This window comes from Phascolarctos cinereus, unplaced genomic scaffold, assembly GCF_003287225.1.
Source record: "Phascolarctos cinereus isolate Bilbo 61053 unplaced genomic scaffold, phaCin_HiC Scaffold_2;HRSCAF=192, whole genome shotgun sequence".
NCBI classification, from domain to species: domain Eukaryota; kingdom Metazoa; phylum Chordata; class Mammalia; order Diprotodontia; family Phascolarctidae; genus Phascolarctos; species Phascolarctos cinereus.
The window spans coordinates 43,546,674-43,690,030 of record NW_027555625.1 but is presented as its reverse complement, the minus strand read 5'-3'; the positions used below and the strand labels follow the sequence as shown (position 1 = coordinate 43,690,030).

The 143,357-nt window shown below is 42.7% G+C and overlaps 3 protein-coding genes across 4 annotated transcripts in view; 2 read left to right on the top strand and 1 right to left on the bottom strand.

Annotated features, from left to right (window-relative positions):
- Nucleotides 1–21,102, bottom strand: part of AARS1 (alanyl-tRNA synthetase 1) — a 27,850-nt gene extending 6,748 nt beyond the window's left edge. The window contains exons 1-13 of the mRNA XM_020963660.1: nucleotides 20,999–21,102; nucleotides 19,548–19,711; nucleotides 17,943–18,131; nucleotides 17,532–17,677; nucleotides 7,284–7,475; nucleotides 6,334–6,478; nucleotides 5,221–5,366; nucleotides 3,592–3,700; nucleotides 3,332–3,482; nucleotides 2,918–3,042; nucleotides 2,655–2,799; nucleotides 1,864–2,042; nucleotides 1,444–1,557 (exon numbers count right to left, since the gene is read on the bottom strand). Of these exons, the coding sequence (XP_020819319.1) occupies nucleotides 1,444–1,557; nucleotides 1,864–2,042; nucleotides 2,655–2,799; nucleotides 2,918–3,042; nucleotides 3,332–3,482; nucleotides 3,592–3,700; nucleotides 5,221–5,366; nucleotides 6,334–6,478; nucleotides 7,284–7,475; nucleotides 17,532–17,677; nucleotides 17,943–18,131; nucleotides 19,548–19,691 (1,785 nt within the window). The 5' untranslated portion in view covers nucleotides 19,692–19,711; nucleotides 20,999–21,102. The remainder of the gene's footprint in view (nucleotides 1–1,443; nucleotides 1,558–1,863; nucleotides 2,043–2,654; nucleotides 2,800–2,917; nucleotides 3,043–3,331; nucleotides 3,483–3,591; nucleotides 3,701–5,220; nucleotides 5,367–6,333; nucleotides 6,479–7,283; nucleotides 7,476–17,531; nucleotides 17,678–17,942; nucleotides 18,132–19,547; nucleotides 19,712–20,998) is intronic.
- A 6,614-nt stretch (nucleotides 21,103–27,716) lies between these two features.
- Nucleotides 27,717–70,013, top strand: LOC110192456 (ATP-dependent RNA helicase DDX19B). 2 transcript variants are annotated; one of them, XM_020963625.2, is made up of 12 exons: nucleotides 27,717–28,031; nucleotides 48,977–49,025; nucleotides 50,463–50,516; nucleotides 52,555–52,690; nucleotides 53,199–53,291; nucleotides 55,574–55,676; nucleotides 56,295–56,409; nucleotides 58,404–58,581; nucleotides 62,618–62,855; nucleotides 63,256–63,418; nucleotides 64,129–64,320; nucleotides 64,703–70,013. In XM_020963625.2, exons 1-12 carry the CDS (start codon nucleotides 27,732–27,734, stop codon nucleotides 64,762–64,764), a joined length of 1,683 nt encoding a protein of 560 aa, XP_020819284.1. In that variant the 5' UTR covers nucleotides 27,717–27,731; the 3' UTR covers nucleotides 64,765–70,013. The 2 variants fall into 2 exon arrangements, with proteins under 2 accessions (XP_020819284.1, XP_020819285.1); XM_020963626.2 differs by lacking the exon at nucleotides 27,717–28,031 and adding an exon at nucleotides 32,280–32,475.
- A 9,940-nt stretch (nucleotides 70,014–79,953) lies between these two features.
- LOC110192444 (ATP-dependent RNA helicase DDX19B-like) lies at nucleotides 79,954–115,795 on the top strand. The gene is made up of 12 exons (XM_020963594.2): nucleotides 79,954–80,132; nucleotides 91,910–91,958; nucleotides 93,671–93,721; nucleotides 94,605–94,740; nucleotides 100,011–100,103; nucleotides 103,449–103,551; nucleotides 104,094–104,208; nucleotides 106,779–106,956; nucleotides 108,850–109,087; nucleotides 109,817–109,979; nucleotides 110,690–110,881; nucleotides 111,276–115,795. Exons 1-12 carry the CDS (start codon nucleotides 80,076–80,078, stop codon nucleotides 111,335–111,337), a joined length of 1,437 nt encoding a protein of 478 aa, XP_020819253.1. The 5' UTR covers nucleotides 79,954–80,075; the 3' UTR covers nucleotides 111,338–115,795.
- The last annotated feature ends 27,562 nt before the right edge of the window (nucleotides 115,796–143,357 follow it).

Sequence of the window (143,357 nt, the reverse complement as noted above, 5' to 3'; positions counted from 1 at the left end):
CTTCTCCCCCACCCCCCAAATCCAGGAAGAAGTCATCACTAAAAGCTGAAATGAACTCAGTGTAGATATACTTAAGAGCTGAGACTCAGTAAACCTCCATATTATTTCATTAATTACAATGAGCCATATCTACTGTAATGGATTTCAATTAATTAATCAATAAGTACTTCTAAACTACCTAATAATTCACTGGTAGCACTATGTAGAGGAATGGGCCTGGAGTCAGAAGTTCAAGTCCAGCCTCAAACACATCCTAGCTGTGGCATGCTGTTTCCTCACCTGTCAGATTGGGACAACAGCACCTGCTTCTCGGGAATGTTACGAGGATGAAACAAGACAGTATTTGTAAAGCGATGCACAGTGCCTGGCACGATGGAGGAGCCCCCCCCCCTTCCTGGCAGCGTGCCAGGCGCTATGGGTGCAGAGAAGAAAAGGCAAGCGCTGCCTGGAAGGACCTTCCATTTTAATGGCAGACCACCTAACTTAAGCGGGCACACACAAGACAAACACAGAATGGATAGAAGGAAGCCTCTGGGAAAGGAGGCACTAGTAGTGGGGGCCTAGCAAAGCCCCCCTGCCGACAACAGCCTCTGAACTGAGGGAGACAACTAGCTGGAGCTTAGAGGGAAGGGTCTTAGCCTGTGCTACAGCCAGTGCAAAGGTGCAGAGATGGGAGATGGGAGAGGGAGCGTGAGGTGTGAGGGCCGCAGCACTCTCCTCCAGAGCTGGTGGAGGGGAGTGAGGCATTACAAAGTGGAATGATGGGAAAGGATCGGGGGTAAAGAGCTCTGAACGCACTAACACAGTGACAGCGGGGCTGTCCACCCATTTTGGAAAATAATTTCAAATTATACAAGTAAAATGGCTAAAATGCTCTCCCCCCCCCCCCCGTGACTGAACAACTCCCCTGCATGTCCCCAAGGACATGGCTGATAACAAGGCAGGCCTTGTATACACAAAAACACTGCTAGCAACACTTTTTGTGGTATCAAAGAACCGGAGAAAAATTAAATGCTCACTGACTGGGGAAAGGCTAAACAAACTGGCCCACCAATGCAATGGCCTAGTCCGCCGCTTTAAGAGGCAAGAAACATGATAACTACAGAGAAGCCTGGAAAGACTTAAAAAGTATGATGCAAAGTGGAGAAAGAACAGAAAACGACATTCACAGGGACAAAGAACCACAATCAATAAGGACAAAAATACAGAACTGAACGCTGCAAAACTGTAATGACCAATGTGCCTCCAAAGCAAAGACAGAAAGCACCTTCCCTCAGTTTTTGGTGGGGATCGGGGAACACCACACACAGGACCCACTGTTTTAATGCCTTGGCTGGTCATCTGGAACCCTTTTTCCTCTTTTCATTGTGAGGGATGGCTCTCAGGGAGAGAGCTGAGAGATGGATACAGGAGGAAACGTAAGTGATGTGAAAAACAACTGACCTCGTCAATGAAGAGCCGGACGCGATCCCCCACTCTCAGGCTCCCATAGACCGTTCCCACGTGCAGCACGTATCCCCCTCGAACCTGAGTGTCTTTGACTGTGAACTCGGTTTTCTACAAGGAGTAAGAGTGGGTTTTAACAAAACAAACCAATAACTGATCAGTTGACATCCATAATCAATCTTCATAAGTGGAAAAGGGAATGCACTAGAGTTGAGGCATGAACCAGTGTCCTCCCAACATGTGTGGAACCTTGGGACAGCAGCACAGGGACAGTTTGCTCTTGCGTCTAGACTTCGGCCTCTGCCCCCAGCCCGTCAGCACCCTCACTACCACTGCCCCAGACATATGCCTCGCTTGCTGGCTGCAGCAGGACAGCACTGGCCTCTCAGAGGCCTAACAGGATGGAGTCACGCTTACGTCCTCACTGCTGTCATCCTCCTTCACCAGGAAGCCCTCGTCATAGATTTGCCCTCCCTGCTCAGCATAGAAACAGGTCTTGTCTAGCACCACGCCGCACTCTTGGCCAGTGGATACTTCGTCCACAAACGTCTTCTCCCTGTGCAGGGCCTTCACCGTGGCCACTGGAGTCTCAAACTCTGCAGAACAAGAAGGGAAGGTCAATAACTTAGCCACCTCTCTCTCAAGCGTAGCTTCGCCGTCTGTGAGCACGAGCTCCTTGGGCTCCATGACAGTGCCTGCCACGCTGAGAACGGCGTTTCTAAGCAGAAGCTGGCCGGGCAGACCAGCTGCTATAGTGACATGGCATAGAAAGGGCACTGGGAGCCAGCAGCTCTGCCATCAACCAGCCAGGTGACCTCGGCCAAGCCACCTCCCCTTTTTAGGTTGGTTTCCCCATTTGTAAAATGATGCAGAGTGGCTACAGGTTTTCAGATTTCTTCCAATTAGAATTCTAGGCTTAGGGGCTTTGGGTGCAAGAATTGTTTTAAAACTCCAAAAAGTGTATATAAATATAGAGGTTCTCAATGCCACTTATATTCTTCAAGTTCTACCCATTATCCTAACTGTTAGGATTAACAGTCAAGTGTATCCTGAAGGATAAAACTAGCGCATTCCTGCTGGTTCTAGCAGATGCATCCCTAATCCTGCCATACAAGAAACAAAGAAATGGGGTCCAGTGAAATCAGAGCACTCCAAAAACCAGCAAATGAAGTCAAAGGGAGAGAAGGGGCATAAACAGAGCAAGTCACCATAAGTGCCGCTGGAGTCTGACTGGTAATTATACTTCAGTGAGTCATCTGTGGCCTCAAGACCCTTCACTCGAAGCTCTTCGATGGCATAAATGTCCAGCATGATGTGATTTTCTCCTTCAGCTCCCTTGCCCTGGGACTTTAGCTGGCAACGACAAGAAGAAGGAGGGGTCAGCTGTACAACTTTAAACCGGCCAAAGCTCCCCTTCAGGAAGCCCAGGGAGAGCGGGCAGGGCCTGTTTGTCACCATCCCAACTCCCTACCTGGGCCAGTTTCCTCTCCTCCTCAAAGCCATCCATATCCACAACCAGGCCCTTCTCCTCAGCGATCAGTCCAGTGAGATCCACCGGAAAACCATACGTATCATACAGTAGCCACGCCGTGTCGCCTGTGAGGAACGTGGCCACAAAACAGAAAGTGGACATCACACCAGGAAGAACTGATGAGATGGGGGAAGTAATAAAGGGGAAGGAAGGGAACGGCACGTAAGGAGCTGGCTGTCTGAATGGGATCCCCATCAACTGAATTCTCTGGAATTTTTCCTTCTGGGAACATCCCCCCTTACCCAGTGAGGACTTTAGCCAAGCTAAGACTGGGCTCCTAGTGGCCATGGCAGCCCATGGTCGCTGGTCTGAAAGTGAGGCTTGGATAAGGAAGGGAAGAAAATGGGTCCTCACCTGGGATGGTCTTACAATCTCCCAGACTCTGTATCTTCCTGTCCAGGATGCGCCGCCCCCTACTCAGGGTCTTCAGAAACTGTCCCTCTTCTTCATTAATGATGTCCTTCACCATGTCTGGATCTTTCTTTAGCTCAGGAAAGGCATCGCCCTATTGTAGGGGAAAAAAGGAGGTGGCACCTAGGGAAGCCACGAGCCTGTGATGGCTGTTGGCCACCACGGCCCTACTAAGAGTACTTGCTTTAGGAGAACAGACATACCAGTGACTGGACAACCACGTCCACCAGCGTAGCAAAGAAACCCCTTCTGGCGTTAAGTTTCTCGTGGGAGTATCGAACTGCCCGCCGGAGAATCCGCCTCAGCACATACCTGGGAGAAGACAGAGCTCAGTCAAGTACCAAGAGACGCTCCAAGCCAGATTCTTTCTAGGAGCTCTTCTGGAAACTCGCCTCAAAAATTCAAACAAACTTTTTGTTCCCTCCCCTTTAAGCAGGCTTCTTTTCACCCATTTTATGATGTTTATAAATAAACATGACAACAGGTTCAAGGCAGGCCACCCTGCCTCCACACCAAGTACGCTCTAATGAACACTGAGGGAAAACCAGAAAGGGCAGGCAGTATCAGGCATGTATTACACCATATAGTACAAGGAAACCTTCCATGACCTCAGTCACAATCCAGAGCCCACTTCCTCTGGTTTCCAAGTACCAGCACCACATACAGGGCTTTCTTCCATCACTAACATCTTTATCATACATACTTTATGTTGATGATTCTCAGAATTACTTGTCCAGCCTTCACCCCTCTCCTAACTCCCAGAATCGTACCACCGACACCTTAAACTCTACATGGCCAAATGAATTCACCATCTTTCCTCCTCAACCCTCTCAGTTTCTGAGGGAGCCACCATCTTCCCAGGGTTTGCATGCTAGGCTGTGCTGTCCTCAGCTCCTCATTCTCACTCCCTACATTCAAGCTGTTGCCAGGGCCTGTCAACTTGACTTTCACAGCAATCTCTGGTGTGCACCCCCCTCCTCTCCTCACTGATTCATGCTTATACTATTGCAGCAGTCACTGGTGGGCCTGCTTGCCTCAAGTCTTTCCCCACTCTTGTCCATCTTCCACTCAGCTGCCAAAATGATCTTAAAATACAGCGTCACTCTTGTACTCAGAAAACTCCAGTGACTCCCTGTCCCCTCGAGGATCACAGATGAAAGCCTGCTTCAAAGTCCTTCTTTTCTCACCTCTCCAGTCTCTTACCCCTTATTTCTCCTCTCCACATACACTGTGATCCCTGCCGTTCTTCTCACAAGACCTACACCTGGAACACTCTCCTCCCTCATCTCCGCCCCGTGGCTTCCTTCAGGTCCTAGCTAAGATCCCGAGCCCCCTTATACTAAGCCCTTCCCTCTGCCAACTATCTCTGTTTTATCCTGCCTATACGCTGTTTGCATGCTGTCTCCCCCTTTAGACTCTGACCTCCTGGAGAGTAAGGACTGCTTTTGTCTTTCTTTGTATCCCCAGGGTTTCACACAGTGCCTGGCCCCCAGCAGATACTTAACTGCATAGAAGTAACTGACTTTCAGATTTCCTAACTTTAGTTTTTAAGTATATTTCACATAGACGACAAAAACCGGATTAAAGGAAAAAGTTCTGTATGGCTTTTCTTATCAGAAATGCTTTCTCCATATATACTAGGTTGGTAAAAAAAAATAATAATAAATCTCATCACTTTGTACTCACCAGCTACAGAGATTTAAATGGCAAGGAATCTTTGAGACTTGCTGAAATTCTTCTCCCTCAGTCCATAATTAGGCACAGGATCCCCCCTCCCCTGGGAGTTGAAGCATAGCCTGGTAAGAAGCTGCTCAGGCCACCCATGTGCTTACCCTCGACCCGTATTGTCAGGTCTGCCCCCATCGGCCAGGGCCACCGTGAGGGTACGTGCATGGTCAGCCAGCACACGGTATGCCATGTCTATCCCGTCGACATCGTCAGCACCAACACACCCTGTGTACGGCCGAGCACCAGTGCCCTGTAAGAAAAATACAGCCAAATGCCTCAGAACTGACGGAAGGAATGTGGCTGTTTAGCCTTGAGAAGACTTGGAGGGAATCACAGTTTCCTTCATGTATTTGCTGGATCGTCATGTGGAAGAAGGACTGGACTTGTTTTGTTTGGCTCCAGAGAACAAGGGTGGATGTTGCAAAGAGGCCACTTCAGGTATGATGTGAGGACAAACTCCCTGACAATTAGAGCTGTCCCAGCATGGGGTGGTCTGCCCTCATTAGAGGTCTTCAAATAGCATCAGTATGGACATCTGTCAGTTATGTTATGGTGGGGATTCCTTCTGGCTATCTGTTCAGTTGTTTCAGTCCTGTCTGACTCTTAGTGACCCCATTTGGGGTTTTCTTGGCAGAAATACTGGAGTGGTTTGCTATTGCCTTTTCCAGCTCATCTTACTGATAAGGAAACTGAGGCAAACAAGGTTAAGTGACTTGCCCAGGGTCACTAAATGTCTAACTGTCTGAGGCCACATCTGAACTGAGTAAGATGAGTCTTCCTGACTCAAGGCCTGGCGCTCTGTGCACTATGGTACCACCAGGCAGCCCTGCTTTGGGGCACGGCTTAGGTGACATGGCTGCTAAGGTCGCCTCCAACTCAAATGGTACTTCTGCGATGTGAGACAATCCATATGCTAACATGCCTAATGATGCTCCTGACTCAAGCCCAGATCGGGTGTCAAAGGACCACTTAGAAAAGGACCCCGTGGCCCTGGCTAAGAAGCAGCTTGTGGAGCACACAGCAGGCGGCTCCCTGAGGGCACAGATCATGCTGGAGACACGTCCTTCTCTCCCACCTCTCAGCAACAATGGTTTGCACATAGTGGGAGCTTAATAAATTGTTGATGAATGAGTGAATCTTTGGCCACACAGCTGAGGAAAAAAGGAACAACCCCTCTATTCTGGCCGAGCCAATGGCTATGGGATATAGCCTCATACCTTCTGAATGGCTTCAAAGTAGGGGACGAACAGGTCTGTATCGTAGTTGGACATCTTGTTCTGTAACACGGACACCAGGCGCTCCAGACCCATTCCTGTATCAATGCTTTTCTTGGGAAGAGGTTTCAGGCTGCCATCAGTTTCCCTGCATGATTCAGAAAAGGCCAAAGATGAGACAGGGGATCCAGGCGGGTGTCATCCAGGCCCCTGCCTTTGAAACACAAACTGTCATCATTTGTTTTTCCACGACAGGAACAGAGTTGGGGTAAAATGAGGTTCTAGCCAGAATGAGACTTCAGGGGAAACTTAATGAACTTGTCCAGACCTAAAATAGAATTTGGTTAAATGGTAGGGAGCCATCATTTGGGGTCAGAATATTCCAATGAAAAAGAGCTTTTTTTTTGCGGGAGAGGGAAGGAAGAGGGACAGAACACCAACAAATGAAAAGTCTCTCCCCCAATGGGAGGGTTCCATTCCTCTAGTACTTTTCCCATTTTAGTGTCAACATTCACAAAGGATGAGCTTCAGCTCAGGAAAACCCTGAGATGGCAAGATGAGAGAACCATCTCAGCTACCACCCTCTTATTTCTAGCTTTGTTTTTCCCTTTCTTGGTGAAGTCTGAGAGAAAGATCCTACATTCAGTAACATTGTGGGCCAGACAATTTTTGTGCTATAGGGCACTTCTAGAGTGGAACCTCCCTCTCCCAATGCAGATCGCTATCTGCCCAGCAACCTCCAGTCTTAGAGATACTTGGGGCAGTGAGAAATAATGTGCTCGTTGCCCAGGGTCACACAGTCTGTATGTCAGAAGCAGGACTGGAACCCAGGTCTCTCTGACTAAGGCCGGCCTTCTGCCTCTACCCACGCCTCCATGCCAGGCACCGGTTGTCTCACAGCAAACATTTGGTATTTCTGACACTCTCCCATGAATGAAGAGGAAGCACATCACCTGTTGAACTGGATAAACACCAGATTCCAAATCTCCAGCACGTTAGGGTCATCCTGATTGACAAGATGTGCTGCATCCCGGCCACCAATCCGGTCATAGTGGACTTCACTGCAGGGTCCGCAGGGGCCTGTGTCACCCATTTCCCAGAAGTTATCCTTCATGTTGCCAGGAAGAATCTTGCTGTCATCCAGCCTGCCCAAAGAGAATGGGGATCAAAGAAATAGTCACACCAACCTACTTCAGTTCTGGGCAATGACTAGCAGGAAAGGACTCCATCTTTACAAGGACGGAGCCCATAAGGTGAGATAAAAACAACAAACACTCACGATCACATGGCTGGGGGGTGGGGTGGTGAGCTGGCACACTGTTTTTAAAGCCACCCAATGGTTCCCATCCTCGGACAAACATCTGCTAAGGCCCTAATGTAGGCCAAGTACTGTGGGAGACACCTCGCCTTGTATGAGCCAGAGAACCCCACGACACAGACACAGTTATCTGAACTCAAGGCAATGTAGAGAAAGCCCTGACAACTGAGGAGGGTCAGGGAAGACTGGACAGACAGCCATGACAGGCCTGGGAAAAGGCAGAGCGGTGACAGAGGCAGTGTCTATTGCGCAGAGGGGAATGGTGTGAAATAACAGAGAAATATGGGCCGGAGCCAAACTGTGGAGGCCTTCCACAGCATGCTGAAGAGCCTGGAAGTTTTCCTGGATAAAATACACACAACACTCAAGAGTTTAGAGCAGAGGAGTAAGCTTATCAGACCTGTGATTGAGGAAGATGATTTTGGAAGCTGGGTGGAGGGCGTATGCAAGGGGGCTGAGCCTGGAAGCAGAAAGACCAAGGAAAGGTCTTTAAAATGGGCCACAGGGGATGAGGGCCCAAGCCAAGGTTTTAACCCTGTAGTATGGAAACAGAATGAAGTGTGGAGTGGGAAGGACAGAAAATAAATGCTTGTCAACTGAAAAATAAACAAAGATTTAAAAAAAGAGAATCAAGACTTTGACTTTCTCTTTAATGACTTTGCCAGTGATTTCTCTACATTGAGGATTCCCAAATCACCTCCAGCCTTGACGTCTCATTGTGCTTCGATTCTGCATTTCCACTTAAATGTTCCATAGTCATCTCAAATTTAATATCCCTAGGACTAAAATAAGCCTTATGCTCCCCACCCCAAATCAGCTTTCTCTCTCAACTTCTCCATGAGACGCAGCATCATTCTTTAACTCTCTCAGGCTATGAAACTTCAGAAGTAATTACTTTCCCCCACTACAGCATCCTTTATACCCAGCTTTTTAAACATCCCATTATCTCTTCATAATACCTGGTGGATTCACTTTTTACTCTGAATTCCCACTGCCTGCTCTTTAGCTTGGACTTCATCACATCAACCTTCAATTACTGAGGCTTACTTGGTCTCTGACTCTCTTCTTCTACCTAATTTCCTCTATTCCCTCCTGAATAACAATTCCAGAAAATTTGTGTGAACTCCCTTTCTACTTCACTCTTCCGCTGAAGAAAATGGCTTTTCTTAACCAAATCAATTCAAAATTTCTCTAACCAGTTTCCAAGACCTTCCAAAATCTGTCTTATCCTCCTTATCCTAAATTTAATAATATTATTTTATAATTGCATACTACTTTGTATTTTCCAAAGCACATCAAAATTCACCATTTCATTTGGTACTTAAAGCCCTGTATGATAGGGTAGGGATGTCTGATAAATAGACACATGTTAATTACCTCATCCAGATCACACAGCTCAGAAACTAGGGGCTCCTTCTGCTTCCAGGAGCCAAGATGGCAGAGTAAGAAGTAAGTCTCTCTCACCCTCCTTCACTGACCTTTGAAAGCACAGAAAATATCAACCCAGGAAAAACCCTTCAGGAAGCTTGGGGTATTAATGGGAAAGGTCCCTCTCGCTCTAGGTTAGGAGGGGAGCAGTACAGGACTGGAAGCGTCCTAGCAATCTAGCGGCAAGCCCTACCTCAGCCTACCAGGGGGAGATCCTGAGACCCAGGATGGTGCAGCAGGCACCTCAGGACCACCACCACCCCAGAGCCTCAGAACAGGAAGGGGAACTGGTAGACATCAGCTCTCAGAAAACGACAATGGGCGACAGCATTCTCCAGCGGCAAAATCACTCGATGCCTCAATGCAATGCTAGGAAGCACAACTCCAGGCTGACAGATATCCACCAGCACCAAAGATCCCTGTGCAAGGCCTGGGCAACCAGGAGCCAAACACTCAGGTGCAAAGCCTGGTGAGCAGGAAAATAAGGCCAGGTAAGTGCCCCCTTAGCTTCAGCAGGAGAACTCAACATTTTTTTCTTCTATGTCACAAAATAGACAAAATTCCATGAACAAAGAGCAGAAACAGAAAATGACCATAGATTCTTATTTTTGGGAAAGGGAAGATCAAGGCACAAATTCAGAAGAGGACATTGTCAATATACCCTCATCTGAAACCTCAAAGGGGAATATGAACTGGTCTCAAGCCCAAAAACCCTTTTTGGAAGAGCTCAAGAAAGATTTAAAAAATCAAATAAGAGAGGTAGAAGAAAAACTGGGAAAAGAAATGAGAGGAATGTAAGAGAGATTTAATAGCTTGGAAAAGGAAGGACAAAAATTAACTGTAGAAAACAAGTCCTTAAAAAATACAATTGGCCAAATGGAAAAAGAGACACAAAAACTCACCGAGGAGAACTCCTTAAAAAGTAAAATGGGCCAAATGGAAAAGGAGGTACAAAATCTAATGGAAGAAAACAACTCCTTAAAAATCAGAATAGGTTGGGGCAGCTAGATGGCGCAGTGGATAGAGAACAGGCCCTGGAGTCAGGAGGACTTGAATTCAAATCCAACCTCAGACACATAACACTCACTGGCTGCGAGACTCTGAGCAAGTCACTTAACTCCAATTACCCTGACCAAAAAAAAAAAATCAGAATAGGTCAAGTGGAAGCCAATGACTCTATGAGAGAGGAAGAATCAGTCAAATAGAAACAAAAGAATGAAAAAATACAAGAAAACATAAAATACCTCATTGGCAAAACAACTGACCTGGAAAACAGATCCAGGAGAGACAATTTTAAAATTATTGGTCTAACTGAAAACTATGGTGAAAAAAAGAGCCTGGACAACATCTTTCAGGAAATCAAAGAAAAGTGCCCTGAGGTCCTTTGACCAGAGGGTAAATCAGTCATCAAAAGAATCCATCAACCACCTCCTGAAAGAGATCTCAAATTGAAAACACCAAGGAATATAGTACCAAATTCCAAAACTACCAGATCAAAGAGAAAATACTGCAAGCAGCCAGAAAGAAACAATTTAAATATTATGAAACCACAGTCAGGATTACCCAGGACCTTGCAGCTTCTACATTAAAAGACTGTAGGGTATGGAACATGATATTCCTTAAGGCAGAAGAGCTTGGATTACAACCAAGGATCAACTACCCAGCGAACCTGAGCATAATCTTTCAAGGGAAGAGATGGGCATTCAATGAAATAGGGGACTTCCAAACCTTCCTGATAAAAGACCAGAGCTTTTATGAGAGGTATGTAAGAAATAGAAAATTTGATCTTCAAATACAAGACTGAAGAGAGGTATAAAAAGGTAAACAGGACAGAAAAAAGCCAACATGTTATTAACAAGGGCAAACTGTTTACATCCCTACAAGGGAAGATGACACTGGCAACTTTTTTTTTTTAAAGGCAGCTGGGGTTAAGTGACTTGGCCAGGGCCACACAGCCAGTAAGTGTCAAGTGTTTGGTCTGAGGCTGGATTTGAACTCAGGTCCTCCAGACTTCAAGGCTGGTGCTTTATGCACCATGCCATCTAGCTGCCCCTGACACTTGTAACTCTTAGGATCTGTAATGTCATGACATTTAAAAAGGAGTATACTTAGACAGAAGGTATGGGTTTAAGGTGACTTTGATGTAATGGTAAAAAATTTAATTAAGTGGTGAAAAGGGACTGAAGAAGAAGAAAGGAGGCAAACAAGGATAAATTACATCACATGAAAAGGCACAAAACCCTATTACAGTAGAGGGAAAGAAGGGAGATGAGCATTATTTGAACCTTACTCTTATCAGATTTGGTTCAAAGAGGGAATAACATAATCAGTTAAGTATAGAAATCTAACTTACCCTGTAGGAATTAGAAAGGATAAAAGGGGGGAAAAAAAGGGATGGGTCTAATAGAAGGGAGGGCAGACTGAGGGAGGGGAGGTCAACAGCAAAACATTAGTGAGGAGGGAAAGGGAAAAAGAAGAGAAAAAAGCATAAACGGAATTGGGGGGGATAGGATGGAGAGGAAGAAACACATAGTAATCATAACTGTGAGTGTGAATGGGATGAACCCACCCATAAAACAGAAATGGACAGCAGGATGGATCAGAAACCATAATCCTACCATACGTTGTTTACAAGAAACATCTGAAACAGAGGGATGTAAAAGTCTGGAGTAGAATATATTATGCTTCAGCTGAAGTAAAAAAAACAGGGGTAGCAATCCTGATCTCAGACAAAGCAAAAGCAAAAACAGATCTAATTAAAAGAGATAAGGAAGGAAACTACATCCTGCTAAAAGGTACCATAGATAATGAAGTAATATCATTACTAAACATATGTGCACCAAGTGGTATAACAGCCAAATTCTTGTAGAAGTTAAGGGAGGTAAAGGAAGAAATAGACAACAAAACTATACTAGTGGGGGACCTCAACCTTCCTCTCTCAGAACTAGATAAATCTAACCACAAAATAAACAAGAAAGAAGGAAATCAACAGAATCTTAGAAAAGTTAAACATAGCTGAAGAAAACTGGAGAAAACTGAATGGGGACAGAAAGGAATATACCTTTTTCTCCACAGTACATGGCACCTACACAAAAACTGACCATGTATTAGGGCATAAAAACCTCATAATCCAATGCAGAAAGAAATATTAAATGCATCCTTTTCAGAACATGATGCAATAAAAATTATATGTAATGAAGGGCCATGGAAAAATAGACTAAAAACTGGAAACTAAATAATCTAATCCTAAAGAATGAGTGAGTCAAACAACAAATCATAGAAACAATCAATAACTTCATCCAAGAGGACAATAATGAGACAACATACCAAAAGTTATGGGATGCAGTGAAAGCAGTTCTTAGGGTAAGTTTGATATCTCTAAATGCTTATACGAATAAAATAGAGAAAGAAGAGATCAGTGAATTAGGCATGCAACTAAAAAAGTCAGAAAAAGAACAAACTGAAAATCCCCAATTAAATACCAAGTTAGAAATTCTGAAAACCAAAGCAGAGATTAATAAAACTGAAATTAAGAAAACTATTGAACTAATAAATAAAACTAAAAGTTGGTTTTATGAAAAAACAATACAAAACAAAAAACCAAAACCAATAAAGTAGACAAACCTTTGGTTAATTTGATTAAAACAACCAAATTTCCAGCATCAAAAAGGAAAAGGGTGAATTCACCACTAATGAAGAGGAAATCAAAACAATAATTAAGAGCTATTTTGAACAACTGTATGCCAACAGATCTGACAATCTTAGTGAAAGGGATGAATATTTGCAAAAATATAAATTGGCCGGATTAAGGGAAGAGGAAATAAAATACTTAAATAGCCCCATTTCAGAAAAAGAAATTGAACAAACCATCAATGAACTGCTTAAGAAAAAATCTCCAGGGCCTATCAAACGTTTAAAGAACAACTAATTCCAATACTATATAAACTATTTGGGAAAAGAGGTGAACAAGGAGTCCTACCAAATTCTTTTCATGATACAAATATGGTGGTGATATCTAAACTAGGAAGAGCCAAAACAGAAAAAGGAAATTATAGACCAATTTCCCTAATGAATACAGATGCAGAAATTTTAAATAAAACATCAGCAAAGAGATTACAACAACTTATCATGAGAATAATACACTACGACCAGGTAGGATTTATACCAGGAATGAAGGGCTGGTTCAATATTAGGAAAACTATCAGCATAGCTGACCATATCAACAACAAGACTAATACAAATCATATAATTATCTCAATAAATGCAGAAAAAGCATCTGACAAAATACAACACCCATTCCTATTAAAAACACTAGAGAACATAGGAATAAATGGAGTCTTCCTTAAAATGATATGTAGCATCTATCAAAAACCATCAGCAAGCATTATATGCAATAGGGATAAGCTAGAAGCATTTCCAATAAGATTGTGGGTGAAACAAGGATGTCCATTATCACCACTGTTATTCAATACTGTCCTAGAAATGTTAGCCGTAGCAATTAGAGAAGAAAAAGAAATTGAAGGAATTAGAATAGGCAAAGAAGAAACAAAGCTACCACTTTCTGCTGATGATATGATGGCTCACTTAGGAATCCTAGGGAATCAAGTAAAAAATTACTTGAAATAATAAACAAATTTAGCAAAGTTGCAGGATATAAAATAAACCCACATAAATAATTGGCATTTCTATATATTACTAAAAAGCCCAGCAGCAAGAGATAGAAAGAGAAATTCCATCTAAAATTACTGTAGACACTATAAAATATTTGGGAGTGTACCTGCCAAAACAAAACCAGGAACTATATGAACACAACTATAAAACACTTTTCACGTAAAGTCAGATCTAAATAATTGGAAAAATATCAGTTGCTCATGGGTAGGCTGACCTAATATAACAAAAAATGACAATTCTACCTAAATTAATTTACTTATTTAGTGCCATACAAATCAAACTACCAACAAATTATTTTACAGAGCTAGGAAAAAAAACCATTAACAAAACGAAAACAAAAAAAAAAGTCCAGAGTATCAAAGGAACTAATGAAAAGAAATGCAAGGGAAGGTGTCCTAGCTGTACCTGATCTTAAATTGTATTATGAACTAGCAGTCATCAAAACTACCTGGTATTGGCTAAGAAACAGAGTGGTGGATCAGTGGAATAGGTTAGGTATGCAAGACACAACAGTCAATGACTATAGTAATCTACTGACTCCAGCTTCTGGGATAAGAAATCAGTATTTAGCAAAAGCTGTTGGGTAAACTAGAAAAATGTATGGCAGAAACTGGGCATAAACCAACACCTTACACCCTATACCAAGATAAAGTAAAAATGGGTACATGATTTAGACATAAAGACTGATACTATAAGTAAACTAGAAGAACAAGGAATAGTTTACCTTTCAGATCTATGGAGAACAGAAGAATTCACGACCAAACAGGAGATAGAGAACATTACGAAATTCAACATGGACAATTTTGATTACATTAAATTGAAAAGTTTTTGCACAAATAAAGCCAATGCAACCAAGATTAGGAGGGAAGCGGAAAACTGGGAAAGAATTTTTACAACCAGTGTCTCTGATAAAGACCTCATTTCTAAAATACATAGAGAACTGAGCTAAATTTATAGACAGTTTTCAGAGGAAGAAACTAAAGCTATCTATAGTCATATGAAAAAATTCTCGAAATCACTACTGATTAGAGAAATGCAAATCAAAACAACTCTGAGGTACCACATCACACCTATTAGATTGGCTAACATGACAAAACAGGAAAATGATAAATGTTGGAGAGGATGTGGGAAAATCAGAACACTAATATATTGTTGATGGAGATGTGAAATGATCTAACCATTTTGGAGAGCAATTTGGAACTATGCCCGAAGGGCTATAAAATTGTGCATACCCTTTGACTCAGCAATAGCATTTTTAGGGCTGTATCCCAAAGAGGTCATACAAATGGGAAAAGGACCCACATGTACAAAAATATTTATAGCAGCTCTTTTTGTAGTGGCAAAGAATTGGAAATTGAGGAGATGCCCATCAATTGGGGAATAGCTGAACAGGTTGTGGTATATGAATGTAATGAAATACTACTGTGTTATAAGAAATGATGGGCAGTCAGACTACAAAAAAACTTGGAAAGACTTACATGAACTAATGCAGAATGATATGAGCAGAACCAGGAGAACATTGTACACAGTAACAGCAACGTTACGGGACAACTGACTTTAATAGACTTGGCTCTTCAAAGCAAAACAAGAATCTAAAATAATTCCAAAAAACTCACGATGGAAATTTCTATCCACATCCAGAGAAAGAACTCTGGAGTCTGAATGCAGATGGAAGCACACTGTTTGCTCTCCTTTTCCTTTGTTGTTTTGTTTTATTGCTTCATTCTTGTGGTTCCTCCCATTAGTTCTAATTGTTCTTTACATCATGACTAATGGGAAAATATGCTTAACACGAATGTCTACGTAGAGCCTATATCAGATTGTACGCTGTTTTGAGGAAGAAGAGGTGGGAGGGGGAGAAAATTGAATACTCAAAATCATTTAGAAGTGAATGTTGAAAACTAAAAGTAAATTAATTAAAAAAAAAAAGAAAGGAGGGGCTCAGGACTAGAACACCCCCCACACACACACAGGATCTCACCCAGTGAGACCATCCTTTCCTTACTGCTGCTGACCATGTTCTCCTGTACCTGGGATGCCTTCCCTCTTCCTCAAATGTTATCAATGCTTCAAAACCCAACTCAAATCCAACCTACTCCACCATCACAGTTTCTCCTTTTCTGAGCCCTCACAAAATTTATAGTCTGCACAACACAGTTTAGCCCTTAACAATATATTATCTTCTAGCGTTCTCCAGCTGTTTCATGAATGCTAATTCTCTCCCCAATGAGATTGTAACATTTTGAGGTAAAGTCTCATCTCTTTCATTCCAGTCCTAGGCTTGCTCAATAAACCCTTGCTGACTGACTGGAAATCACTCTGACGATCTATCACTTTCTGGTCCTTTCAGCATCAGCTCTTTCATCTCCTTCCTAAAGAGCTTCAAATTCTCTCCCAATGGCCCTAGAGGGCAGCAATCTTACAAGGACCTGGCATCCCTTGGTTCCTAATCACCAAACTATGTCTTCACATCAAAGGAATTCTATCAATTGGAAAGGAATGGGGGGAGGGGGGAGGTGTGGCAGTTAAAGAAACAATCAAGCCAGACAGAATTTCTTAGTAAAGGCTCCCACTAATTCCTCCTTTTGTCATCTCTTCCCCCACTAGGGACCCGAAGTCCTGGGAAGGGCTATTGTGGCCAGTGCTGCAGGCCAAGACAAAGGTGGAACCGAAGAGAGGAGTTAACTCTCCACATCCTCCCAGAACAGTGGATTGCACTGTTGGGAGCAAGGAAGTTGTGCCACAGACTTGGGCCAGTGCTTCTGGCTTCGATCTGCTTTACTCCCCCAAAACACTTCTGATTCCCTTGGGAACTGCTTCTACCTGAAGGTATTGGAATATTTTCAATAAAAGGACTGTTTGTTTGAACCCTTGGGCTCTGAGTGCAAAGTTACAAGTTGGCCACCCTTCCTGCCGGAGCATCAAGGTCCTCCTGCTCTGAAAGCCACTAGAAAGTCTGAGGTTGTAAGGAATGGAGGGAAAGGGGACTGAGGGCAGCCTTTCCAAACCTCTTGGCTTCTTGGAACCTCCTCCTCTGTCCTTACCAGACCACTGTAAGGACAAAGGAGAGAATGTAGTGCTCTTCAGAAGAGAGAAACTGACACTGAGAGAAGCAGAAAGTGAGATATTAGGACTTCCCAGATGTGTGTTTGTATACACAGAACAGCTGCAGCTCTGCCCTGGTCCCTGCCTCCAGGGAAGTTCCCTGCACCAATGAAATCAGAATACACACACACACACACACACACACACACACACCCCCTTCATCAAGTGCTTAGCCCTTAATAAGCAGGCTGTTGATGACGGAAACAGGGGCAGCTAGGTGGCGCAGTGCATAGAGCGCTGGCCCTGGAGTCAAGAAGACCTGAGTTCAAATCCAGCCTCAGACACTTGACACTAGCTGTGTGACCCTAGGTAAGTCACTGCCTCACAAAAAAAAAAGTAGGGAAACAGTGTTCAATTATAAACTGTTTTATGGAAGTTACAGTATGTTTTAGTCATTTTTGGGGTTCTCCTACTCTTTTTCCCCATTCTTCCTTGATATCTTTACATTTCCAAACAGGACAAATTGGTTTTGTATTCAAAAACTAACAAGAAAATGTTGCGCAATAAGCAGGCAAGGTATGTACCAAGGCACAAAGACAAATTCCCCTGACTCAAAGCATGAAACTGACCATGGTGACGCAAGAGAAACGGGACAAACATCAATATAAAATATCAATTCTTTGGGTGAAAAAGCACTTTGCTCTCATTTATATTCTCAGTAGGCTGCATGCATTCTTACCCCAAATTTTGCCAGATCTGCTTGCATTCTAAGTCTGGTTCTAAACCAGCTGCTTCATTTCCTCCAAAGTAGGTGACATACAGTTTGTCTAGGGGGATGCCAAACTCTTGGGTAAGAAGCTCCAAGGCCATCTTACAGGCCAGTTCCTGCATAAAGGACAACGACAGTTAATAAAACTAACCATTCTGTGCTAGTAAAAAACAACCCCCCCCCCCCCCAGTCACAGACGGCAGCCAACAAGGCAGCCTGCATTTCAAAGTCACTGATGTCCAGGGCAAAACATTATAAGAAACCCATGTGGGAAACCAAGAGTTATCAAAGTACATGCTCCTGGAGACACTTTTTCCTATCGTGAAAACTATGTCTCTCAACCTACGGGGCCATTCTGTTCCCAAGTATGATGTGACTTACCTTAAAATAATCCCCAAAAGACCAGGAGCCCAACATCTCGAAGAAGGTGTGGTGATAAACATCCTTCCCCACATCGTCTAGGTCATTGTGCTTGCCTCCAGCTCGGATACACTTCTGGGTGTTGGCAGCTCTGCTCAACTTGGCCATAGGGTGAGACGGATCAATTGTGTTGAGGAAGATAGGTTTGAACTAGAGGAGAAAAGGGGAGACATTTCCACTTCAGAAAGTACTGAAAATTGTGCCTCAAAAGCAGGGTTACACACATCAGGCTCACACACACTTGAAAATGCTGCTCTTTATCCACAGTTCCAAAGGCTATGGGAAAAGAAAAAAGTCATGGAGATACTCAGATGATAACAGGAAACGTTTCTATAAGGTTAGGACACTTTTTACTGCCCTTCTCCTTCTGATGAAGAATGGTCTGGGGAAAAAGAAAATTCCAGCCTATCCTATAGCAAGATGTCAGAGCAACATGAATCTATTACTGATATTTAACAAACTCTCTCCAAACAAAACGAGTTCATCTGTCTAGAAAGTACCTAAGGGTACCAGTATAAGGAATCATGGAATTCTTTGAATATACCTGGTACCATGAGCAGCACTGAAGGAAACTTTACTCCCAAAGACTTATTATAAACAGGCATAAGCAAAGAGTGAGACTTGAGGAACTTTCAAGCTAGAAGGGAGTCTAAGGCTCATCCCCTCATCTAAGGTCTGGAGAGAGAAAGTGCTGGTTCTCCAAGCCAGGCAATCAGTCACAGAGCTGGAACTAGGACCAGTCCTCTTTTCCATGTTACCACAATTCCTCCTCTTAAATGAGACATACAACAATTCAGAAGGACAAGGTTAGAAGCACAAGGTAGAGCAGAAAGAGCAACAGATTGTAGTTAGAGGTGTCAGGGTCAGATCCCACCCTCATCTCTTGGCCAAATCACTCAACCTCTCCAGGTTTCACTTTCCTCAACTGAAAGTTGGAGATCCTGGACTAGGTGGTTTATATGATCCCTCCAAGCTTTAAATCTAGGGTCCTGTTTTCACATGGTTCACAATACTGCAAAAATTCCTCCTTTAGAGAAACAAAACCTTCGAATTTTGCTAACTTTCTTTAATAGTCCAACTTCTCCAAATGGAAATTATAACAATACTCAGAATGGGAAGGAGACTGGGATTAGCAGCTGTTGCTGCAAAAGCATTAAAAGCACTGGTCTATGAGCTGGGATGGTGATAAAAGCAGTTCTGCTCGGGAACACCAACAAACTTTGGAGGGTCCAAATCAAAGGGGCAAAGTGAATAAAGTTTCTGAATCCTGCAGTTCTTTGTGAGTATCAAAAGAGAGAATAATTGTAAAGTGCTTAACAAAGTGCCTCCCACATAGGTAGTGCTATATCAATGTTAGTGGCTTTCATAAAAGATAGATCTGGATGAAAAAGCAGCAGCCTAATTAATGGGGCAAATCTATCCTCCTCCTCTCCCAAGAAACCAAACCATGTCCTATCTTTGAATATCTTTGTAGTAACCATTGCTCTTCTCTCATTATTTCTGTAGACTAAACATCTTAAGAAAAGCAAATAATCACAGAGCCTTCCATTCTGTGGGTAAGCCTACCTGGTTCATGCCAGCATTGGTAAAAAGAAGAGTGGGATCGTCCAATGGAATTGTGGCAGATGAGTGCACATAAGTGTGCTGGTTTTTCCTGAAGAAGTCAACAAACCGACGCCGGACTTCACTGGCAGTTAATGTGGACTCCATTTTGGAAATATCACTCAAAGCTGACCAGAGATAGAGAAGAACCGAATGTTAACAGGTTTGGAAGCTATTAACTAAAGGACCATTTTACACAAGGCTCTGGGATACCAAGCCAAGTCAAATCAGGACACAGGAAATTATACCATTCAGTCCCAGAACTGTTGAAGAGCCCCAAGCTGCTGAGCAAGCACCAAAGAGCTCCATGCCACATCATGTATTCTTTCTTCCTGGACCCCATCCCAATCTTTGCAATCAGTCACGGAGCTTAATTCAATTTTAGAAATATTTTCTGAGTACCAATAACGCTTAAGTTTTATTCCTCTTTCCCCTAAACAGGAATGTAAATGATGTAAACAATGAGCACCAGGGTACCTGGGAATAGGCTTGAAGGTAGCCTGTCACCTCTATCAGGCCTCTAAGCACCAATGCACAATAAATAACAAAATTACCTCTGGAATCTACAAACTAACAGAAAAAAGGCAAACTTTCCTTCAGAGACAAGGTCATGGAAAGGTTCTGAGAGGTTCTCAAAAAAAGACCTTAAGATCTCAAGCAGCCAGAGCTGCTGAGAACCTGGATGGTCATTCTAGTTCAACACCCTCATTCTTTAGCACAAGGCACAGCTCGCTGGGAAGGGGAGGGATTTATTTAGCAATGAAGGTGACACAAAAAAAGCTATCCATAAAATTTAGAAATAAATTTAGCGCTGACACCAGTGCAATCACCCTCCCCCTCCTGGGTGGTGACTACTGCCTTTTTTCTTGGCTCTGACACAGGCAAACATACGTTTGTTCTTTCCTGGAGCTCAAACCCACCTTCTGGCACTGGCCAGACCCAAGACCCTCTGAACACGCTGGGGGAGCCTACGGACTCCCTCCCCGAGTAGATGCAATTGCAAAAGAAATCGATCCGGTTGCAACAGTGGTATACGCCGGCCCAGGCCGGGGGACCTCAAGGCCAGGCGACCTGAAAGCCAAGGGATGCTGCTGCTGGTGTAGACGCTCCTCCAGAGAAGCCCTCCCCCTCCTGTAATCCCTAGCGGAGACGGGAGCCTGGCCTAATGGAAGAAGCCTCGCTTCCTCCGCGGCGGACCTGCCCGGAGCTCGAGAGCCGAGCCCTACCGGAGGAGGCCCGACGAGCCCCGGCCGCCGCGCCCCGCCAGGAAGCGGCCCCTCGGCCCCGGCTCCCTATCCCCGGGGGACGCTGCGGGGCTCGCGCCGCTCCCCGACCCCGGCCCAGCCGCCACGGCCCCGGCCCGCTCCCACCACCCGGCTGACCCCACCACTCTCCGGCCGCCACGAGGCCGTTACCTGTGCGGGACGAGGACTCCCGTATCCTTCAGCTCCAGCGCCAGGCGACCCCACACAAGCCGCGCCAGCCTCCCTGCCCGTCCTCCAATCGGAGCGAGAAGACGCAGAGTGGAGGGAGGCTCCCCGAGCCACGGCGAGCGCCGATTGGTTCACTGCCTCGCCCATCAACCCCGGCGCCGCATCGGCCCGGTACCGCGGCATGCGCGGAGGCGTCGTAAGCCGGCTGATGCAATGGCGCCGAAAGTGGCGGGGCGGAGCCTGTCACGTGACGCTGACGCCCTCTGGCGACGCGGCCCGGGCCGCCACTTTCCTTCGCCGAGAGGTGAGGCTCTGAGAATTTTGGCCGGTTCTGGAGACCCGTACCCTAAGTCCCTTCACCGGACGGAATACGGCCACGCTGACCTCGAATGGTTATGACTGAGGGCCGCCAGGGAGGGGCGGGGGAGGAAGGACCTGAGCTGGGGCCAGGTCCCGTTTGAGGTCTCGGCCGACCTCGAGGCCCAGGCCGGGAAAGGCCCCCGGCTCGGCCAGATCCTTGCGTGAAGGCCCGGGGGGCTAAGTGTCCGCCATTGCGAGCCCCCCAGTGTCTGCAGGCAGCCGTAGAACCGCCGGCCCCTCCCCCTCCCCGGCCCCAGGAGCCTTAGGGCCCCCCCCCCAGGTGCAGGGGTTGTAAGGAAAGGCCAGACCCAGAGGAGATGCTAGGGGCTGAGCATGCCAGGCCCCTGAGACAGCCAGGGAAAAGGCCCGGAGGCTGGAGATGGAGCTAGTATAGCCGGAAGGATACCTGCAGGGGAGTGAAGTGGAGCCAGACTGGGGGCAGGTAGGAAGGAGCAAGCTTTGGAAGGATTTTATCTTTAATTCTGGAAGTAAAAGGGAAGTTCAATGAGTAGGGGAATGAGGCGTGGTCAAAAAGGGGCTTGAGACCCTTTGGCAGCTGGATGGAAGCTGGATTGGAAGGGGATTGGAAGGGGAGAGAGAGAGACCAGCCGAAGTCCGAGTAGGTGGTCAAAGAATTAATGTTTTCAGTCGTGGTATAAATTGTATTTCTTCAATCCGATATAAACTTCTTGAGATCAGCGACTATTCCATGGTTGGCTTTGAATCCCTGGTGCCTAGCATGGCCTTGACACAAAACAAGGCCTAATACATGTTTGTTGGTTGATTGATTATTAAAACAAATATTAAAACGTGCAGCAGTTAACACAAAGGTAAATCCTGTTTTCTTAGCTTCCAATTCTGCTTCAGGAGAGAGCAACATTAATTCTCTCAACGGTCATAGAAGCAAATCTGAAGGCATGTTCTTCAGCTTTCTAAGAACACATGGCACAATGTTCACTCTTGGTTCAGCATGGTACTCCTCTACATAGAAAAGTGTCTTTTAACACCATTATGGCATGTCCTAAAGGTGCACCTGATAACACTTGAGGTAGATACAGAATTGGAAGCTAAGAAAATAAGATTTACATTTGTATAACTGCTGCACGTTTTAATGTTTTGTTTTAACAGTCAGTCAACTAACAAACATTTATTAGGTGCTTGTTTTGTGCCAAGACCATGCACCAGGGATTCAAAAGCAATAATGGAATAGTCCCTGATCTCAAGGAGCTCTTATTGGATTGAGGAAAAACAACTTATAAGCAGATTTGAAAAAAATACAAGATACATACAGAGTAAATCTAAGGCAATGGAGGTGAAAGGGTGAGGTGAGGAGGAATGAGGAAGTATTAGTAGCTGGGAGAATCAGAAGAAGCCTCCTCTGGGAAAGAGTGCCCTTAACATGTTTATCCCTCATTCTCGAAGAGGACCATAACATCAGGAAGGTGATGCCATGACTTGTAAGTTGTGAGAAGTTGCCACTGTGGGTGTCCTATGGAGCAGGACACCGTTGTACCACAGCAGTTCACAATTTAGCTCTGATCCCAGCCTCAAAGTTCTTCTTCTGTTTCCTCATTGGCTGAGTACTCCAGAGTGTACAACTTTCCAATACAACTATTACACATCAACTCCTGGACGTGTCCTCCCTCCTTCTTCATATGTCCCATGTTCAGAAAATGGTGTCTTAGCTCCTCCTGGAGGTGGAGAAGCTAATATTTATAAGCCTAATAAGCATGCACCCTCTAAGCAAAGCTTAACCTTTGTCCTACTTACTACCTTCTATCAGCACAACAAGACCAGCTTTATCGTATTTTACCTAATTACTTTTAGCAATTGTTTCAATTTGATGGAATCTTTTGTTCTGATTAACTATCTTGTATCAACAAAACATGAGACCTGTTGTATCCTGTTTTACTTAGTTACTTCTCTAGCTGTTTGTTCCAAATTTATGGGAACAAACATTTTCTTTTTATCTGTCAGTGAGAGTTGAATTTAAGTGAGGGAGGGCTGTGCAAAGTCAGCAGCCTCACTTTCTCTCATTGAAGTCAAGTGGCAGGGTATAGATCAGGATAACTAGACATGGCCCCAGATGCAGTGGGAGACCTTGGCCTTTTTAAGCTAAGGTCTTTCCCAGGTCTTGGTTTGACTGAGGCAACACCCATTCGGTGATTAAAGCTAGGTAAGAAATGAGGCAAAGAATGACCTCTTTTACTTAATAAAAAAAAAAAAACCCGAAAACTTAATCTTGAAGAGAGTTCAGTATTATGGAGGTTGAAAGATGAAATGATTGAGGAAACAAAGGTTCCACCTTCTGAGCATATCAATTTATTAAGCAGTGTGTGCCAATTGCATAACAAATCAAGATCAAACTTTAGGACTGGACCCCAAATACAGGGGGGAGACATGCAATCAATTCCAAAGTTCTTCAGAGAGACCTCGAGAGTGTCCTTGAATTGCTTCTTCTGACTACCATGTGAGTGTTTGCATTGTATAGTTCTCCTTAAAATAGTCTTTTAAGCAAATGTGCATTTAGCATTCCGAACAATATGGCCAGCCCACTGGAGTTGTGTTCTCTGCAGTAGAGTGAATGCTTGGCAGTTTAGTTTGAGAAAGGACCTCAGTGTCTGGTACCTTATCTTGCCAGATGATCTTCAGAATCTTTCTAAGACAATTGAAATGGAAGTGATTCAGTTTCCTGGCGTGGCACTGGTATACTGTCCAGGTTTCGCAGGCATACAAAAATGAGGTCAGCACAATGAAGCTCTGTAGACTTTCAGTTTGGTAGTCAGTCTAATACCTCTTCCCTCCCACACTTTCCTTCAGAGCCTCTCAAGCACTGAGCTGGCTCTGGCAATGAATGTATCAACCTCATTATCAATGTGTAAATCCCTGGAAACTATAGTGCCAGGGTCAGGGAACTTATCCAAAGTATTTAAAAGTTCTCTATTTGCTGTAACTGATGGTTCCATATATGGTGTGGTGCTGGCTGGTGGAGCACCTGTGTTTTCTTGGTGTTAATTGTTAGGCCAAAATGAGCACAAGCAGCAGAGAATCGATCCATACTTTGTTGCCTCTCAGCTTCAGAGGCGGCGTTGAGTGCACAATCACCTACAGACAAAAAATCATGCACCAACACTCCTTCCACTTTGTTCTTAGCTTGTAGCCTTTTCAAGTTGAAGAATGTACCATCAGTTCAGTAGCTGACCTTGATGCCATGTTTGTCTTCATTGAAAGTGTTTGACAACATCGATAAAAACATGCTAAAAAAACATGGAAGCAAGCACACAGCCTTGTTTTACTCCATTGGTGACTGGGAAAACTAGAGAGCATTGTCCATTATCCAAACACACCATCATGAAATTGATGTACAATGTTAATGAATTTCTCTGGGCAACCAAATTTTGACATAATTTTCCATAAGCTGTCACAGCTAACAGTATCAAAGGCCTTAGTCAGATCAACAAACGTGTACAAGAAAATGTTGTCTGTTCTGCTCCTGGCATTTTTCCTGGTATTTTTGGGCAGCAGACTCTGTATCAACCATTCCTCGGCCCTTTCTGAAGCCACACTGGCTCTCCAGTAGATGACCATCTTCTAGGTGAAGGATCAGCCTGCTAAGGAGGACTGACTAAGAGAGAGACACCCCTTCTCCCACCCCGCCCTCCCCCCCATGATTATCACAGGACAATCTTTTTCTTTACCTTAATAGAGAGAGACAATGGAGGCATCCTTGAACTCCTGGGGAATACCTCCTCTTGCCATATAAGCCAGAAAATTTCAGTCAGCTTTTGTGTGAGCAATGGACCCTCTACCTTGTAAATATTCTGGGTGATTCTAGAGGTTTGTAAGCATCAGGTAGAAGTGGTCCAGGCTTCCCAGTCATGCAGATCTACAAAGTCATCTCTCAGATCCCACATTTGAATAAAGTTTTCCCACAAGATGGAAATTGGACTAGACCCATAACTGAAAAGAAAGGGGAGTGATCTAGGTCCAGAATTGAGTGACAAGATGGAGTTAGTATGATCCACTCAATTCCCACTGCCACTTATTTTAATTCCTTCAATTCTCTCAGCCCATTTGCCCAGGGATCACTTGTCTATGTGCCAAATAAATAAGGTTTTTCATATATTCATATATGTAAGTCAGGTTATATATCAAACTTAGAAGGCTCACGATGGACTAATTTTGAGAGGGGAGATTTACATATTACCAAGAAAACTTAACTATAAACATGAACACAATGAAACAAAAGGTCAAAGTAATACAATGATGATCATCAATATTAAATAACATCGTCTCCTTGTATCCTAGTAACCCATTCCCAAAGTTCATTTAATGAGCACATTTTTGCTTTAACTTCCAGATGTCCCTGGTAGTCGTTTGGTCTTTGGATATCTTCCCTTGGACATCTGGGAATAGGCTTCATTCTCAGGGCAGCTCTGAAGGGAACTCTGCTTCTCTGGTTCCAAAACTTGTAGAGAGTCCTAGGAGCTTACCTTGTTAGGCTAACAGACTATTACAAGAATGAAATAGATAAGTAACAAAACAAGGTAGTATATGACAAATGTTTAAATGAGTATGAATAATAAGTACCATAGGAATTCATAGAATCCTAAAACTCAGGGCTGAAAAGGACTTGATAAGTCATCCAGGCCTCCCCCTCGCTTCAGGAGATGAATGTGAGCTGAGGAGAGAAAGGAAGGCTCTGTGGAGCAATTGAGACTTTAAACATAAACAGAAGGATGGTAGGGTTTGTGGAGGAACTTAGCAGCATGGCTGGAGGAGAGAGTTCCTGTTTAATTAAACCTAAATTTAGAAAAGTGGTACTGAAGCCATACTGTAAAATGCCTCAGCAGCCTTGCTGAGGGGGCTCCCAGGCTTTTTTCTGCCAGTGTTTTGTAGGAGCAGATGATACATCAGGAACTAGACCTTTAAACAGGTGTAGAACCGGTTCTTTGATGCCTCACTTTCACTTGGCAGTCCCTTGGCTCACTTCATAAAAGGTTCATAAGAGCTGGGCGACAGACACCCAGAGGTCATCTATCTGTCTGGTTCAGTAGTGTCAAACTCAAATAGAAACAGCTCTGTGGCTGTATATGGAGTTAGAAAATCACAAATAGACGGTGTCCAGGTTAAATTTTTTACTTTTGTTAAACATTTCCTGGTTCCTGTTTAATTTGTTTCTGCAGCACTCAGGGAGGGGGAGCATTTAGCAGTGAGTTTGGACACCTTAATTTTAAAGATGAGGAGACTAAGGCCTAAAGGAAGGTTAGGTGATGAGGTCATAGAGGTAAAAGTAACAAAGCCTGGATTTGTACCCATCTAAAGGAAAAAAATGTGGTTGTGAAAAGTTAAAAAATGAATAGGAATTAGCTGTAGCCAAATTTAATTGTTAAATATTCAATCTGCTCTTAGTTAATTTAGGCCACAGGAGTGGGGAACCTGTGGCCTTGAGGCCACATGTTGCCCTCTAGGCCCTCAAGTGTGGCCCTTTGACTGAATCCAAACTTCACAGAACAAATCCTCTTAATAAACAGATTTGTTCTGTCAAACTTGGACTCAGTCAGGCGGCCACATCCTAAGACCTAGAAGGCCATATGTGGCCTCGAGGCCAGCAGTTCCCTACCCCTGATAGGGTGATATGACCCACCTTACTCACTGACCTTGCAGATGTATGTATGCTGTCACTAAAAATAGTTTGACAATGAGAGAGACTGGCTGGTTGGTCCATATAGTGGGTTTTTTTTTCCTTAGGGAAGATTATTCTGGTCAGTTAGACTGGCATATAGTCCTCTTTTTCATGCTGATCCTTATTAGCTTCACTTAGAGAAGAGAATGATTCTGAACCCTCACTGTATTCTCCCTGCCCCGGACCTTTTTCTTTTCCAGCCCTTTGAAGTGTGTCCTAGAGCTGACTGGGCCTTGTTTATGACCTTGTGGGCAGTTGAAGTCATGGTATTGACTAAGCTAATGATCCAGGCCTCAGAAGAAAGGTCCCTTCTCTTCTGCTTCAGGAGCAAGTTGGGAGGTACTGCTGTCATTGAGCTATCTGGCTTGGCAGGTGTGTGCTAAGGGATCACTTCTCAGGCTCTCCCCAGCACTTGCTGCTACACTAGGAAACAGTCACAAGCTTTACTAGGCCTAAACTGCTTAGGGAAGGCTTCTGAGGAGCCTCAAAGCAGGGGTTCATGGCTCTTCCCCCCCTCCCCAGGAGGGGTGCTTGGTAGCTTGGCTCTGTGCTGACTCTGGCCTATAGATATTTAGAAGTGTGGTTGCTGCCATTCCAGAGGGTGCCTGGGGAAAAGAACCTGCAGCCCTAGGAGGTAAGCTGAGGGTGGCCTTTGGAGTCTGGCCACCCATGAGCCTCTCTTGCTCCCCCAGGTCCAAGGCTGGCCGAGCCTCATCGAGATGTCTGCACCACCAAAGATCAGCTGCTTTTGAGGGGTCTTCCCTGGCTCTGATTGGCTGTTCTAGCCCATCCATCTTCCTCCTGGCCAATGACAGCCTCCTTCACACATGGGCCCTGCCCAAGGTGGCAGTTGGAGGTGCTCTAACTGCCACTATCCCTGGGGGAGCTGTGGAGGCCATGGCCAACAGGAGTGGCCGAGCCCGAGGCCAGGCTCTGGGCCTCTTCTCCCTGGCCCTGCCCGTGGGGGACGTGAGTGTTGTTTGGGAGTGGGGTACCTGGGGGGTGTGGGGGATATAAGTGTTGTTGGGAAGGAGATGGAGAAAGGAGCAGTAGGAAGGCCCAGGCCCAGGCCTGTGGGCAGTCTGCTCAGGCCTTTTAGGCTGGACCCTTCTGAAGTCACCTGGTCAGCTTCTTAAATGATGAAGGAAAAAAGGGAGTGTGGACTAATCCCTGGCCTAAGATCTTTGGGTCTAGCCCCCACAATTTTATTGTTGAGAAAATTGAGGTAGAGAGAGGGTCAGTAATTGGACAAGGGCCATATAGGCTAGCAAGTGTCTGGGGTGGGATTTGAACGTGAGCCTGGTTTGGCTACCAGTTGTTCAGTCCCGCAGCCCACAACAACAGGGGATAGGAAGAATCCCATGATTACTAAATCTACAAGATCTCCAAGGCAATTGGAGATTGTGAAATTGAGTTAAGATGAAATCCCATTTGAATCTACAGGACCTGAGTTTAAAAGGAATTGAAAAGAGCCACAAAAAAAGATTTGAACCCAGGGGAAAGAAAAAGGAAGGTGTCACCAGGCTCCCTCTCTTCTTCTAAGGCTCTAAGTGGTAGCAGTGCTATTTAATCTCTTTTTCTCTTTTGGTGAGTCTGAACATTTAGTGTTCCGTGTTTAAAGTGGGAAGGAGGGAAGAAGAATCTTCCCTCCTACAGAATGAACAGCACAGTATTTAGAGATTCTGTTAAGAGTAATTCTGACAAGTATTAAGAAAACATTTGTTGTACAGCTTTGCTCACCATAGAGAGACAACAAAAGAAGGTATCACCCAGATTTGTCACAAAGGATTCTAGAACTTGGAGCTGAAGGTACCTAAGAGGGCATGTAGACGTACCTCTTCATTGGACAGAGAAGGAGTAGGAGGCCCAGAGAGATTAAGGGACTTGCATGCTAGCCGTGTAACCACTAAGTAGCAGAGCTGAGACTGAAGTGAGCCAAGCTCCTCTGCCTCCCAATGCAGAGCTAAGAGATTTGCCCTCAGGTTCTCTGAGTTAACATTCAGTGCTCTTACAACTGCCCTGCTCTGTCTCAGTGACATGGGAAGTTCAGAAGGCTGGGCATTGTGATCCTATGGGAGTGTCAGTGTATGTTAAAAGTTATTCATGTGTGCTAAAAATAGTAACCTACTAGTTCAGGCTTTTTGTTGCTCAGTCATGTTCTACTCTTCTTGACCCCATTTGGGGTTGTCTTGGCAGAGATACTAGAGTGATTTGTCATTTCCTCTCTCCAGCTCATTTTTATAGATAAAGGAACTGAGGCAAATGGGGTTAAATGACTTGCCAAGGGTCACAAAGGTAGAAAGTGTCTGAGGCCAGATTTGAACTCAGGAACATAGCTCTTCCTTACTCCAGGTGTCACCTAACTGCCCTTATTTTCAGGCTGTTTATTTACTGCCTATTTTAGCAGTTAAGCAGCTATAACCAAAGCATATGGTTTGTAAATGTCACGTATCAGTCCTCTGTTCAGTATATGTGTAGGAATATAGATTGGTTCAGTGGTTGGACAGTTCCTGAGCTTAGGGATTTTAAAAATTAAAGAATTAGCTTTTGATGTTTTGAATGAAAAATGAAAGAATTACAACGTGGTAGTTAATTTCTATTCACAAAAATAAAGAAATGAAAAAACCTGTTTGGGTTAGGAAGCAGCCTGAACAGTAGTAACCAATCTTTTTAAAAAATTTAAATACTGAATAAAATGAGCATTTCCCTATTCAAAGTAGAACAGAATGTAATGTACATGAAACCACAAATCTCTATTTTGGTACAAATTGTTTTTCTTTTTAAGTATATAGGGTATCCCAAAGGTTTTAGCACAATTTTAAACTTTAACTTCAGAATCACATAAATGCTACAACTTTTTAAAAAATCACTTGAAAGTTAAATAAATTTGTTATGCTTTTTTGAATTTTGAATAATATTTTAATGAGACACGGCAATAATTTTGTATAGCTTGTAACATTTATACTTCTGAAGTTATCAAGCTAAAAACTGCATTTGGGGGGAAATCTGTTTAATTCAACTTGTAACTTTCAAAAGCTGTCCTGCTGTACTTCTGGCTTCTGTGTATTAAAAAAACTTTCAATACTTCCCATTTCCTTCCTTCCACCAATTCTAGCCCTAGCCTCCCTCTCCCTCCCCACCTCCATTAGAGAAAAAAAAAGAAAGAAAAAACTCTTGTAACAAAAAACATGTACAGTCAAGCAGAACATATTCCCATGTCCGAAAATATTTTATTGACTCTTACCACCTTTCTGTTAGGAGGTAGGCAGCATACTTAATCATCAGTCTTCTAGAATCGTGTTTACTAATTGCATAGATCAGAGTTCTTAAGTCTTTAAAAGTTTTTTCTTTAAAGGCATATTCTTATTTTATAAATTGTTTTTTGTTTATTTCTTTTTAAAAAATAAATTTTTATTATCTCTTAGTTTATATTGCAAATATTTTCCCAGTATTCACATCCCTTCCTGTTCCCACAGAACTATCCCATATATAACAAATTTTTTTTTTTAAGATAAAGGGGAAAAAGACAAAAAATTCAGCAAAACTGATCAATAAATCAAAAAAGTTTGTTCTTTATAATGTCACAACTTTCACTTTTGATTGTGGTGATTATTCTTTACATTTACCGTATTGCTGCCCTAGTATGTATTGATTTCTTTGCTTTTCCTCGTTCTTTATCGGTTCATGTATATCTTTATCATATTTGTAGTTTCTTAAGCATAATAACATTCCATTACATTTGCCTGCCACGGTTTGTTCCAACATCCCCAATCCTGCTCTGTTCATTTTACTCCACATCACTTCATCCAAGTATTCCAAGATTTCTCTGAAACTGCCCCTTTCATAATTTCTCTTGGTGCAATAATATTCAGTTGCATTCCTTTATTATAATTTATTTGGCCATTCCGCAATTGAGGGTCAGTCTCTTAGTTTTCAGTTCTTCGCTGTAACCAAAAGAGCTTCTATAAACATTTTTTGTACATGCCAGTTCCTTTTTCTCTTCCTTGGTGTCTTTGAGTATAGGCCTAGAGGTGGCATCTTTGGGCATAGGCACTGTTCATTGACTTCTGAGGCCTAAATCTGAATTGCTTTCTTAGATGTCTGGATCAATGAGCAGCTCCACTGAAGACAGTACATAAATGTGCTTGTTTTCTCTCAACCCTGCTGTGGTTCTCGTTTTCCTTTTTTTGGTCATCTTTGCCAGTCTGAAGGGTGTGAGGTGGAACCTTAGAGTTGTTTTAATTTTTATTTCTTTAATTATTAGTTAGTTGGAGAATCTTTTCATATTCTTGTTGAGAGCTTGGATTATTTCCTTTGAAAACTACCTGTTTGTATCTTTTTTTTTATCTTTAATGTACTGGGGAATGACTCTTATTTTATAAATTTGAATTAGTTCCTTATATATTATGGATGCAAGACCTTTATCAGAGAAACTTTTTGCAAAGATTTTTTCCCCAGTTAACTGTTTCCCTTATAATCTTACCTACATTGGTTTTGTTTGTGCAAAACTTTTTTTAAATTTTATGCAATCAAAATGTCACCCTTATTTGGTCCTGAACTCTTCCCTTATTGATAATTGTGAAGGTATTTTCTTCCTTGCCCCTCTAATTTTTTTTTTTGATAAAAACTTTAAGTCGAGTATCTATTGGAGTTGGTTGGTCTGCACCAAATATCTTCTAGACTGCTCTTTACTTTTCCCATTGTTTTTGGTGGAATCATGAGTTCTTGCCCTGGGATTTGGAAGTCTGGGTTTACCGGAGAGTATGCTACTGTATTCATTTGCTTCTGTATGCATTGATCAGTTGCTCTATTTTTAAACCATACTAAAATAGGTTCAATCAGTTTTTGCAGTAAAATTGAGATCTGGTTCTGCTAAACTTATTTCTTTTTACTTTTTTTTCTATTATTTTTCTTGATGTTCTTGACCCCATCCTCTGATTTACAGATGAGGAAACTGAGGCCAAGAGCAGTTAAGTGACTTCCCCAGGATTACACAGTTTATAAGCGTCATTGCCAGATTTGAGGTGGAAACCAAAGTTGCCTCGATTTATTTGCACTTCTCTAATTATTAGTGATTTGGAGCCTCTTCCTAGGCTTGGTGACAGCTGGATTTTCTTCTTTGGAACTGCCCGTTCCTCTCCCCGCCCCCAGATCAGCTGGAGGGGGCGTGGCCCGGCTTCTGGGGGCTTGGTCAGGCGCCTCAGCACGGAAGTGGCGGCCCTGCGCCCAGCCCGGCTGCTGCTAACCGGCGCTCCCCGCCCCCTTCCAGACTCCGCCATTGCTCATGGGTTCCACAGTGCCAGCCCCGGAGCCCTCCCTGCGGCGGCCATCCAGCCCGGGCCACCGGCCTGGAGCCATGGCCACTGACTCGTGGGCCCTGGCGGTGGACGAGCAGGAGGCGGCGGCCGAGTCGGTGAGCTGGCCTTGGCTGTCACGGAGCCTGGGCCCTGCGGGAGATGGGGGGAGCGGGCTGGGACGGTATCGGAGGGTGGGCGGGCGGGGAGGTAAGGTGGGGGGGCCGGGGCCCGAGCCCCCGAGCGCGCATCCTTTTTTGATTTACGTTTTTTTCTCTGGGCAAAATCTCTCTCCTCTGCACTGAGAAAAAAGCCCCAGAGCTTTGTAAAAGATGGGCGCAGTCAGGCTTGGACGTGCCCTGACTGTGGGTCAGTCTGCGGCGTCAGTCCATCCTCTCCATCGGGAGGTGGAAGCATGTGAGAAACAGTTTTCCTAGGGTGATGTTAGGCCTCGGGCTCTCGGAAATAGTAGGAGCTCTGTGGAAGGTATTACCCAGCCATCTTTGGTCTCTGAGTACCTTCCTTGCAATTTGACAGGTACACAAAGAAAAATGGGAAAAGCCCCTGGCCAACTCCTCTGCTGTATTTGAGGATAGAAATGGTTTCGTTTTTGTTTCTGTGTATATACCCAGTACGGTTTCTGGTTCATGATAGGATCCTTGATAAATACTTGTTGATTGATTGATTGATTGATTGACTTCATCCCCTTACATACTAAAACTCCTCTCCTTTTCCCCTCCCAAATCTTTTTTTTTTTTTTTTGGCAAATGTGTCTCATAAGTAGAGAACTGGTAGATAGCTTTGATTTGGGACCAACTCTCCTGTGATTTGAAAAGTATTTTTCAAAGTCCCTGAAAACTATTTCAGTCATTGGACTGTGCTAATTATTGAAATTCTACTAGTAGAAATTAATTACATTGTGTTTTGTGCTCTGGTAACATACCAGTACCCTTGGGAGTGGTAACAGGTAACCATAATCTGTTATTTAAAACGGTAATATTAAGTGGTTTATAAAATACTTTTGACTTTGCAGGCTTTAATGGAAGGAGAGAGGTATAAAGTAGAAGCAATGCTGATTGGGTGGGCAGGCCTGGCCATCCTAAGGATCCAAGGCACTTAAGAATATGGACCTTAAGGCTAGTGGGGTGGATACATCAGGTTTCCAACCTTTCAGTTTTGGCTGAGGCCAGTGCCAGTTAGTTTAAAATTTCTGCCTTTCCTATAGGGGTAAGTTCCACAGAACTAATGCTATAAAGGCTCCTCTAATAATTGTTTGACAAGAAGGAAAATCTGTCTGTCTGATCTCTGAGTTTTAGGATTTCTTAAGTGCTTGAATAAAGGCCAGTTGAAAGTTTGTAGTTGTGGTAACAGTGCTTTGATAGACTTCATATTGTTCTTTCAATTTGCTGGTTAATTTCCAGAGAGGTAGAAAATGTTTCCAGGGAGATTTGCAACATTTATTTCTTTTTCTTTAGTCAAAGTAAATAGAGCAGTAGGAGGGCAATTTAGGAGCAACTGTGGCTTCTTATACTCATTCTTAAGTGTTCAAATTCAGTATATCACCGCTAGAGTGATGGAAAATAGAGTTGGAAAAGAAAGGATTTAATGACGCAGGCTTTGCTTTAAAGGTCTGTGAGAGCATGTTTTACATGTTCTAAGTTCTGTGGAACTAGGTGGGCATTCTATACTTTTGGGTTGTGCTGAGACCTTTACAGAATGCCACAAAAATTTATTTTATTATTACAATATTTTTTACCTGAAAATTATATTCTAATTGTTATAATTTGGTACAAGTCTATTTGTTTAGTAGAAAGGATGATACATCAAATAACAGCATATCTTCTATTGAAAAGGTCCTAAAATGTTATACCCAACATTGGTAGCGATAAATATTTGCAATGCATTTAGACATCAGTGTTTATTGAAAGAAATACAGTTTATGATAAGCAAGATATATTATTTATTTGGATAGGCTTTCAAACATTGTCGTTAAGTTTGTTATTATAAGTATTAAAATAACCATCCTCAAACTTCTGTAGCAAAGAGTAGTAGATTGACACAAGTAGTTTAGAAAGGCTGCCTTGTAAATTTATTTGTATAATTTACCAAGGTAGTCAACATTCAACCATATCCTTTACCAGCAATATTTCATCAATATATAGTTTAGTATTTTTTCCCTTCCTGTCTTCCCAACATGACTTCCCTTGTAGATTTTATTCTCATAGATATTAGGAGAGATGCCTAGAGGTGCTGTTATTAAATGTCTTTTTCCTTTAGTAGGATTAGAGAGTCTTCTCCACGCCCAACTGATCAACAAATGAAATTTTTTTCTTGCCCTTCCCCTCCTTCAACCCTAATTTTGTATAAGTGTTGAAAAGTATCCACCAGCTCTTAAAAAAACACATTAATTAGCCTTGGCCTGTTCTGGAGAGTGATTTAAATATTACTTGATCATGGTGATTTTTTAAAGTACTTTGAAGTGTAATGATGCTGTTAGAATCTTTTTAATTCTTTAAAATATCTCTCATTTTTGTTTTTGATTGATTACTCATACTTATCCTGAGGGAAAGAAGTATCTTCTTGAACTCATAGAATATTGACTCCCTCCAGAAGACTTTGCATTCCACCCTACGTTCTACAGCACTAGGTGCACTTTCTCAAATTTACCTGGACACACTGGCCAGTAAGATGAGTAGGCATATTCCTTACTTCTCATTGTTTCTTCCAGAATCTCCTTATGTCCTCATCAAAAAGCAGCTTCTTGGGGCAGCTAGGTGGCGCAGTGAATAGAGCTCTGGCCTTGGAGTAAGAAGGACCTGAGTTCAAATGCAGCCTCCGACACTTAACATTTACTAGCTGTGTGACCTTGGGCAAGTCACTTAACCCCATTGCCTCACCAAAAAGCAAAAAAAAAAAAGCAGCTTCTTTTCTTTGAGAGCTGCTTTGTGCATCTGTGTCATCCTATCTAAATTCATGTTGCAGTCTTTGTTGCCTTCCAAGCCATTCTCCCTTCTTTGTCAAGGAATTCAATGCCTGACTCACAGTTCTCTTCACCCACTCAATCTCTGCCCACAAATTGAAGAACTTCAATACATTTTTCAATGTTCCCTTAAACTTTTTGACCTTCTAGTTCCTTAGCCTCAATTTCATAGTACCTACTCATTCACTGTACCTTAGATAAATATAGAGTTGGATGGTCATACCTTTGATCTTGTCTTCCATAACCATACAACCTCACTCACTGTGTTCTTTTGCATTTTTTTCCTTGGCATAGACTGTAATGTGCATACTTGGAATGCACTTATTCTAAGTCTAAGAAGCCTTACTTTTTTTTATCTTTTTTTAAATTAATTTATTTTGATTTATCAACAATAACTTCCATATGCTTTTGAGTTGAAAATTTTTCTCCCCCCACCCTCCCCAAGACAGCACACAGAAGCCTTACTTTTTTCAGGCTCAACTTAGTTGATATTGCTATAGGAGGTTTTCTTCATCCTCAAATTATCTGTAATATTTAACTTTATCTGTTTACATATTATAGGCTCCAATAGAAGGGAAGCTCCTTGAGGGCTGTTTTTATATCCCTAGTACTTATCACAGTCCCTCTTAATCTAGCTCTTACCACTTTTTTTTGTTGTTTTACACCTCTTCAAACCATGACACAGGCCTTCTTGCTGTTCATAGAACAAGAAGGTTCCTCCTATCTTCTCTGTTTCTCCTCCAAGCCTGGAATGCTTTCCCTCCTCCTCTCCAACTATATTGGCTTCCTCCATGTCTTAAATCCCATCTTTGACAAGAAGTCTTTCCCTACCTCTCTTAATTCTCATGCTTTCTCTCTTTTAATTATTTTCTGTTTTCCTGAAGACAGTTTGCATATATTTGTCTGCTTGTTGTCTGATCTATTAGATTATGAGCTTAAGGTCAGGGACTGTCTTTTGCCTCTTTTTGTATACCCAGTGTTTAGCACAGTTACTGGTACATGACGCTTAACAAATGTTTATTAAGTCAAAACAAAGTAATTAGACATAATTGGTGCTTAATGATAGTTTGTTGAGTGAATAAAATGAATATAGTTTGCCTAGCAGGCTAGGTTCTGTCTTTTCAACTTTCATCTTCTTTAGTTTCAGTTCCTTGTTAACTACTTTTGTCCTTTATTTTCCGGTTTAAAGACCATTCTCTTTGGAAGAAAACACATAAACAAAATAGGAATTGGGCAGTTCAATATTTATCTTCATCTCACCCATTCTGAGCAGCTGTCTTATCTCTTTTCTGAGGTTCCTATTGCTCTTATGTACTTAGTTTAAAAGAATAAAAACAAGAAACATTTTGTGCTGTCCTTGCATGAATTGCTAGCCTCAGTTCATTCCGAAGATTAAAGATCCTGATACTCTTATAGGACTATTCTATTCTATTTTGTATTCATCTTCAGTTTACCTAGCTTTGCTTTTGTCTTTTGTGCTTTCAAAAATTTAAAAATTGGAGTTGGTTAATGAATTTACTCTATGCCTGTAATGTTCTCTTTACACTGGTCTCTCTTTCCCTATTCCATTAGTATCTTTTTTGCTTCTATCCTTTGAATTCTCATCCAGTTCTCTTGGGTTGATTTCCCATGTATAATATTAGGCCAGTGGACTCTACCTGTCCTTTGTCTAGCCCTTTCTAATACTTTCTGTTGTTTTTATTGTGCTAGGTTGGAGAGGAAACATGGAAGCATAGGTATTGAATTATATGCCTTAAATTACGTAAAGGAAATGTCATCTCCTTGACAGCAAAGGCTATTAACTTTTTTTTAATATCATCAGTCCCTAGCACAGTACAGTACTTCACACACAGTAGGGACTTAGCAAATGCTTGTTGAATTGTAAGATAGGGTCTTGGGTACTTGATTTGCTTCATAGGAGTGAAAAGATATCATGTCTGGTTTGTGTTGTAGCTGAAGGACTGCTTACTAAAAGTATGCAGTACTTGTACGTATAGCGTGATGACACATAAGTTTGAGGCTTCTGGATGCCTGGAGTAAGTAAGTAGTTCACTTAGTTCCTCAGGATTGCTGTAATGTGGAAGATTACAGTGAATAGTAGTGACTATCTTTTGACAGCAGGAGAAGAATCAGAAAAGGCTTTGATAGACATGGAGGAACCTGGTGAACTACGTGTTCTGGAATGAGCTCTTGTTAGACGTTCTTGATCGTTTTTTGATATAAAAACCTTAAAGTTGCTGAGAGCCTTTCAAATAAGGTCAATATTCGTTTTCTACCTCCTGCATAGTTTGCTGGCCTGGAGTTAGGAAGACCTGAGTTCAATCTGGCTTTAGGCCCTAGTTATGGGACCTCAGGTAAGTCACCTAATCTCTGTTTGCCTCAGTCTCCTCATCTGTAAAAAGGGGATAATAACATTACCCATATCTCCAGAGTTGTTGAGGATCAAATGAAATAATATATAGCTTAGTGCTGCTGTGCCTGGCACCTAGTAAGTGTTATATAAGTGCTAGCTATTATTATAATTATAATTCAGATCAGACACAGTGCTGATGAGTAGTGGTTACGTGCCAGCAGCATTCTTGTTTCTAGTTTGGGTATTTGGATGTCTCAGTATATAGAGTAGTCATGCTGCTCCCTGCAAGTTTGCAATTTAGGGTGCCCAGCATGGTAGTTGGGTGGCAGTTGAATTTGAGGCAGTACTTAGGCATACTGCAGTACCATAGATGGAGCATATTTCTCAACAGAACTGGTTTATAACCATTCATGCTTATGAATGCTATTTCTAGACTTGACATTCTTTGACCACCTTTCCTGTCTATATGCCTTGATAAGGCTTCCTCTTCTCTTACTCTCCTTATAATTTTCTGTTGTCTGGCTTTTGACCTCATTATTCAACTGAAACTACTCTCTCCAAAGACCAGTGATATCTTGATTGCCAAATCCAATGGCCTTTTCTCAGGCCTCATCCATCTTGACTTCTCTGCAGCCTTTGACACTGAGTGTCACCCTCTTCTTAATAACTCTTCTCTTTAGGTTTCTGTGCCACTATCCTGTCATAGTTCTCTTCCTCAGGACTGCTTCTTCTCAGTTTTCTTGGCTGGATCTTCATTCAGGTCATACTTGCTAACAGTAGGTTAGAGCCTGGGCTCTTTTCTCTTCTCCCTCTTTGCTCTTTCACTTGGCCATCTCCTCAGCTGCCATGGATTCTGTTATCTCTACCTTGATGCTTCTCAGATAGATTTGGCCAGCCCTAACCTTTCTTCCTGGGCAGCTAGGTGGTATAGTAGATAGAGCGCCGGCCTGAAGTCAGGAGCACCTGAGTTCGTATTCAGTCTCAGACCCTGGCCAAGTCACTTAACCCTGTTTGCCTCAGTTTCCTCATCTGTAAAATGATCTGGAGAAGGAAATGGCAAACTTCTTCAGTGTCTTTGCCGAGAAAACCCCAAATGGGGTCAGGAAGAGTCGACAGAGCTGAAATGACTTGACAATAACAACAGCCACCTCTCTCCTGCCTTTTATACTCACGTCTCCAACAGCCTGCTGACCATCTCAACTGGATATCTTGTAGGCATCTTAAACTTAACATATCCAAAATGAAACTCAGCAATTGCTGCTTCTGGAGCCAAGATGTTGGAGTAAGAAGTAAGTTGCTCTTATTCTCCCTCATTGACCTCTGAAAGCCTAGAAACTATTGATCCAGGAAAAACCCTGGAACAGCTGAACTAGCAGAAAGATGGGGTACAGCAGTCTTGTAGCCCAGGAAGCTTGGGGGATTAACAGGAAAGGTCTCTCTTGCTCTGAGGGAGGGGGAGCAGTACAGGTGTCCCAGTAAGCTAGCATAAAGCCCCACTTCAGCATACCAGGGGTATATCCTGAGCCCCATGTGGTGAAGCAGGCAAGCACCAACACCAGGACCCCTCTGTGGCGTGCCCCCCACATCCCGAGTGCATCAATACAGATGGGAATGGGTGGATACCAGCTCTGAAAACCACCACGAACCAAGTCTCCCAGTGCCTCAGCAAAACTCTGGGAAGCACAACTCTAAGAGGTAAAGCTTCAGGCTGAGAGACATCCTCCAGCAGTGAAACATCCCTGTTGCAAGACCTGGGTGAGGAGGAGCCAAAGAATGGAGTGCAAGACCTGGGTGAGCAGGAGCCAAAGAAACTAGCACAGGGACTGGATGAGCAGGTGACCCCCAGGGGTCAGACTCCCTACTCCTACCCCTAGTGTTTCAGTGTTGCTGATTCTAGCCCAACACCAGGTAAGCTACCAGAACTCTACAGCCTCCGGCTGCCAGCATCTGAGGCCCCAACACACAAAGCCAGTGACCAGGCCCCCCAGCCCCCAGCACAAGAAGCTTGGGTCAATGTCCCCTGCTCAATTTTTTTTTTAAAGTCAGGAAATAAGCAAACACCATGAGCAAAAAGAAATGTACAATGACCATAGATGCTTGTTGTGGGGACAGGGAAGATCAAGTCAGAAATTCAGAAGAAGACAAGATTGTCAATATACCCACATCCAAAACTTCAAAAGGGACGATGAACTGGTCTCAAGCCCAAAAAACCTTCTTGAAACAGCTCAAGAAGGATTTTAAAAGTCAAATAAGAGAGGCAGAAGAAAAATTGGGAAAAGAAATAAGAGCCATGTAAGAGAGAGTTAATAGCTTGGAAAAGGAAGGACAAAAATTAACTGTAGAAAACAATTCCTTAAAAAATACAGTTGGCCAAATGGAAAAGTACATTGAAGAAAATAACTCCTTAAAAAGTAAAATGGGCCAAATAGAAAAGGAGGTACAAAATCTAATAGAAGAAAACAATTGGTTAAAAATTAGAATTGGGCAAGTGGAAGCTAATAACTCTATGAGAGAGTGAGAATCAGTCAAACAGAAACAAAAGAATGAAAAAATAGATGAAAATGTAAAATACCTCATTGGTAGAAAAACTGACCTGGAAAATAGATCCAGGAGAGACAATTTTAAAATTATTAGTCTACCTGAAAACCATGATGAAAAAGAGAGCCTGGACAGCATCTTTCAGGAAATCATCAAGGAAAACTGCCCAGAGGTCCTAGGACCAGAGGGTAAATAGTCATTGAAAGAATCCACCAATCACCTCCTCAAAGAGATCCCAAATTGAAAATGCCAAGGAAAATAATAGCTAAATTCCAAAATTGCCAGGTCAAAGAGAAAATACTGCAAGCAGCCAGAAAGAAAACAATTTAAATATCATGGAACCACAGTCAAGATTAGCCAGGACCTTGCAGCTTCTACATTAGAAGATCGTAGGGCATGGATTATGATATTCTTTAAGGCAAAGGAGCTTGGATTACAACCAAGGATCAACTACCCATCAAAACTGAGCGTAATCTTTCAGGGGAGAAGATGAACATTCAGTGAAATAGGGGATTTCCAAATCTTTCTGATGAAAAGACCAGAGCTTAACTTCTAGGGCTATATCCCAAAGAGATCAAACAAATGGGAAAAGGACCCACACGTACAAAAATATTCATAGCAGCTCTTTCTGTGGTGGCAAAGAATTGGAAATTGAGAGGATGCCCATCAATTGGGGAATGGCTGAGCAAGTTGTGGTATATGAATGTAATGGAATACTATGGTGCTATAAGAAATGATGAACAGGCTGACTTCAGAAAAACCTAGAAAGACTTGTATGGTCTGATGCTGAGTGAAGTGAGGAGAACCAAGAGGATTTTGTACACAATAACAGCCATGTTATTCGATGACTGATATTGTTAAACTGAACCATTCTCAGCATTACAAGGATCTAAGACATCTCCAGAGGTCTCGGGGCGGAAAATGCTGTCCACATCCAAAGAAAGAGCTATGGAAGTTGAATCACTATCACTTATTTTTACCTTCTGTTGAGTTTTGTTTCCTTTTTCTGAGGGTTCCTCCTATTGGTTTTAATTTTTACTTACAACTTCACTAATGTGAAATATGTTTAATAGGAATGTAAATGTATAGCCTATATCAGATTATGTGCCGTCTTCGGGGGGGGGGGAGGAAGGGGGAGAAAAATTTTCAACTCAAAAGCGTATGAAAAAAAAAAGCATATGGAAGTGATTGTTGATAAATCAAAATAAATTAATAAATTTTTTTTAAAATGAGAGATATGCACAGAGATAAAAAAAAAAAAGACCAGAGCTTGACAGAAAATTTGATCTTCAAATACGAGACTCAAGAGAGGCATAAAAAGGTAAACAGGACAGAAAAAAAAACAATATGTTATTAACAAGGGCAAACTGTTTACATCCCTACAAGGGAAGATGACACTTGTAAATCTTCACAACTGCATTGTTATTACACCATTCAAAAGGGGCATACATAGACAGAGGGGGTGAGTAGAAGTTGACTTTGATGTAATGATAGAAAAGCTAATTAAGTGGACTAAGTAGATCTAATTAAGGGATTGTACTGGGAGAAAAGGAAAGGAGGAGGCAGACAAGGGTAAATTTCATTACATGAAAAGGCACAAAAACCTATTACAGTAGAGAGAAAGAAGGAAGGAAGATGAGCATTGTTTGAACTTTACTCTCATCAGATTTGGTTCAAAGAGAGAATAACATAATCAGGTATAGAAATCTAACTTATGCCATAGGAAGTAGAAAGGGAAAGGCAAAAGTAAAGGGAGGGGGCTGATAGAAGGGAGGGGGGGACTGAGGGAGGCTGTGGTCAAAAGCAAAACACTAGTGAGGAGGAAAAGGGAGAAAGGAGAAAGAAAAGTATAATTGGGGTGGGGAGGGATAGGATGGAGAGAAAGACACAGATAGTAATCATAACTGTGAATGTGAATGGGATGAACTCTCCCATAAAACAGAAATGGATAGCAGAATGGATTAAAAACCATAATCCTACAATATGTTGTTTATAAGTAACACATTTGAAACAGAGGGATACATACAGGGTAAAGGTAAAAAAAAAAGGCTAGAGTAGAATATATTATGCTTCAGCTGAAGTAAAAAAAGCAGGGGTAGCAATCCTTATCTCAGACAAAACAAAAGCAAGAATAGATCTCATTAAAAGAGATAAGGAAGGAAACTACATCCTGCTAAAAGGCACCATAAACAATGAAGTAATATCATTACTAAACATATATGCACCAAGTGGTATAACAGCCAAATTCTTTTTTTTTTTTTTGCTTTTTGGTGAGGCAGTTGGGGTTAAGTGACTTGTCCAGAGTCACACAGCTAGTGCCAGATTCTTAGAGGAGAAGTTCAGGGAGATAAGGGAAGAAATAGACAACAAAACTATACTAGTGGGGGACCTCAGCCTCCTCCTCTCTGAACTAAATACATCTAACCACAAAATAAACAAGAAAGAAGTTAAGGAGGTGAATAGAATTTTAGAAAAGTTAGATATGGTTGACCTTTGGAGAAAACTGAATGGGGATAGAAAGGAATATAATTTTTTCTCAGTGTTATGTGGCACTTACACAAAAATTCACCCTGTATTAGGGCATAAAAACCTCACAATCCAGTGCAGAAATAAATATTAATTGCATCCTTTTCAGATCATGATGCAATAAAAATTATAATGAAGGGCCATGGAAAGATAGACTAAAAATTAATTGGAAGCTAAATAATCTAATCCTAAAGAATGAGTGGGTCAAACAACAAATCATAGAAACAATAACTTCATCCAAGAGAGCGACAGTAGTGAGACAACATACCAAAACTTACGGGATGCAGCCAAAGCAGTTTGATATCTCTAAATGCTTACAAGAATAAAATAGAGAAAGAGGAGCTCAATGAAGTGGGCATGAAATTAAAAAAATTAGAAAAAGAACAAATTAAAAATCCCCAGTTAAATACCAAATTAGAAATACTGAAAACCAAAGGACAGATTAATAAAATTGAAATTAAGAAAACTATTGAGCTAATAAAATTAAGAGCTGGTTTTATGAAAAAAAAACCCAATGAAATAGATAAACTTTTGGTTAATTTAATTGAAAGAAAGAAGAAAACCAAATTTCCGGTATCAAGAATGCAAAGGGTGAATTCACCGGCAAATGAAGAGGAAATTAAAACAACAATTAGGAACTATTTTGCCCAACTGTATGCCAATAAAATTGACAATCTTAGTGAAATGGATGAATATTTACAAAAACAAAAATTGCCCAGATTAACAGAAGAGGGAATAAAGTACTTAAATAACCCCATCTCAGAAAAAAAAAATTGAACAAGCTATCAATGAACTCCCTAGGAAAAATTCTCCAGGTCCAAATGGATTTACAAGCAAATTCAATCAAACATTTAAAGAATAATTAATTCTAATACCATATAGACTATTTGGGAAAATAGGTGAAGAAAGAGTCTTACCAAATTCTTTTTATGATACAAATATGATGCTGATACCTAAATTGGGAAGAGTCAAAATAGAGAGAGAAAATTATAGACCAACTTCCTTAATGAATATAGATGCAAAAATTTTAAATAAAATATTAGCAAATAGATTACAGCACCTTATCACAAGAACACTACACTGTGACCAGGTAGGATTTATACCAGGATTGCAGGGCTGGTTCAATATTAGGAAAACTATCAGCATAATTGATCAGAACTGAACTCATCATCTTTTCCTCAGTCCCCTCCTTTTCCCGACTTTTCCTATTACAGCAAAGGATAACCACCATCTTCCCAGTTGCCCAGGCTCATGATTTAAGTATCATCTTCAACTCTTCATTTTCTTCCTTCTTATTTCCAATCAGTTGCTAAGTCCTGTCAATTTTTCCTTTGTGACATTTCTAGCTGATATATCTTCTCTTCTCTCCTCTGGCATTGCTACCACCTGTTGCAGACCATCGTCACCTCACACATATCTTATTGCAATAGCGTGCTGGTTGGTCTCACTACTTCAGGTCTTTCTCCACTCCAGTCCATCCCCCTCAGCAGTGATCTTCCTAAAGCTCAGGTCTGACCATGTCTTGCCCTCATTCAGTATAGTCGGCTCCCTATTAGTTTTAAGATCAAATATAAAATCCTCTGTTTTGCTTTTAAAGATCCTTATAAACCAGGCCCTTCTACTTTTCCAGTCTTTGTATACCTTGCTTCCTTTTGCATGTTGTGCAATTGAGCATGACTGACTTCCTCACTATTTTTTGCCCAGTATACTCCATGTCCTGATTCAGTGCATTTTCATTTTCTCATGTTTAGAATTCTCTCTCCTCATTTCAGTTTCCTTAAGGTCCCAGTTAAAATCTCACCTTGTGCAGTAAATCCTTTTCTCTGTGATCCTAGCTCCAATTTACCTTCTATATATCTTGTTTGTACATGGTTGTTTGCATAGTTGTTGTCTTCCCCATTAGACTGTGGACTCCTTGAGGTCAGGGACTGGTTTTTGCCTTTCTTTGTTTGCCCAGTGCTTAGCACAGTGCCCATCACATAATAAAGCTTAATGAATCCTTGTGGACTTGATTCCCACCTCATCATGCTGGGCCATCTCCAGTTGTCTTGACCTATATCTGGCCACTGGGCTCAGATGGCTCTGGAGGAGAAAGTGAGGCTGTTGACTTTGCATAGCCCTCCCTCACTTAAATCCAATTCACTTGAAAGTCATGGCGTCACCTTCCTGATGTCATGGTCCTCTTGGAAAACAAAGGACAAACAACAACAACAGCCTCGTCATCACTCTTCAGTTGCCTCTGCCCCTCTGATGGGAGAGCAGGAGGGAGGAGCAACAACTTCTCCCAGAGCCCCCATTTAAAGAGGGCTCCCAGGCAGCTATCTCGTCACTTCATTTTTTATATTTATGTCCCCAGCACTTAGCTCAGTGCTTGGCACATAATGGGCGCTTAGTGATGTTTTATTAACCGACTTGACTGTCAGCCTGCTAGCCAGCATTGCTGGTGGCATTAGCTACTTTTTGTTTGTAATATCAGAGGAATGACAACTTGGATCACATCGGATGAAATCCAGCAAATATTTATTTAAGCATCTGCTTTGTGTGGTTTCTATGTTAGACACTGGGGATACAAAAGTGACAGTCTCTTCCCTCAAGGAGCTTATATTCTGCTGGGAAGGTAAAACATGCTCACAGATGATTAAATAGAGTATATATTCAAAGCAGTTCTAGAGGTGAGAAGAGACTAACAACTGAGAGTCAGGAGAAAGCCCTTGTAGGAGCTTCCCCTTAAGTCACATTGGAAAGGAGATAAAGGATTCTGAGAGATGAGGGAGAGCATTCCAGACTTGCAGATGTAATAGAAAAGGTGTCCAGGGAAGAGCAGGTAGGTGGTTTTGGGAAGGTTGTATGTCTGAGGGGTATCACAGCCTTCAGCCTAGAAAAATAGGCTGGAGCCGGGCTGTGAGAGCTTTGCATGCCTAACAGAGGAGGTTAGGTTTTGTTTGTCCGAGAGCCATCGGGGAGTTGGCAAAACCTCCTTCAGGAGGGTGACATATTTAGACCTGTGCTTTAAGAATACTAATTTGGAATGCAACACCCATTCCTATTAAAAACACTAGAAAGCATAGGTATAAATGGAGTCTTTCTTAAAATAATAAATAGCATTTATCTAAGACCTTCAGCAAGCATTATATGTAATGGGAACAGGCTAGAAGCATTTCCAATAAGATTGGGGGTGAAACAAGGATGTCCATTTTCACCACTGTTATTCAATATTGTACTGGAAACGTTAGCTTTAGCAATAAGAGAAGAAAAAGAAATTGAAGGCATTAGAATAGTCAAAGAAGAAACGAAGCTATCACTCTTTGCAGGTGACATGATGACATACTTAGAGAATCCTAGAGAATCAAGTAAAAAACTACTTGAAATAATAAACAACTTTAGCAAAGTTGCAGGCTATAAAATAAACCCACATAAATCATCCGCATTTCTGTATATTACCAACAGAGCCCAGCAGCCAGAGATAGAAAGAGAAATCCCATTTAAATTTACTGTAGACATTATAAAATATTTAGGAGTCTACCTCCCGAAACAAACCCAGGAACTCTATGAACACAATTACAAAACACTTTTCACACAAATAAAATCAGATCTAAATAATTGGAAAAACATCAGTTGCTCATGGGTAGGCTGAGCTAATATAATAAAAATGACAATCCTACCTAAGCTAATTTACTTATTCAGTGCCATACCAATCAAACTACCAAGAAATTGTTTTATAGAGTTAGAAAAAATAATAACAAGATTCATCTGGAAAAACAAAAGGTCCAGAATATCAAAGGAACTAATGAAAGGAAATGCAGGGGAAGGTGGCCTAGCAATTCCAGATCTTAAATTGTATTATAAAGCAGCAATCATCAAAACTGCTTGGTACTGGCTAAGAAATAGGGAGGTGGATCAGTGGAATAGGTTAAATATGCAAGACACAGTAGTCAATGACTATAGTAATCTATTATTTGATAAACCCAAAGACCCCAGCTTCTGGGATAAGAACCCACTCTTTGAAAAAAACTGCTGGGAAAACTGGAAAAGAGTATGGCAGAAACTAGGCATAGACCCAAATCTCACACCATATAACAAAAAAAAGTCAAAATGGGTTCATGACTTAGATATAAAGGCTGATACATAAGTAAACTGGGAGAACAAGGAATAGTTTACCTATCAGATCTATGGAGAAAAGAAGAACTCATGACCAAACAGGAGATAGAGAACATTACGAAATGCAAAATGGATCATTTTGATTACATGAAATTGAAAAGTTTTTGCACAAACAAAGCCAATGCAGCTAAGATTAGAAGAAAGGTAGAAAATTGGGAAAGAATTTTTACAACCAGTCAGTCTCTCTGATAAAGGCCTCATTTCTAAAATATGTAGAGAATTAAGACAAATTTATAAGAATACAAGCCATTCCCCGATTGATAAATGGTCAAAGGATATGAACAGACAGTTCTCAGATGAAGAAATTAAAGCCATCTATAGTCATATGAAAAAATGCTCTAAATCATTATTGATTAGAGAAATGCAAATCAAAACAACTCTGAGGTACCACATCACACCTATCAGATTGGCCAACATGACAAAACAGGAAAATGATAAATGTTGGAGAGGATGTGGGAAAATTGGAACACAAATGCATTGTTGGTGGAGTTGTGAAATGATCCAACCATTTTGGAGAACAATTTGGAATTATGCCCAAAGGGCTACAAAGATGTGCATACCCTTTGATCCAGCAATAGCACTTCTAGGGCTATATCCCAAAGAGATCAAACAAATGGGAAAAGGACCCACATGTACAAAAATATTCATAGCAGCTCTTTTTGTGGTGGCAAAGAATTGGAAATTGAGAGGATGCCCATCAATTGGGGAATGGCTGAGCAAGTTGTGGTATATGAATGTAATGTAATACTATTGTGCTCTAAGAAATGATGAACAGGTTGACTTCAGAAAAACCTGGAAAGACTTGTATGGTCTGATGCTGAGTGAAGTGAGCAGAACCAAGAGGACTTTGTACACAATAACAGCCACGTTATGCAATGACTAATATTGTTAAACTGAACCCTTCTCAGCATTACAAGGATCTAAGACATCTCCAGAGTCCTCGGGATGGAAAATGCTGTCCACATCCAAAGAAAGAACTATGGAAGTCGAATTGCTATCACTTATTTTTACCCTCTGTTGAGTTTTGTTTCCTCTTTCTGATGGTTCCTCCTATTGGTTTTAATTTTTACTTACAACTTCACTAGTGTGAAAATATGTTTAATGGGTATGTAAATGTAAAGCCTATATCAGATTATGTGCCGTCTTGGGGAGGGTGGGGGAAGGAAGGGGGAGAAAAATTTTCAACTCAAAAACATATGGAAGTGATTATTGACAAATCAAATAAATTAATAAAATAAAAAAAGAATACTAATTTGGCAGCAATTCATGGGGTGCATTAGATAAGGGAGAGACTGGCTGAATGGAGACTTGTTAGTGGGGGAGAAGAAAGATGATGAGTGTCTGAATCTGGATGCTTAGGCCATGTGAGAGATGTTGAGAGAGAGAACTGACAAAACATGATTGGATGTGAGGGGTGAGTGAGAGGGAAGAGTCAAGGATGATTACCATGTTGGGAACCTGGGACACTGGAACACAACAGAAATTGGAAAATTAGGATGAAAGCCAGCTATATCCATTTGGGAGTCAGCTCAGGAGGGTTGATATTTCAGTCCATGGGGAGGCTGATGAGACTGAGAGGGAAACTCTTTAAATGGAAGGAAATAGTGCCTCATACCCTAACTAATTCCTAGCTAATATCCTCTTGTTGTAAGAGAAATGTTTTCAGAATAATTGGCAATTCATGAATTATAGGAGCATTGGTCAAAAAAAAGTTTTGAGTTTGGACTGTTAAAAAAGCATTTTTCATCCTACTGTTAAACTAAGGAAAATTTGCTCTAACATTCTTTCCTCCAATTTTTTTTAATTTTTTCTTTTTTTTTAAGACAATTGGGGTTAAGTGACTTGCCCAGGGTCACACCGCTAGTAAGTGTCAAGTGTTTGATCTGAGGACTTCAGGGCCAGTGCTCTATCCACTGCGCCACCTAGCTGCCCCCTCCTCCAACTTTTAAGCAAAAAAAGTGACCTTGATATATTTGAAGGTTAGATTGTTTCAGCCTCTCTCAGAGCCAAACATATTTGGGTGGATAATGGTCCTGATATATCTTCCTTTTATTTCTCCATGTAGTTGAGCAACTTACATTTGAAGGAAGAGAGAGTCAAACCAGATACTAATGGTGAGTAGCTAGTAATTATAAACAGAGCTAAAAGTGAAATGTGGCTTTATTCAAGGTGTTTTTCTCTGAACTTACAGCAATCATATACAAACATGGTTTGTATTAAACATAGCAGTTAATAAATGTCGATGTCAGGTTTAATCCTACCCCCGTCCCACCCTAAGCTAGATTTTTATAAGGAAACTTTAATATATTTATGTAGATACTCACTTGGCCTTTGATTATTGAATGTAATGCCAATGTTGTGGGGTTTTTTATTTGTAATATTTCTTTTTAATAAGGATGAATAGAACAACCAATGTACGAGCAACCAAAGAAAATGCTCATTCTAACTATTTTGACATCAAGTTTCTCAAGAAGGAGATTGGGGGCAGGGATCTCTGTAGCAACTTTCTCTGATGAAGGTGTGATTTCTAAGATAGGGAACTAAGTCAGATCTATAATGATTAGAGCTATTCCCCAATTCATAAATGGTCAAAGGATATGAATAAGCAGTTTTCAGAGAAAGGAAACCAAATTCTCAATACCCATATGAAAAAAATGCTCCAAATCACTGGTAATTGGAGAAATACAAATCAGAGCTTTTCTGAGACACTGCTTTATGCCCATTAGATCGCAAAGTTGACGAAAGAGGACAGTGATTGATGTTGAAGAGGCTACAACAAAAACAGTTCCACTAATGTACTGTTGGTTGAGCTGTGAACTGGTCCAATCATTTTGAAAACAATTTGGAACTATGATGAAAAAGCTGTTATTAACCAAATATGCCCTTTGACCTAGCAGTACCACTACTAGGTTTGTACCACCAGAAAGATCAAAGAAAAAACCCCACATATGCAAATATATTTATAGCAACTCTTTTGGTAGTGGCAAAGAATTGGAAACTCGAGGGATGCTCATCAGTTGGGGAATGGATATATGAGCTATGCTGTGTGAATGTAATAGAATACTATTGTGTTGATAAATCCTTAGGTCTTTGGTAGGGACATTTTTTTAATTTATTTTATTTATTTATTTTTTTAGTGAGGTAATTTGGAGTTAAGTGACTTGCCCAGAGTCACCCAGCTAGGAAGTATTGTGTGTCTGAGGGTGGATTTGAACTCAGGTCCTCCTGACTCCAGCGTGGGTGCTCTATCTACTGCCCCACTAGCTGCCTTTGTAGGGACATTTTAGAGAGGCTTTAAATATATGCAAATACAACACTTAGAGTAATTTTGTTAGTGTAGGAACCTACAAAGATACGTATAGGGTCGTGTTTGGAATATTATATAGAACAGTAACAGCCAAGAAAAATTTGGGGTGGGGGTGAGGTAAGAATGGAGAGCCATTTTTTCTCCCTAGGCTTTGACATCTTTCGTTGGGTGCAAGATTTGAATTGTCTTAACTCTTGAACATAGGATTTACTTTTGACTAATAATCTTTTGTCTAATTCTTTAGGTACTATTGTCAAATCCAGTGAAAATGTAGAAAAGACAGATGAAGAGGAGAAAGGTAACTGTAGTTTTAAAGTACGGAAGGAATAAAAGGATTCTATGAATTAGGTTCTTAAATTTAAAATAAAGAATTGCACTTATTTGTAAAGCGTCATTCTAAAAAGTAACAATATGAATCACGGGACAGATAAAGGAGCCCTAAACTTATAATATGTTTAAGTGATTGTACTAATGATCTGTATTTAAAGTAAATTGATAGGATCTTTAGCATCAAATATTTACTGAATCTCTGACCTTGTGCTTCCAAGCCTCAGCCTTGGATTATTCTCCCATCTGCTGCCTTTGTGTTACTGAATGAAGCTAGAGCAAATCATGAAACTGTGCTGACTGGGTCTACTACAGATCTATGTTACATAATCTCACCTGGGCCCTCATTGCAGCAAGGAAATCTTTTAATATCTCCCTGACTGATTAATTATTCCACTTACCACAGCAAAATTTCCAAACCTTCTCTTCTCAAACTTCCCATAGCTCCCATTTCCTCTACCCTCCGGGCTGAGAATCTTGTCTCACATTTCATTGAATAAATTGAGGCCATTCATTGAGAGCTGCCTCTACTGCTGTCTTCATCTCACATCACTTATGCCTTCTGTTACTATCTCTTCCTTCACTTCTGTCTCACATGAGGAGGTGGCTCTTCTCCTTGCCAAGGAAAAACCCCTGCACCTGCTCAGGAGATCCCATTCCATCCTGCCTTCTCTAGAAGATTGCTTTTTTCTGTCATCCTCACTTTTTCACTAGTCCTCAGTGGTTCCCCGTCTACTGGCTGCTTCTCTACTACCTATAATCATGCCCTTGCCTCCTCTATTCTCTTAAAACCTCTCTTGATCTGTCCTCTCTGCTAGCTATCATCCTGTATTTCTCCTTTCTTTTGTAGCTGAACATCTTGAGAAGGCCATATTCAGTTGATGCCTTTGCATCCTTTCCTGTCACTCTCTTCCTGTCTATCAAAGACATCCCCATCCTCCTAGTTACTCAGGCTCACAACCTAGATGGCATCCTTAACTGTTTATTTTGTCTTAGCCCCATATCCAGTCAGTTGCCAAGTCCTGTTCATTTTTGCTTCGTGATTACACTTTCTTCTCTGATACTACCACCACCCTGGTTCAGCCTCTCATCACCTCACCCCTGGACTGTTGCAGTGGCCTGATAGCTGGTTTCCTTACCTCAAGTCTCTCCCCACTCCAGTTCATCCTCCACTCATCTGTCAAATTGATCTGATCGTATCTCACACACATACACCCCTCTTCCAATTCAATCCCAGTAGCTTCTTATTATTTCCAGGATGAAATATAAAATTCTTTGTCTTTTAAAGCTTTTCATAACCTGACGGCTACCTACCTCTCCAGTCTTCTTATACCCCTGCACTCCCCACCATGTATTTTGCAATCCAGTGACACTGGCCTCCTTGTCATTCTCCTCATAAGACATTCCATGTCTTAATTCAGTGCATGTTTCCTGATTCCCCTTTAATGTTTAGTGATTATGTTTAATTTATCCTGGGGGGGGGGTATATGTGTGTGTGAGATGTTTGTACCTAATTGTTTACATGATTTTCCACCCATTAGACTGTTGAGTTCTTTGAGAATGGATACTGTTTCTTGCCTTTCTTTGTTTCCCCAGCACTTACCATAGTGTTTGTCACTCAACAAAGAATTAATAAATCCTTTTTGACTGACTGGTTGAGACACTAGACAATTTTTTTTAAATCCCCACACTAAAAAAGTGAAGTTATAATCATTACCAAAAAAATTGACCTTTGTGACAAGACGTGGATAGACAAAAGACATTATTGCATTATATGAATTTTACTTGTTTGTTAGTTTTCCATTCTGGTAGTTTGGGGTTTGTGGGGAAGACAAAGGATTGGCGGAGGTAGTAGGGAGAAAGGGTAGAAGAGGAAAGGTATCGATAAGGAAGAGCGAGAGATAGAAATACGAACAAGTGTTGTGGCTATTATAACATTTAAGCGCATGTGAACTGAATTTTCAGTTTTCATGAATCACTTTTCATCATTATTATATTCTTCACCATAGAGGATAGAGCTGCCCAGTCATTGCTAAATAAGCTGATCAGAAATAATCTTGTCGATAACACCAATCAAGTGGAGGTCCTTCAGCGGGATCCAAATTCCCCCCTCTATTCAGTGAAGTCTTTTGAAGAGCTTCGGCTGTAAGTATGTTGTCTTTCTAATTATTATTAGTCTGTCATGGCCGTAATGCCACACAAATATAGGAACTTCATTCAATATTTGGCCTTGTATATAATCTAGTGAAGATTTTAAGTGCCAGTGTAGCTAAATGTATTTATTCTGTCATCACAGCAAAATGTTTTCCTAATATCTTGGAAATTATGATAGGTTAGTGTGTATACTTGTTTTTGAAATAGTAAAGTTTTTAGGGGGCAGCTAGGTGGCCTAGTGGATAAAGCACAGCCCTGAATTCAGGAGGACCTGAGTTCAAGTCCAGCCTCAGACCAAAAACTTGAAACTTACTAGCTTGTGACCCTGGGCAAGTCACTTAACCCCAATTGCCTAAAAATTAAAAAAAAAGAAATAGTAGAGTTTTTAATTAACTGTAGGTGCTTTAGATGATGTTGCATGTTCTTATCTGCTAAGCATAAGTGTGACTTTTAGTATGGACAATTACAAATAAAATGTATATCATTATCATTCTTACAGGAAACCTCAGCTTCTACAAGGAGTCTATGCGATGGGTTTCAATCGGCCATCTAAAATACAAGAAAATGCATTACCCATGATGCTTGCTGAACCGTATGTATCCAATTGCAGTTTAGCCCTGTCATAATTTCCTTTTTTAACTCCTTTCATTAGTGTTAACTATTCCCAAGAACTGAAAAGATTGTTTTAGAAAGTGTGATTTCTACAGCATGATTTAGAACGAGTATGATTCTGAAGAGTATTTAACATCACTAATGGACATTTTAAATGTCAAAACTTGACACACAGTCATTTAAGTTTTGAGTGCCCCTTTTTGCTTCTTTAGAAATAGGTGTTCTGGTCCTATTTTAACTTGGAATATTCAGCTTCCACTCATACCAAAACAGTGAGACCTTTATCAGAGAAACTTATTGTAAAAAGTTTTTTCCAGTTTCTTATTTCCCTTCTAATCTTGGCTGCATTCGTTTAAAAGCCTTTTAAATTTCATGTAGTCACAATTATCCATTTTACCTCCTGTGAGCCTCTCTATCTCTTGTTTGGTTATGAAGTCTTCCCTTATCCATAGATCTGACAGGTAAATGTTTCCATGCTCCCCTAATTTGCTAATGTTGTCACACTTTATATTTACATCATGTACTCTTTTTTTAACCTTATTTTAGCATGTGGTATGAGATGTTGGCCCATCCCTAGTTTCCGCCAGACTGCTTTCAAGTTTTCCCAGCAGTTTTTGTCATATAGTGAGTTCTTGTTCCAATAGCTGGGATCTTTGGGTTTATCAAACACTTACTTCTATATATTGTGTGCCTGATCTCTTCCACTCACCAACCACTATATTTCTTCACCAGTGCTAGATTATTTGATGATTGCTTCTTTGTTCTATAGTTTGAGATCTGGCACTTTAAGGTCTCCTTCCATCACTTTTTTTTCCCATTGATTCCCTTAATATTCTTGATCTTTTGTTCTTCCAGATGGATTTTGTTATTATTTTTTCTAGCTCTATGAAATAATTATTTGGTAATTGGATTGGCATGGCACTGAGTGAGTAAATTAATTTAGGTAGTATTGTCTCATTTTTAGGCTTGGCCTGCTCATGAGCAATCAGTATTTTTCTGATTGTTTTAGTTTGTCTTTATTTGTGTGAAAAGTATTTTGTGATTGTGTTCCTATAGTCTCTACATTTGTCTTGGCAGGTAGACTCCCAAGTATTTTATACGGTCTACAGTTATTTTAAGTGGAAATTCTCTATCTCCTAGGGAGTTTTGTTGATAATATATAAAAATGATGATGCTTTCTATGGGGTTATTTTATGTCCTGCAGCTTTGCTAAAGTTGTTAATTATTTCAAGTAGTTTTTTAGTTGATTCTTTAGGATTCTCTAAGTATCATATCATTTATAAAGAGTGATAGTTTTGTTTCCTTATTGTCAATTCTTATTCCTTCAATTTCAATTTCTTCTTTTATTTCCATAGCTAGCATTTCTAGTACAATATTGAATAATAATGATGATAATAGACATCCTTATTTTACTCGTGGTGTTATCGGAAAGACTTATTGTTTATCCCTGGTACAGATAATGCTTGTTCTTGGTTTTAGATAGATACTACTTACCATTTTAAGAAAAGCTCCATTTATTCTTGTGCTTTTTAGTGTTTTGTTTGGTTTTGCTTTTTTGCTTTTTGGTGAGGCAGTCGGGGTTAAGTGACTTGTCCAGGGTCACACAGCTAGTTAAGTGTCAAGTACCTGAGGCCGGATTTGAACTCAGGTCCTTCTGACTTCAAGGTCAGAGCTCTATCCACTGCGCCACCTAGCTGCCCTATTTTTTAGTGTTTTTAATAGGAATGGGTGTTGTCTTTTGTCAAAAGCTTTTCCTACATCTCTTGATGTAATCATATGGTTTTGATATGGTTAATTATGCTTGTAGTTTTCATAATATTGAACCAGCCCTGCATTCCTAGTATAAATCCAACCTGCACATAGGATGTGATCTTTGTGATGTATTGCTGTAATCTGCTTGTTAGTATTTTATTTACAAGTTTTGCATCCTATGACTAATATGGAATATTTTTCATGACTTCATGTGTATAATTGATATCATATTGCTTGCTTCTCAATAGGTGGGGGAAGGACTAGAGGGAACAAGAATTTGGAACTCAAAAATAAATAATTTTTAAAAAATAAAATTTTTACATCAATATTCTTTAGGGGAATTGGTCTATATTTTTTCTTTCTCTGTTTTTCCACTCTCTGGTTTACATGTCAAAACTATATTGTGTCATAGAAGGAATTTGATAGGACTCCCTTCTTTGTCTGTTTTTGTCCTAATCATTTTTTTTAAAATTTAAGCTGTTTAATAATTCCTGCCCTTTCTTGACCTAGCCCACAGAACCTGATCGCTCAGTCTCAGTCTGGTACTGGCAAAACAGCTGCGTTTGTGTTGGCTATGCTTAGCCAAGTGGAACCTTTGAACAGATACCCCCAGGTAAGGGTTTGGTGGGTAAGTGTTCCCTGACAGTTTGAATCTGGAGAAATGTTGCCACATGTCTCAGTTCCTTTAACAGTAAGTATAGCAGGGCTCCCTCAGAAGTGGATCATTTTTACCAGTGTATTTTGAAGATCTTCCTGGTCAGTTACTAAGCTGTTACACATTGCCTTCTCTACTACCACTTCTTAGGGAGAACAGCCATTAGTGGTATCTCCCTCACTTCCCCAATAAGCCTTTGGGACAATGCAAAATAATTCTTTTCTAGGGTTAAGGTGGAGAGTTAAGGAAATGAATCTCTAAAATGACACCTCAGACTTGTCTCAGGCAAGAATTTTGTAGTTCTTTGATCCCTACCTTAGATAGAACAGATACTAAAATACCAGGAGGTGAGCAATTCTGTGAGTTGAGGCTCCAATGCAGATGTACTTTAAGGCTTCTATTAGCCAGAAGATATGTAAATGATGTGTAAAGTCAAAAATCACTAAGTAACCTTACTCCTACTAAAACAAAATGTCCAAATGTTTCCTTGAACTGTGTACCTTGGAATTCTGTGTTGCTGAATGACTTTGTTAAATTACAAGGTGCATCTCTTAATTTGTATTATTTTCTTTTCAGTGTCTGTGTCTGTCACCGACATATGAGCTGGCGCTTCAGACAGGAAAGGTGATTGAACAGATGGGCAGATTTTATCCAGAACTTAAGCTTGCTTATGCTGTTCGAGGCAATAAATGTGAGTATACAAAGAATATGATATAATATTTAAGCTTTAAAAAATTCTATTGGAATATGTGTACTGTTAGACTTTTTAAATGCCTTGATTAGTTTTGCCAAACTATTTTGTCTTTTTTTTTTTTAAGGGCTGGCTTATCTGGGAGGGGAAAGGGCAAAGGAAATTTAGGTAATGTAAAAACAAAAGATAATCAGAAATTTATTTAATAAAAAGAACTATAAGAAAACAGTGGAGAGATTTTCCTCCTGTGCTATAAAGCTTGAAAAACCATTAAAAGCCAATTAATGGCAGTGATACCTTAAGTAAGTAAGCTGTTAGTAATGCACATTTTAAGTTAACTTGAACTTGAGGTGAGAAAAATAAAACAAAATAAAACCTGCTACAAGGTACTTGTCAGTATCAAATCTCAAACTCTTCTATGAAGGATAATCATTAAAACTTTTTGGTACTTGTTCTGACAGAGATTTCACTAGTGGAACTGGTGACTTAACATAGCATACAGAAATAAGCAAAAATAAGCCCTCAACTCTTGGGTACTGGGGAAAGGACTTACTAGGTGACAAAAACTGCCAAGAAAACTGAACCTGTAGTCTGGCAGAAATTAAGTTTAGCCCAGCATACCAAGGTAAGTTCCAAGTGTATGCATGACTTAGATAGACAGAGTCCTGTCATAAACAAATTAGAATCAGAAGCAATCATGGTCAGGATGGGGAATGATAAGGAAGCATATCTGAAGGCCATGCAAGTTTTTTTAGGGCAGATGAAACTAAGGTTGAAAAAGATAAGTGATAATAGAGGCCTGTGATGGGCAGAAAATGAAGGGGTTGGACTACAAAGAGATCCATGTCAACTTTTTGCTTTTAAGACAAGGGGAACTTTTTACTTTTTTCCCTTTCATAGTTTTTTCTTTTAGTGTCTTTTTCCTCAAACTACATAGCCCTGGTTTTTAGCATGGTATATCTGTGTGCTGATCATAGAAAACTTGAGAAATACTTTTTTCATACCTTGGCCTGTGTAATTTCCTGGTCTCATATAAGTTGCCTTCACTGTCCAAGGCCATTATGAACTCAGTGCTCAAGGGAATCTGAAGCTGTAACTCAGATAATCTCAGATTCTGTCTCCCTTATTTTTTCACTGAAGTTTTTAATTAATTAATTTTTTGGTAAGGCATTCAGGGTAAAGTGACTTGCCTAGGGTCACATAGCTAGTAAGTGTCAAGTGTCTGAAGCTGGATTTGAACTCAGGTCATCCTGACTCGAGGGCTGGTGCTCTATCCACTGTGCCACTTAGCTGCCCCTACTATTTTTGTCTTTTAATTTTATATTTCTTTTATCATCAGCTTGACAAACATCAACAAACATGAACATTTCTATTTACAAAGAAGCTTGCGTATCAAACTAAATGTCTGTTAAAACCAGCTTTTCCCTGGACTAACTATAGACCGTGATGATGAAAAGGATGGGTAAGACATGAAATATTTTAGAGAGAGAACCTATAGGACTGGGTGACTGGTTATAGAGGCAGTATGGCTGAAGAAAAGCAGAGTGCAAACTTGAATTCAGGATGACCAGGGTTTGAATGTGGCCTCAGACACTGATACAATATACAAGCCACTGAAGTTTGATGAGCCCCGGTTCCTCGGCTGTGATGGGATGTCACCAGAGTACTTAGTGCAGAGGTGGTTATGAGGAGCAAATGAAATGAGATGTATGTAAAGGGAATTTACAACATTGAAGAGCCATGTACATGCTTGCTACTGGTGTTGATGTTGTTAATATCAAACAAAAGGAAGACTTACATGAACTTTTCTCTACCTCCTTGTTTGTTTGGTCTTTAATTTCTTTTTATCCGGTGTTTGTGAACAGTGAAGTGCTATAGTGATAATTTATCCTTCCCGTTAAGATAGCTTTGTTCAAGTATATCAGTGCAGTGTTTTTATTAATAATCATCTGATGATGGAAACTCTCATGGAAAGTTTATTGTTGATTCAACAGTAGAAAGAGGCCAGAAGATCAGTGAGCAGATCGTAATTGGCACCCCTGGCACTGTTCTGGACTGGTGCTCCAAGCTGAAGTTCATCGACCCCAAAAAGATCAAGGTGTTCGTTCTGGATGAAGCTGACGTGATGATAGCCACCCAAGGCCATCAGGATCAGAGTATCCGCATCCAGAGGTATGAGGCACTGATGGGAATGGGGGGAGGAAATCACCTTGGAGTGTAAGACTAGGGATGGTTTTTTGTGATGGCTTCTGTAACTCAAAAGCCTACCTTTACAATCCATGTGCATAGGTGCCGTTGTTGTTCAGTCACTTGAGTTGTGTCCGATTCTTGGTAACCCTATTTGGAGTTTTCTTGGCAGAGATACAGGAGCGTTTGCCATTTCCTTCTCTAGTTAATTTTACAGTTGAGGAAACTGAGGCAAATAGGGTTAACTGATTTGCCCAAGGTCACACAGTTAGTGTCTGAGGTCAGATTTGAACTCATGTCTTCCTGACTCCAGGCCCAGTGCTCTATCCACTGCGCCATTTAGCTGCCCTTAGTTCATTCCCCAAGAGGATGCAGATTGATTAACCAAAGGTAGTTATGTCTTTGTATATCTTTATAAATAAATGTAACTTCATTTATTTGGAATAATGTAATTATGATATAGTCTTAAACCATGAGGAATGATACAGTGACTTTTCCATAACTCTCCCACTTTTAGGTATTCCTCGGGAGAGATGTAAAGGGGAATGCAAAGAATTGGCACATGAATTAATCATCCCAGGGTCTTTTGAATGAATAACTAAAATAGTTATTTGGAATGGTCTAGCTCACTAGATTAAAGGAAGCAAATTTTTGTGTGTGTGTGTGTGTAGTATATAACTAGAGCCTTGTAATATTTGTATTTTGCTCTTGGTGTAATTTGTTGAACCTAGTAAGCTATGTAATGAGTTAATTTGAAGAATGTTAGAAAAATCAAGTAGGATGCCCAATATCACTAATATTATTCAATATTTTATTAGAAATGCTAGTGATAGCATAAGAAAAGGAAAAGAAAATCAAAGGAATCAGAATGAGCAGTGAAGTAATTAAACAGTCTCTTTTTGCAGACAAGGTGATGATATACTTGGAAGATCCTAGAGATTCAACTGAAAATTCAGCTAGTTGAAATAATAATTTTAGCAAAGTAGCAGGATATAAAATAAACCCATATAAATCATCAACATTTCTATATATCACCAACAAAACCCTGCAAGAAGAGATAGTAAGAGGTGCTCCATTTAAAATAACCGTAGGCAACATAAAATGCCTGGAAGTATACCTGCCAAGAACTACATGAGCATAATTATGAAATACTTTTTATACAAATATAGTCAGATTTAAATAATTGAAGAAATATTAATTATTCATGGGTGGGCAGAGCCAATATGATAAAAATGACAGTTGTACCTACACTAATTTACATATTCAATATTCAATGCCATCCTATTTTTAAAAAAGTTTTTTTTTAGGCAATTGAGGTTCAGTGACTTGCCCAGGGTCACATAGCTAGTAAGTGTCAAGTGTTTGATCTGAGGCCAGATTTGAACTCAGGTCCTCCTGACTTCAGGGCTGGTGCTCTATCCACTATGCCACCTAGGTACCCCAATGCCATCCTAATTAAATTACCAATAAATTATTTTATTGAGCTAGAAAAAATAATAACCTAATTCATTTGGAAGGACAAAAGGTCAAGCATATCAAAGGAATTAATGAAAAAAATGTAAAGGAAGGAGGCTTAGCAGTACCAGGCAGTAATTGTCAAAACTATCTGGTATTGGCTAAAAAACAGAAAGGTAGATCAGTGGAACAGAATAGACATACAATATACAGTTGTAAACAATTATAGTAACCTTGTGTTTGACAAATGTGAAGATTTAAGCTTGTGGGATAAAAATTCATTATTTGGTTAAAAAAAATGTTGTGAAAACTGGAAAGCAGTCTGACAGAAACTAGGTATAGACCACTATTTTATACCATTTACCAAAATAAGGTCAGAATGGATGCATGACCTAGATATAAAGGGAGATAGCATAAGAAAAACTAGAAGAATGTGGAACACATTGCCTATCAGATTTATGGTTAGGAGAAAAGTTTATGAATAAACAAGAGAGAGAACATTGTGAGGTGTAAAATGGATAATTTTGATTACATTAAATTAAAAATGTTTTGTTTGTATACAAATAAAATCATTGTAGCCAAGATTAGAAGAAAAGCAGAAAATTGGGGAAAAATTTTGTAGACGGTTTCTTGGATAAAGGTCTCATATCTCAAATATATAGAGAACTTTGTCAAATTTATAAGAATATGAGTTATTTCCCAGTTGATAAATGGTGAAAGGATATGAACAGGCAGTTTTGAGATGAAGAAATTAAAGCTATTTATAGTCATATGAAAAATGCTGTAAATCATAATTGATTAGAGAAATGCAAATCAAAACAACTCTCAGATAGCATCTCATACTTATCAAATTAATAAAATGGTAGGAGAAAATGACAAATGTTGGAGGGGATGTGGAAAAATTAGGACACTAAAACGTTGGTAGAATTGTGAACTGATCTAACCATTTTGGAGAGCAATGTGGAATTATGCGCAGTGTTATAAAACTGTGTATACCCTTTGATCCAGCAATACCACTATTAGGTCTATTTCTCAAGGTGATCAGAGAAAAAGGAAAAAAATCTGTCAACTGAGTGGAGTGGCCTCTAACCTGTGGGGGCCAGAGCTGAACAGAACAGGCTAGAGACAGAAGAGTCAGGAATCAAATAGAAGTTTAATTTCAAAGTGAGGGAAAAGGCTTGTAAGCAAGGAAGGACCTCGTGGCTGTGTGGGGAGACTGATGGCTCTGAAGTGAGCTGTAACCCTGACAATGGGGGGTAACAGCAGCAGTGAGACAAGTTTGTCATAGCAGGTCATAGTTCTTGACCGGGACAAGTTCCTGACAAATCTATATATTCCAGAAATATTTATAGTAACTGTTTTTGTGGCAGCAAAGAACTGGAAATTGAGGGGATGCCCATCAGTCGGGGAATGGCTAAACAAGTTGTGGTATGTGATTGTGATGCAATACTGTTGTGCTATAAAAAATGACCAGCAGGATGGTTTTAGGAAAATATGGAAAGACTTGCATGAAGTAATGAAGAGTGGAACGAGCAGAACCAAGAGAACTTTGTATACAGAACAGCAATACTGAAGAGTAACTGAATGACCAAGCTATTCTGAATATGACAAACATTCAAATCAACTACAGAGAACCCGTGATGAAAAATGCTATCCAATTCCAGAGAAAGAATTGATAAATAGAAGTATGCATAATATGGTTTTATACACACACACACACACACACACACACACACACACACACACTGGGGTGGGGAGTGAGGGAGATAGCTTGGAACTTAAAATGTAACCAAAAAAAACTTTAAGAAAAAAACCAAGACAGATAAGTATCATGTATATGGGGAAAAAATAAAAGGAAAGAAGGAATTTTAATTAGTTATAGATGGTGTGAAAAACCAAAAGTACAGTCTTTGTTAGCTTGTCAGTTGCTGATTCATTTGGTTCTGCCTGTTAAATAAAGGTTATGGATTTGGGGTAAATCCTTGCTTTTTGGTTTGTATGTTGATTCGATTGTTTAGTTGACACTGATTTACTTTAAGTTTAAAAAAAAATTAGAAGATCGAGTAGGTGAATCACCTATCACACCATCCAACTTCTTGACCATAGGATGATAGATTTTAAGCTGGACAGGACCTTAGAGATCAGGTAGTCTGACACCCTCCCACCATTATTTTATAATGCTCTACTATTGAGAGTTTACTTTAGTAAGTTTATTTAAAAGAGGCTTTTTTTTAATTACTGCATATAAATAGGACTTAAACGTTCACATTGTATGATGCCATATGAAACTTAAGTATTAGTCACTTGGTTTTCTTTTGACTTATTCTGGTATAGAGAGGGAGATCTAGATCCTTGAATCCTGCTTGTCCATTTTTGGCTTGTTTGGCTGAGTCCTAGGATGAAGGAGAGACTTGGGGAATCCTTATTCTCTACCATGTTTTGCACCGCCACAGCTGTACAGCATTCTGGGACATAAGGAACGCAGTAACCTGTGAGGGCCGTGCATTCTGTATTCCTCCAGTTCAGGACTGTAGTTAATGCTGAATACTGTGGGCTTGCCTTTTAGGATGCTCCCTAAGGCTTGTCAAATGCTGCTTTTCTCTGCTACCTTTGAAGATTCTGTGTGGAAATTTGCACGGAAAGTTGTCCCAGACCCAAACATCATCAAACTGAAACGAGAGGAAGAGACGTTGGACACCATTAAACAGTATTATGTGATGTGCAATAACCGTGATGAAAAGTTCCAAGCCCTTTGTAATCTTTATGGGGCCATCACTATTGCTCAAGCCATGATCTTCTGTCATGTGAGTAGCAGCCAGCTGTGACCCCAAGTAGGTAAAATTCAACTTGTGTGTTGTCAACTTGGCCTTTGCCTTTTCGGCCAGAAATTTATTTACTAAGGAATTATAATAAGAAGAGAAATTCTCTGCAGCTCCAGAGTTTATCATTAGTGTGAGGAAAAACTAGGGGAAAACTAAACCCATGTGTGGTTTCTCTTTTTTGCAGCTGTGCAAAAAAAAAGCTCCAAAATATAGATTCTTCCAGATTATTTTTGAAACACTCAGAGGCGTTTTAATAATTTTAACTCTCAGTTGCCTTCAGAATTAGAGCCTCCATTTATTTCAGTGACCCAAAGCCATTTTTTGCAGGTGTTTTAATTGTTTTTGCAGGTGTTTCCATTTTAAAAAATTCTTTTCACTCCAGACCCGCAAAACAGCTGGTTGGCTGGCAGCTGAACTATCCAAAGAAGGCCACCAGGTGGCCCTCCTGAGTGGCGAAATGATGGTGGAACAGAGAGCTGCTGTGATTGAGCGTTTCCGAGAGGGCAAGGAGAAAGTGTTGGTGACTACCAATGTGTGTGCTCGAGGTGAGAAGAGACTGCCCCATGTGGAGGCCTCGGGCTTGGGAAAGAACAGGAGGGCGGCTGTGATCCCCTTTCTAGCAAGGGCAGTTTGGGTTTTCCCAGAGCCTCAATCAGCAGCTCCCTCTGCCTTTGCAGACATGGTCTGCTGGGGGTTGGATTGCCCTCCTTGACACTGCTGAGTACATGGTCATTCCCCCCAGGCTACAGACATGATATCTGAGCCTGCAGGTGGTTTGTCTGGGGTCAGCAGCTAGATGATCCTCTTGGAATTTTCTGTTCTTGATGTCATGGAGCTCTCCTGATCTTGAGCTGTAGGAGAAGAGAACTTGATCAGCATCCTGATCCAGGGTTCTGGCTCCTAGGTTTTCCTACTTGCCTCATATTTGCTACTCATTTGCTTAAATAGCTCCAGTGTTGGCTGTGGCAAATTGATAGCATCAGGCAGTTTGAGATGGAACTCCCTCCCCTTCAGACCATCCTCCAGGTGGGTCTGGGAGAAATCCTTGAGTCCTTCAAACCAGAGAATCACTTTGGGTGAATCTGATCCTTTTTGTAATGTCCATTCAGGTCATACTATTTTATACCCATAGGTATAAAATCTTGTTTTGTGGGTACCAGCTGCTGGTGCTAGATTCTCACAGATTAGACCATGGGTGTCATGCGCTTTTTTTTGTCTGCTTTCCCCGTGTCTCCTCCATCTTCCTGCACTGTAGGTATCGATGTTGAACAGGTGTCTGTGGTTATCAACTTTGACCTGCCAGTGGACAAGGATGGGAATCCAGACAATGAGACATACCTGCATCGGATTGGGCGCACGGGACGCTTTGGCAAGCGAGGCCTGGCCGTCAACATGGTGGACAGCAAGCACAGCATGAACATTCTCAACAGGATCCAGGAACATTTCAGTGAGTGTCCCAGGGCATGTGCCCTCTGTGGCTCATTGGCTGTTAAGTGGGCAAGCCCAGGGCTCTTGGGCAAGGGCCTGGGTCTCTCCTCCTCCATCTCCCTCCTGGTTGTTAGAGAAGTAGGGATAGGAGAGAAGAGCAGGATCCGCTCTTTTGTCCCAGGGCCAAAGCCCTTACATGCGCACGTCCGGGTTGTCGTGTGATGCTCAGTTGCTTCAAGGTATCATCAATCAGATGAGGAAGGAACATCTTGGCCCGGTAGCTGGATATTGCTTTTAGGTAAAGCAGAGGTTTGTAGGTTGTCCTCGTGTTGCAACAGTACCTGAAATAGACTCTCCAAGGTGGCCCTGGTTTGATTCTCTGTGGTTTAATTTCTTTGCAGATAAGAAGATAGACAGATTGGACACCGATGATCTGGATGAGATTGAGAAAATAGCCAACTGAAAAGCATTGGCTAGAGTTGACCTACACCCTCTGGATGTGCATCTCCAGCTCCATTTGGACTATTTGTTTTTCAAATTGGCATAATTCTCAGCCAGTCACCAAAAAGGACTAAGGCGGGAATACATAGAAATTACCTACCTCATTTCAAATTACGTTTGGACTTAACAAAAAAAAATTGTGCAAATAATGGGGGGAGGTAGAAAGAGAAAAAATGTTTACACGAGCTCGTAAGATTAGGCATGAATACACAGAAATTACCTTTCTGGCAAATTTCTCTCTTATTTAAAGTTTATGTGTACCAATCTTAAATGTAAACTAAGGACGTGTCAAAGCTTTAGTTAGTCTCTTGGCCCCCTTGTGGTAGTGTATAGATGTCTCTTCTTTCGCCTAGGATAGGCATGTATTAGTGTATGTACCTGTCTGCATCTACCTGGAAAATTGACATTGTAGAAGTTAGGAGGAAACTGAGTGGCAGGAGCTCTGTAGTGCCAGCCACCAGGGCTGAGCCATGCTTCACTATTTGATTGGGTGGAGTAAGGGAATCGGATGTGTTTTATGAGTTAGATTTACTAGGCTAGGATGATGGAGCAGATCTGGGATATCTTTACCCATGGTATTTCCAGCCAGGCAAAGCAGTAAGGAATTGGCTGAAGACTGACAATTTTATTTAAATTTGGAACCTTTCTTACATTTAGGTTTCTTTAAGGGACTGACTGGTGTACTGGCATGAGTCAGTGCCATTATACTCCCTGTGGCCTGCTGGTGCCTGGTAGACAATATCTTTCCAGCATCCCTAAAATGCCCAGGATCCTTCTAGTAGTAACAGATGGAAAGTAGACAAATGGTCTTAGATCTGTTCCTTTCCAGCAGAACCAGACACTAAAGTCTTTGGTTTCTATGACTAGACTGGAAAAGACAGAAGGAAATATTTGAATGAGATTGGAAGACACCGTGGACACCATAGCCAGCGATGGCCACATATTGTCACGCTGGCATTGCTGTCTAGATCCAAAAGGTAAGGCTTAGGAGGAATCACCTGAGATATATGGTATCCTTTCCAAATATTGATTCTAACTTGGTGTCTGAGGTGGCTGGTATGCAGATACCTGCAATCATAATTAGAAGTGGACTAGAAATACCCTTTTGATGACCTGTTTCATCTTCAGGCCTAATTTCAGACTTATTTCTGTCTTATTCATCAGTGGTAACCAAAAAACCACTCTGGGGCCATCTTGCACTGAAACTTTTACACTGGTAATAGTAATTTGCTCTTTCTAGTATCTGAACTAGACTGTGTAGTCTCTTTCAACAATGACAGAAGGGCAGGAACAGTGTGGAGCCCCAACAAGGATAAACCACAGCTATCTGTGTGCTTCAATGTTGCCACCCCCTTGTTCCCCCAGGATTGGATATCTTAATCTAGGTTTCTCCTCTGTTGGGTCATTCAAGAAGAAAAAAATCCCAATTCTATTGAATAAGTAGCCCAGACTGGTGCCTCTCAAAATAGCATGGCCTTCCTAAGCTCACATCCAAGGAAAGGAGTGGGAAGCATAGCTGTTTGGTGGATATAAGGCCTTTTGGTGGTCCTGATCTCCTAAGCAGAAGAGATCCAAAGGAAAGGGTGAATGAACCCACTGCAGCTTTTGCAGAAATGCTGCTGCTTCTCTGACCCAACTTTCTCAACCTCAAAAGACTAATTATTTTTATCATTGAAGAATTGCTCCAGACACCAGATATAATTGCTATAAATGGATTCTGAGCTTCTCTAGATAGGGGGGTAGATATGCAAGATAGTTTATTATATCTATGAGGTACACTCATGGCACAGCTTGCTTTATAGGTGTCCCCATCTCTTGGGTTATAAAGCTTCTTTCTCTCTTGTACACTGTTGGTGAGAGGCAGAACCCATAGGATCCTTTAATGGCATCTCCTTCAGTCTAAGAACGGGCATATCTTAATATCTGCTCTTTTGAGTACTGATCAGTGTGGGCTACACTTACATAAGAAAGCTGATCCATCATCTTCAACCTTTTAATTGATCTTTCTGAACATTTTTCCTTGACTTCCTTGATGCTTTGGGGTCCATTTTTCCTCCTCACCTTTTTCGCAACCCCATTCTTAAACACAAGGGAATTTCAAACTAATCTTTACCTTTCCTCTTCATAAATGAAGCTAAGTGGACAGAAGGATGGTTAGGGTTGAGATAATTGTCTAACCTAATGGAAATATGGTTAAAGGACAGGGAGAGCAGGCTTCCTACTGGGGTGTTGGCTGGTTCTCCCAGCATGTATCTCAGCTGCTATTTTATCTTGCAGATCCAAGAGAGAAACAGTAGAGGACAAGGGCCAGTGACCCTCTAAACGATTCTCTAGCAGGAGGGAAATTAGGAAATCTAGGAGGTGTAACTGGGTCTGGTCTTTTTTCTCCCTTGAATGCTATGTGCTTCTCCTTTATTGTCAGTTTCTTATCTTTGCCTTTTCTGTCAAGCTGTCAAGCTTCTTGAGAGCTGTGGACTATTGCTGCCTCCATGTGGGTTATGGCCTTCTTAATGAAATCTGCTAAGGCATGTAGGACAAGGCCTTGGATGCTATGAAGCATATGTGGCAGGGAAGAGAGAAAAATGAGTACAGTAGTCTAGAACTGCTTTAGTAGGATCGTTTCTGGTTCTGACCTGTGCCTTTGAGCAGAGTTGCTAGTCAGCACTAGTTAGAACTCTGTATACTGCCTGTCGATAGAAACAATGTCTTCATTGGCCACTTGAGCATCATATATGACTGTATGGATAAAAAAAATGCCCAATTGTATATCCATTCCCTACTTTGTTACATTAATAGATTTTAACCAATTATGGAAAAGGTGTTACTAAGGTTTTTTTAAATTTATTTATCAATATAGGAAGATGGGGAACAACATGGTTTTAGTTGCTGGATTTTATTTGATTAGCCCTCTATTGTTGACTCCTGTTGATACATGGTTTTACAGGTTTGTGTATCTGCTGAAATTATTATTCTGTACCTTGAACCCTAGGGTGGCCACTGTATCAAAGACTAAATTCACAGAAACTCAAATCACAAGGACATTTTGGTCAGCCCCTTTTGGGGGCCTCACACTCCTGATCTCTGATTAAAAAAAATACCAAAAGGATATTGGCACTGCAAGCTCTTCAGGAAAAAAAGGCAGTAAGAGTAAAATAAAATGTCATTGTGTTCTACCTCCTCAGCCCAGGGAATGGAGATGGATGAGGCTTCAGGGTTGTTTTATTACCACTTTTTTTTTTAATTAACATCAGGACTGTTGTATAATGGTCCAGGAATTGAGAGAAATTTTTTTTTTTTAATCATGAGATTAGTCAGGGAAGAAGACTTCATGAAAGAGAAGAATTTTGAATTTGGCTTTGAAAGAGCAATATAGAGTTTGGAGTAACAGGAACTGGAAGGGCATGCTCGGCAGACAGATGCTGAGTCTGTACACAGCTGAAGAGGCAAGGGTAAACATGGGATTTATAGAGGGACCAAAGGAAAACAGTGAATCCTGGGGAGAACAGATTAGGTACTTGAGGTATAAAACCTTACAGAGGAAGGGGAATTGGAACTTGGTAGTCAGTAGGAAATCAGAAATCCTTAAGGGAGTGAAATGATGGGATTGGTCTTCTAGGAAGATTAATATGGAGGAAATGAGGGTCATCTCCACAGGTTCTGGTCTTTTGTGAATACTTACATGCCCAACGTCTCACTGATGCCTTGGCCTAATAAGCTCCCTTGATGTTGGGACCTATGGGGGAGAAGACCTAACTATAATAGCTTTAGTTGTAGAAGGTGAGTGGAGGAGAAATTTAGGGAAGCCTTTCAGGTATATTTTAGCTCTCAGATCCTCAGCTTTTAAATACTTTAACCCCCTTCACCTTTACTTTTAACTAAAGGGACCTAAGTAGGAGTGAAGGAAAGGCCAGACTGAAGGCCTTCCATCCTTGTAAACAGCCTTATGCCTCAGCATGGAGTGAGGGCATGAGAGACCATGACAGAGGGGTATTTTGTGCGCTCCAGGAACTTTCTGAACTTTTAAAGACCCCTGTCTAGAGATGAATACTTTGGGGTTAATTGCACTGCTGTGTGACTAGACCTCAGCTCTCTACCCAATTTACTGAACTAGAGGAGATGAGAATATCCAGTCTGTGGGCTCTGTGGCCCCAGGAACTGTGTGTCCATTGTACCTCTGAACTGGCTTATTGTTACTACTCCTAGAAACCAGGAATGAATGAAAACTCAGCCACATATTTTATGCATAGAAAAAAATTTTGATTAAACCAAAAATCTGTTACTGCATTAAATTCCTGGGGAGAATTGCACCCCAGGTCAAGAGAAATTCTGGGAATGGTTTTCTTAGGAAATACTCAGCCCTGCCAGCCCAATGGAAGTAGGCCAATTCTCAATAATGTGTTGGTTGTTAATTTTATTAACCTATAAGCTAAACTGAATCATACTGTAACAGACAAATGTTTTATTTTTTAAACAACAGAGACTTAATGATTTTTCACTTCTCTGGACAACACCCCTTATACCATTCATTGTTGCCTTTTTCTGAACATCTTGATGCTGGAGGGGATGGTTTCAGACAGAACCCGGATACCTGCAAAGTACAGAAAACTGACATGGTTACAAGTGAGTCTCACTATATGCACCATTAGTCAATCTCTCTGGGCAAGTCAGTGCTAATAGTTTTCTTAGGCCATCTGTTAATTATGGCTCACATTTATGTGCTGAATACATAGCCACTCAGTAAATACTTGTCAAATTTAAGTAACCTAGGCCTTCTACTTTGGAGCATGCCAGGTAGTTAAGATGTCACGTAGAATAATAAGTTAGATTGGGAGTATTTTATTCTGGAGTCATCTGTGGGGACTAACCTCCTTAAAATGTGAAGTTCATTTATCCAGTGAATGTCTTGTCTTCAAAGTCATAGTGGCTTCTTGTAGAATGGGTTGTGTATGAGCAGCAGAAATCATGTAGGTCTCACATCTCTTCCATGCTTCCTGCTTGAGAAATCCCTGAAGCATATTTCCCCTTAGCGCCCCATTTAATCCACTATAAAATGATTTGTGAAATGTTTTATTTAGTGCTCTCCAGAAGCTTCACAAGTATGAATGAATTAATAGAATGTACGCTCCTTGAGAGTAGGGATTGTCTCAGTCTTTGTATTCCCAGCACAGTGCCTGATACGTAGTAGGTGCTTAATAAATGTTGATTGATGTATTGGTTGGTGGATTCTTTTCAAGTTGCTGCCGCCAGGGGAAAGTTCCAAGGACTTGACATTATCACCATTATTTTAACTATAGCCAGCGGGGTAATTCTCTGCAGCTATTTGTCTAAAAGGAAAAATAAGAGAATGTTGATAACGTTTCTTTCCCTTTATTAAAGACCAATAAAATGCTCCTTCCTGTCTTTCAGGTCAGATTCTTTCACAGTTACTTCTTCTGCCCCAAGATGTCTACCCAGAAGAGGTCAGGCTGCTTTTGGTGTCCCTTCCCTTTATCTGGTTGGCTGTCAGCTTACCCATCTGATCCTAACCTGTAGTATTTCCCAAGGCCGGGGGTTCAATGGCAGCTGGAGCTATTTTAACTGCCATTGCCAGGGGTGGGGGGGGAAGGTCAGGAAAAGTGGCCAAGCCCCAACTGAGGTCCTGGACTTCTTCTTACCCTTTCTGTGGGGGGTGTAAATATTGCTGTTGAGAATGATGGGGAAGCTAAGTCAAAATGGATCCCATTTGGCCTCAGGCCCTTTTCTCACCCACCCCAAAATTGATGGCAATATGGAAGAGTAAAGAACTGTGCTTTATGGGCTCCATTTTGTAGAAAGCTGTGAGGATCAGAGAATGGATCTTGAGACCCCTTGTTGACTAGGAATTATTGACTTCTTTTGATTGATTGAGGGATTGATCTAGCTGGATCAACTGTTTCTAAGTCAGCAAGGTGTAATGGCAGAAGGATTGGACTTAAGAGTCTGAGGACCTGGATGTGAATGGTAATGCTACTTCAGGCTGTGTGACCTTGCAGTGACATCCTCCTCCTACCCCCAACTTGCCTTCCTCAATTTTCTCTTCTGTAAAATGAAGGAGTTTGGACTGGATGATTTCAGGTCCCCAAACCCTATAAACTAGGAACTCAGAAGTCTTCCTAAGTAGATAGCCTAAGTTGGAGTCTTTAACTTATTTCCATATCAAGAAATCAGTGAAATAGAAAGATCTTGGGACCAGAGGATTTGGTACAGTAAGATAGAGTTTTAGAACACTGGACTATATTCATACCAATTAGCATATATTGTATATCTTTGGATATACAAGGTTGGGGTAGAAAGGAACTTCTAACTATATTATGGGGTTCCCATTGAGCCAGAGACCTAGTGTCATCAATACTGCCCTACAACTTGACTTCCAATGGGAAGGGGGCTTTGTTACCAATTTGCTGTCAGTCCATCAGTTTGGGGGAGAGGAGCTCGGCAGTGGTACCGTGACTGACCTGCATTAACTTAGAGGACTGATTTTTTTCCACTGTGATTGACCAGTTGGGATGCCCCTGTCAGATGCATATGGTACCCCCTTAACTTACCTGGTTTAAATAGCTACCTACAGAGCCTGCTCATCATTTCCTGTGGTGATGTTGGAGTTAAATGAATACAGAGTAGTTTCTGGAATAATCTAGTCACTAGACTAACCCCAAATTGTTGTAGTGGAATTCTGTTAAAATAAGTACAGTTAATCCTATCATGTTAGGGACGAAAGCTCCAAGAAGTTATTGGTGAACCAGAAAAAAACTTTTTATTAACAGCTGGCAGTGTGTCCCATGTATGGGCACACTCTTGAGGCATGAAAGCACAGTCTTTTTATTCCCTATTCAGAAATGGGAAGTCCCTCCCCTGATTCCCCATTGGCTGGGTACTACAGAGGTTACAACCTATCCTAAGCTTCTGATGATTTCTTCAGGTGAGTCTCTGCCCCTAATTACATCTCCCCATTCCCCACATTTCCTTAACAGCCTACAGCTGTCGATACCCCTGCAGCTACTTATCCCCTTAATGAGTGATGTGCAGAAGTAACATTCCCAACCACATTTTCCACAATCCTCCCTTTTCCTTTTATTTACTCTGTTAAGCCTGCATCTTAATTCGTATTCTAACCATCCCGTTCCATCTGGGGCTGTGTTGTTGGGCAACATTTCATCAAGGGGTTTTGAGGACTTTAAAAATATGGGAGAAGGGAGGGAGAAATTGACTGTCACATTGACAAACTCAAAGAGAAAAAGTAACAATAGTCCATTTAAGGCATGCAGCTGTCTGATTGGTGTTCTGGACATCTGGTGAAGTTTTCTGGTCTAAGTGTTATTCAAGCAGTGTCCAGAAGACTGTCTTCTTATAGAAATCCTTTTTCTTGTGTCCACTCTCCCACAAGATTGATTTTAACACAATTTTAAATTACCTGGCCCTTACGTCTCTATTACCATAAGATAAAAAATTGGAACCTCAGCCAATTGTCATGTTTAAGAATTCATTCTTCATTATTTATATTCCCCATCAGGAAGATGGGATTCCACTAAGAAATAACAGACTTCAATACATACATAATAAAACAGTTCCAACTTCTGATCATGTACAAATAAATAACCCTTAATTAAAATGGATGCTTCTTTTAAAGTATTTACAATATAGACTGCAAGCCATTCTTCTTTTCAACATTAACTAATTGTAACAAACCCAGACAGCTAAGATTAAGTAACAGAATAATATCCTTGTTTCCCAAGCCCTGAGCCTAAGTATCCCCATACCATTATGGGGAATTAAAATGTAAGAAAAATTTTAGGGGGTTAGGCTTCCACAGCAGGATAAGAAATTCTAAAATCTTGTGAATAGTCCCTGAACCAATCAGAAAGTGCTCCAAACTTTACTGTAAACAACTAGTTCCTAAGAAAGAAGCCTAAGAGCAGCTAGGTGGTGCAGTGGATAGAGTACCAGCCCTGAACTCAGGAATACCCGAGTTCAAATCCAGCCTCAGATGAAACATTTCACACTAGCTGTGTGACCCTGGGCAAATTACTTATTGCCTAAATATTTTAAAAAGATTTTTTTAAAAAGAAAGAAGCCTAGAGGCCAAATTGGTTGCAACCAGCCAGGTTTAAGGACAGGTCTTCAACAGGGCAAAGGCTTTTCTCTACTGTGCTTGCTTAATAAGCTTATTGAATATGAACTGACACTCCCCAAGGGCAGAGATAGCCCCCATTTTTGAACGAGGGACCTATGAAATAGGTGGAGTTAACAAGACATGCGAGGGGCTGTCCAGGAAGGGTGTAACTCAGATGAACCAGACCAATCAGCCCCGATGGGTGGAGTGTGGATTTTTACTAAGGGTTTAAAAGTTGATTCTACCACTGAACTAGGTGCCCACATACTACTAAAGTGCATTGTGCCCGCATCTCTCACTGTAGTAGATTTTTGTTTCAGGTTTTTCTAACAAAAAGACACTAACTTATCTAAAATTCTAGGCCAACTGCATTGAGTCAGGTGTCACAGTGGGGAAATTGAGTCAGGAGAATCCTACCTCAGCTGATGCTGAATAGTCATTCTCCCAGCCTCCCCACAAGAACACCCTCTGCAGTTCCTGGCTCTAAATAACTTACTTCCTTAAGAGAGCTGAAACTACCCAAAGCATTTCATCTTCCTGGGAGTTGGAGGCTCATATATATATAAGTTTTACAAACAGCTTAAAATCACCGGTCATCACTCAGGTTAACTAAGAGTTTGATTCGGACAACAGAGGAATTTGAATCAATCCTGACAGGGTGTGGTCAGTTTCTCTGGAGGGTATTAATACCTAACAATTTGCAAATCAAGAGAGCAGTATTTCCATACCCCCCCCCCATAGTCTTCACCAATAGCTTTGAGATCTGATTAAACCTGAATTCAAACCCTTAGCTTTTCCCTTTCTGTTCTTCCTATGTTGGGCTGTAAAGGCTGTTTGCCACACCTTCCACTAACTTCTGAGAAAGTCTTTCTCTGCTTTTTCATTCCCAGTGTTCTCTAACTACAGACCTTTGTTTTAAAATCTCACCACAGACGTGAAACATTTTACAAACACACACAGAGATGGAAACTGCTGGACAAGACAAAGTACACACTGATCCAATTTCCTTGTTGGCCTTTTAGGCTAAGTTAACTGATATCATCTATGATCTTTCTTATCTTTCTATCGTCTCTCTTCCCAGTATTTCCACCTCTTCCCTAAGGGACTATTTGGAGGAATGTCCACAGGGGTCTCCTTATTGCCCCTGGTTTCCCTGGTGCCTTTGCTTATTTCCCATCTTACTTATTTGTCTGAGACTGACTAAGTCTCTGGACCCCAGGAAGATGCCCCACACCAAGGTAATACTTAGTAGTCTTCTTTTCTTACCTTGGTCCCAACCACCAAAACAATTTTTTTTTCTTCTTGGCAAAGATTTTATTTTATTTTTCATTTTTTATTAATTTATTTTAATTTATCAACAATCACTTCCATAAGCTTTTGAATTTTAAACTTTTCTCCCCCTACCTCCCCACCACCCTCCCCAAGATGGCGCACAATCTAATAGGCTATACATACATATTCCTATGAAACATATTTTCACATTAGTGATGTTTTAACTAAGAATTAGAACTAATAGGAGGAACCACCAGGAAGAACAAGGACACAACAGAAGAAAAAAAATAGCAAATGGTATGCTTTGGTCTGCATTCAAACTCCAGAGTTCTTTCTTTGGATGTGGATAGCATTTTCCATCATGAGGTTTCTGGAGATGTCTTAGATCCTTGTATTGCTGAGAGGGGTTAAGTCTATCAAAGTCCGTCATCACTCAATGTGGCTGTTACTGTGTACAACATTCTCCTGGTTCTGCTCACTTCACTTAGCATCAAACTATACAAGTCTTTCCAGGTTTATCTGAAGTCTGCCTGTTCATCCTTTCTTATGGCACATAGTATTCCATTACATTCATATATTACGTTCACAATTATGATTACTATCTGTGTCTTTCTCTCCATCCTTTTTCCTCCCGTTTGTTTTTCTCCTTTCCCCTTCTCACTGATGTTTTGCTTTTGACCACTGCCTCCCTCAATCCCACCTCCCTTCTATTAGCCCCCTCCCTTTTCTTTTCCCTTTTCACTCCTACTGCCTATAGGGCATGTTAGATTTCTATGCCTGATTGTTATTCCCTTCTTGAGCCAAATCAGATGAGAGTAAAGTTCAAACAATGCTTATCTCCCTCCCTTCTTTCCCTCTGCTGTAATAGGTTTTTGTGCCTTTGCCTGCGATGTAATTTACCCTTGTCTAACCTCCTTTCCTTTTGCCTCAGTACATTTTCTTAGATCAGATTAATTCACTTCCTTGGATCCATTTAACACACTTAGATTTTTTTCACCATTACATCAAAGTCAATTTATACCCACCCCCTTTATGTATATCCCTTGAACGTTGTGTAATAACAATAGAGTTCTCACGAGTTACAAGTGTCATCTTTCCTTGTAGGGATGTAAACAGTTTGCCCTTATTAATAACATGTTGTTTCTCTCTGTCCAGTTTACCTTTTGTCTCTCTTGAGTCTTATATTTGAAGATCAAATTTTCTGTTGAGCTCTGGTCTTTTTATCAGGAAGGTATGGAAGTCCCCTATTTTGTTGAATATCCATCTCCTCCCCTGAAAGATCATGCTCATTTTCGATGGGTAGTTGATCCTTGGTTATAATCCAAGCTCCTTTGCCTTATGGAATATCATATTCCATACCCTATGGTCTTTTAATGTAGAAGCTGCAAGGTCCTGGGTAATCTTGACTATGGTTCCATGATATTTAAATTGTTTCTTTCTGGCTGCTTGCAGGATTTTCTCTTTGACCTGGTAATATTGGAATTTGGCTACTATTTCCTTGGTGTTTTCAATTTGGGATCTCTTTCAGGAGGTGATTGGTGGATTCTTTCTATGGCTAGTTTACCCTCTGGTTCTAGGACCTCTGGGCAGTTTTCCTTGATGATTTCCTGAAATATACCGTCCAGGCTCTTTTTTTCCACTGTGATTTTCAGGTAGTAATTTTAAAATTATCTCTCCTGGATCTGTTTTCCAAGTCAGTTGTTTTACCAATGAGGCATTTTACATTTTCATCTGTTTTTTCCCATTCTTTTGTTTGACTGATTCTTGCTCTCTTATAGAGTCATTAGCTTCCATTTGCTCAATTTTAATTTTTAACAAATTGTTTTCTTCTATTAGATTTTGTACCTCCTTCCCCATTTGGCCAACTGTATTTTTTAAGGACTTGTTTTCTATAGTTAATTTTTGTCCTTCCTTTTCCAAGCTATTGACTCTCTTACATACCTCTCATTTGTTTTCCCATTTTTTCTTTGACCTCTCTCATTTGACTTTTAAAATCCTTGAGCTCTTCTAAGAAGGCTTTTTGGGCTTCAGACCAGTTCATATTCCCTTTTGAGGTTCCAGATGTGGGTTTGTTGACAATGTTGTCCTTTTCAGAATTTCTGCCTTGATCTTCACTGTTCCCATAATAAGAATCTGTTGTACGTTTCTTTTTGTTCATGGTGTTTGCTTATTTCCTGGCCTTTAAAGAGATTGGGCTCTCCTGCTGGGGAGCAGAGGGCACTGACCTAAGCTTCTTGTGTTGGGAGCCTAGGACCTGGTCAATGGCTTTGTGTGCTGGGGCCTCCAATGTTGGCAGTTGGAGGCTGTAGGATTCTGGCAGCTTACCTGGTGTTGGCTGGAAACAGTACCACCAGAACTCTAGGGGTAGGATTGGGTAGTGCGACTCCTGGAGATTTCCTACTCACCCAGGCCTTTCCCTCCTTTTTCTTTCTTCAGTTCCTTTCTCAGATGAATGTTGTAGTGTGTTTATCCACCTGGGGCCCCTTGGAGGGCTGCTTCCCTTAGTTTTGCTGAAGCATTGGGAAGAGTCAGTTGCTGTAGAATGCTGAGGCACCTTGTGGTTTTCTGAGCTGGTTTCCAACAGTTTTCCCCGCCCTCAATGAAGCACTCGGGGGTCCAGGTGTTGGTGTTTGCCTGCTCCACCACCTGGGCTTCAGGATCTCCTCCTAGTATGCTGAGGTGGGTCTTTCTACTAGCTTGCTGGGATGCCTCCCATTCTATACTGCTCCCCTTCCCCCAAGGTAAAAGGGCCCTTTACAGTTAATTCCTCAAGCTACCTGGGCTACTGGACTGGCTGTACCCCACCTTTCTTCTGATTCAGCTGTTTCAAGGTTTTTCCTGGGGTGATATTTTCTGGGTTTTCAGGGGTTAATAAGAGAAGGTAAGAGAGACTCACTCTTACTCTACCATCTTGGCTCCGGGAAGATGAAGCAAAACAATTTAAAAATTTTATTATTTTGATTTATCAATAATCACTTCCATAAGCTTTTGAGTTTTAAATTTTTCTCTCCCTCCCCAAGATAGCGTACAGTCTGATATAGGCTATACATATACATTCCTATTAAACATATTTTCACATTAATGATGTAATAAGGAAGAATTAGAACTAATAGGAGGAATCACCAGAAAGAAGAAACAGAACAGGAAAAAAAAAAAAGCAAATAGTATGCTTCAATCTGCATTCAAACTCCATAGTTCTTTCTTTGGATGTGGATAGCATTTTCTATCATGAGACCTTTGGAGATGTCTTAGATCCTTGCATTGCTGAGAAGGGCCAAAGCCTATCAAAGTTGGTCATCGCACAAAGTGGCTGTTACTGTGTACAACATTCTCCTGGTTCTGCACTTTCTACTCTGCATCAGTCCATACAAGTCGTCTCAGGTTTTTCCTGGGGTCTGTCTGCTCATCATTTCTTATAGCACAATAGTATTCCATTACATTCATATACCACAACTTGTTCAGCCATTCCCCAATTGATGGGCATTCCCTCAATTTCCAATTCTTTACCACAAAAGAAACTGCTATAAATATCTTTGTACATGTGGGTGCTTTTCCCATTTGTATGATGTCTTTGGGATACAGCCCTACAAGTGCTATTGCTGGGTCAAAGGGCATGTACATTTTTTTAATAGCCCTTTGGGCATAGTTCCAAATTGCTCTCCAAAATAGTTGGATCATTTCACAACTCCACCAACAATGCATTAATGTTCCAATTTTCCCACATCTTCTCAAACATGTCCCGTTTCATCATATTGGCCAATCTGTGATGTGGTACCTCAGGGGTGTTTTGATTTGCATTTCTCTAATCAATAGTGACTTAGAGCACTTTTTCATATGACTATAGATGGCTTTAATTTCTTTATTTAAGAACTGCCTATTCATGTCTTTTGACCATTTATCAATTGGGGAATGACTTATATTCTTATAAATTTGATTTAATTCTCTATATACTTTAGAAATGAGGCCCTTTTCAGAGACATTGGTTATCAAAATTTTCCCAGTTTTCCATTTTCCTTCTAATCTTGGTTGTATTAGCTTTGTTTGTACAAAAATTTATCAATTTAATATAATCAAAATTATCCACTTTGTATTTCATAATGTTCTCTATCCCCTGTTTGATCATGAATTCTTCTGTTCTCCATAAATCTGATAGGTAAACTATTCGAGGCAATACTTAATATCCTCTTTTCTTACCTTGGTCTGTGCACAGAGTTGCCTGGTTGCCCAGTGCTTACTTTCCCCTTTCCCTTTTTGTTCCTGGTTCAAGGATGGCCTCACTCATTCACTAGGTCCTAGGATCTTGAACAGTCCATGAACTGGTTCACCTGCCCAGGACACACAGGACTGTTGAAATCAACAGGATGAGTTTTCTCAACCTTCCTTGAGTTACCCCTCACTCAGGATATCTGAATCCCAGACGAGTCCCAAAAGCTCCAAGAAGCTATTGGTGAACCAGAAAAAACTTCTAACAGCAGGCAAGGCATCCCATATGTGGGCACACCCTGGAGGCGTGAGAGAACGAAGCCTTTTATTCCCTAGCAGAAATGGGGCGTCCCTCCTCCGATTCCCCATTGGCTGAGACTACAGAGCTTACAGCCTATCCCAAGCGCCCAATTTCCCCAGGTGAGTCTCTGCCCCATTCCCCACATTTCCTTGTCAACAACCTTCCCCTATCAATACCCCAACAGTTATTTATCACCCTGATGAGTGACATGCAGAAGCAACATTCCCAACCACGTTTTCCACAATCAGATTTAGAGACCTAAAATTGAAGGAAGTCTATTCTTTTAAATAAAATAGTAGTATAACCCTAGTGCGAAGCTAGGTGGCACATTGGGTTGGGAACCACCTGTCTCAGACACTAGCTGTGTGGCCCCCGGCAACTCATTTAACCCTGTTTGCCTCAGTTTCCTCATCTGTAAAATGAGCTGGAGAAGGAAACGGCAAACCACTTCAGTGTCTTTGCCAAGAAAACCCCAAATGGGGTCATGAGTCAATGACGGCAGAAAAACTACTAATTATTTCTTGATAACTGGGCCAAAAAAATCGGAAAATGAGTTTAAAATTATTTCCTTTAAGATTGTTTTGTGGTGGGTGTGGTTTGGCCCTGTAATTTCATTAGTGTAGTGGGGGGTCTCAGTGGGGGGGTCTCCTACGTGTTTAGGCATGGGTCCCGCTAGTTAGGGTCGTAGAGCATTGCTTGGCCAGGGTCACACAGCTATAATGTGTCCGAGGAGGAACTCGAATCCAGGGCTACCTAACTCGGAGGCCGTGCAGGCACTACACTCGGCTATCTCTACGGGATTAATAGAGTATTATCAGAATGCGTCTCATGTGGACAACGACTGCAGACAAGGGCTTGGTCGTTGTGGGAGGCAATCCGGGTGCTCCTCGGGACGCGGGCCCGTATTCCCACCGAGGAGCAGGAGTGGGGCGTCCCGGGTGCCAAGATTTCCCTCGCCCTTGGAGCGGGGGTGTGGGGGTGGGGAGTAGGGCCTTTAGGCCACTTCACGAGAAAGCTTCCAAAGACCCAGCCGGCTCTGCGCCCTCTGATGGCCGAGCCGGGAAATGCCGGGGCTGGGGCTGCGGGGGCGCGGGGAACCGCGCGGGGGGAGGAGGTGGGGCAGGGGAGGTGCTTCCTGCCGGGGCGGAAGCGGCGATGGCCGCGGCCGCGCGCTCTGCCCGCCTGCCCGAGGGGGCGGGGCCGGGTGGGGGCGGATCCCGCGCCGGCGCAGTGAGGCTCCTCGGCGCGCGCGGCCTCCTCGCCTCCCGCCCTCGCTCGCCGCCTGCCTTTTTCTGCCCGCGGCGCCATTGCCGGTGCGTGCGTGCCTCGCGCTGAGCCTGCCCCGCCGCTTCTCCTCTTCCTCGGGACCATGGCCACCGACTCGTGGGCCCTGGCGGTGGACGAACAGGAGGCGGCCGCCGAGTCGGTGAGTGGCCGCGTCTGGCACGGAGGGGAGCGGCGGGGGGGGTCCTGGAGGGCGGGGGGCGGCTCCCGGGCAGCGTGAGAGCCCCCGAGCCGGCGGCCGGCACCTCTGGGCCCGGCCCAGCCCGCGGCGGTCCGTCCTCCGCGTTAGTGCCCCAAGCCCTTTAGAGGTGCCGAGTTCAGATCCTGCCTCTGCTTGGCCTGTCACACGCCCGGCAGAGCGCTTCACCTCGCAGCCTCAGTTTCCTCTTCTGTAAGATGATCATCATAATGGCACCGGCCGCAGAGGACCCAACTGCAAAGCCTTAGCCAGCCCGCCCCGGGCTTCTACCGATGCCTCGTCGAGCTTTCACTTGCAACGAAAACATTGAGGCAAAATGGCCTTAATTTCTGCCGAATGTGCCACATTCCACCCCCCCACCCCCACCGACAAGAGGGAGGGGGTGTAGTCACCAGCTGCTCTCCTCCATGGCCGTTACTATCAAGCGAACATCTTGTAAAATCTGACTCTTGAGGCGTTTAGAAAATCGCCACAAATGTATGAGGCAAGGCCATTCTCCGTTAGATAAGTGGGCACAAGATATGAGCCGGTGCTTTATATGCCTTTTTTTCCCCAGTACTATCAACCATCATGCAGAAAAAAATATTCAAATCACTAAGAGAAAATACAGATTTTTTTAAACGCTGAGGTTTCATCTCATGCCCATTAGCAAACATGGTAAAAGATAGGAACAGTCTGTTTTAAAGGATTCTTGTGATTTTTGTCTAATCTGGAAACGTTATTAGAATTTGCACAACCTAACCTAGTAATTCTTCTACTGGGATTATTCCCCAAGGAGACAAAAAGAAAGGCCCAGTACATAACGGGGGCTTCTTACCAGCCGTTTTTGTGGTAGCAAAAAAAAAAAAACCGAAACAAAGGACACGATAGGTGGAGATGCGCGCGCGCGCGCGCGCACACACACACACACACACACACACACACACACACACACACACACACACGCACACACACGCCATCCCAGCCACCATGTTTTAAAGAAGAGCAGTGAAGAAAATGGGGAGAAACTGGGAGCAAAGAAAGCATAATGACTACAGTAATGTAAATGAAAATGACATTGAAAGGTGGCTGATGGAGATTAAGTGCAATGGACCAATATTGATTTCAGAAAACAGATGATGAAAGACTCCTCCCTCTTTATGGCATAGGGGGTCTCAGGGGGAGGCACCTTATTGGTTAGTTTAGCTGAACTGTTTCCCTTTATTGATCTGGAGGGTTCTGACAGGGGGTTGGGGAGGGTGGACTGACTGAGGTCACTTTCCGTCTTCAGATCTGTGCTCAGCCTTCTCACTTCCTCATCTGACATCCATCAGTTCCACCCAGGCTGCGCTTTAATGCCACCTCAAGAGGCTTTTCTCGATTTTCACAATACAGTCATCTGTCTCCCATCCTCAGTCCCCCAAACACATACCACAATTACTTGGTGTTTATTTTGTATTTAATCATATATTTGTATGTCTCCTCAGAGGTAGACACAGTACTGGACACTTAGAGGGAGCCTGAGAAATGGTTGAGGAGTAGAAATGATTGGGATATAAAAACCCCCACAAAAATGTAAAAAAATAATTGAGCTCATGTTGAATGCCTAGCTGAGCATCAGCTGTAAGAGAGTAACTTAATGAGGTACCTAGAGCTGGGAATTTGGGAATTTCTTGTCTAATGATGCAGCATGAAATTATTTGCAACATTGAGTCCCTTCCTTTAGGCTTGTTTTTGAATCTCTTGTTGAATCTGTGAAGTGAACCTTTAGTTCTGGCATCATGTGTGGTCCTGAGTTCATGTCCAAGCTTACTTTGTCTGCAGATCTGTTTCTGCAGCTCTATAGATGAGTTTTTGTCAAATTTACCTACTTGAGACTTGCCTTTCCAGTGTAGACAGTTTGTGGTGCTTTAAAGGTAATGAGGTTGTTTCTGACTTTGCTCCTAGGTGTAGAGATACTGAAACGGCCAGTCTAAAACAATATATTTTACTGATAGGGGGCTTGAATTGAATTTGTTGACTTATTTATAAAGTCAGAGAAGACTGGCTAGTGAGTAGTTGTGTGTAAAAAGCAAGTGGTTTTAGTCTGTTTTGGCCAAATTAGAACAAGAACCATACTTTTCTAGTTAACTTCATCCCGATTACATATAGTATTTTCATGAACTCTCCTTGAGTATTAAATTCTATTCATGAAGAAGTTTAGACTCATTAACAGCTTGGTTTGTTAGCTGAATGGTCCTTCCCTCAGAAACAAAGGCAGACTTTAAAGCTACTAACTCAGTAAGTGTTGAAGGAGGTGTTCGTAGCTCACTAAAGCAGAGTATCTGGTGTTGGTTGCTTTGGGGATCTGACTTCTTTGTACGGGTATTTCCGTGGCCCTAAAGGACTATCAGAAATAATTATGACAAGCTAACTGCCTCCATACTAGTACAGTATTATGGTAAAAGTTTCACAAGTTAATTATTTTTGACAGCAAAATTTGATTTAACACTGGAGTTCAGGTGCAGGGCAAACCATCTAAAAGTTGGGCAGACATTGGAAAAACTAGCAGCAACAATGTTGCCGACTTTTGTATCAGAAATTAAGTATTTGTTGTTCAGATCTGCAGTGAGGCAGTTTTGTTGAGTCTGTGGAAGCTAATGTTCTTGAATATAGAAAGATCACTTTATTGACATCTTGTATATCTTTTTCTGTTTCTTTGAAAGATAGAACTTTTATGTTCTGCAGAATTCCTTAGTTTTCGCAAAATGGGTGCTCTGTAAGTGTACTTGACAAACATTTAGGTCAACTAGAAATGGGCGTAGAATTTTGTTCTAGAGCCAGCGCCTGGGAGTTTAAAATACGGAAATTATCGGTCCTTTCTCCCTCCCTCCCTTCTCCTTCCCTTCCCTCTCTTCCTGTTGTCCCTCTCCCCCTTTTTCCTCCCTCTTTTCTTCCTTCTTTCTTACTTTCTTGATTAAGCAGAAAGAAAGAATGTTGGGTATTTGGGGTTTCTAGATTTCTGATAGATTCTAGGTGTGCCAAACTACTAAAGTTTCTGAATTTGAACCATGAAAAGAGGCCTATCATTTCAGTTTGGTGAAAGATTGAATGTTGGGAGGGGGAGAATTAATTGCTGTTTGTTCTTCATTCTCGAAGAGGACCATGACATGAGGAAGGTGACGCCATGACATGCAAATGAATTTGATGTAAGTGAGGGAGGGCTGTGCATAGTCATCAGCCCCACTTTCATCTCTGGAACCATCGTGACAAGTGAAAATGGCCCAGGATGCAATAGGGGACCTTGCCCTTTTCAAGCTTAGGAACTTAACTGGTCTCTGTTTGACTGAGGCAAAGCCTATTCAGTAATTAAAGACTAATAAGAAATGAAGCAAAGAATGGCCTCTTTAAAAAATTTTGATATATAGATATGGGGAGGGAAGACCCTCAGGGTTTCTGGCCAAAACAGAAACAATTGCTTTTTACTTTCTTTCTGAGCCAGTGCGGGCCCAAAGGATGACCAAATGGGGCCTATTATTGGCCAGTCAATGAGAGCCAGAGTGATTTGGGCTTAAGGCTGGCCTTTAAGAGAAAAGGAGGGAAAAAAAAGTTAGAGAGATTAAAAATTCACTTTCCCTTTGGGCAGAGCACTCACAGGTAAGGGTGTGATAGATACCTATGTGGTCAGAGGGAAAGAAAAGAAAGAAGGAAAGCTAGGGGGCCCAACTAGCCAGCTCCAGCTTGGTTCCCAGTGGGCAGCTCCTTTTGTAACTCACAGGGGTTGCTGTTTGTCCTTAGTTCTTGAAGAGAACTGCCTTAATTTTAGACTACGTTCTCAGAATGTTTGCAGGCTGAAAAAGACCCCAGCATCCTGGGACATTTTACTCTCTCAGTTTATTGGTTAGTAAGATGTATTTGAAACCAACTCTGTTTTAGTTCCTAAATGGTTTTATCTGTTAGTGACATTGTAAGGAAAGGAAATTAAAGAAAGCTGTTCAACTTTTACTTTTTGTTATTGTTTTAGTGAGCAGATGTTTTAAATGAATGAGAGAGCCTTTACTTATTTTTCTTATTCTCTGCTTCTTTTATAAGGGCCTTGTGGGCTAAATGCATCTTTTATTCTTCTTTCTCCTCCCCCCTCCCTCTTCTTCTCCCTTTCCCCTGTTACTGATCAGCACAGAAACTTTTAACCTTCGAACTTTTTCCAATCTGGGCCAATTGGCTTCTCTTTTGGCATCCTGGTGGCCCTCTGCCCCTCCTAGGAATTCACCATACTGGTATCACACCTGGCAGTCATTAGCCTTACTTGGGACCTCAAGTGATCCATTAGTCTCACCTGCCCTGGTCAGACATTTGTTATGTGCCTACCAGGTGCCAGGTACTGCAGCAGGGAGTGCAGATGTGTGCCACTGTTGCTGTTTAGGGTTGCTGGGAAACCCTAAATGTCCGGGTACAGAGAGGGCGTCATCCGCCTGGAATGAATTCATGCACTCAAATTTTACAGTCAGTCAAATGACAAGGTTTATTGTAACCCCTGTAGTAGCAGGCAGGGTTCCTAGTGAACCTGCAACTTAATGGGGGTGAGACTGATGCTTGTGTACAAAAAGGGATAGTGAAAGGATGTGGATGGGATTAAGGAATGGTCAGTAAGTGCTAGTATTCTGGGGTGGGCCAGGCGCCTTGGGCAGAGGCAGGAGTGATCTGGGCTGCTGAAATAAACATGTGAGAAAATCCAAGGACTGGGTTGCTTTCAAAGATACGGTCTTTTCTTTTTAGGGGTCCATGTCCTATCACTCCATCACCACCACACATCTAAATGTGTTTTTCACACAGACACTGAATCTCATAAAAATTAAGTGATAATTGACTTAGTTCTGCTTATTTTAGTAATGTGGGATTTAGAACTGGAAGAGACCTTAGAGTTAACCTAGTTAGTTCAACCCTCTCATTATATAGATGAGGAAACTGAGGCTTAGGGAGCTTAAAGGGCCTTACCCAAAACAATAGAAGTGGGATTTAAGAGTTTTCTTGGACCACAAACCCATTGCCCTTTCTACTAGTACACAGCTGCCCTGGCTCAGTGAGTGTGAAGTATGCATACATCAAGCTTAAAAAGAGGACTTCCAAGACCGTAGAATGCCTAACTTTCTCAAATACCACCTGCCATATACAAAGTTTCATCCTGACCCATTGCCTCTGGAAATTACTTTGTAGGTAGTTTGTATTATGTGTTCTGCTGTTTTTTTCTCAATAGAATATAAGCTCTTTGAGGGCAGGAATTTTTTTCTTTTTCCTTTTTTTTTGTATCATAGGGCCTTAGCACAAGGCCTGGGAAATAGTAAGTGCTTAATAATTGTTAAATCAATGAAACATTTATTAAAGGTCTACTATGTGCTCAGCACTGTGCTAAGGATAGGAAAAGAAGCAAGAGACAGCACCTGTCCTCAAGGAGTTCACAATCTAATGGAGGGAAAGAATAAGCAAAACAATATACATAAACTATACAGGAAAAACAGGAGATAATTAAAAGAGGGTAGGCACTAGAATTAAGAAGGGCTGGGAAAGACTTCCTGTAGAAGACAGATTTTAGTTGGAACTTGAGGAAAGCCAGGGACATGAGGAGAGGGGGATCATTCTGTTAGGGGGAAACTCAGCCAGCAAGCCAGTGTCACTGCATGGAAGAGTATGTAATGGGGAATGAAGCATAAGAAGACTGGAAAGGCAGGAGGGGACCAGGTTGTGAAGAGCTTTGACAACCAGAGGATTCTGTGTTTGGTCCTGGGATGAGGGGGAGCCACTGCAGTTTACTGAGTAAAAGGGGGTGGGGTGAGGGGAGGTGACATGGGCACACCTGGGAGTACTTTAGGAAAATATTTTGGTAGCTGAAAGGAGGATGGACTGGAGCAGGGAGAGACTTGGGCCAGGCAGGCTGCTGCAGCTGTGCAGACATGAGGTGACCAGGGCCTGTACTAGTGATGGTGGTATCAGAGCAGGGAAGGGGGGCACATTTGGGAGTGTCGAATGGACCGAACCGGCCTGTAACCTGTGGATGTCCAGAGTGAACAGAGCAGGCTAGAGACAGGAGAATCAGGAGTCAAACAGAAGTTTAAAAATGGTTTGCAAGCAAGGACACATGTGCCAATACTTATACCAGTGGCTACACAGTGAGCTGTAGCCCTAACAATGAGGGGTAAGGGTAACAATGAGACAAGTTTGATTCATAGCAGGTCCTAGTTTATGACCAGAACATGGGTACTTGTCCATTGCTTGTCTGAACTCAGACAACACCTGGTGTTGATCAAAGCAATACAATAATTATATGATTTTGCCAGAAGGTGAGCGCAAAGGATTGTTGTTATGCCAAGCTCAGGGCACAGCTTGCTTGCTGGGCCTTAGCTTTGGAAAACAGGATGTCTCCTAATATCTTGACAGGAAATGCCATAGAAGATGCGACAGGCCTTGGCAACAGCTTGGATATTAGGGATAGTGAGGAGTCCTCAATGACTCCTGGCTTGTGAGCCTTAGGGATGGGAGGATGGTGTTGCCCTCTAGTGATGGGGAAGGTAGGAGTGGGGGAGGGTTTGGGGGAAAGATAAGTTCTCTTTTGCACATGATGATTTTAAGGTGTTTGTTTGTATATCCAGTTTGAGATGTCTGAAAGGTAGTTGGAGATGCAAGATTAGAGGTCAGCAGAGAGATTGAGGCAGGACAGGTAGATTTGAAAATCACCAGGTAGAGTGGTAATTAAATCCATGGGAGCTGATGAGCTCACCAAGTGAAGTAGTACCGAGGGAGAAGAGAAGAGAACCCCAACAAGATAGAGCCCTGTGTGACACCTAGGACAAGTGTGTGTGGTTTGGGTAAGGATCCAGCAATGGAAACTGAGGAGGAGCAGTTTGATAGGGAGGTGGAGAACCAAGAGAGGGCATCCTGAAAACCTGTGGAGAAGAGAGTATCAGGGAGAAGGTGGGGGTGGAGGACAATGTCATAGGTTGTTCAGAGGTCAAAGAGAATGAGAACTGAGAAAAGGCCATTGAATTTGGCAGATAGGAGATCATTGGTACCTTGCAGAAAGCAGTGTTGGTGGAATGGTATGATGGGAAGTGAGGAATTAAGGAGCAAGTGAAAGGAGAGGGAGTAAAGGCTGTTATTTGTAGATGGCCTTTGAGTTTGGTCACAAATAGAAGAGATATAGGACGATATAGTTAGGGATGGAAACATCAAGTGAAGGTTTTTTCAGGATAGAGGAGACTTGGGCATGTTTCTAGGCAGTAGCAAGGGAGAGATTGAAAATAAGTGAGAGGGAGGATGACAGAGAAGACCGGATGGAATGGGGTCACTTGAACAAGTAGCAGGGTTAACCTTGCTAAGGAGTAGAACTTCTTCATGTGAAATGGGAGTGAAGGAGTAGAGAGGGGCAGAAGTGATAGGAGATGAGGAAGAGGAGAGAAGAGGGAGTTCAGGGCAAGCAACCTCAGTTTTTTTCTGTAAAATACGAGGCAAAGTTCTCAGCTGAGAGGGTGGGGAGGACAGCCATGGGAAATTTGAGGAGGGATGAAAAGGTTTGGAAGAGCTATTGTGGAGAATGGAATACTATTAAGTTGGTAGAAGAGGTGTAGAAGGATTGTCTAGCAACTGTGGGGGCCCAATTGAAGTTGGGTAACATAAACTTGTAGAGTACCCAGTGAAAAGGAAAGCATGATTTTTCTCTTGACTCTGTCAAGTTCACATCTGGCCTCAGACACTTATTAAGCTGTGTGACCCTGGGCAAGTCACTTCACCCTGTTGGCCTTAGTTTCCTCATCTGTCAAATGAGCTGGAGAAGGAAATGGCAAACCACTCCGGGGTTTTCAGGAAGAGTTGGACATGGCTGAATAACAAAAAGTACTTTTATGCACGTTACTTCATTTTATCTTTGCAATTACATTGTAGTCAGGGGAGTTATTATCATCCCCTATTTTATTGATGAGGGCTTGAATAAAGGTGGCAACTATGTGAGCAGAGAGAAGGGAGGAGATGAGGAAGATGTTATGGTTGTAGAAATAAGATTTTTTTGCACTGGAATGGATATGTGGAATGAGAGAGTAAGGAGTCAGATATGATACCAGAGCTGTGATGTGTACCTTGGTGACTAGAAGGACGAGGAGAGGCCATTTTTCCACTACTACCTTTATGGGCTGCTGCTGCTGCTGCTGCTTCCAGATGCCTGGAAGTAGTTAACTTAGAAACTGCTGCTGGCTAAAATACAGGCAGTCAATAACTTGACTAGTTGAGGGCCACTGTTGGAGTGCTGGAGGGTGATCAGGGAGGTAGAGTTGAAGACAAGGGTCCCATGAGAGATACAACTTACCTTCCCACCCTCTGATTAGTTACACACACCTGAGAGTCATTGCTCCCACCTTGTAGCCCACTGGCTTGTACAGATCTATGTAAACTCTTTAGCTTGGTATTTAAAGCCTTCCCATATCTGGCTCCTTCACTCCAGTCTTTGCTCATCTTCATGCAGTTGACACTCTGACTACTACTAGCTGTTCCCTGAACTCGGCACATAATGCCTTTGTGATAGATGGTTGGTTGGATGGATGGATGGATGGAGCCAAACATGTATTAAACTGTACTAAGCACTTTGGATACAGATACAAAAAGCAAGACAGTCTGCCCTCAAGGAACTTATTTTCTTGTGTTTTTTTTCCTTTTTTTCCCAATTTGCCCTCAGAATTTAACAGTTCTTTCTCTGGAGGTAGATAACATTTTTCATCAAGACTCCTTTGGAATTGTCTTAGATCATTGTATTGATTGGAGTAAGCTAAGTCTTTCACAGTGGATCATCATTACGATATCACTGTTACTTTGCATAATGATCTGGTTCTACTCACTTCTCTTTGTATCAGTTTGTGTGAGTCTTTCCAGGTTTTTCTGAAGTGCACCTGCTTATTTCTTATAGTGCAACAATATTTCATCACAATCATATACCACAATGGGTTTAGCCATTCCTCAATTAATGGGCATCCCCTCAATTTCCAATTCTTTGCCACCACAAAAAGAGCTGCTATAAATTATTTTTGTACATGTAGGTCCTTTTCCCTTTTCTTGGATCTCTCTGGGATACAGACCTACTAATAATTGCTGGGTCAAAAGGTATGCACAATTTGGTAGCCCTTTGGGCATTCTAATGGAGAAAGACACCATATTAAGGGGAGCCAGAAAGAGTGCTGAGTACAGTTCTGCCACTACAGAAGTGATTGAAGTGAAGTGTTGTGTAATCCTGATTCTGGTCAAGATAAAGCAAATGTTTGCTGATCTGAGTTAGGGGACTTAGGGGCTCACTCTAAGATATGTGTGGAGGGTGCCCAGGAAGACAGAGGGTAAGTTGATAGTTGGAGTGTTGGCCACAAGGACGCTGAGGAGATGACTGGGAAGGATGGAGGAGGCTCTGGGCACAAGAAGGGAAAGCAAGCTTGTTAAAGCAGGGGTCCTGCAGGGAGGGATGAGACGGGGAATGTTTTTGTTCTAACCTTCCTTTGTGCCTTCTCATCCCTGCCCCTCAGAATCAAAGCACAACGTGGTTCATCTCTTCTCTGAAGCTTTCACTTGGCTACTCCTTCCCTCCGGTTGCTAGCGCTCTCCTTACTCTACAAATTGTATGTCCTTCAGTAGAATGTAGCATTTTGAGGTCAAGGATTATCTTCTTTGTGGCTTAATCCCAAGTCAAGTCAGCAAGTGTTCATTCAATCCCTACTATGTGCTAAGCACCGAGGATGCAGAGAAAGGCAAAAACCAGAGTCCCTGCTCTCCAGGAGCTCACATTGTAAAGGGGGAGGCAACAACTGTGGACCAGCAGGATAAACTGGAACTGGAATCACAGAATCTGGGAAAGGCTTCTGGCAGAAGCCAGAGAGGCCACAAGAAAGGGTCAATGGGGAGGGAGACAGGGAGAGATTCTAGGCATGGGAGACAGCCAGTTAAACCGCACCCAGTCAGAGTGTCTAGTGTGAGGAATGGCAAGGAGGCCAGAGGGCACCAGGTCAGTCAATCAATAAACATTTATTAAGGGCCTTCTGTGTGCCAGCTACTAGATTGAACTTAAAGTCCCAGGACCTGAGGCTGCATCCCACCTCTGTGACCTACTCCCCATGTGATGTTGGGGACAAGGCAGGGAATCTCTCTGAACTAAATGGGGGGGATGAGATGACTTCAAAGAGCCCTTTACTTGCCTGAAGCTCTGATCCTTTAAGTCATTTAACTTCTCTGACACCGTTTCCTGATTTGTAAAATAAAGATGATACTGTTAGAGGTTTGTCAGGAGGAAAGCTCTTTTAAACTATGTAGCAAGCATCATATACATGTGAATTATTGTTACACCCATTAGTAGAACTGGCCTTTTGTGAACTAGCAGTGAAGAATGACAATCCTAATGATCTTATACCAACATTGTCTTTATGTGCTTCAGTGGGTCACCCTAGCTGGGCTTCAGTTTCCTCATCTACCAAATGGGGGCTGAAATATCTGTTCTGTCTACCCCCTAAGGTTGTTGGGAGGGAAGCACATTACAAATGATACAATGTTAAATAAATGTGAACTGTTACTGCCACAATAATCAGTCAATAAGTGTTTATTAAACACCTACTATGTGCCAGGCACTGTGTGCGCTAAGCACTAGGAATACAAAAAGAGTTAAAAGGCAGTCCCTGCCTTCAGGGAACTCATGTTGTCTAATGAGGGAGAGAGACCACGTGCAAACAAATAGAGACAGACAAGCTACATACAGGATAATTAGGAAATAATCAGCAGAGGGGATGCACTAGAATTAAGAAGGGCTGGTGAAGCTTTCCAGTAAAAAATGAAATTTCAGTTGGGTGTTGAAGAAAGCCAAGGAAGCCAGGAGGGAGGGATGTGGAGGGAGAGCATTTGGGGCATGGGGGCAGCCAGAGAAAATGCTTGGAGCCAAGAGAGTGTCTGGTTCTTTATCTTGATAGCAAAACAGTACCCAAAGTCATGAATGAAGACTGTTTCTGGGCTAACGTTCTCCATGAATGAGGGCTAACAGTGACCAGGAATGACTAGTAGCCACTGTGGGATATAACTAGGGTCTTAGGTGGTACTGAAGCCAGGCCAAAGCAAAGTAAAACACTAAACCCTAGTTTATTTGTCAACTGATGCTCCTTTCAATTTTTTATGTAATTTTGAGGTTTATTGGGGAAAATCAGAGTAAATGGATATATGTGTGATGTTTAAATGACATACTTTTCCACTTTGCAAAGTCACAGGTAGTACTGTATAAGGTTTTTGGAGGTGGTTTGTACCTATGTGATTTCACCACTGGTGTGGAAACTGGTGCTCATCTTCTGTACTTTTGAGTCTGAGATGCCTGAGGTATCAAGAGGTTCTGTGACTTGGCCTTGGTCACAAGGCAGAATGTGTCAGAGGCAGGGCTGATGCCCCAGCCCGACCTCTGTTGACTTAAAACTGCTGCCTCACCCAAGAGAATGTAGCTGACAAACAAAATCAATTCGGTTCATAAGTCGTGAAGCAAAAAAATGTAAATGGGCACTCTGAACACACAAAGTAAAATCTGATCTATGAATCAATAGTCCCTCCCCTCTAGACCCAAAGGCACTATTCTGCAATCAGTGATTGATCCAAGTGAAACTTAGGAGGTTATTCCTGCCACCAGCTTCTCTGGGAGGCTCTTAGGGCTGGAAGTCTCTGTTTGACCGAGTAATTAATTTGTCTGAAACTTTTGCCTTTTATTCTCCACTTAGTTGAGCAACTTGCATATCAAGGAAGAGAAAATCAAAGCAGATGCCAACGGTGAGTAGTTAGTAACCATAAGCCAATGTAAAAGTCATTTTACAAAAAAAAGAAGTGTGTGTTTTCCTTGGAGATTTCTGCTTTGAATTTGTAACAGCCACAATGTTGGGAACACCCAGTTAGGGAACCCCCTATACAATTAATCAATCAGCAAGTTCACATCCTCCCTCCTCCCCAGTCAGCTCCAGGGGCTCCCCATTGCCTGGAAGATAAATTATAAACCCCCCTCTTTACCCTTTAAAGCCCTTCACAGTCTTACCCCAATCTATATCTAGCTTCATTGAACATTATTCCCCCTTTCCACACTCCATCCAGCCAAACTGGCCATCTCTGTGTTCCTCACATATGACACTCCCGTCTCCCGTCTTCTGTGGTTGAACTGCACTCCCCTCTAGCTTCCACTTCTTGGAGTCCCTTTTTTCATAACTGTCTGGAGATTTAAATTCCATCTTCTACATGAAGCCTTCTTAATCTCCCAACTGCTGCTGCCTTCCTTCTCCAACTCCCTTGTATTTACTCTTTATTTTATTCTATTTTTAGAATATGAACTTAAATATGGACTTGTCTTCCTTATTAAGATATCAGGATTTCCCTAGTATTGTTTCATTTATTATACTTGGCTTTCCAGTTCCTGGCACACAATTAGGTTTAAATAAATGCTTGTTGGTTGATTGAATGTAGTTGGGCAATTCCTCTGGAATTTCTCCTCTTAGAGGCTTATCTAGGGTCCTGAGAGGTGAAGGGACTTGCTAAGAATCACACGGGCTGTATATGTTAAGGGCGGAATGGGAATCCTGGTCTTTCTGACTCCAAGGCTGTCCTGCTGTCTACTATGCCAGACTGGCTCTCAAGTTTCAAATGTATAGATATTTAGGTAGTGCTGGTCTTTATCTCATCAGGGAGAGCAAGAGAAGAGTGTTTCTGTGTGTGACATGTAAAAAAGTTCAGGAGACATAATTTTAGCCATTTTATTAATTATTGCTAGCAGATAATAAAAGGGGTCACTAGCACTCTCCAATGCCAGAGACTGCTCATGGAACCCACTCAATGCTTATATGCCCTTGGAAGAGTGGGTATTCCTGAGGGTGGCAATCAACTGATTGGTTAACAATTAATGAGAAGAATAAATATTATAATGAAAAGTAGAATCATTCTAATGAGGGCATTGATCACTCTCTCCTAGACCCCCCCATCTCCCCCTCCTCGGGCAATCTAGACAAAGCATATACCCCAAACGAAGCCTCAGTAGGACACAATGGGCCAGAATTTACCTTAGATCAAAGTTAATTATCTCTCTCCCTTGTGTTTGAGAAAGAGTTGTGTGTATGTATATATATACTTTATACTGGAAGCCCAAAATGTCCGGTTATGGAAGCTTTATTAGACTATAGCTGCTTTAGCTACTGATTTATTTGTTAGGAAAATGCTGGTATTAGTTTTCAGGAACAAAAACCTCAATTTTAGGAGTAAATTTTTGTTCCATGTGCCAATACCTTATATTTATGACCACATAAACTCAGTAATAGCTACCTTTAACTTACTGGTGTTAAATTTATAATGATTCTTTTCATTTGGGACGACTAAAATTGCCCAAGTTTGGCTACCAGAGGGTCCGCTTCATTAGATAACTCTGAAACAAAATCTGTCATAGTACTTAAATGGTCAGATCTGATACGGGTCTTTGAATAACAGCAGTTGTCTTTCTGATACAGGTATTGTCAAAGCTGATGAGAATCCAGGGAAGACTGATGAAGAGGAGAAAGGTAACTTTGGCAATCTTACAGCAGAAGAGAAGTTAGAGAGATTCTGGGAATTAAGTTCTAAAAGAATCAAATAGGATGTTCCTTCAGAGCTTTTTTTAGAACTTTATTTTGACAAATAACTTACATTCTTTTATAGTAAGTATTGACTGAATACCTACTCTCCAGGGCAGCTAGGTGGCACAGAGGATAGAGTGCTGGATTTGGAATCAGGAAAACTCATCTTTGTGAGTTCAAATCTGGCCTCATACACTTAGTGGTTTGACCTTGGACAAGTCACTTCATCCTGTTTGCCTCAGTTTCCTTATCTGTAAAATGAGCCGGAGAGGGCAGTGTCAAACGACTCCAGTGTCTCTGCCAAGAAAACCCCAAATGGGGTCACGAAGAGTCAAACTAAAAATGACTGAACAAGAACACGGCCTGTCTGCAAGGCCCTGTGGAGAGGAACATGATGAGTAGAAAGTAATTCTTGCTTTCAAGGAGCTTGTGTCATGGTTCTGGCAGCACAAAATCCTAAGGCCCTGAAATATCTAGAGATGAAATCCATCTTCCTAATAGACCTCCACATAATAGTCAGCTAATATTCATAGCATGGTGTGACAGTACCAAACAAAAGTTTTAACATGTCAGCCCTGCCCTTTAAGTAATTTACTGTTTCTTGCACTTTTTGTGCAAAACTTGGTCATTTTCGTAGTTTGGTTTATAAATTGGAGTTTTGAGTGAGGCCAAAATGAGAAGTGAGAAATTTGACTGAGTAATGAGAGAAAAGTCCTAAGGAGGAGCTATTGATAGACCCCAGGACCAGAACAGAATGGGAGGGCTAGGTGGATGGGCATGATCCGCTTGTAACCGGTTTGATTGTTTGGACCTGTTGTCCCACTTGTAGAGGATAGAGCTGCTCAGTCCTTGCTAAACAAGCTGATTAGAAGCAACCTTGTGGACAATACCAATCAAGTGGAGGTCCTTCAGCGGGATCCAAATTCCCCCCTCTATTCAGTGAAGTCTTTTGAAGAGCTTCGGCTGTAAGTATCACTTTTCTTGTTCTCCCCATCCCCTGCCCCCTGGAAGAACTTTGCATTCCAGAAGTTAGGGTGGGATTTTGATATCATAACTAGTTGGAGAGGTTGGCCCAGCCTTGATTAAGTGGGGGACCTCTTTTGTAAAGCTTTCAGTGCTATGAGAATGTAAATAGGATTAGTTATCACATCAGAATGTGCCTTTTATTTTTGGACATTGTTATTAAATACTAGAATTCAGATACTTCAGCCTATAAGACTAGATTTTTAAATGAAAATAACCAATAACTCCATGGACTAGGGATGTTTTAGCTGCAGTTACTGAGTATATGCAGGGATCACTGTCCTCTTCACCTTTCTTTTGGCTTTCTGATGCTACTCCCTTGGTTCTCCTGCCTTTTGGCCTCTCTTCCACAGTCTCCTTTCCTAGATTGACATCTTGGTCAAGTACCATCACGTTCCGTCCTAGGTTCTGTGCTCTTTTTTCTCAGTGCCCTCATCAGCTTGCAGGAGCTTACAGATGGTCTCTGTGCTGGTGACCCCTAGATACAAAGACCACCTGCTTATGGTGTGTTTACTACTGGATGTCCTCTGATGTCTCAGCTGCAGCAGGTCTCAAGCAGCTAGTTCTCTTTTCCCCTGTTTGTGTTGAGGGGACCTCCATCCTCACAGCTTCATGCCTGTGCTGTCATTGATTCCTCCCTCTCTCACACCAGGTCATTTGTTGATTCTGGGTGTTTCTCTGTCCACAGCCCTCTCCCCTGCTACCCCTTTTCTCCATTCACACAGCTGTCCTTCTTTCAGCAGTCTCCTTATCTGTTGGTTGGTGCATCCAGTATCTTCCCATTCCATACCACCCTCCACACAGCTGCTGAGCTGCCACTTACCTGGGCAGTCAGCCCCACTGGACTCCCTGGCACCTCTAGAATAAAGCCCTCTGTTTGGCAAACCTATCTCCCTTTCACAGAATCCTCCGATCTGGCCAAATGTGCCTTCTTTGCCTCCTGTCCCTGTTCCTGTGCCCAGAATGCTCTCATCTCAGCCAGTCAGAATCCTGAGTTTCATTTAAGATTCACCTCTCCTGGAATCTTTCCTGCTTCTCCTCAGAATTATTTTGTGTCTTTTGTGTGTGTGTCTGTTTGGACTCATTGGCTCCCTTGATAGGATGCAAGTTCCTTGAGGTCAAAGGCTGTTTGTGTCCTTAGTGCAGCACAGAGCTTGGGCCACTGTCAGATCCACAGGCTGGCCATGCCATGGTAGGTCTCTCACGTTAGCAGAGGACCATGAGAGGAGCAGCTGGCTGGCTGCTTAGGCACTGATGCTCATTGCAGGCTGGGCAGAATTGCATCATATGGCAACTTAGTGCTTCCCTGGCACACCAGCTGCCTCTAGCCCAAGAAACACCTCCCAGGGATTCTCCCTCAACTCCTGGGGGACTGATCAGACATTTTTACTTCCTCTTCTTGCTGGAAAACAAGCTCCTCAACAATACCACCCTTTGGTCCTTCAGGCCTTTCCTGGGGAGGAGTTGTGTGATGATCACTGGCTATTGTGTTGGCAGCATCAGGCAGAGAACAATGATGACCGATCTACCCTTAGCCACTTCCCAGAAGAAGCTGCCCTATTCCTAATAAGTGCTTGGCATTAGTTGTTTTTAATTGGCTAATATTGTACTTGAGTCATCTTCCCTAGTGCTTCTGTGAACAAGGAACGTGTCTTTGAGTATAGAGACAAGGCAGAAATAAAAGTAATTACTGAACAAAGATAACATGCATAAATAATATCATATTATGATAAAGGGCTCAACTGTGAGAGCAACAGAAAATCCAGATTGTGTGAGGTGTTAGTTGTGTATTACAGACCCCAAACTGAAAGCCACCTTTTTTCAAATCTTTTAGAATTTTGTCTGCCTCTTATTTTCATTCCACTTATATATTTCGTGCTTACAGTCGTGTCCTTGTTTTGCCTCCCCTCCCCAATTAAATGGCAGATCTTTGAGAGCAGAGGCTGTGATGTTTGCATCCATATAGTCTTTTAACACCTAGTACAGCCTTGCACAAAGCAAAGGAATGATGTGTCTCACTGAATTGAACTTGGTAGCCGTCTCCAAACCAGGCAGCCTAGGTCTCACCCTCAAGCTGCACACCTGCCCCCTTTCTCACTCTCATTGGAGCTCTGGTCTTCTTCCCTCATTAGAATATAAACTCCTTGAGGGCAGGGCTTGTCTTGCTTGTTTGTATTTGTGTCCCCAGGGCTTTCAGGTTCATAATCGGTGCACTTAGAGGGCCCATTTTGGGCAAGGCCACAGTGCTGGGGCTGCCTGGACTACTGTACCTTGTTAATACATTACACTTTTGTATTTTGTTTTAAGAACATTTAAGTAGAGCTTAGTAGAGCCCGATCAGATTGCTAATGAAAAATTGACAGCTAAGATCGAGGAGTAGTTCTGTTAGAGATCCTTTTTTTCTCTTTTTTACAGACTTTAACACATTCCACTCTGTCCTCCTTGGATAACTTCTGTTTCAGTAGCCTAGGGCCAAGCTTCTTCTCAGATTTGTCTCTTGTTTTACTGCTGCTTTTCCACACTGGAGAAGAATTTGAAAAGAAAAAATTCTTTTATAATGACAAAAATTGGTCTCCTTGAAAGATAGATTCTCTTGTGCTTGGCTCTAGTCAACAGCCAACGGGATACAGAATTAAGCTTGGATTTGATGATCCACTCGGTTTGTTTTATGTCTGAAATATGTATTTTATTGTGTCGAAGGAAAGTGGTTAATCAGTGGGAGCACTTGGACTGAGTCTTCATTCTATTACTCCTCAGTGTATCCTTGGGCAACAGGTTCAGAAGATTGAGCTTTGTGGCACTCTGCTTTCAAATGGAGAACACTGAAAGGTTCTACCTGGAGAGGCTGCAGGCAGAATGTGCCCTTAGAAAGCCTGTGAATTCCAAGCAAGATGTAGGGGAAAAAAAATCTACTTTCTAAATGTGGATCATTTGGGTTAGTCAGTAGTTAGAGGGACTAACAACTAGCAGGATTAGCTAAAGGAGGGACCTGGAGTGATCTGACAGCTTACTCTCTAGCTGCTCATTTCTTTTTCTTTTCCTTGACATTTGGTGAATAGGAGCTACCTGTTTGTGAAATCAAATGAATATCACATCAACAATTTTTGCTACTGTGAAAGAAAACTATGCTCTGCATTTTAGCCAGAATCTGTCTGAGACAGTTTAAATATGCAGGCATTTCTGCTTTGAGAAAGGATTCAAGTTACTGCTGCCAATCAGAATGCTCCCTCTCAAGCAACTGCCAACATAAATTTTATGGTAATTAGGAAATAGCAGAGTAGAAGCACAGGTATACCATTTAAGTTTAGTGTTTTGCTAGCACACAATCAGAAAAAATACTTTAATGGATCTAAATGTTGCGGGCTGAGAAGTTGAGAGGTTGTGACCCGTCAAAGACCGGAGTACAGGACGGGTCGTCTGGAATGTATTCACAGACTCAAGCATTCTTTAATTCAAGGGTGGCGAAGATTTATTATTACGCTTTTCAGCGGGCAAGGATTCTTAAGGATCCTGCAACCTTAGAGAGGTACAGGTAAAGTTTATATAGGATAAAATGCAATAAAACATATGTCAAATATGCTAACTAGGGGATTCAGGGTGGGATTAGGGAGTGGTTAAGGAGTGGTCAGTTCTCAACTGAAACTCAAGATAAGAAAAGTCCCATTATTCTAGAGAGTATCTGGTCTCAGACATCCTGGGCCCAGTGATAACAAACAGGAAGAATACTGATCAGCTCTAGCTGGTCCTGGAATTTGCTGACACAGGAAGGGGTGTTTTTAGTTCACTCAGAGAGAAGAAGATTAATTTAGGTTTTTTGGTCCTTATTGGGGCTCAGTTGATCTTAAATGATTATCAAAGGACAGTGTTTCTGAGGCTAGGGAGAAATTGGGGCCCAAGTACCAGTACCCAAACATAAGCACCCAAGCACCCCAACATAAGCACCCCCTCAATTGTTTTTAAGCTTAAATTTATGTTATGTTTCAGCATATTCAAGAGTTTAAAAAGTTGTTTTTAATGCAACATGTATTCTTAAACCATAAAATTTAATTAAAATTATTTTAATCATTGGAGATTAGAAAAACATAATGTAATAATTTTTTAAAGTATGAAATGCAACTCCCACTCCACAATCTTTGAATTGGGAACTGAAGAAAGTGACCCTCTAAGCTGTTGGAGCCCAGAAATGGATTTCTGACTACCTTCTCCTTCCCTAGTCCAATCCTGTACTGCAGTTCAAACTGAGCACAGAGCAGAGGGCCTGTGGTAGCCGGTAATGGCCTCCACAGCCCCAGGAGCCTGCCCAAGGTCCCACTTGCACCTTTATTCCCCTTTCAATCTGATAAAAGGTGACCAAAGATATCCTTTTCTTAATTAAAATAAGCAAAGACATTTCCAATCTTATTGTGGTCACCATAGACAAGAATAAGTCTCTTTCAGAGAATTAAGATCCTTCCCTGAAATTGTTTCCCTTTTAAGGAAGGGAGATTAGATCTTTGAGTCAGATGAGACCTAGACTTCAAACTAGATTACTGTCATTGTAGTATAATCTTTATTTTTTTTTGCCTTTTTTAGGCAATTGGGGTTAAGTGACTTGCCCAGGGTCACGCAGCTAGTAAGTGTCAAGTGTTTGGTCTGAGGCCAGATTTGAACTCGGGTCCTCCTGACTTCAGGGCCGGTGCTGTATCCACTGTGCCACCTAGCTGCCCCTATTATAATCTTTTACAACCCAACTTGGGCCTTCATGTTATATACTTCCTTACCCTGACCTGTATCTGACTCTGTGAAGTGTCTGTATTGAGAGTAATTAGAACTTCACTCCTGTTTTGTAAAACTTAAATTTTTTTATAATGAGAAATAACTTCAATTTAAATATTTGTTCTTTTTCAACTTCTTGCAATGAATTCCTTTAATCATCACTCCTGCAGTTGCTAAGAAAGACTCGACATCCAGGCCTGGCTTGATTTGTGGGTGGATAGAAATTTATTTGTTGTACTGAAAAAAGGGTTATTCTGAATTTTCTAAGTTAAAGAAGCTATTGAAAGTTGAAATTGTGAGAGAAGGTGCTGGTGTTAATATCCTGGAGAATTGTTTGGCTTTAGTGGTAGGGACCACTGCTTGTTGGTTGGGAAGTAGACTGAGTAGAAAGATGTATAGTTATCACTTACCTGCTGTGATTTGGAATGATGACTCATTTTCATAATATTTCTTCCAGGAAACCACAGCTTCTGCAAGGGGTTTATGCTATGGGCTTTAACCGGCCATCTAAGATACAAGAGAATGCACTACCCATGATGCTTGCTGAACCGTATGTATCTAGACAGTTTAGTCCTTTCATAATAGAGTTTTAATTATTTCCAGTTGCAGCCTATTATCAGAAGTATGGTTTAGTGAGTATCATTTTTAAGACCATAGATTAATATCATTATGAATGTCCCTCCAGTAAGACCTGAGACTTAACATATATCTTCTGTGAAGTATTTTTAATACATCATTAACCTGAAATATTTAGCTTCTACTTTTGTTAAAACTAAAACTATTAATGAAACAAAGATATTGGTTATAGAAATATAGCGTAGCTAGAGCATGATGTAGGACTCTGTGCTATCTGTGGTAGGGAATGCAGATGATGGGTTAGGAAGCAGAGAGGAGGCATCTCAGGATTACTGGTGTCTCTTAAAGTTTGAAAATAGAGAACTGAAATGGCAGTCTAAGAAACTGTCAAAGAAAGCTTTCTCAAATTGGTAATAATAGGCAGCAGTAATACCCAAGTAGAAACCAGCACTGAACAGGACCAGACACAGCTGAGCTCTGTCACTATTACACCAGGGAAGAAAACCCAGGCATCCAGGAGGAGTCTGGGAACCCTTGAGCCTGGGCTGGCCCAAGCCACAGAGGATGAAGGACAAATGGGAGAAATGGTAAATAGAGGCAAAAATCACTTGTCAGATTATCTGACCAGCAGAGCTCAGTGTGCTCTTCTGTTGCAAGAGATGAGAGGCAGAAATATTCAAAAGGGGTCTTGGAAGAACAATCAGAAATCCCACTCCTAATTAGGTATTTGAAAGAATTCACCCTTCTCAAAGACAAAACAAACCTGTTGCTAACAAAAGTGTTGCATAATGTAACATTGGCTAAATCCCCAAATATTTCAAAAGTTTTCAGAGAAACAGAAAAAAGGAAAGAGGGGAAAATGAGAGAGGGGAATAGGTCAGGGGAGTCCCAAAGCAGAGCTCCACTTGAGTCTCTCTGATAAAGGGAAACTCCAGGTTAAAGAATCTTCATTGCCAGTAGTGGAATGCAGAAGAATGTTCTTTAGAGTAGGTTCATTGAGTTAATATTGGCTTAATCACAAGAATAATAACAGTATGAAGAATAGACAAACTTGATAATTAAAAACGACAAAGAATTGATTTTAAAACAGAATTTATCAGTATGCTATTTATAAGAAAAGCATTTAATTGCGAAATATTTAAGTGTATTTAAAAGAAAGGGTGTTAGTTTTAAAGCATCTTGGTTTGAAATACATGCCCACCCAATAATTTTGTAGTAAAATGCACAAAGAAAAACCTCACAGTCTTGCAGGAAAAAATGGCTTCTTGCTATTTCCTAATTAAGAAGTATGAAATGTTAACACCTCACTAATTACATGATAAATTCAACAAAAAAGATGAATGAGAATATCTTGTAGAGTTGAGCAAAGTATTAAAACAAGAACTAATAGATGTGGAAAGAAATTAACTCTGCAAAAGAGAAGCTATAAATATAGTTACATAAAACAACGATTCGGAGACAACATATAGAATATTAAGAATACGACTGAAATGATACCAAAAAGCAGATTTATAGCACACTTGTGAATGTGGATAAGTCGACAAGACTTGGCAGCTGATTAGATGTTAGGGTGAAGGAGAAGGAGTTGGAGATGGCTCCAAAAGCAAACTTGGGTGATTGAAATGATATCAAACGAAGTTCTGATCTCCAGAGTTAATAAGGAACTGATACATCTCTATAAGACTAATAGACTCTCCCCAGAGGAATGATTTTCTAGGAGTATAAACAGGCAATTTTTGAAGCAGGAAATACAAGGTGAAACATTCAGATTTTCAGAGAAATACAAAATCAAGGTAATCTTAAGATATGTCACCTTATCCCCACTAAAATGATCTTCCCGTCCCCCTACATAGGGGAAAAAATATTAAAAATCAGGGCCTATGGAGAAACGAGGCTTCTGCTACATTATTGGTGTGACTTTAGAGGGATGTAAAGATTTTGGAAAATAATTTTGTAATACGTACAGTAAGAAGTCCAAAAGTCCTTAATCGTAGGGCCTTAATCATTAAAAAAGAAAAAAGGACCTAGCTGTACAAAAATAATTTTATTTTTTTTTAATTTATTTTATTAATTTATCAACAATCATTTCCATATGCTTTTGAGTTTAAAATTTTTCTCCCCCTTCTTCCCCACCACCCTCCCCAAGATGGCGCACAATCTGATATAGGCTATACATTTACATTCCTATTAAACATATTTTCACATTAGTGATGTAAGTAAAAATTAAAACCAATAGGAGGAACCATCAGAAAGAGGAAACAAAATTCAACAGAAGAGAAAAAAAAAGATAGCAATTCAACTTCCATAGTTCTTTCTTTGGATGTGGATAGCTTTTTACATCATGAGGGCCCTGGAGATGTCTTAGATCCTGGTATTGCTGAGAAGGGTTAAGTTTATCAATATTAGTCATCACACAACACGGCTGTTATTGTGTACAACGTTCTCTTGGTTCTACCCACTTCACTCATCATCAGACCATACAAGTCTTTCCAGGTTTTTCTGAAGTCAGCCTGTTCATCATTTCTTATAGCACAATAGTATTCCATTACATTCATAGACCACAACTTGCTCAGCCATTCCTCAATTGATGGGCATCCTCTCAATTTCCAATTCTTTGCCACCACAAAAAGAGCTGCTATGAATATTTTTGTACGTGTGGGTCCTTTTCCCTTTTGTACGATCTCTTTGGGATATAGTCCTAGAAGTGCTATTGCTGGGTCAAAGGGTATGCACATTTTTTTATAGCCCTTTGGGCATAGTTGCAAATTGTTCTCCAAAATGGTTGGATCATTTCACAACTCCACCAACAATGCATTAGTGTTCCAATTTTTCCAGAGTTGTTTGATTACAAAAATAATTTAAAAAAAATCTACGCCAACAGTTGGAAAATGACTGAATAAATTATGGTTAATTGATTAGATAGAATATTGTAGCCCTAGATTGACATGAAATGATGCAAAGTAAATCAGCAGACGCAGAATTGTAGAGAATCGTAGACTTTGTGCTTAAAAGAAAGCCAAAGGTAACAGAACTTCAGCCAGACTTGGAAAGGGACATAGAGCCTAGGTATTTTTGTTTGTTGTCTGTTAATTTATTTGTTTCAACTTTGTTAAATATTAGGGGGTTTGTGTAAGATTTTATTTCTCGTTTTCTCTATTTGATGATTTGTCTGTTTATAAGAAAAAACTAAAAGTAAGAAATGTCATTTTGCTACAGAGTTGGTATTTAAATTTATCATCACAGCAATTCTTGAACTTAGGCTGTTAGGCGTTTTAAAAACAAAACTTATTTTTAATATTCCTGCTCTGTCATGATGTAGCCCACAGAACCTGATCGCCCAGTCTCAGTCTGGTACTGGTAAAACAGCTGCCTTCGTCCTGGCTATGCTCAGTCAAATGGAACCATTGAACAAATACCCCCAGGTAACGGTTTGGTGGGTGAGAGTTCCCTGACTAGTGCACCACTGGAGAGCCGCTGTCATTTAGTGCATTAAAAAAAACCTGGCAGGTCCTGGGAGGGAGGGGGAAGCTTCCAACTGGAATCTCAAGCCCTTCCTTTGTTTGAGCAGATTTGAACAGTTCTTTGGCTCTGAGCCTTGATTATATTAGAAAAGCTATATCTACATCTACAGCTATCTGAAAAGAGATAAGCCACCCTGTGAGTGTTTACCCAAGTCAGAGTGCCTGTGCAGAAATACCATAACACTGAGGTTGCCAGCTTACTGTGGTACAACCAAAAGAAGTGTGTTGTAATCAAAAGATGGGGGCAGGAGGAGATTTGTCCCTTGCCTTTCATTGCATTTGTTTTTGGGGTTATGGAAAAGTAAAGATCCCTCTGTCCCTGTCTGCCCAGCTCCTGAAAACAGGTGTTTGAGTGCTGCATTGAAGTAAATAGTATGAGGCTTCCCTACTAAATGTCTAAAATACCCGGAAGGGCAGCTTAGCCTGTGTGCTTTGCTTTTCAGTGTTTGTGCCTGTCACCCACTTATGAGCTGGCTCTTCAGACAGGAAAGGTGATTGAACAGATGGGCAAATTTTATCCAGAACTTAAGCTGGCTTATGCTGTCCGAGGCAACAAGTGTGAGTATCATTTTTAAAGGCTACTCAAGGGGGAGGAAGGTTGCGGGTTGGGAACATCGGACACAAATGCTGGTGAAATTCGAAGAACATTCGAGACCCACAGATGTCAGCCTTGAAAAGATGCCTTGGTCTTGAAGTGACTTATACTTTGACTGAAAGAAATCAAACTCTAAGAAATCCTCTGAGAGGGACTTCTGAAATGTTCAAAGGGTGGTCAGTAACTGAGGTGCTGCTTTTTCAGTAGAGGAGGAATTGATGTGGTTAAAGCCAGACCAAGAGTCCTGCTAGTTTTGATTTCTTTTGGACAGATGTGTTAGAATGTTCTATGGTTAGAGACAGGTATGCCCAGGGTCATTCAAAAACGTATTGTTTGGAAAGGGTTGAGGAATCCTGAACTAAAATGATACTTACCTCAAATGCCTTTCTTCAATGTAGCAGCTACACAAAGTAATTCCTTGGCTCATTGGCCTACAAAGCATAATCAGATCACACTTGTCTTCAAAAAGAATCTGGGTTGAACTAGTCAGGAAATTTTCAGTGAGCAAGGTAGAAGCTGAGCTAGTTCTGGAAGGTTGGGTAGGATTTGCCTGTGCAGGCAGGAGGAAGAGGGGCATTCTAGGCCAAAGAAATGACATTGACAGGGTCACAGACGCAGGAAGGAACAAGTGTCGTGTGGATGAAGGCTAAGGAAGAGACTGATCTGATGAGGTGGAGCGGGCCTGGCACTGGTACAGTACACAGGAGGCAGTTGTTGCAGATGGCTCTTTGGTTTTTAAAAAACATCTTTTTTTTTTCTTGCTTTCTTTTTCTTTTATTTTACCTTCATGTCAGAGAGGTACGTGACAGTAGTGGAGATAGAGCCAGTCTCGAACCGAGAAGACTTCGTACTGGCTGTATGACTCTGGGGAAATCATTTAGCCTTTTCAGGAAAGGTGCCCACTTGCACTGGGAGGAGTTTTCTCCTGAAGTTCCGTATTCTAATGACATCACAAAGCATGAGCTGATTGTGTTAACCATTCCCCTGCTCAGTAAACCTCACTGGCTTCCTGTTCACACTAAGGTCAACTATACATTCCCATGTTTGGCCCCTTTCTCCCTTCCCCTTCTTTGTTGTCCATTCCTCTCTTCCTTGCATTCTGCACATCAGTCACCAGACTGCCTTGTGGGCTGTTCGTCAAACGGTGCCTTTGCTCTGGTGTCTCCTTCCTTAATCTCCACCCTGGAGAGCCCATAATTTCTTTCAAGGCTTAGCTTTGGGATCACCTTCACAAAACCTTTTTTGATCGCCCCTAGCTGCTCATACCCTGTCTCCCAAAGCTACTTTGTATTCATCTTATCTCCTCTCATTAGAACATAAGGGCAGGGAATGTGTCACCAATCAATACGTCAGTCACATCTAATGGTATATGCAATATCCACACAATCCATACCTGTGATCTCTTACCTCTGAAAAGGAGAGAGAGAGATGCATTTTCTTAGGGCCTAGCTTGGTCGTGATAATTAGATTTTAAATTTAGTTTTGGTTTTCTGTTCTTTGCATTGAGATGGTCATTTTATGTATTGTTTTCTGTTTCTGTTTTCTTCTGCTTCTTTGAATTCTTTTGCAGTTTTCATTGATTCTTGTAGTCCAGTAACATTCTATTACAGTCCTGTAGGTGCCAGGTGTTGGTCTGAGCTTTGGGAACATAAGTACAAGCAAAAGAAAGGCCTTGCCCTCACAGAGCTTCCATTGTAGTGAGGAAAGACAGCACACAAATGGGAGCTGAAAACGTGAGGAGCGGGGAGGGGAAGCATTTGAAGGTACCTGGCCTGGGGCCATGCTTTTGGAGTCCCACAGGAACAGAGCTGGCAGCAGAATGATGTCAGGAGGCTCCCAGAAGAACTCATTGATGGGAGCTGGCCTGGTGGAGGAAGCCCAAGGCCTGAGGAAAGGTCCAGGATGAGGTAGCAGCAGAGGCCAGAGTGTCAGGAACACATCCAATCTTGGTGCATATGGAACTTTCCTCTTTTCAACTACTTGGAGCGTTTGCCTAGCAATGGAGCTTTGGGTCATTGTAGTCACTTTTTTTTCCCCTCAAGTGACATAATTCCAAATTGCTTTTCAGAATGGCTAAACTATTAAAGATTTTTCACTGTTGAATTGACAGTCTGGCAAGTAATAGGAAAAGATGAATCTGAAAGTGGTGTGCCAGGTGGCTTGGAGGCATTAAATGCTGCATCTCTGATGCAGTCATCCGGATGTGAAGTAGCTCGGGCCTCAGCTGGGATAGTGGTGGTGAAAAGGAGCATGAGGAGGGAGGATTCTCTTCGTGGGATAAGGTGTCAGCATGTGGAGGCTGGCTCCAGAGGGCAAAGGACAGCTTGGTTCTGCCTCTTGTGTTTCTGTCTGTACACTTACATGTCACCTTGCAAATCCAGCCTTCCCGTCGATGGGTTTTCCTTTTTCTTCTCTCTGGCTTTGTGGGCATACTTCTGGGGCCACATGATCATTCCATAGGACTCCAGGGAAAAACTCAAACTGTGTGGTGACCAAAAGCAATCTCATGGAGAACTTGTTTTTGCTTCAACAGTAGAAAGAGGCCAGAAGATCAGTGAGCAGATCGTAATTGGTACCCCTGGCACTGTTCTGGATTGGTGCTCCAAGCTGAAGTTCATCGACCCCAAAAAGATCAAGGTGTTCGTTCTAGATGAAGCTGACGTGATGATAGCCACCCAAGGCCATCAGGATCAGAGTATCCGCATCCAGAGGTACGAGATGCTGATGGGAATGAGGGGAGGAAATCTTCCTACAGGAAACTAACTGTGCTCCAAAACCACCGTCTCTCCCCTGGGACCTGGACACTAAGCATTTGCTGAGTCACAAGGGTGGTCACTTACTGAGAGAGGCCAGAGCAGTTCCCTGTAGCATTACAGATTGCAGATTGTATTCCTTGGGAGTATTTTAGTTGTGATATCTGTTGAAGATATAGTGACAGAATGAGTGAGACTCTTTACTCCATCTTAATCTTTATGACTGCTGCCAAAGTAAAAGGATTCATTATAAATGCAGGGATTTGTTTATTCTGTCTGGCCCACAGTTAGAGTTTCCATTAGCATTTCTTTTATGTGATTTTTTTTTTGTCCCCTTGCCCTTCCCAGCACCTTAGTCCCCTGCAACTGACAGCACAAGGCTGCCCACTTTGTCAGCCCCTGCCACAGCAGGAGGAGGCCAAAGGGTCCTGCTGGTGGCAGCTTGACCATGCCCTGAAAAAGGGGGGGGGCGCGCATGCCTTTTTGTTCCCTCGAAGCCAGTTGCCATCTTCTTGTGTTTAATAGGAGAGTAAGGTTAGTTCTGGCTTGGCCACCAGTCAGGTGGATGATCTTGAATAATAAATGCTCTGGGCTAATTTCTTCATTGATAAAGGAAATGGAGAGACTGTCCTCTATAACTTGGAAGGCCCCTTCCAGCTCTTAGCTTTTAGAATCCTGTGTGCTGAGCACTGCTGCTGCTGGCTGCCATTTTCAGCCTGCAGGGAGCTGTCCATGGTGATGCTTTCCCTGGAGGGAAAATAAACTGGACTGGCTTACACTGCATTTCATTTTTTCCTGTCGAATTTTATTCATGCCTTTTGTTTTTCCACTACTGTCATTTCTGAGATTACAGTGGTGTGTGGGGGGGGGGGGATGGGGGGGTGGGGTGTGTGGTGACCTACACCCTGGTTTTCTGCTGCTGCTGCTCAGACAGTAGAACTCTTTGTGACTAGCATAAGTCATTGTGGATAATTTGCACTCGATGACTTTTATTGCAGTTTTCATTTACATAATTGTAGTCATCATAGATACTGTTCTTCTGGTTTTGTTTTCTTCATTCTCCATAAGGTCACAAAAGTATTCACACATTTGAGTTCTTGGCATGTCATCATTTCTTACGTATAGTAATATTCCATTATATTCATAGAACACAATTTATTCAGCCATCCTTCCATGGATATCCAGTTTTGTTTCTAGTTTTTTGTTTTGTGTTTTTCCTATGACCTCTTTGGGAAATATGCCCAGCAATCCTGGGTCAAAGGATATGAATAATGTAGTGACTTGTATCATAATTCTATATGCTTTTCCAAAATGATTGGAACAGTTGTCATCTCCACCAACAATGTATTGATATGTCCGTTATCCCAAAGCCTTCTACCCCTGAAGATTTCCATCTTTTATTATCATTTTCAGTTTGATAGGTAAAAGTTCTGTTAATTCATTTGATCTTCATCACCTCCTCGTGAACAAAGAGACTGAATTATTTTTGCTCTTTTATAGATAAGGAAACCCAGATAGAAATTAAGTGACTTGTCCGAGCTCACACACCTAGCTAATCATTGTTAAATCTGGGATTGGGATTCTGATTATCCTGACTTCCTAATTCAGTATTTTCTATGTCTGAGACTTAGATGTTGCTGAGGAATTTTTCTTTTGACCTGCAGCCAGAAAATTAAAACTAGGTACTTGGAGGGTAACATAGCTTGCTTATCATCTACTTCTAATTCTATCGTCTTCGAAGCTTCTAGATACAGGCTGAGAAATAAGAAATACAATAGCGAGTTAGGACCATTCACCTACCTATAACTTTGCATCAGGATGTTGACGAGTGTGCATGGGTTTGCCTTCTAGAATGCTCCCTAAGGACTGTCAGATGCTGCTTTTCTCTGCCACCTTCGAAGACTCCGTGTGGAGGTTTGCTCAAAAGGTCGTCCCAGACCCAAACATCATCAAACTGAAGCGAGAAGAGGAAACGTTAGATACCATTAAGCAGTATTATGTTTTGTGCAATAGCCGGGATGAGAAGTTCCAGGCCCTTTGTAATCTCTATGGGGCCATCACCATCGCACAAGCCATGATCTTCTGTCACGTGAGTAGCACTCAGTAAAGCACAGGTCTAACAGGAAGCAGGAAAAAATTATGTCCCCTCCCTTTCAGCCAGGGATCTCATTGACTTGGAAAGGGGGAGATACATTTTGGGCAGAAGCAGGAAAAATGCAACTTGATTGGTCTTCATTAGTAATAGTACTTAGATTAGTATTACTTACAAAGCCTCTTACCTTTTTTTTTTTTTTGGCTAGGCAATGGGGTTAAGTGACTTGCCCAGGGTCACACAGCTAGTGTTATATGTCTGGGGCCAGATTTGAACTCAGGTCCTCTTGAATCCAGGGCTGATGCTCCATCTACTGCACCACTTAGCTGCCCCTGCCTCTTAACTTTTATTATTATTATTATTGTTGTTGTTTTTAATATAGGACTTCAAGGCATTTTTGTTTTGCTTTTTAAAGCCTCTTACTTTAATGGTGTCCTTATCTCTGATGTGGTTGCTCAGCATGCATCCACCCTACCCTGGCTGCACAGTTCTTGTTTGGGTTTCCTATCAATCCACCAAAGAGGATCCACCCAATGCACTGGAGGTCTTTCAGTGCATCTTTAGGGAAAACATCTAAATGCCCCAGTGACAAAATTTTTAAAATGTCTTCAAAGATTTCAGAGACATGACTCTTAGTTGTTTAATTCAAGGATGAAATCTTCATTTAATTTAATGATTGAAACCAGTTTCTGGTATCTTCATTTTATTAAATTCTTTTCACTCCAGACCCGCAAAACAGCTGGTTGGCTGGCAGCTGAACTATCCAAAGAAGGCCACCAGGTGGCCCTCCTGAGTGGCGAAATGATGGTGGAACAGAGAGCTGCTGTGATTGAGCGTTTCCGAGAGGGCAAGGAGAAAGTGTTGGTGACTACCAATGTGTGTGCTCGAGGTGAGAAGAGACTGCCCCATGTGGAGGCCTCGGGCTTGGGAAAGAACAGGAGGGCGGCTGTGATCCCCTTTCTAGCAAGGGCAGTTTGGGTTTTCCCAGAGCCTCAATCAGCAGCTCCCTCTGCCTTTGCAGACATGGTCTGCTGGGGGTTGGATTGCCCTCCTTGACACTGCTGAGTACATGGTCATTCCCCCCAGGCTACAGACATGATATCTGAGCCTGCAGGTGGTTTGTCTGGGGTCAGCAGCTAGATGATGCTCTTGGAATTTTCTGTTCTTGATGTCATGGAGCTCTCCTGATCTTGAGCTGTAGGAGAAGAGAACTTGATCAGCATCCTGATCCAGGGTTCTGGCTCCTAGGTTTTCCTACTTGCCTCATATTTGCTACTCATTTGCTTAAATAGCTCCAGTGTTGGCTGTGGCAAATTGATAGCATCAGGCAGTTTGAGATGGAACTCCCTCCCCTTCAGACCATCCTCCAGGTGGGTCTGGGAGAAATCCTTGAGTCCTTCAAACCAGAGAATCACTTTGGGTGAATCTGATCCTTTTTGTAATGTCCATTCAGGTCATACTATTTTATACCCATAGGTATAAAATCTTGTTTTGTGGGTACCAGCTGCTGGTGCTAGATTCTCACAGATTAGACCATGGGTGTCATGCGCTTTTTTTTGTCTGCTTTCCCCGTGTCTCCTCCATCTTCCTGCACTGTAGGTATCGATGTTGAACAGGTGTCTGTGGTTATCAACTTTGACCTGCCAGTGGACAAGGATGGGAATCCAGACAATGAGACATACCTGCATCGGATTGGGCGCACGGGACGCTTTGGCAAGCGAGGCCTGGCCGTCAACATGGTGGACAGCAAGCACAGCATGAACATTCTCAACAGGATCCAGGAACATTTCAGTGAGTGTCCCAGGGCATGTGCCCTCTGTGGCTCATTGGCTGTTAAGTGGGCAAGCCCAGGGCTCTTGGGCAAGGGCCTGGGTCTCTCCTCCTCCATCTCCCTCCTGGTTGTTAGAGAAGTAGGGATAGGAGAGAAGAGCAGGATCCGCTCTTTTGTCCCAGGGCCAAAGCCCTTACATGCGCACGTCCGGGTTGTCGTGTGGTGCTTGATGTGATGCTCAGTTGCTTCAAGGCATCATCAATCAGATGAGGAAGGAACATCTTGGCCCGGTAGCTGGATATTGCTTTTAGGTAAAGCAGAGGTTTGTAGGTTGTCCTCGTGTTGCAACAGTACCTGAAATAGACTCTCCAAGGTGGCCCTGGTTTGATTCTCTGTGGTTTAATTTCTTTGCAGATAAGAAGATAGACAGATTGGACACCGATGATCTGGATGAGATTGAGAAAATAGCCAACTGAAAAGCATTGGCTAGAGTTGACCTACACCCTCTGGATGTGCATCTCCAGCTCCATTTGGACTATTTGTTTTTCAAATTGGCATAATTCTCAGCCAGTCACCAAAAAGGACTAAGGCGGGAATACATAGAAATTACCTACCTCATTTCAAATTACGTTTGGACTTAACAAAAAAAAATTGTGCAAATAATGGGGGGAGGTAGAAAGAGAAAAAATGTTTACATAGGCTTTTATGATTAGATGTAAATGGACAGAAATTAACCTTTTGAACAAATCTATTTTAAACACAAAAAAAAGCCAATGTGTTCCCATCTTAAGATTCTACTTAAGGAACTGTCACATCTATGGATAATTTGGCTTCTAGTATCCACTGTGGTAGTGTCTGTTTCTGTTCTTTACCTGAAGGTGAGACAAGAATATCCTGGGTGCCAGCCAGTCTACAGCAAACTGCCAAGGAGACAGAACTGAGGTACCAATTGATAGAAAAGGCAGAGCCAAGAGGGGCAACCTGGACAGTTTCAAAGCCAAAAAGGATTGGGGAGAGGTCCCCGGCTGGGATGGAGCAGCTCTTTTCTCCCAGCCACCCACAGCGTGAAGAAATGGTTTGGTAATGAAAAGGACCCACTAGATCAGTAGAGGGGCTGAGCCTCGGGATGGAGGTTGGCTTCTCCAATGTGCCAGTGTCAATTCAGTAACATTATTATCATGGAATCATAGTGGCCCTATTCTAGTGCCAAGTCACTTACAGTATGTGGTCCCCAAAATGCTGAGCACCTGCAGGAAATGTCACAGGGAACTCGGGGCAAATGATCTTAGAACTGGGGCTCTCCATTGGAAGCATTGAAGGCAGCAGGCCCCTGCCTCTGTGACTTGAAGAGAGGAGACCCTAGAAGAGGGACCCAGCAGGAGGAGACTGTCTTCACCATAGCAGTTCTGAGAGCTACATGTCTTCATTGTCCTGGCAAGGTGGCCCAATTCTCCCAATGAAAATCATGTCATATATGGGACATCACTTCAGGCCTGTAATATTTGTACTGAAGATAAGGTTTCTACCGACTGTAGCAATAGAAGTGACTGGGCCAGCAAGTACAGCAAGGGGTCTATAAGTGTCCACCCTCTCCACAGGGACCTTCACTTCCCTCACTAGCCCTCTGTATCTCGTGGTGGCCATGGGTGAATTCTCATGTGTTATCTGGTTCTGAAGGTTCTCAGACCATCCCTGATGTCTTCTTGGTGACCAGATGCAAGACAGCCCCCAGCTTGGGAGGTGGTGAAGACATGGAAAGTTGTGGACAATGAGAAGTCCTGACAGGAAGATTTCTGAGGCCACTGAGTGCCTGCTCCCAAACCGAGGGTAGGGCAGCTCAGCTGCCATAATCCTTCCTTATGGCCTTGGAGAAGCAGTGATCAGCTAGCTGGAGAAAAACCTAGCCCAGAGTAGAGGTTTTCCTGGATGGTGGCGTTCCATATTCCACAGCCAAGCCCAGCTTCTCTTAGAGAAAGAAAACCCAACTTCAACAACCAGTTGGCCTATTCAAATCAGTCCTGTGGGAAGAAGTTACCTCCCATCTTTGGTTTCTTTTGCCAGCCTGGAACATGGGCTGATAGAATGTCCAATGCTCATATGAGTAGTGATGGGAACTGTGTTTGTGAAGTGGTTTGGGTAATGGGACCCTACTTATTCTTAAGCCTCTTTGTGCACCCAGTGTAATAGGTAGGAGCCAAATCGATTCTCCTTTGGGCTTCTTCCTTAGTGTTGGCTCCTTGCTTTTAGATCTCTAGAGCTATGCTGGAGAGCAAGGGGCTGGAGGGGGAGTGGGGAAATTCCTGAAGTTATGGACCTCTGGAATCTTCCTGTGGCATCACCTGTGGCTTCTTCCAACTTTGGGGGTAGATTTGTGACCTTTGGATGGAGACTGCAAAGTTTTTTAGTTCTGGTCTTTTTAGTTACCCTTGCTGAACCTCTTTTGAATTTCTGCTTTGTTTTGTTTCCTTGCTTCTTACCCCAGGCCGCTCCTCCACTTAGGAAAGCTCATGGCAGTCTTGACTTTTTTCTCTCCACAAGGGGAATTGAGCTAGGGATTATTTTACTCTTTTACAGGGGTAGGGAAGCAAAAAAGCTATAACCTATTTTGACTTAAATATTGTCTGGGAGAAGGTGAGAAGGGAGAAAATCAGGTTAACTCCCCTTCGACTGAAAGAGTTTCAGTTTGTCCTGTAGATTTCAGAATTGAGCAGGAAAACAAGAAAGCGTTCTAAAAGAAACTCTGAAGGCTGCTGGTCTCTGCCTTTGGAAAAGGTCAACTAAGAATGGGAAGCACTTTGTTACCTTCTCTTTGGCTTTATCTGGACATTGTTTTTTTCATGGCACTATTTCCCCAATTCTAAAAAGAAATCCTACCAGAACAGCAACATCCTTTCAGATATACAGTGTCTGTACTGCAGGAAAATGTGGTCTGCAGGTGTGGATGCAGCCTCCTTTGGGTTTTTTCCCTAGTGTCAGTTCCTTGCTTTCACCTCTTCAAGGCTTTGCTGAAGATTAGGGATGGGGAAGAGGAGTTATGGACCATCTCTGCTTCTGGAGAAGCCTATGGCATAAGGCAGCATATAACCTTGATGAATCCTTTGGTTATTCCCTGGGCACTTTGGCAGGAGAAGAGGCTTTGGTGTCTCCTAGCCCAGCAGACTGAGTTGGAAGAGTTGGTTTCTATTTGGGGAAGAAGCATCTTGTGCCCTTTTAGCAAAATTGCTGACCTGTCGTGGGTGTTCTAATAAGATAACAATCAGTAAAAAAATTCTGTCGTCTTTGATAACTTGGGGGTCACGTATTGATTATATGGTTAAGAAATGCTTCATTGTAGATCTACTTTCCACTTATGTTAATAGATTTTAACCAATTATGAAAATCTTGTCACTAAATTATTCGTGATCTAGTTTTCTAGTAGTGAAACTAATGAATCAGTAATAGAGTGTTTTGATCATCTTCCATGGGCCTATCGCTGTTCATGTTGTTTGGGGGACTAGAGGTGGGATACAAAAAGGACATTTGCTGTCATTCGAGCATTGAGGATCTTGTTGAAAAGACAACACCGGCATCCATGAAACAACCCGAAGAAGGACTTTTTTTTTCTTGAGTGTTCTCACCCCTCTCTGTGTCCTTTCTCCTAGCCCATGCAACCCCTGGCCAAAACCTTCCACTTTCTGGACTGTGTCTCATTCCTCATGTTTTTGGAGGTTGCTTGACTACTCTGAAATGACCGTTCCTGGTCATCCTGACATACCTATTGTTTGCAAGTCCAGGTCCTAGGCATTGAGGCAAATAATAAAATAATAAGATCGGATCAGCTTATGACCTTGTAGGAGAGGGTAGAAGATAGACACATTACCATTTTGGTCACAATTTTGGCCATATCCCTAAGGTGAAGTTACATAGGATCATAGCATTTACAGCATGAAAGCTCCTTGCAAATCACTTAAAACTTAGAGCAACACTCTTGTTTTACAGGTGAGGGAGCTTGGGACCGTAGAGAGGAATTGCCATGGCTATGGTCACCCACAAAGGAAATAGAGTTGGTATCTCTTTGGAAAATATATATGTAATGCAATAGGGGGAAAGAACTGATAATAGGCCATTCTGGATTTCTTTAATTCATATGTAAAAAGTGTGGCTGATATTTGGACCAATATTCTGCAATTAAATAGAATATAAATAAGAAGAGCAAAGCATTGTAAGGGTATTACCTTACCCAAGGCATTTAGGCTGTATTGTGTTAATTTGTTGTTCAAAGTATGACCCTATTGAGGGTGGAGAAGAACTGACTTCAAAGCAATAGGTACTTGGTGGTTGAGCGTTGTTCTCAGCATTGCTTAAACGGTTCCATTGAGATGGCCCCTATTCCAGGCTCCTGAACTAAAGCAAAGAAGCCCTATAAAGAATGCCCAGCCTTATTGGAAGGTGCAGACAAGTGATTAAGGGGGTCAGGGAATGGAGATCTCTGCAGGATGGAGTGGCTGGGTCAGCTTAGTAAGTTGGTCCAACTTGGTAGAATCTCATCTGAAAAAGGTACTGGAGTGGGAGTCTTTACTCCCTTCCCTCAACTGAAGTTGGCTGTTCCCTTGTAGTTTTCAGCACTTGACCACTCCTTTGTCCTTGATGAGAACATAGTATTTACTGGGGGGTTTTTTGTTGTTGTTGTTGTTGTTTTAAACTATGGTGATAGCTCACCTCAGGCCAGTCATATAACCTCTGGGATTGTTTCCTCATCTGTCAAATTGGGGATTCATTAGATAATCTCTAAGTCCTCCTCCAGTTTTAAATTCTTGGCCCATTTTTGCTTACTATTATTGGAATATGTATTATTTCTCTTAGACTGTAAACTTTGTGAGGGTAAAGATTGGGATATTTGTCTTTGTCCCCAATACCTAGTGCCTGGTGGCTTAATAAATACTTCAAAAATTGAACATGGATGCTATGTGGACAGGGAAGATACCAGCCTGAATGTAAACTCCAGTGTGTTTTAGGGCCTGGAGGATAATTAAGGGGGAATCAATTGTTGGACCCATTGAATGCCAGTATAAGGAATAGGGAGTCTGTGAGGGATATGAATGGCTGACGTAAAAATGTTGGGGAGCAATCTTGACCGTGGAAACTATGTGAATGGCCATCCTCAAGTCCTAAGGGGATTGCAGTCTAAGCCAGTTTTGTTGGTGAGAGCAGAGTTGGGGGCCCATTTTAGGGAGGAGCTTTGCTGAGGAAATGACCTGAGAATTTTGTTTCTTATATAAGAGCCAGGACAGACATGATTTCCTAAGAGCTCATAGATATTAAGTAGAGCAAATATAGCATGAAAGACTTGGGATTGGAAGAGTTTAGATGCTGAGATCCCATCCCAGCCTTCAGGAGGAGGAGGACTTTCCTATGGTACAGCTGAGATTCCCTCAGTTCCCATAAGACAGACCTCCTACTGGATCTAGATTGTTTTCCCCTCATCAGGTGTGACAACTCAGTGCATAGAATATCTTGGTTTAGTTGGGTATATCCAGACAGGAGGAAGAGAGGTAAAATGAGAACATGAAAGCATGAGTCTAGGGACCCACTCAGGGCCACTAACAGGTAAGTAGGCAAGGTGAATGAATGCCTTGAATGTTTTTGAGAGATGTCTTACTTGAAAGTCCTTATTATGGTTAGATGCAGAAGGTTGAAAAATATGAGGTGGGCAAAAGTAGTATAGGGATCCACGTGGGGAGAGATGATGTACATATTAAGATGTGCGTTTTAAGACCAGATGGGGGGAATTATTCAAAGGATATTGGGGTGTAAGGAATTGCCAGCAGAAGACCTTCATTGATGCTATTGTCAGCTGTCTCCTCACCTGTGATTAAAGAGGTAACAGTGGGAGGGATTCTTTGGGGTTCATCTTGGCTGGAGGTGTTCTCAACTGAGTCTTCATGGTCCATGGTGGTCAAAAGGGGAAGAATAGAAGTGACCTACTGGGGATGATGTTGGGGGGAGGGATGCTCTCCGCTGTCTCTTCGTGGTCAAAGGGAGAATAGTTGAAGTTATCCCCTGGGGATGATGGGAGGTGTTCTGAGCCACCTCTTCATTCTGTTAGTAAAAAAGGATAACAATGAAAGGGATCCCATGGGGATGATGCTGAGGAGATGTTCTCAGCTATCCATTGTTTATGGTGGTCAAAGGGGGAACAGTTAAAGCTATTCAAAGGGCATGGTTTTGGGAGGTGTTCTAAGCTACCTCTTCATTGTGATGGTCAAAGAGAGAACAGTGGAAAGGATCCCCTGGAGATGACGTGGGAGGGTTTTCTCAGCCATTGATCCATGTTCGTAAAAGGGATAAAAGTGAAAGGATCCCCTGGGAATGATCTTGGGGATGGTTCTCTGCTGTCTTTTCATTGTCCATGTTGGTAAAGGCTCTTCCAGTAGAAGGGCTTTCCTGCTGTTAATACTGGAGGGTATTCTTATCTGTCTATTGCTGAATGTCAGGAAGGAATATTGCCTGGCTTGAGCTGTTCTGGGGTTGATGGTGGTGTGTGTTTGATGTGGGGGGAGAGTGATGTGTTCCTGGGTCGTGTGGTTTGGTCTCTGAAGGGGCTTGAGGTCCACAGGGTGGCCTAAAGGTAGACCCTGAGAGATGTTCTCTCAGGTCATGTCTTTTGTGAGCATGATAATGGGGGTTGGGGTTCGTGGAATACCTTTGGGATTTATCTCAGGAGTGTTTATTTCAGATACCTTTTAATTCTTCATGTTGGTAAAAGGGGCAACAGTGGACTCTGTGCTCTGGGGTTGATCTTGGGGAGTAGTCTTGCCTCTCTTCATCATCATTATGCTAAGAGCATTAATAATCGAAAAGAACTCCTGGGTTGGTGATGGGGGATGTTTCCATCTGTACCTAGGTGCTGGCTCTAGGCAAGCTGTATTGGCTAGTATTGGATGATCTGTGGTACGTGTTTTAAGGTGTTCTCCTGGGTCAGATGATTTGAGAGATGAGAGGCCTTGGGGTCTGTGGGATCTCTTGGGATGTTCCCTGTGTTTCCTGTTTGGGACGTACTGGATACCATATGATGACCTGAAGTGGATCTTGGGTGCATGGGATGAGTTATGCTCTGTCATGTTTTTTGAGACATTAAAATAGTTTGAGGTGGACCCCAAGGAATGTTCTCCTGGATCGCATGGTTTGGGATATAGATAACAGCCTGGGAACCATTGGTCTTTTGGGGTAGACCTTGGGAGGTGTTCTCCTGTGTGTCTTGATTGAGGATGAAGGGAAGAGGCACTAGCTGCCATGGTATGACGTGGAGTGGGCTTTGGGGGATGTTGCCATCTGTCATGCGGTTTGAGATGTAAAAATCAGCTTGGGGTGCATGGGATTGCCTGTGTTGGCTCCTGGGGTCAGTTACAACTGTGGCACTATGAGAGACAAGTTCTTAGCATCTCTCTTCCTGTTTTCCTCTGTCCTTGTCCCATCCCCCAGGTTGGGCTTCAGATGGACCCCAGGCCTTGGGACTCTTGCTAGCTGAGTGCTATCTTTATTTTGTTCATGCCAGTGGGTAGGCTGGGTCACTGCTCGCCAGTGGTGAAGATTGCATCTCTTCTACTCCCTGGCCTTCTAGCCTTGGATGAGGAGGGAGGTCTCAATGGTAAGGTAAAGTTGGGGTAAAGGATCTACTTTGCCTTTTTCAGTCTACTTGGTTCACATACACCCTGTGGGGGAGGGAGGTTTGCCATTTTTTAGATAGGGAAACAGCCTTAGCTTAGTCATGTGACATGGCCCTGATCACACAGCGATTCAGGGTGACAGCTTGGACTCCAATTAATGGAGAGCCTTGGGTTCCCCCTCCATTGCAGTCTCTGATCCCTATCCCTGCATACCTATTTGTGCATTGCAGTCTCTGATCCCTATCCCTGCATACCTATTTGTGAAGTATAAAGGGACAGAAAGTTTCCTAAGCATGTCTTTTTTTTTACTCTTATTCTTAGGCCTTGAATCCAAACCCCAGATAATGTTCTGAGAATGTCAGAGTTAGAAAGGAGCACACAATTCAGTCCGACCTATTGAACAAGAATGCCCAACCACACTAGGTTCAAAATGTCTTCTTCTAGACTTTGCCCGTAGTTTTCTCTCAAAGGGGAACCAGTTTCCTTCCCTACCATTGTTGGATACCTTTCAATGTGAGGAAGTTTTCCTCATATCAAAACTTAATGTGCCTCTTTGCCGCCACCACCTATTGCTTCCAGGTCTGCTCTCTGCAGACAAGCAGATATCAGATTCCTTTTCCAGGTCACTATCTTCTGAATATTTGAAGATAACTATGTTTACCCCAGGTCTTCTCCAGGGCAAAAATCTGCTCTTTAAAGTCCCATGACAAGAGCTTGAGGTACTTGCCTCTGCTGGTTTCCCTCCTCTGGGCACTCTCTAAATTATCAATGTCCTGTAGTGCCCAGCACTGAACATTTTACTGTATATGTGCTCTGACCAGGGATGGCCCTTGGAGATTGGCCAGTGGTGCCTTTTCTGTCTCTAAGAAACACAGATGAAGAGCTGGAAGGGACCTTAGAGGGCATCTGAGTCATGCTTGCTCCCATCCACTCCCATTTGTGCAGGAGGAAACTGAGGCTCAAAGAAGGTCAAAGTCATTGCTAAGATCCTGTAGGTAATAAGCACCGGAGTGTAAGAACTCAGGCCTTCAGCACCCCAAATCGAGAGACATGTCCACAGCCTCCCTAGCACTCGAGGGGCAGCTTCCTCTTCATACTCTGGTCAAGGGGGGCAACAGTTCGTGAAATCTCAGGTTCACCTTGGTGGGAGGTGTTCTCAGGTGTCTCATCATTGTCTATGACAGTAAAAAGGGCAACAGTGGAAGAAATCCCTTGGGAGTGTGCTCACCTATCTTTATTTTCTCTGTTAGTAAGAGGGATAACAGTGAAAGGGATGCTTTGGGGGTCTTTCCCTGTTGACTCTTCATTATCCATGTTGGTAAAGAAGGGATCTCCTGGTGTTGATATTGGGGGGGGGGGTATTCTTACCTGTCTCTAGCTGAATGTCAGAAAGTGTTGGATGATTTGGGGTAGATGATGGGGGTGGGGTGCTGTACTCTTTGGTCATGCAGTTTGGCCTATAACTAAAAGGGTTTGAGGTCGGCAGGATGGCCTAAAGGGGGGACCCTGAAGGAAGTTCTCCTGGGTCATGCCTTTTGTGAGAGTGATAATGGGTCTTGGGGCTTATCTTGGGACTTGTTTTCGCTGCCTCTTAATTGGTGATGTTCTTGGAGAGGGCAACATTAGACTTGGTGCTTTGGAATTTATCTTGTGGGGTGGTCCCAGCTATCTCTTCTTTGTCTTGGCAAAAGACTAAGAGGGAAAGTGATCTCCTTGCTTTGATCTTGGTAGTCCTACCTCCCTATGTTATGTTATGAGCATTAATAGTAGAAGAGATCTCCTGGGGTTAATAATGAGGCTGTTCTCATCTGTTCCCATATGCTGACTCGAGGGATGCTATATTGCCTGCTATGGGATGATCTGTGGTACATGTTGGAAGGTGTTCTCCTGATTCAAGTACTTTGAGAGATGAGAGCCCTTGGGGTCCAGAGGATCTCTTGGTATGGGCCTTTTGGGATGTTCTCCGTGTTTCTTGGTTTGGGGTTTATTGGTGCCAAGAGATGATATGGGGTGGACCTTGAGGTAGGGAGGAAAATGTGTTAGGCTCTGTCGTATTGTTTGGGACATTGAAATAGTTTGAGGTTCTTGTGATCTCCTTGGGTGGACCCTGAGGGACATTCTCATGGGTCATGTGGTTTGGTTTCTACATAACTGGGCTTGGGATTACTGGGATCTCTTGGGGGGGCCTTGGGAGGTGTCATTCTGTGTCTCCTGTATCAGGGTGGAGGGAAGAGGCACTGGCTGCCATGGTATGACCAGGGGTGGACCTCGGTGGATGGTCCCAAATGTCATGTGGTTTCGGTCTTAGATAAAAGGATCCAGTGTCCATGGAGCCTGTGGTGGCTCCTGGGGGCTGTTCTGGCCTGTTTCTCTGTTCTCTTTGTGGCAAGTGGAAGTTCCATTGCAAGTGATCACCTCAGGTAGCAGCTGGCCGAGCCAAGAAGGAGCCCACCTTGGCTTGGGTTTCTAGCTTTATGCCCCTGTGAAAGTGATAAGCAAAGAGATGAACATGGTTGAAAGTCTGCCCTTAGAAGCTCTCCATGTACTGTTGTCCCAGTTTCTTCCTCCAGGTGGGGCTTGAGGTAGAACCCAGGGTTACATGTATTATTAGCCAAGGGGACAGCCATGGAAAGGATTTCACCTGGAGATACACTGCCCTGCCTCTTCATCTTCCATGATGTCAGAAACATCACTAGCTGAAGGGATGTCCTGGGGTTGCAAATGGGGCTTGTTCTCAGTGGTCCCTTGATGCTGGATATAGGGAAGTGGTATTGGCTGAAATGGAATGATCTGTGGTGGATGTTGAAATTTGTGCTCCTGGGTGAAGTGGTTTTTGAGAGAGATCAGAGGCCTTGGAGTACATGGAATCTCCTGAGGTATACATTGGGGGGTGTTTCCTTTGGTCATTTGATTTGGAAAGTAGACAAAAGTGCTTGGCTGTCTCTCTGTTCTGGCCTTGGGCATTGGAGGTTCCATTCCAAGTGATGGCCTCAGGTAGCACCTGACCCAGCCAAGGAGGAGTGCAAGCTAGCATGGTGTTCCAACTCTATTGCAGCCCCTGTGACTGTGACAGGAAGTGAAGGTGTTCAAAAGTCTATTTCTAGAAGCTCTCTCCCCTTGTTCCCCTTTCCTTGTGCTGGCTGTGAGGTGGGACTTCAGATGGATCCCAGGTTAGCCAAGGGGGAGAACCATGGAAAGGACTTCACCTAGATGGCCCCTTCTGGTGTCCTCCAATGAGAGCAGGGAATGTAAGTCTTGGCTCCCCGAGGTTTCTTGGCTAGGCAATGTGGCCCTGCGAAGTCATTTTTCTGTACTTACTTAGAGGTTCATAGTTTGTGGGCTCAGGGACTTCATGCCCAGGGCCTTCTTGCTAAGCATGTGTGAATGATAGGACTTTTTCCACGCCCTCATGAAATGGGCAGGTGATGGGTTCACTCTGCCTTTTTTTTTTTTCTTTCTTTCTTTCTTTCTTTCTTTCTTTCTTTCTTTCTTTCTTTCTTTCTTCTTCTCTTCTCTTCTTCTTTCTTCTTCTTCTTCTTCTTCTTCCTTCCTTCTTCCTTTCCTTTCTTTCTTTCTTTCTTTTTTTAACATATTTCATTATTTATTTTAAAATTTTCATTAATTTATTTTGATTTATCAACAATCACTTCCATCTGCTTTTGATTTAAAATTTTTTCTCCCCCTTCCCGCCCACTACCCTCCCCAAGACGGCACACAATCTGATATAGGCTATTTACATTTACATTCTATTAAACATATTTTCACATTGGTGTAGTTGTAAGTAAAAATTAAAACCAATAGGAGGAACCATCAGAAAGAGGAAACAAAACTCAACAGAAGAGGAAAAAAAATGATAGTGATTCAACTTCCATAGTTCTTTCTTTGGATGTGGATAGCATTTTCCATCACGAGGCCTCTGGAGATGTCTTAGATCCTTGTAATGCTGAGAAGGGTTAAGTTTATCAATATTAGTCATTGCACAACGTGGCTGTTATTGTGTACAACGTTCTCTTGGTTCTGCTCACTTCACTCAGCATCAGACCATACAAGTCTTTCCAGGTTTTTCTGAAGTCAGCCTGTTCATCATTTCTTATAGCACAATAGTATTCCATTACATTCATATACCACAACTTGCTCAGCCATTCCCCAATTGATGGGCATCCTCTCAATTTCCAATTCTTTGCCACCACAAAAAGAGCTGCTATGAATATTTTTGTACATGTGGGTCCTTTTCCCATTTGTATGATCTCTTTGGGATATAGCCCTAGAAGTGCTATTGCTGGATCAAAGGGTATGCACATTTTTATAGCCCTTTGGGCATAGTTCCAAATTGTTCTCCAAAATGGTTGGATCATTTCACAACTCCACCAACAATGCATTAGTGTTCCAATTTTCCCATTTCTCCAACATTTATCATTTTCCTGTTTTGTCATGTTGGCCAATCTGATAGGTGTGATGTGGTACCTCAGAGTTGTTTTGATTTGCATTTCTCTAATCAATAATGATTTAGAGCATTTTTTCATATCACTGTAGATGGCTTTAATTTCTTCATCTGAGAACTGTCTGTTCACATCCTTTGACCATTTATCAATTGGGGAATGGCTTCTATTCTTATAAATTTGTCTTAATTCTCTATATATTTTAGAAATGAGGCCCTTATCAGAGAGACTGGTTGTAAAAATTCTTTCCCAATTTTCTACCTTCCTTCTAATCTTAGTTGCATTGGCTTTGTTTGTGCAAAAACTTTTCAATTTATTGTAATCAAAATTATCCATTTTGCTTTTCATAATGTTCTCTATCTCCTGTTTAGTCATGAATTCTTCTGTTCTCCATCACCCTGCCTTTTCTGCTTGGCCTCCTGGATGGGCCAGTATGTGTCGTCCAAGGACAAAGTCATTTTCTGACACTGCAGCCAGCTTGGCTGCGCACCCTCCTTGTGTGACCTGTTGACTGTAGCACTGTAGATCACCTGGAATCTCTTCCTGACTTACTCAGAGCCTGGATATTAGGGGAGGCCCACATGTGCAGCTGGATTCAAATGTACTCTGCGCTGATACATCCCCTTGGCGAGCAGAATGGTGAGGCCTCTGCCTTCTTCCAGTGGCTGGAGGAGACATGGAGAAATGGTTGGAGCTCTGGATAGTCTATGTCAACAGTGATGGGGTCCATCCCCAGGGCCTAGATGCCATCCTCTAAGATCCTGTGCAAGGATAGGGGCTCCAGGAAGTAGTCCAGACATGCTGAGTCCAACATTGAGCCCTGCTCTCTGTTTCCTCTAGCCCTGTGGACCTGGTGCCTTCCTGCTTTGAGGTCTGACATGAAGGAAGTGATATTGGAGTTGGATTTTTTTTTTAATTTTTAAATTTTATTTTTAATTTTTATTTTTAGGTAGTTGGGGTTAAGTGACTTGCCCAGGGTCACACAACTAGTGAGTGTCAAGTATTTGGTCTGAGGCCAGATTTGAGCTCAGGTCCTCCTGACTTCAGGGCCGGGAGCTCTATCCACTCCACCACCTAGCTGTCCTGGAGTTGGATTTTCAAGGTCACCATTATACTCCTTCCTCTTTCCACACAACTTTGTGACATTACCAATGCCAGTATTTTACGGAGAGGACATGAAAGTGTGATCTTCTTGATACCAGAGTGCTCTCTTGACTTGGTTCATGTCAATGGGTGGTCTGGGTCACAGCTCACCAGTGCCTGGGATTTCACCTCTTCTTCTACTTGGCCTTCCATCCTTGGATGAGGAGGGAGATCTTAATGGGAAGGCTGAGGTTGCAGTAAAAGATCCTTTTGGGATTCAAAGAAGTCAGACTGTCCCAGCGCGGAGGATGGTACCTGAAGTTTCTGCAGGAGAATCTGGTGTTGCTCCACTATTTTCTTGCTTCTCAGCAACTGAACAATTCATTTTTAAAAGTACATCAGCCATTTTTCTGGTGATCCTGGAGGGAAGAGACAAAACTTAAGTCTTCAGACACTGAGCCTTCTCCAGGTGACCCTCTGGAAACAGAAATCCCTTCAGAGAAGGGACAGTATGCTTGTTCCTCCCATTGTGTTCCAGTGATGGGAGACTGCTTCCTGGGAAACAATAAAGACATTTCCATGGGGCTTTGCCATTTGCAGACCACTTGTGCCACTTCTGCCCTGTGGGTGAGGGAGGTTTGCCATTTTCTAGATGGGCAAACAGCCTCAGCCTAATCGTGTGATATGTCCCTGATCACAGAGCAACTCAGGTTGATAGCTTGGACTCCAGTGGATTGGAGGGTTTCAGGTTTCCTCTTGCACTACAGTCCCAGCTGCCCATTTCCCCATGCCCATATGTGAAGGCTGAAAGAGGGGAAAGTGTCCTAAGCATGTCGTTTGCCAGCTTTATTCTAAGGCCTTGGACCCCAATCCTATATAGTGTTCTGTGAACATAACAGTTACTAGCTGTGTGACCCCAGGCAAGTCACTTAACCCCATTGCCTAGCCAAAAAATCCAAACCCCCCCCCAAAAAAAGGAAAGCAAGGTCAGTGCAGCCTATTCCAGAATGAGAATGCCCAACCACACCAGGTTGAAAATGGCTTCTCCCAGGCTCTGCCCATTGCCCTCCCTTGAGAATGAACCATTGTCCTGCCTCCTTCCCTTTTGTTGTTGAGCACTTTCCAACCTGAGAGTTTTTTTCCTGGCATGAAACTTAATGTTCTACTTTGTAACCACCATCCATTACTCCCTGTCCCACCCTCTGTGGGCCAAGCAGGCATCAAATTCCTTTTCTGGGTGAAAACATTTCAGATGAATAAAGATAGTTGTGTCTACCCTATGCCTTTGATTCTCCAAGGTAAAGATACCCTGCTCCTTGAAGTCCCACAAAGGAACTCAGATGCTGCCCCTGCTGGGTTCCCTCCTGTGGACAATTCAGCTTTTCAATCCCCTTAACAATGCTAAAATGTGGTGCCCACCATTGAGCGTATTATTCAGAGGTTCCATGAGCAGGGAGGGCATCCTCTGCCCTTGGAGATTGACCATCGCACCTCTTCCCTTTCTAAGGAACACAGAGGAAGAACAGGAAGAAGCCTTAGATGCCATCTGATCCCAGCCTAGTTTCCCCCCACCCTTGTTTGCAGAGAAGGGAATTGAGGCTCAGAGAATGTAAGGGTTATTCCTAAGATCCTCTAATTGATCAGCATCAGGGGATGAGAACTAGGACCCTTTGTCCCCAAAGCTAGGAACATTTCCACAGCCTCCCTAACATTCCATGAGGCAGTTGGTGGCTCATTCGTTGCGTGTGATGGTCAAAGTAGCAACCGTGAAAGGAATCATCTCAGATCCACTTTGTTGAGGGGTGTTCTCAGCTTTCTCATCATTGTCTGTTAATGGTAAAAGGGCAACAGGAAGAAATCCCCTGGGGATGAAAATGGGGGTGTTCTCAGCCATCTCTTCATTTTCTCTGTTAACAAGAAGGATGATGGTGAAAGGGATTCTCTGGGGTTTACCTAGGGGATGGTTCCTGCTGGTTCTTCATTATCCATGTTGGTAAAGGTTCTTTCAGTTGAAGGGATGTCCGGGTGTTGTTGCTGGGAAGACGGGGTGCCAGTATTCTCCATTTGTCTCTTGCTGAATGTCAGGAAGGGATCAGGCCTGGCATGGTTTGATTTGGAGTTGATGATGGGGGGGGAAGTGATTTGTTTCTTTGCCCCCACCACCAATGGTTCCCAGCTCTAGTGTCTGGTGACAAGCAGACATCAAATTCTTTTTCTAAGTCACAACCATTTGAATATGTGAAGTTAGCTGTGTCTGCCCCCAGTCTTCATTTTTCCAACCAAAAATCCCCTGCTGCTTAATCTTTGAAGACAATAGCTTGAAATACCTGCCCCTGCCGGTTGCCCTGCTCTGTACACTAAGTCATCAATACCCTCACTAAAATAGGGTGCCCAGAACTGAACATGTGTCTGCAGATGTGCTGTGCGCAGGGAGGGTACTCTCTGCCCTTGGGGATTGGGCACATTGCCTTTTCTCTTTCTAAGGAACACAGAAGAGTGGCTGGAAGGGGCTTTAGGGGCTATTTGATCCCATCCTAATGCGCCCCCCCCCACTATTTGCAGAGGAGGAAACAGGCTTTGAGAAGGTCAAGGTCATTTAAGATCCTATATTTAATAAGTATAAGAGGATAAGAACTCAGGCCCTTGTCCCCCAAACCCAGACACATTTCCACAGCCTCCCTAACATTCCATGAGGCAGATGTCAGCTACTTATTCATTGCCTATGATGGTGAAAGGAGCCACACATTGAAAGTGATAGCCTGTGGGTGATGTTATGGGGTTGGGGGTTGTTCTCAGTTGTCTCTTCATTGTCAGTGATGGTCAGAGGGAAAAGAGTGATAACCATCTCCTGGGAATGGAGCTGGGACGTGTCCTTAGATATCTCTTCATAGTCCCTGAGGGTAAATGGGGTGACAGTGGAATGAATCACCTGGGGGTGAAATATTGGGGAGTATTCTCAGCCATCTCTTCATTGTATTAATAACAGGGATTACAGTGGAAGGCTTCTGTGGAGCTGATCTTCGGATGGACTCTCTGATGTCTCTTCATTATCCATGTTGGTAAAGGCACTCCCAGTAGAAGGGATCTCCTGGTGTTGATATTGAGACATATTCTTACTTGTCTTTTGCTAAATGTCAGGAAGGGGTATTGGCTGTCATGGGCTGATCTGGGTTAATGTTAGGTGGGTGATGTGCTCCTGGTTCATGTGAATTGGATTGTAAAAGAACTTGGGTACCACAGGATGAGCAAAAGGTGGACTGTGAGGCATGTTCTGCTGGGTCATGTCTTAGTGAGAGCAGTAATGAGGTTTTGGGTTCATGAGATGCCCCTATTTATTAGCCTATTCTTAGTAAGTGAATAATATTAGTAATATTAGTATTATTGGCCAAGTGGAGAGCCAAGGAAAGAACTTCACCGGGAGATATACTGCCCTGCCTCTTCATCTTCCATGATGTCAGAAACCTCACTAGCTGAAGGGATGTCCTGGGGTTGTAAATGGGGCTTGTTCTCAGTGGTCCCTTGATGCTGGATATAGGGTGGTGGTATTGGCTGAGATGGAATGATCTATGGTAGATGTTGAAAGTTGTGCTCCTGAGTGAAGTGATTTTTGAGAGAGATCAGAGGCCTTGGAGTCCATGGAATCTCTTGAGGTGTACATTGTGGGGGGGGTCTACCCTTTGGTTATTTGGTCTGGAAAAAATGCTTGGCTGTCTCCCCATTCTAGCCTTGGGTAATGGAGGTTCCATTCCAAGTGATGGCCTCAAGGAGCACCTGACCCAGCCAGGGAGAAGTGGAAGCTGGCATGGCGTTCCAACTCTATTATAGCCCCTGTGACTGTGACAAGAGGTAAAAGTGTTCAGAAGTGTATTTCTAGAAGTTCTCTCCCCATGTGTCCCTGTCCTTGTGCTGGCTCTGAGGTGGGGCTTCAGATGGATCCCAGGTTAGCCAAGGGGGAGAGCCATGAAAAGGACTTCACCCAGATGGCCCTTTCCGGTGTCTTCCAGTGAGGGCAGGGAATGTGAGTCTTGGCTCCCCTGAGGTTTCCTGGCTGGGTAATGTGGCGCTGCGAAGTCATTTTCCTGTACTTACTTAAAGATTCATAGTTTGTGGGCTCAGCCTCAGGGCCTTCATGCCCAGCACCACTGATCTGCCATCCGTTCTGTCACCCCAACTTCACTTAGCCCCTCCCCTTTTAATTTTCCTGTAGGGCAGGTAAGATTTCTATATTTTGCATGTGTATCTTATTTCCCAGTTGCATGTAAAAACAATTTTTAACATTTGATTTTATAACTTTCAGTACCAAATTCTCTCCGTTCTTCCCTGTCCACCCTCCTTCATTGAGAAGGCAAAAAACTGGATACAGGTTATACATGTGCAGTCATGCAAAACCCTTACACAATAGCCATGTTGTGAAAAACAATTTCCCTTCATTCTATCCTCTATCCATTTATTCTGTTCTCTCCTTTGACCCTGTCTTTCTCAAAAGCCTTAGCTTCTGATTACCCCCTCCCCTAATTTGTCCTCTCTTCTTTCATCCCCACCTGTCTTATCCCCCTCCCCCCTTTTTTTCCTGTAGGGTAAGATAGATTTCCATACCCAGTTGAGTGTGGTTGTTATTCTCTTAAGCCAAATCCAATGAGCTTAAGATTCATTCATTTCCTCTCCCCTCCCACCTCTTTCCCTCCACAGTAAGAGCTTTTTCTTCCTTCTTTTATGTGAGATAATTTATCCAGTCTACTTCTTCCTTTCTCCTTTCTGTACAATCTTCTCTCACTCCTTAATTTTATTTTTTAGATATTATCCCTTCAGGTTCAACTCACCTTGTGCTCTCTGTCTACATATATTCCGTCCTACTATCCTAATACTTAGAAAGGTCTCCTGAATTACAACTATCATCTCTGTTCATTATGGAAATTGGTCTATAATTTTCTTTCTCTGGTTTGGCTCTTCCTGGTTTAGCTATCAGCAGTGTACATGTCTCATAAAAAGAATTTGGTAGGACTCCTTCTTCACCTGTTTTCTCAAATAGTTTATGTAGTATTGGAATCAGTTCTTTAAATGTTTGATAGAAATCATTGTCAATCCTTCCAGCCCTGGAGATTTTTCTTAGGGAGTTCATTGATAGCTTGTTCAGTTTCTTTTTCTGAAATGGGGTTAAGTATTTTATTTCCTTGTTCCTTAATCTGAACAATTTATGTTTTTGTAAATATTCATCCATTTTACTCAGATTGTTAAATTTATTAGCATAGAATTGGGCAAAATAGCTCTTAATTATTGTTTTGATTTCCTCTTCATTGGTGCTGAATTCACCCTTTTCATTTTTGATGTTGGGAATTTGGTTTTCTTCTTTTTATTTTAATTTAATTAGCCAAAGGTTTACCTATTTTGTTCCCCCCCCATAAAACCAGCTCTTTTATTAGTTCATCAGTTTTCTTAAACTTCAATTTTATTAATCTTTCCTTTGATTTTCAGAATTTTTAATTTGGTACTTAATCCAGGATTTTAATTTGTTCTTTTCCTAGCTTTGTTAGTTGCATGCCCAATTCATTGATCTCCTCTTTCTTTATTTTATTCATGTAAGCATTGAGAAATAATAATTTCCAGACAGATGGCAAATTATGGAGTATCTTGGTTTATTTAGATATATCTTGAGAGGAAGAGAGGTAAAAAGACGAAATGAAAGCAGGAGGCTAGGGACCCAGCCAAGGTCTCCAACAGGCAAGTCCTCTCCAAAATAGGTGACATGATGACCTTCTGTTTTGGAGAAGATGGATGTCTTTACATTTAGGTTGCTATTGTGTTTGGATGCACATGTGGGGAAAGAAATGCAGTGGTTGAGGGAAGAATTGTGTGGGTCCATGTGGGTGGGGAAATGGAGATGGACACATTAAGCATGGATTTGGGGGGTGGCATGCATAGGTCCTTGGATTCTGGATGCAGGATGTTGGGGTGTAGGAGATCTCCTTTGAAGTATGACCTTGGGGAGTGTTGTCACCTGTCTTTTCATTGTGGATTGAATCAAGAGTTGGCACAGTCTGTGCGGTCAATGCTGTTGGGTCTCGGGAACTGTTTCCAACTGGCTCTTCATTGTCCTTGTTGATCAAAGGGGTATCAGTGGAAGGGATTCCCTGGAGTCTATCTTGGGAGATGCACTGACCTCCTTCCTCATCTTCCATGAGTCAAAACTATGACTGTTTGAAGGGGAGTCCTGGGGTTGAAAATGAGAGTTGTTCTCTATGGTGTCCTGATGCTGGATAGAAGGAACCCGTATGGGCTGAAATGGGATAATCTGTGCTGGATATTGAAAGAAGTGCTCCTGGGTGAAGTTATTTGAGATAGAGATGAGAGGACTTGGGGTCCAAGGAATCTCCTGGGGTATAACTTGGGGCCTGTTCCCATTCATGATTTGATTTGAAAAGATAGACATGCTGGGGGACCATGGGATCAGCTGTGGTGGCTCCTGGGGGCTGTTCATGGCTGTCTCACCGTTGTCTCCTTCAGCAGTGGAGGGTCCGTTCCACATGATGACGTCAGGTAGCAGCTGACCCAGCTAGGGAGGAGTCCAAGCTGTCATGGGGTTCTAATGGTATGCCCCTATGAATATGACAAGTGGTAAAGGATTGAAGAATCTATTCCTAGAAGCTTTCTCTTAATGTCCCCCTGTGTTTGTCCTGGCTCCCAGAGTGGATTCAGATGCACCCCAGGGTTACATGTATCATAAGGCAAAGGGAGAGCCATGGGAAGAACATCCACATGGCCCCTTCTGGCACTCTCCAGTAAGAGGAGGAAGGGTGAGGCTTGGAGCCCCTGTTGTATCCAGCCTGGCTAGTGTGACCCTGCTCAATCCATTTCCCCAGTATTTACCTGAGGCATGGGAGAAGGGCAGGACTTTTTCCAAGCCCTCATGGAAAGAGCAGGGAATGGGTTCACTCTGCCTTTTCTGGTTGGCCTCCTAGATAGACCTGTGCAACTGTTCCAAGGACAACATTATGTCTCGACACTGTAGCAAGCCTGGCTGCACACCCTCGTTGTGTAACCTGTTGGCTATAGCCCTGTAGATTACCTGGAGTCTCTTCCTGGCTTACCTCATAGGCTGGTTATCAGGGGAGGCCTGCACATGCAGCAGGACTTGAATGGACTACTGGCTGCCCAGGGATGACATGGGGTAGATCTTGAGGCAGGGAGTCGGGTTGGGTTGTTCTGCACTGTCGTGTTGTTGGAAACACTGAAATAGTTTGTGGTCCATGTGATCTCCTTGGGTGCACCCTGAAGGACGTTCTTGTGGGTCATGTGGGTTGGGTTATAGATAAGTGGGCTTGGGATTACTGGGACCTCTTGGGGTGGACTTTGGGAGGTGTTCTCCTGTGTCTCTTGTCTCAGGGTGTAAGGAGGAGGCACTGGTTGCCATGACCAGGGGTAGACCTTGGTGGATGGTGCCAAGTGTCATGTGGCTTGGGTCTTAGACAAAAGGGCTGGTATCCACAGGGTTGCCTGCAGTGGCTCCTGGGGATGGGTTTTGCCCTGTTTCTCTGTTCTCTTCGTTGGAAGTGGAAGTTCCATTCCAACTGATCACCTGAGATAGCAGGTGTTCCAGCCAGGGAGGAGCTGACCTTGTATGCCTCTGTGAAAGTGACAAGCAAAGAGATAAACATAGTTGAAAGTCTGTTCTTAGAGGCTGTCTCTGTATGTTTTCCTGTCCCAGTTTGTTCCCTCACATTGGGTTTGAGATGGACCCTACTGTCAGAAGTATTATTAGTCAAGGGGAGAACCCTGGAAAGGACTTCACCCAGGTGGCACATTCTGGTGCCCTTGAGGAAGGGTGGTCACCATAAGTCTTGGGTACCCTGAGGTGTCCTGCCTAGGCAGTGTGGCCCTGCTAAATCCATTTTCCCAGTACTTACCTGAGGGTTCATAGCCTGTGAGCTCAGCCTCAGGGACTTCATGCCTAGGGGCCTTCCTGCCAAGCATGTGTGAAGGACAGGACTTTTTTTTTTTTTGAGGTTAACATTTTATTGGAAGGCTTCCTTATCTCATCTCTTGCTGCCTTGCCTGGTCAGGCCTGGTCTGATGTTATTGGAGCAGTTGGCTGGGACTCTTCCTCAGGTCCAGAAGTTGTTAGGCATGTGACTGGGCTAGGACTCCTTGGCTGGTGGCTAAGGATTGGAGATTGGGATATTCTCATATTGGTCTCCTGTGCCTCCAGCATTTCAACTTGGGTTGCAAGGTGGTGGCAGGCCTGCTTAAACTCCTTGATCTTCAGCCAGACCTGCCACAGCTCCCCACTGACCCTTTTTAACTCAGCTAGAAGCTCAGCATTTTCCTTCTGTATATTCTCCATGTGCTGCAGGTGTTTCTGCAGCGAATTCTGCTGCTTCTTGGCATCATAGTGAGCTCTCTCCATCTGCGCCTTATAGTGCTTTGTGCTGTGTTCTTTCTGGCTCACTTAGTTGGGCCTGGTGAAGACAAGTTTCCTGCTGGATTTCACTTTCATGGGCCTGGGAGCCCACATTTTGGGTGTTTTCTTCCAAGGGTCCTGTTTCTCAATGTTTTGAGTGAAGAACCACCTTAGCATAAAATAAAGAGTACTGGATTTGGAGTCAGCCAGCCTCAGTGTGAATCCTGCCTATTCCACCTGCTAATGTATGGCTATGCACCCATTACCTCTCTGGGATGCAGCTTCCTTGTCGGTAAGAAAAGGCTGTTGGACTAGGGAGCTTTCCTTGTTGAACATCTGAATGCAGGAGAGGCGAAACCGGGTTTGCCTTGGCCTGATCTCACTCCTTCCCCCCATGTGCCACTCTACCCCACTTCCCGCTGCCACTGAGCACACTCTTCCTCCTAGAACCTCTGGCTCATGGAGGGCAGGACTTTTTCTAAGCCCTCAGAAAACGGGCAGTGGATGGGTTCATCCTGCCTTTTCTGCTTGTCCTCCTGGATAGACCTGTGCAAGTCTTCCAAGGACAAAATCACTTTCTGACACTGCACCCCCTTATTGTGTAACCTGTAGGCTATAGCCCTGTAGATCACCTGGCGTCTATTCCTGGCTTACCTCATAGGCTGGATATTAGGGAGGCCTACACGTGTAGCAGGACTCAAATGGACTCTGGCCCCTTGGGGTGTACGAGGGTGAGGCCTCTGGCCTCTTCCAGTGGCTGGAGGAGACATGGAGAAATGGTTAGAGCTCTGGATAGTCTATGCCAACAGTGATTGGGTCTATGCCAGGGCCTAGATGCCATCCTCTAAAATCCTGTGAATGGATGGAGGCTCCAGGAAGTAGGTCAGACATGCTAAGTCCACCTTGACCCCTGCTTTCCATTTCCTCTGGCCCTTTGGACCTGGTGCCTTCTGCTTCAAGGTCTTACATGAAGAGAGTGGTATTGGAGTCAGATTTTCAAAGTCACCATTCTAACCTTCCCTGGTCACCCCACCCACCACTCTGTGATGTCACCAATGCCAATATTTTAGGGAGAGGATGTGAAAGTGTGATCTCCTTGACACCAGCATTTCCTTCTACCTTTGCCTTGCAGCTGGGTACCATTCTTACCAATAAAGGTCTCAGTAGCCTCAAGCTCTGAAAGATCAAGGGACTTACCCAGGAATCCACAGCCAGAAGGTTTCAGTGGCAGGTGTTGCCTGGCTTACTGCTCTCCAAGGTTCTTCCCAGTTTACAAATGAACAAGGATGCTCTGAGAGGGAATGGCTTCCAGTGATGGGACTCCCAAGGATCGTGGCTGGGACTTGAAGTGGGCTCTTGCCAGCTTGACTCTGTTCATGCCAGTGAGTGGGCTTGGTCACTGCTTCCCAGTACCAGGCCTTGCACCTCCTCTACTCCCTGGCCTTCCCTTCTTGGGTGAGGAAGAAACCCTCGATGGGAAGGCTGAGGTTGCAGTCAAGGATCCATTTGTGATCAGGGAACTCAGACTGTCCCCGTGCAGAGGATGGTACCTGCAGTTTCTGCAGGAGAATCTGGTGTTGCTTCTCTATTGTCTGGCTCCTTGGCGGCTGAACAATTCATTTTTTAAAGTACATCAGCCATTTTTCTGGTGGTCCTGGAGGGAAGAGACAAAGCTCAAGTCTTCAGACACTGAGCCTTCTCCAGGTGACCCTCTGGAAAGAGGAATCCATTCAGAGATGGGATGGGATGGCTGCTTCTCCAATTGCTTTCCAGTGATGGGAGTATGCTTCATGGGAAGCAATAAAGACATTTCCATGGGGCTTTGCCATTTGCAGACCACTTGGCTCACATCTGCCCTGAGGGGGAGGGAGGTTCACCATTTTCTACATGGGCAAATAGCCTCAGCCTAGTCATGTGACATATAGCAACTCAGGGTGACAGCTGGGAGTCCAGTAGATTGGAGGGTTTCAGGTTTCCTCTTGCACTACAGTCCCAACTGCCCATTTCCCCATGCCCACATGTGAAGGCTAAAAGAGGGGAAAGTGTCCTAAGCATGTCGTTTGCCAGCTTTATTCTAAGGCCTTGGACCCCAATCCTATATAGTGTTCTGTGAACATCAGTTAGAAAGGAAAGCAAGGTCAGTGCAGTGTATTCCAGAATGAGAATGCCCAACCACATCAGGTTGAAAATGTCTTCTCCCAGGCTCTGCTCATTGCCCCCCCTTGAGGAGGAACCACTTTTCTGCCTCCTTCCCTTGTGTTATTGAACATTTTCCACTTTGAGAAAGTTTTTCCTGCCATCAAAACTTAATGTGCCTCTTTGTAGCCACCACCCTTTGCTCCCTGTTCTACCCTCTGGGGGCCAAGCAGGCATCAGATTCCTTTTCAGGGTGACAACATTTCAAATGAGTAAAGATAGTATTGTCTACCCTATGTCTTTGATTCTCCCAGGTAAAGATGCCCTGCTCCTTGAACTCCTATTACAGGAGCTTCAGGTGCTGCCCCTGCTGGGTTCCCTCCTGTGGACACTTCAGCCTTTCAATGCCTTTAACAATGCTAAAATGTGGTGCCCACCACTGAACATATTACTCAGAGGTTCCGTGAGCAGGGAGGGCATACTTTGCCCTTGGAGATTAACCATCACATCTCCCCCCTTTCTAAGGAACACAGAGGAAGATTTGGAAGGAGGCTAAGATGCCATCTGAGGCCAGCCTAGTCTCCCCCACACCCCTGTTTGCAGAGAAGGAAACTGAGGCTCAGAGAATGTAAGGGTTATGCCATGCCCAAGATCCTCTAGTTAATCAGCATCAGGGGATGAGAACTAGGACCCTTTGGCCACAAATCTAGAGACATTTCCACAGCCTCCCTGACATTCCATGAGGCAGTAGGCAGCTCATTCATTGACTGTGATGATCAAAGTAGCAACTGTTAAAGGAATCGCCTCAGATCCACTTTGTTGGCGGGTGTTCTCAGCCTTCTCATTGTCTGTTATGGTAAAAGGGCAATAGGAAGAAATGCCCTAGGGATGAAAATGGGGGTGTGCTCAGCCATCTCTTTTTCATTTACTTTTTTTTTTTTTGGCTTGGCAATGGGGTTAAGTGACTTGCCCAGGGTCACCCAGCTAGTAAGTGTTATGTGTCTGAGGTCGGATTTGAACTCAGGTCCTCCTGAATCCAGGGCCAGTGCTCTATCTACTGTGCCACTTAGCTGCTCCAGCCATCTCTTTTTCTCTGTTAGTAAGGAGGATGATGGTGAAAGGGATTCTCTTGGCTTTATCTTGGTATAGGTTCTTGCTTTCTCTTCATTATCCATGTTGAAAAAGACTTCCAGTTCAAAGGATCTCCTGGTGTTGGTGCTGGGGAGGGGGCGGCATGGTGCCAGTATTCTCCACCCATCTCTTGCTGAATGTCAGGAAAGGGTATTGCCTGGTATGGAATGATTTGGAGTTGATGATGGGGGGAGCGGTGATTTGTCTCTTTGCCCCCACCACCAATGGTTCACAACTCTAGTGTCTGGTGACAAGCAGATACCAAATTCTTTTTCTGTCACATCCTTCTGAATATGTGAAGATAGCTGTGTGTCCCTGGTCTTCATTTGTCTAAGCAAAAATCCCCTGCTGCTTAAACTTCTAAGACAAGAGCTTCAAATACCTGCCCCTGCCAGCTGCCCTGCTCTGGACACTAAGTCATCAATGCCCTCACTAAAATAGGGTGCCCAGAACTGAACATCTGGCTGCAGATGTGCTGTGAGCAGGGAGGTCGCTCTCTGCCCTTGTGGATCGGCCACATTGCCTTTTCTCTTTCTGAGGAACACAGAGGGGTGGCTGCAAGGGGCTTTAGGGACCATTTGAACCCAGCCTGGTCTCCCCCACTTCATTATTTGCAGAGGAGGAAACTGAGGCTCTGAGTAGGTCAGGGTCATTTAAAATCCTAGAGTTAGTCAGCATCAGAGGATGAAAACTAGGACCCTTTGGTACCAAACCTAGAGACATTTCCACAGCCTCCCTAACATTCCATGAGGCAGATGGCAGTTGCCTGTTCATTACCTGCAATGGTCAAAGGGGCCACAGTGAGAGTGATAGCCTGTGGGTGATGTTATGGGTGGGTGTTCTCAGCTGTCTCTTCATTGTCAGTGATGGTCAGAGGTGCAAGAGTGATAGCCATCTCCTGGGCATGGAGCTTGGGGATGTCCTTGGGTACATCTTCATAATCCCTGAGGGTGAATGGAGTAACAGTGGAAGGAATCACCTGGGGATGAAGTATCAGAGTATTCTTAGCCATCTTTTCACTGTATTATTAACAGGGATTACAGTGGAAGGATCCTGTGGAATTGATCTTGGGATGGACTCTCTGCTATCTTTTCGTTATCCATGTTGGTAAAGCTTTTACCAGTAGAAGGGATCTCCTGGTGTTGACATTGAGGGATATTCTCACCTGTCTCTTGCTGAATGTCAGGAAGGGGTATTGCCTGGCGTGGGCTGATCTGAGGTTGATGTTGGGGGGGGGGAGGTTTATGTGCTCTTGGGTCATGTTGTTTGGAGTGTAAAAGGACTTGAGTACCACAGGATGGCCAAGAGGTAGACCCTGAGGGATGTTCTGCTGGGTCATGTCTTTTGTGAGAGTGATAATAAGGCTTGGGTTTCATAAGATGCCCTTATTTATTAGCATTATTATTAGTATATTCACTAATAATACTACATATTATACTATTATTAGCCAAGGGGAGAGCCATGGAAAGGACTTCCCTAGAGATACACTGCTGCCTCTTCATCTTCCATGATGTCAGAAACATCACTAGCTGAAGGGATGTCCTGGGCTTGCAAATGGGGCTTGTTCTCAGTGGTCCCTTGATGCTGGATATAGGGTGGTGGTATTGGCTGAGATGGAATGATCTGTGGTGGATGTTGAAAGTTGTGCTCCTGAGTGAAGTGATTTTTGAGAGAGAGGCGAAGCCTTGGAGTCCATGGAATCTCCTGAGGTGTACATTGGGGGGTGTTCCCCTTTGGTCATTTGGTTTGGAATGTAGACAAAAGTGCTTGGCCATCTCTCTGTTCTGGCCTTAGGCAATGGAGGTTCCATTCCAAGTGATCACTTCAGGTAGCAGCTGTTCCAGCCAGGGAGGAGCTGACCTTGTCACGGGTTTCCAACTGTATGCAGCTGTGAAAGTGACAAGCAAAGAGATTGAAAGTCTGTTTTTAGAGGCTGTCTTTATATGCCCTCCTGTTTCCATTTCTTCTACCAGGTGGACCTTGAGATGGACCTCAGGGTCCCATGTATCATTAGCCAAGGAGAGAGCCATGGAAAGGACTTCACTCAGATGGCCCCTTCTGGTGCCCTCTAGGAAAGGCAGGCACTGTGAGTCTTGGGTCCCCTGAGGTTTCCTGCCTAGGCAGTGTGGCCCTGCTCAATCCATTTTCCCAGTACTTAACTAAGGGTTCATAGCCAGTGGGCTCAGCCTTAGGAACTTCATCCCCAGTGCCTTCCTGTCAGGCATGTGTGAAAGGCAGGACTTTTTCTAAGCATTCAGAAAATGGGCAGGGAATGGGGTCACCCTGCCTCATCTGCTTGGTCTCCTGGATAGTACACCTCTTCCAAAGACAACATCATTTTCTGACATTGAACCCAGCTTCACTGCACACCATCCTTGTGTAACCTGTTGGCTATAACCCTGTAGATCACCTGGAATCTCTTTCTGGCTTACCTCATAGGGGAGGCCCACACATGCAGCAGGACTCAGATGGACTCTGGGCTGCATGTGTCCCCTTGGGGAGCAGAAGGGTAAGGCCTCTGGTTTCTTCCAGTGACTAGAGGAGACATGGAGAAATGATTAGAGCTCTACATAGTCTATGCTAACAGTGATTGGATCCATGCCAGGGCCTAGATGACATCCTCTAAGATCCTGTGGATGGATGGGGGCTCCAGGAAGCAGGTCAGACATACTGAGTCCAACCTCAAGGCCTGCTCTCCATTGCCTCTAGCCCTATGGACCTGGTACCTTCTGCTTTGAGCTCTTATATGAAGAGAGTGATATTGGAGTTGGATTTTCAATCACCATACACACAACTCTGTGATGTCACCAATGCCAGTATCATAAGGAGACAGAATGAAGCTGGGATGTCCTTGACACTGGCATTTCCCTCTGCCTTTGCCTTGCACCATTCCTACCAATAAAGGTCTCAGTGGCCTCAGGCTCTGAGAGATCAAGAGACTTGCCTTGGCCTCCACAGCCAATAGGTTTCAGACGCAGACCTGTCCTGGCTTACTGCTCTCCAAGGTTTTTCCCAGTTTACAAATGAAGAAGGATGCTCTGAGAGGGGAATGGCTTCCTCCAGTGTTGGGACTCCGAAGGATCCTGGCTGGTACTTGAAGTGGGCTGTTGCCAGCTGAGAGTTCTCTTGACTCTGTTCATGCCAATAAGTGGGCTGGGTCACTGCTTACCAATACCAGGCCTCGCACCTCCTCCACTTCCTGGCCTTCCCTTCTTGGGTGAGGAAGGAACCCTTAATGGGAAGGCTGATGTTGCAGTCAAGGATCCATTTGTGATTCAGGGAACTCATACTGTCCCAGTGGAGAGGATGGTACCTGCAGTTTCTGCAGGAGAATCTGGTGTTGCTCCTCTATTGTCTGGCTCCTTGGCGGCTGAACAATTCATTTTTTAAAGTACATCAGCCATTTTTCTGGTGATCCTGGAGGGAAGAGACAGACCTTAAGTCTTCTGAGACTGAGCATTCTCCAGGTGACCCTCTGGAAAGAGGAATCCATTCAGAGAAGGGACAGTATGCTGCTTCTCCCATTGCCTCCTCCTGATGGAGGCTGCTTCATGGGAAGCAATAAAGACATTTCTTTGGGGCTTTGCCATATGCAGACCACTTGGCTCGTATCCACCCTGTGGGAGTGGAAGGTTTGCCATTTCTAGATGGGAAACAGCTTCAGTCTAGTCATGTGACATGGCCCTGATCAAAGCAAATTAGGGTGACAGCTTGGACTCCAGTGGATTGGAGGGTTTCAAGTTTCCTCTTGCACTACAGTCCCAGCTGCCCATTTCCCTATGGCCATGTGTGAACCTAACAGAGGGGAAAGTGTCCTAAGCATGTCGTTTGCCATTCTCATTCTAAGTCCTTGGACCCCAATCCCATATAGTGTTCTGTGAACATCAGTTAGAAAGGAAAGCAAGGTCAGTGCAGCGTATTCCAGAATAAGAATGCCCAGCCACGCCGGGTTGAAAATGTCTTCTCCCAGGCTCTGCCCATTGCCCTCCCTTGAGGGGGAACCACTTTCCTGCCTCCTTCCCTTGTGTTATTGAACACTTTCCACTTTGAGAAAGTTTTTCCTGCCATCAAACCTTAACGTACTCTTTTTGTAACCACTACTCATTGCTCCCAGTTCTGCACTCTGGGGGCCAAGTAGGTATCAAATTCCTTTTCAGTGTCACAATATTTCAAACAATTAAAGATAGTCGTGTCTACCCCATGTCTTTGATTCTCCAAGGTAATGATGCCCTGGTCCTTGAATTCCTATTACAGGAGCTTCACATGCTGCCCTTGTTGGGTACCCTCCTGTGGACCCTCCAGCCTGTGCTAAAATGTGGTGCCCAGCACTAAATATATTACTGAGAGGTGCCGTCAGCAGAAAGGGCATACTCTGCCCTTGAAGACTGGCCATCAAACCTCTTCCCTTCCTTAGGAACACAGAGGAAGAAGTGTAAGGAGGTTTAGATGCCATCTGAGCCCAGCCAAGTCTCCTCCACAGCCCTGTTTGCAGAGGAGGAAACTGATGCTCAGAGAATGTAAGGGTTATTCCTCAGACCTTATTGGTAGTAAGTCTCAGAGGATACTGAACGAGGTCCTTGCCCTCCAAATCCAGAGACAGTTCCTCAGCCCTCCCAGGAATGATGCCAAAATCAGAGGGTCTTAAAATGCCATGGATAAACCCAAGATGGTGCCAATTGAATGTGACAGGAAATGCACTCCCAGGTCCTCTGCCTAATACCCCCAGGTCAGGGAAAAGCAAATATTATTTCTGGAAAGAACACTGGCTATTAACCCTTTGTATAGATGGGAATTCCCAGGCCCAGAAGGAGAAATGTCTGATTAAGTAATTCTTGGTCAAGCCATCAAGTTCTGACTCCTCTCCTTTCAGTTCAGCAGACACCACTACTGCTGTTGCATCCATGGGCTCAAGCTTAGATCAGAACTGGAGTGGAGATGAACAATTCTTTATTTTGTTCTCTTGGTTTCATCCAGAATAAGGGAGTTCTAGTGAGCAATCTGTATCCCCAGAAGAAACCAACCCCTAAAGGACAGTTATTTTGTTGCTTGGCTCTGCAGATCCATGTACAAAGGAAAAGAAGATCCTTCCCATCAAAGGCTTACATTCAGCATGTATTACATGTATATTCACTTTAAGCAATACTTAGAGTCTTAGAGGATAACTGAGACTATATAATGTCAAAAGCTAAAAGCATCCTCAGAAGTTTCTTTAGAAGAATCCTCTAGGTTGTGAGCCCCTTGAGGACAAGTACTGTCTTTTCATTCATTGTATCCCCAGTCTTTAGCACAGTGCTTGACAAATAGTAGGCACTTAATAAGTGCTTATTAGATTGGGTCAGAAAATATTTAGTCTGAACTGTTCCTTAGAAAGTGGGGCATAAAATGTCCTATTTGGAAGGGGCTATAGAACATTGAAGGTTAGAGCTAGGAAAGACTTTCCTTGGGGCAACTAAGTGGTGCTGTGGCATTGGCCCTGGAGTCTGGAGACCATGTATTCAAATATGACCTCAGACACTAGCTATGTGACCCTGGGGAAGTCACTTAACTCCAATTGCCTTTAAAAGAAAGAAAGGACTTTCCTGCTTGGAATATTAGAGTGGGGACTGATGTTAAGTCAATCCCCCCCCCCCTGCCCAGAAGGGAGCCTCTTAGGTTTCCATTTTCTAGGTTCCTGGAAAATACAAGGTAGATCCTATTTCTCCATTGAATGACAGTGAAGGTGTCATCTGATTTCTTTCAGAGGGGTCACAAATTGATGGCTGGAAGAGACCTTAATGGTCATCCAGTTCCATTTCATTACAAGCAAACTCATGTTTCCTTGCCAGGGATTATTCCTTCCCATGTCCTACCCTTCCCCAGCCCCCATGTTTTGTTCAACCCTGATGAGCACATTCAACTAGAAGTTCTGGAGACCTGAGCCCAGCTGAAGCATCTGCTTGGACATGTTCTCAATCTTCTTGTCCACCTTCATTCCAGAAAAAGAACTCTAGTTATATGTTTTGAAATTCCATTCTATCCCTCAAGGGTAGGCCAAGGAAAAAAAAAACCCAAATCACATCTTTTACTAGTCCTTCCTACTATCTTTACTTGAAATGAGAATCATAGATTAAGGGTTAAAAGGGATAAAGAAGTCTAACTCATTTTCCAGATGAAAAGGCCCAAACAGGGCAGCTTTCCTAAGGTAATATTAGCAGCGAATGGCAGAGTTAGAATGCACCCCTAGGTCTTTGGCCCACTGGCCTCAATTCATAGAGAATGACAGAATATTAGTTCTGAAGGAACATATCAGATGAACTGCTTGTTAATAAGTAGTGTTAATCTTACCAATTATATAGATGGGGACAGAGGCCCAGAGAGTGGAACCTGCTGGCCATATACTAGGGGTACTGCTTGTCAAAGGACCCAGGCCTCTGGATTTCCCTATCCCTATCAAGTTCAGCAGATCCAGGCTCCTTGAGCAAACAGCCTTGTCCCCACTGTCTACATTGATCCAAGTGGAATTTAACTCTCCATTTTAAGCTCTCACTCCCTGCCCCAAATTCCCTCCGGAAAGTGGTTAGCAAACCTTGCAATCCCAGCGAGCCGGCCTTTAGGGCGCAGGAGCTAGAGCCCCTGAAGACCTAGAAAGTTCATGGCTGGGCTTCCCCATAAAAAAAGGTGCCTCTTGCATGGTGCGTATGGGTGGGTGGTTTCATCTTGCTGAAGCTGCCTCCTCCAACTACCGTTTTCTGAGACAGTTCCTTCAGGTCCTGGAAGGATATAGGAAAGGTGAATTCTCATTTCATCCCAGCCTTCCTGTTAGCAGCCTGGCTAACACCTTAGCTAGTTAAAGACCACTCTATATCTATAGAGAGAGACCCCTCACCAATCTCCACCTCTCTCTCAGGTGTATGAGGAGCATACATCTAGAGTATTTTAAAAGTGCAGACAAGTGGGGTCATTAGTGGTTTGTAGCAAATAGTTTTTCATCAATCAAGAGGTCTCTATTCATGTCTCAATTCTAGATGGGAAGACAGCCTCTATTAAATCCTGTGGTGGCTTATCCCTGATTAAACAGTAAATGAGTGAGGATGTGGACTACAATTGACAATTTTTTTTTGAGGCCATGAGGGTTAAGTGACATGCCCAGGGACACACAGCAAGTAAGTGTCTGAGGTCAAATTTGGTCCTCCTGACTTCAGGGCCTGTGTTCTATGCACTGAGCCACTTAGCTGCCTTCAATTAGTATGTGGCTTGAGATCTACTTTTCTCCTCCACCAGAGGCCCTGATCTCTTCACATACCCATGTCTGACAGATAAAAAAGGGTGGGAACCCTTTGCTGAGAATGCTCTGTGGCAGGCATTTACTGAGATCGTAGACCTTTAACCATAGATAATGTTCACAGAATAGCAGAAGAAAAGGGACCTTGGGGGTCACAAACTAATCCAGAATGCCCAGCTCCAAAATGCCCAAGATGGAGTCACCCAGACTTTGATCATAACCCTCCCTTGAGGGGAAAAGCCCCTGTCCCCTGACTCCTGCCATTCCATTGATGGACAGCTCTCCATCTTAGGAATTCTTTTACATCAAGCCTAGTTTTACCTCTCTGCAATAACCACCCATCACTCCCAGTTCTGCCCTCTGGGGCCAACCAAAAGGGGTTGAATTCCCTTTCCATTTGACCTT

What these genes read in the sequence shown, in the direction of transcription:
- LOC110192456 (XM_020963625.2), top strand. Translation starts at nt 27,732, where the DNA reads ATGAGCCTCTCTTGCTCCCCCAGGTCCAAGGCTGGCCGAGCCTCATCG. An exon ending in TCTTTTGAAGAGCTTCGGCT is followed by an intron (nt 52,691 to 53,198) that starts GTAAGTATGTTG and finishes TCATTCTTACAG; the next exon opens with GAAACCTCAGCTTCTACAAG. An exon ending in CCCATGATGCTTGCTGAACC is followed by an intron (nt 53,292 to 55,573) that starts GTATGTATCCAA and finishes TTCTTGACCTAG; the next exon opens with CCCACAGAACCTGATCGCTC.
- LOC110192444 (XM_020963594.2), top strand. Translation starts at nt 80,076, where the DNA reads ATGGCCACCGACTCGTGGGCCCTGGCGGTGGACGAACAGGAGGCGGCC. An exon ending in GACTGATGAAGAGGAGAAAG is followed by an intron (nt 93,722 to 94,604) that starts GTAACTTTGGCA and finishes TCCCACTTGTAG; the next exon opens with AGGATAGAGCTGCTCAGTCC. An exon ending in CATTGAACAAATACCCCCAG is followed by an intron (nt 103,552 to 104,093) that starts GTAACGGTTTGG and finishes TTTGCTTTTCAG; the next exon opens with TGTTTGTGCCTGTCACCCAC.